Source organism: Callorhinchus milii, unplaced genomic scaffold, assembly GCF_018977255.1.
Source record: "Callorhinchus milii isolate IMCB2004 unplaced genomic scaffold, IMCB_Cmil_1.0 Scaffold5, whole genome shotgun sequence".
Lineage (NCBI taxonomy): Eukaryota > Metazoa > Chordata > Chondrichthyes > Chimaeriformes > Callorhinchidae > Callorhinchus > Callorhinchus milii.
In genome coordinates this window covers 3,449,993-3,569,862 of record NW_024704746.1, presented here as the reverse complement: position 1 = coordinate 3,569,862, position 119,870 = coordinate 3,449,993, and the positions used below count along the sequence as shown (strand labels likewise).

General features: G+C 47.1%; 5 protein-coding genes across 12 annotated transcripts; 2 read left to right on the top strand and 3 right to left on the bottom strand.

Annotated features, from left to right (window-relative positions):
• Positions 1–8,950: 8,950 nt before the first annotated feature.
• Positions 8,951–37,700, top strand: sgip1a (SH3GL interacting endocytic adaptor 1a; the record flags this gene model as incomplete). The annotated part of the gene is made up of 22 exons (XM_007910052.2): positions 8,951–9,045; positions 10,832–10,856; positions 11,936–11,992; positions 12,417–12,471; positions 12,813–12,994; positions 13,443–13,454; positions 15,138–15,149; positions 16,654–16,678; positions 17,300–17,351; positions 17,872–17,957; positions 18,548–18,640; positions 19,354–19,428; positions 24,044–24,168; positions 24,820–24,946; positions 31,112–31,171; positions 32,640–32,751; positions 33,020–33,175; positions 33,591–33,723; positions 34,714–34,916; positions 35,523–35,587; positions 36,468–36,632; positions 37,400–37,700. Coding segments are annotated over 22 exons (1,938 nt in total), but the record flags the coding sequence as incomplete, so codon positions are not given.
• Positions 37,701–42,781: 5,081 nt separating this feature from the next.
• Positions 42,782–43,694, bottom strand: insl5a (insulin-like 5a). Its single transcript, XM_007910043.2, has 2 exons — positions 43,523–43,694; positions 42,782–43,023 (listed from the first exon to the last, which is right to left on the bottom strand). The coding sequence occupies exons 1-2, from the start codon at positions 43,692–43,694 to the stop codon at positions 42,782–42,784; spliced, it is 414 nt and encodes a 137-aa protein (XP_007908234.1).
• Positions 43,695–47,068: 3,374 nt separating this feature from the next.
• On the bottom strand, positions 47,069–62,890 carry dnai4 (dynein axonemal intermediate chain 4). Of its 2 annotated transcripts, none has more exons than XM_007910041.2 (17): positions 62,830–62,890; positions 61,612–61,801; positions 60,870–61,051; positions 59,258–59,364; positions 57,153–57,303; positions 55,872–56,011; positions 54,100–54,264; positions 53,570–53,764; positions 53,124–53,278; positions 52,421–52,507; positions 51,855–52,006; positions 50,588–50,745; positions 49,926–50,047; positions 49,644–49,742; positions 48,319–48,548; positions 47,843–47,993; positions 47,069–47,361 (listed from the first exon to the last, which is right to left on the bottom strand). In XM_007910041.2, exons 1-17 carry the CDS (start codon positions 62,853–62,855, stop codon positions 47,257–47,259), a joined length of 2,415 nt encoding a protein of 804 aa, XP_007908232.1. In that variant the 5' UTR covers positions 62,856–62,890; the 3' UTR covers positions 47,069–47,256. The 2 variants fall into 2 exon arrangements, with proteins under 2 accessions (XP_007908232.1, XP_007908233.1); XM_007910042.2 differs by having other exon boundaries at positions 61,612–61,792.
• A 745-nt stretch (positions 62,891–63,635) lies between these two features.
• Positions 63,636–85,060, top strand: mier1b (mesoderm induction early response 1b, transcriptional regulator). 6 transcript variants are annotated; one of them, XM_042334815.1, is made up of 13 exons: positions 63,636–63,706; positions 65,042–65,066; positions 65,485–65,630; positions 70,850–71,068; positions 73,283–73,415; positions 74,005–74,117; positions 74,961–75,033; positions 75,603–75,754; positions 77,188–77,269; positions 78,669–78,763; positions 80,489–80,616; positions 81,380–81,516; positions 83,893–83,955. In XM_042334815.1, exons 1-13 carry the CDS (start codon positions 63,698–63,700, stop codon positions 83,934–83,936), a joined length of 1,356 nt encoding a protein of 451 aa, XP_042190749.1. In that variant the 5' UTR covers positions 63,636–63,697; the 3' UTR covers positions 83,937–83,955. The 6 variants fall into 6 exon arrangements, with proteins under 6 accessions (XP_042190749.1, XP_042190746.1, XP_042190744.1 ...); XM_042334812.1 differs by having other exon boundaries at positions 63,638–63,706; positions 73,283–73,397; positions 83,942–85,060; XM_042334810.1 differs by having other exon boundaries at positions 63,638–63,706; positions 83,942–85,060.
• On the bottom strand, positions 74,829–117,435 carry slc35d1a (solute carrier family 35 member D1a). Of its 2 annotated transcripts, none has more exons than XM_042334816.1 (12): positions 117,204–117,435; positions 114,469–114,502; positions 114,281–114,367; positions 111,114–111,181; positions 110,935–111,006; positions 108,776–108,844; positions 105,429–105,531; positions 102,787–102,879; positions 99,100–99,167; positions 98,063–98,141; positions 95,949–96,031; positions 74,829–75,007 (listed from the first exon to the last, which is right to left on the bottom strand). In XM_042334816.1, exons 1-12 carry the CDS (start codon positions 117,422–117,424, stop codon positions 74,965–74,967), a joined length of 1,020 nt encoding a protein of 339 aa, XP_042190750.1. In that variant the 5' UTR covers positions 117,425–117,435; the 3' UTR covers positions 74,829–74,964. The 2 variants fall into 2 exon arrangements, with proteins under 2 accessions (XP_042190750.1, XP_007908235.2); XM_007910044.2 differs by lacking the exon at positions 74,829–75,007 and adding an exon at positions 93,402–94,400.
• Between the last annotated feature and the right edge of the window lie 2,435 nt (positions 117,436–119,870).

The following is a 119,870-nucleotide window of genomic DNA, read 5'->3' as shown; positions in this document are numbered from 1 at the left end:
GGGTTCGATTCCCGGGCAGGGGGGAACCTTGGCCAAGTTTCCTTACTCCACACGCCTCTATTTACCTAGCAGTAAGCGGGAACCCGGTTGTTAGTCGATCGGCGGATCGCTTTTCCATGGGTCATAATCCCTTCGGTAAAATAAATAATAATAATAATTTGGTCACTGAGTTCACGACTGTTTGCGGGACACCTCTATGCGCAATTGGCTGCCCAATTTACAGTGTATCCTGTGAAGCGCTTTGAGACGTCGCGAGGTCGTGATAAGGCGCTGTGCCAGACGCGAGGATTATTATTATTATTATTAATATTCAGATTATTATCAAGGAGTCGAACACGGGCAAGTCGGTCTCTGCACAGTGACCGTTAAACATCGGCACCCGACAGAAAGTAGTCCCCGCCACCTTGTGTCCTGTTGGTGAGAGGAGGGGAACGGTGTGTGGGGCTGTGTGTGGGTGTGCGCGAGGGTGGGTGTGCGCGTGCGTGGGGCTGTGTGTGTGTGCGTGGGGCTGTGTGTGTGTGTGCGCGCGCGTGCGGCTGTGTGTGGGTGTGTGCGTGGGGTTGAGTGTGTGTGTGTGGCTGGGTGTGTGTGGGGGGGGCTGTGTGTGGGTGTGCGCAAGGGTGGGTGTGCGCGTGCGTGGGGCTGTGTGTGTATGGGTGTGTGTGTGCATGGGGCTGTGTGTGGGTGTGGGGGGGCTGCGTGTGGGTGTGCGCATGCGTGGGGTTGTGTGTGCGTGGGGCTGTGTGTGGGTGTGTGTGCGTGGGGTTGAGTGTGTGTGTGTGTGTGTGTGGCTGGGTGTGTGTGTGGGGGGGGGGCTGTGTGTGGGTGTGCGCAAGGGTGGGTGTGCGCGTGCGTGGGGCTGTGTGTGTATGGGTGTGTGTGTGTGTGTGCGTGGGGCTGTGTGTGTGTGGGGGGCTGCGTGTGGTGTGCGCATGCGTGGGTTGTGTGTGCGTGGGGCTGTGTGTGGGTGTGTGCGTGGGGTTGAGTGTATGTGTGTGTGTGTGTGTGTGGCTGGGTGTGTGTGGGGGGGGGGCTGTGTGTGGGTGTGCGCAAGGGTGGGTGTGCGCGTGCGTGGGGCTGTGTGTGTATGGGTGTGTGTGTGTGCGTGGGGCTGTGTGTGTGTGGGGGGGCTGCGTGTGGGTGTGCGCATGCGTGGGGTTGTGTGTGCGTGGGGCTGTGTGTGGGTGTGTGCGTGGGGTTGAGTGTGTGTGTGTGTGTGTGTGTGTGTGGGGGGGGGCTGCGTGTGGGTGTGCGCAAGGGTGGTGTGCGCGTGCGTGGGCTGTGTGTGTATGGTGTGTGTGTGTGTGTGCGTGGGCTGTGTGTGTGTGGGGGGCTGCGTGTGGGTGTGCGCATGCGTGGGGTTGTGTGTGCGTGGGGCTGTGTGTGGGTGTGTGTGCGTGGGGTTGAGTGTGTGTGAGTGTGTGTGTGTGTGTGGCGGGGTGGATGGGCATGGTGGCAGATGGCAGATTGGCAGCTGGTATGTGAATAGACTTGAGCTCATAAGCCAGGCAATGCTCCCAGCCCAGTGCAGTGCCGGGGGTGGTGGGGTGGGTGAGGGGGAGCGGGTAGCGCCCGGCCCAGCTCAGTGGTGGGAGGGGAGGGAGATCACTGGGACACCCCACAGCGTTCGGATGAGAGGTTTAAACCCGGCTCCATCTGCCTGCCCCGGGATTCCAGCAGTGCGGGTATGAAGGGGGCGCGCATTTCCCTCCCCGTCTCTAAGCACCAGCTTTACTTGTCTTGTCACTGTCAAATCAGCTGTTTGATTACATAATAACCATATGTTCACAGGATGTTTTGTGTCTGACCGTGCGTGCGTGTGTTTTTCTCTCTGCCCCGTGTGTCTGTCTGTCTCCGTTTTGTGTGAGGGTACATGTCTCAGTATGTGTCTATATATGCGTGTGCTCGTATCTCTCCCGTGTGTGTGTGCGCCTTTCTCAATGTCTGTCTGTCTGTCTAACTGTGTGTATATCTATCTCTTTCTATCTCACTGTCTGTCTGTCTTTTGTGTGTGTGTCTCTTTCTGTCTGTGTGTATCTCCCTATCTCACTCTGTCTGTCTGTATGTCTGTCTTCTCTGTGTGTGTGTGTGTGTCTCCCTCTCTCTCTCTCTCTGTCTGTGCGTTCTTCATCTCAAGAGCTAAAAATCGTGCCCACAATTATTGAACAATTAGGCTGGTTCTAGGGGGGGGTTTGGATTGCGGTGAGAGCCCAGCATTGTCAGAGGCTCCCTGTTCAGGTGGACGTTACAGATTAATTCATGCGGCGCTGTCGAGGAGCTTCTCCTGGCTTCCTGGCCGACAATCCCTGGATCAATGGCTGGTTCCCACACTTGCCGCGTGCGGGAGCTGTCCTTGCTGTATGTACAGTGGCCGACGCCAATTTAACCCACAGTGAGATCCCACCACAGAGTCTCTCTGGAGAGCGTCCGAGATCTGATATGACAGGCGTTGGATCAAAGGCAAAGGTTATAACATAACATGTAGGAGCAGGAGGAGGCCATTCGGCCCTTCGAGCCTGCCCCGCCATTTAATCATGGCTGATCTTCTAATCTAACTCCAGCTAATAACCTGACGCTGCCTTACCCCCATATCCCTTAATCCATTTTGCAATAAGAAATCTATCCATCTCAGTCTTGAATATGTTCAAGGACTGAACGTCAACAGCCCTTTGGGGTAGTGAGTTCCATACATTCACTGCCCTTTGAGTGAAGAAGTTCTTCCTCAACTCAGTGCGAAAGGACTACCTCTGATTTTAAGGTTGTGACCCCCGGTTTTAGTTTCTCCAACCGGGGACACAATCTCCCACTATCTACTCTATCATTGCCCTTTGATGATCTTATAGGTTTCTATAATATCCCGTCTAATTCTTCTATATTCTAGAGAATATAGGCTCAAATTGGTCAGCATCCTCATAACTCAACCCCTTCATCCCTGGTACTAACCGAGTAAATCTACGCTGCACCCCCTCCAAGGCAAGTACATCCTTCCTTAAATGAGACCAAAACTGCACACAGTATTCCAGGTGTGGTCTCACAGGGCCCTATACAGTTGAAGCAAGACTTCCCTACTCTTATACTCTAATCCTTTCATAATGAATGCTAACATACCGTTCGCCTTCCTAATGCTGCACTAACTAACTTTCTGTAATTGGTGTACAAGGACACCCGAGTCCCTCTGGACGCTAACACATTTGTGGAGTCCTGTAGCTCAGTGGTTAGAGCACTCGCTTTGCAAGCGAGAGACCTGAGTTCAATTCCAGGCAGAGGGCGAAACCTTGGGCAAGTTTCCTTACTCCACACAGAGCCTAATAATAATCCCTCCAAAACAAACAATAATAAATTGGTCATTTTCAATCTACGACTGTTTGTGGGACATTGCTGTGCGCAATTGGCTGCCGCGTTCGCCCACAAATATACAGTCAATTCACTTTACAGTGTGTTCTGTGAAGCGCTTTGGGACGTCCTCCCGACGTGAAAAGCGCTATATCAAATGCAAGGATTATTATTATTATTATTATTCCAATCTCTCCCCTTCTAAACAATAACCCGCTCTACTGTTTTTGCTACCTCGGTGGATGACTTCGCACTTTCCTACATTATACTTCATCTGCCACCTACCTGCCCGATCACCTAACCTCTCTATGTCTCGCTGCATTTTTTTAATGTCAATCTCTGTGTTGACACTTCCTCCTAGTTTTGTGTCATCCGCGAATTTAGATATATTAACTTCGATGTCCTCATCTAGATCGCTGATCACAGCAGAGGGAGAGAGAGGGAGGGAGAGAAAGAGAGTGGGGGAAAGGTGTGGGGACATGTTACCTGGAATATCTGTACTTGCTGCTATCTTTAAAGCTGGTTCTTATGATTAAAATCTGACTCACTGGCCGCGAGCTGTTAGTACTGTTAGCTGCTCGAGCCAACGTCTACCGGGCCCAGAATATAGCGCCGTGATGCTTACATCACATCACAACAGGATGCCCCAAGGGGCTGGATAGTCAAAGATTTGGACCCGAGCTGGGGGCTGGGATCAGGAGAGCTGGAGGGCATGGAGCATGGGCGTGCGGAGGGTGAGGGTAGGAGGATGATCGAAAGCACAGTCGAAGAGGAGGAAAGGGAGGGGGTGAGGCGGAAGGACTGTGGGATGGAGTCCCAAAGGGTGTGGGCGGAGAGGCTGAAAGTAAAACCCGTGCCCTCTGTGTTATCCTTTCTACTTTGCTCCCCGCCGCACTCTCACCTCGCCCCCACCCCCCCCAAAATCTGGTCCCTCAATCCACGACTGATTGTGGGACAGTGCTGCGTGGAATTGGCTGCCATGTCTCACCCACAAATGCAACAACAACAACAAAATTACATGTATAGAGCACCTTTCACTTTGGGAGGATGTCCCAAAGCACTGAACAGTTGGGTGTCGGGGCCCGAGCATGGGGGAGGGGTGGTGTAGGGGTGAGGGAAGGCAGAGAGGTGGGAGGGAGACCAAAGGCACGGTCGAAGAGAAGAAGGGTCTTGAGACCGGCCTTGAAGGAGGCAAGGGAGGAAGCGAGGCGAAGGGACGGGTGAGGTGGAGTTCCAGAGCGTGAGGGCAGAGAGGCTGAAAGCCTGACCACCGATGGTAGGGCGGGTAATAAATGCAAGGATTATTATTATTATTATTACACACCTATGAATCCCTCCACGTCCCAACGCCTCCCTTTAACTCTCCCGCCCCCTATCCCCTCACCACCCTGTGTGTGCGTCTCTCTCTCACCCATTCCCCCCCATCCTCTGTCGCAGGATGGGACAGATTGAGAACGTGTGACCTTCGATGTGATAGTTATCTCCAGTGATAACCCACCTCCCCACCCGCCACACCCTTTTCCCCCCTCTCCCACCCTGCAGCTACAAAGCTTCCCTGAGCTTCAGCCCCTCCTTTTCCCACTCCCCACCCACACCACCGCCCCTCCACCCAACACAACCATGGGCTGGTTTCTGGATCACTCGCCATTTCTCTCTGATGCAAAACAATCACTTTCCTTCTCATCAAAATAAATTATTAATCACAGTTTCACCTGACGCATAGTATAAGTTACCAGAGTGGGGGATGGAGAGAGAGAGAGAGAGAGAGAGACCGAGAGGGGAGAATGAGGAGAGAGAGAAATAGTTAGGAGAGAGGGAGAAAGTAAGAGAGGAGAGAAACAAAGGAGAAAGAGAGAGAGAAACATACAACAAAATTACGTCCGTCTTTCACGTCGGGAGGACGTCCCAAGGCGCTGGACAGTCAGAGTTTCGGACCTGAGCTGGGGGTCTAGATCGGGAGCATGGAGGAAGAAGGGTGATTCGAAGATACAGTCAAAGAGGAGGGTCTTGAGATGGGTCTTGAAGGAGGCAAAGGCGGGGGCGAGGCGGAGGGACTGCGGGATGGAGTTCTAGAGGGTGGGGGCAGAGTGGCTAAGGCCCGCCTGCCAATGGTGGGGCGGGTGAGGCGGGGGAACGTGAAGCAAGCCGGAGCCCACTGAGCGGAGGGAGCAGGCAGGATGGTAGGGGGTTAGGAGGTCACAGAGGTAGGGGGGGAGCAAGGCCATGGGGGCTTTGAAGGTGTGGACCAGGTTCTTGAACTGAATCCTCTGTGTGATGGGCAGCCAGTGGGGTCGGGCGAGGATAGGAGTCACAGGGTCATGGAGTCTGGTGTGGGAGAGGACATGGGCTGCAGATTTTTGGATGACCTGCAGTCTATGGAGAGAGGATAAAAAGCTGAATGGAAGGTTGTGACCAGATGCCCATTATAACAACAGGAAACTGTAGATCATAAAGTAACTGAACCTTCCTCTCCCCACCCCAATTTGGTGAAGAGAAACAAAACACAGTTACTCCACTTGACAGTGAATCCCATGAGGCACTTTGAAACATCCTCCTGGTGTGAAAGGTGATGAATCAGATGTCAGGGTTATGATTTGGAAGCTATTCTGGATTCTGCTTATGTTTTACATCCTCATAATCTTTGTGCGTGTGTCTGTTTGTGTGTGTATGTGTGTGTGTCTGTGTTTGCCTGCCTGTCTGTGCCTGTGTGTGTCTGTGTCTGTGTGTGTGCGTGTCAGTGTGTGCCTATGTGTGTGCCTGTGTCTGCCCATGTGGGTCGCCTGCCTGTATGTGTGGGTGTCTTGCTTATATAAAAAAAAACTCTCCTTCTAAATGAATGCCCTCCAGTTATGACTCACCGACCAGAGGAAATATGGGAAGGAATTCTTCCTGGGTGTAGATTTCCTCCAGTGAGTGCGTCAGCCTGGCTGGGTTGGAAGCGCTTTCACCTCTGAGTCAGTTGAGAGTGTGAGCCACATGCCAGAACTTTGAGCTTACAGACTAAGATGCTGCTCCAGTGCGGCGATGGGGGAGCGCTGCAGTTTCAGAGATACACATATAGATGTGGCCATTGGGTGGTGGGGGATACAGTTTTCCCCAGGAGTTTCTCTCTCCCTATGTCCTGGCAGTTAATCCCCCGAATAAAATTGGTTGCTCACTCCACGGCTGTTTGGGGGACCCTCCTGTGCACAAACCGGCTGCCATGTTTTCCCCCCAATATATACAGTTACTACAACAATAATAAATAATAATCCTTGCATTTGATATAGCCCCTTATCACGTCTTCGAGACGTCTCAAAGCCCTTCACAGAATATACCGTAAAGTCGATCAACTGTGTATTTTGCAGACGAAACCCAGGAGCCAATTGCGCACTGCAGCGTCCCACAAACAGTCGTGGATTGAGTGATCAAATTATTATTTTTCTTTTGAAGGAATTATTACTACGCCGGAAAGAGATCCACCAATTGACTAGCAACCGGGTTCCCACTTACTGCTAGGTAAATAGAGGCGTGTGGAGAAGGCTCTGTCTAGTTCGCCTTCCACCTTCCCGGCGGTTGCATGCACATATGTCCCAAACTCCCTATGTTCTATATCCCGTAATGTTAAAAGAAAACCGTCCAATCTGTGTTCAAAAGAATCAACACTTCCTGCTATAAAAGTCTCTCTAGGGAGCCTGTTCCTGCTCCATAGTGTTTGCGTAGAGTCGTTCTGAATTTACCCCCCTTTCAATCGCAGGGTGGCCTCTGGTTTCACCATTCTGGACAAGTTGAGACAGCCTCTCAGGATCTAAATTGTTTTGCCCCTTTAAAATCTTAAAGACAGCAATCTTGTCACCTTTCAATTTCCTCTTTTCCAGCGTGAAGATGCCCAATTTACTTAGTCGCTCCTCATAGTCACAGTCCCTCCATTCCCTTAACCATTTTGATTGCCGTCCTCTGTATCTTCTCGATTTCTCCAATATCCTGTTTGTACTGCGGCGACCAGAAATGTACACAGTCTCTAAGTATAGTCTCGCCAATGACATACAGTGGCAGGATTACCCCACTATTTCGGCTTGCTGTTGATGTTTTGATACATCTCAACATCTGGTTTGCTTTACCCACTGCCACAGAGCATTGTTGGGAGAGCTTCAATTGGGTCAAACAGGAAACCCCAGAGGCATGGAGTGAGTGACCAATTTTATTTGGGGTATTGTTGGCCAGAACACCAGGAGAGAAAAACTCTTCTCTTTTCGAATAACGTCACAACACCAGAATGCTGTCATGGACTGTCTAGGTATGTTGGTGTATAGAGGCTCGAAGGGATAGGGGATGAGAATGGGATTGAATGGACAGCTTCGCCAGACCCCTCTCTTGTGATATCTCACGGTTTGTTCTCTATTCATCCACTTTGGAGCTTAACTTTCACTAAGGAAAGCACAAAGTCTCTCAGTGCTTCCAACAAATGTCTTAGTGTTTATCCATGAGCTGCTGACTCATCCATTAGGCTGGATTTGGAGTTTTTTCAGGGAAGGAGATTCTCGTGTGGAGTCCTGTAGCTCAGTGGTTAGAGCATTCGCCTGGCAAGTTCGATTCCCTAGCGGGGCAAAACCTTAGGCAAGTTTTCTTACTCCACACATCTCTGTTTACCCAGCAATAAGTAGGAACCCGGTTGTTAGTCAATTGGCGGATGGCTTTCCGGGGGTAATAATCCCTTCAAAAAAATAATAATAATTTGGTTACACAATCCACGACTGTTTGTGAGACACTGCTGTGTGCAATTGGTTGCCGTGTTTTGCCCACAAAATATAGTCTATTCACTTTACAGAATATTCTGTGAAGAGCTTTGAGACAGGTCAACGATGTGATAAGGGTATTTTAAATGCAAGGATTATTTTTGCTGGCGTGTGACATTGAGTAGGGGAATGAGTCACACACTTGAGCAGCCCCAAGTCATAGTCGCAGGTTCACAGTCAGAGAAAGGAGGAGCGATTGGGAGGGGTGGTTTTACAGCAGCTTAAACCTCCCAGTACACCTCACAGGGACATGTTGTCAACTGTAGTGACTGTGTGTTGGGAGGCAATGTGGTAGCCAGTTCGCAACATCCGCAAATGGTCGTGTAGTGAGTGGCCCAATTTATTTTATCTGACGGTCAGGACACGGGGAGAGGGAAACCCTCTTCTCTTTTCCAACAGCGCGTTAAGGTCTTTAACGTCCACCTGAACGGGACACAGATGGGGAGTGAGGTTTTAACATCCCATTCAAAGGAGGGCACCTCCGACAATGTCCCCCCACCCCACCCAGAATTACACTACAGCGACGCACTGGACTGAGCTGAAAGCCCCCAACATGGTGGGCTTGAACCCACATTCTGGATGAGGGGGAAACTGCGGAGCTCAACGTTCAGACATGGGGTGGAGGCCGGGGGTGGTGGGAGTGAGAGGTGGGTGTTAGTGTCAGTAATACCAAATTGTGGGTGGCAGTCAGGGTCGGGCAGGGACGGCACAGTAATTATTATCATTATGTTTACAATCAATTCACTTTGCAGTATATCCTGTGAAGCGCTTTGAGACATCTCGAAGACGTGATAAGACGCTATATCAAATGCAAGGATTATTATTATGATATCAAATGCTGCTATTATTATTATATTTTATGGTTTCCAACAGGATTGAAAAAACGTACAAGAAAAGCCTTTGGGATACGGAAGAAAGAGAAAGACACTGACTCAACGTGAGTGTTGGCGTCAGTAGGGAAGGCAAATGGGAAGTGGACCAGCTAAATACCTCCCGTACCCCACTAACACCCTTTCCCGTCGCTGTCCATGAACACAAAATTACAGTACAAGACAAAATTACACTTACACAGCGCTTTCATGTCGGGAGGACGTCCCAAGGCGCTGGATAGTCAAAGATTTCGGATCTGGGGGACAGGACGGAGGTGGGATCAGGGAGGGTTGAGGGTAATGTGCAATGGGGGGAAGGTAATAGTACCTCCTAGCTCTCCCCCCCCCCCCTCCTCCTGGGGAGAGCGAGCAGCTGCTCGGGCTTGCTGATCTGAGTGGCCTCCTCCTGAGCTGTTTCAATAGTTGTTGTCAAATCCAGGTGTTGTAATGTCCTTGGCCAACAGATGGGCCTTTTGGAACCTGACGCACAGATCGCTGAGCAGATCGCTCCCACTCCCCCCCCTTTGACACCGTGAAGAGTGAGTTTGCTCGCGTTCCATTCCATTGGGGTGAAGGAAACTCGTTCCATTATCCCGGGGGCGGTCGGGGTGGTGGGGGGGGGGGGGTGGTGGGTGTGGAAGAGATGCCAACCAGGTATGAAACATGACACTGTCAAGCTCTCTGGGACCTCACCCTGCGTGAGGGGCGTTGTGTGTGGGTGTGCGTGTGTATACATACGTATAAATGCAAACGCTACTGAGAGGTAGATAAAGGCTGTGTAAGATCACAGCGAGTTGGACCCTGGTTGGTTGGACCAATATGACCCCTGTCAGGCCAACGCTGACATCAAAGGCTGCAAAAGGTTCAGTGACCCTGAGGAGAGCCAATATCAAACGGCAGGTTCAGTGTGAGTCACAGACACCTACACACCAAGCCCGATCCAGGCTGAGCGGAGAAGGGGGGGAACACGCACCGAATAACAGCATCGTAACCCGTCTGAGTCATCGTCTTTTATAGTCTTCAGCTTCAGTCAGACAAAGGCTTCTCGAATAGATGCGAGGCTGTTCTTTCACCGATTGCTTCCAGCCTGTCACAGGAGCAGGAGGAGGCCCTTCAGCCCACCCAGCCTGCTTCAACAGCTTATTACACCATGACGCATCCTCGAACACCGTTCCGACATCTTTTCCCACATCTTTTAATCCCTCTTTTACTTTCCCGTCCATCTCCCATTTTAGAGAGCTCCAGTGGGGGGGGGGGGGGGAGTGAGCACTAGCACATGCCCGATGGGGGGAGAGAGCAGGGAATCGGGTTAAATTAGAGTGGCATGAAATACCTGATAATTATGAGCTCATTCAAACGGTTTGATCAAATCAGTGATGGAACCCACTGGGAGTTTACATGTTCATGTAAACAGAACAACGCATGTCCATGTCACCCCCGTAGGAGCGTTGAGTGTCGAGCGGAGGGCACGGGGTGGGGGGGGGTACAAGCCAAAGACATGTTAGAGCAACGGCTCATTACAAATTCTCTTTAAACCATTAATTAGTGTGAAGACGATCAAAGTGCACATGACAATTTATTTATCCATCCAATAATTCGTTGTAACCCACACACATTCCCCCACTCTCCCCCCCCCCCCCCCACTCGCTCTGTGCTGAGTCACTGATCCTAGCGGAGGGGGGCAGGTGTTTGTGAGGGTGGGTGGTGGGGGGCAGTATTTGAGGCTACACTTGGCATCATTGCCTCCTGGGTTGGCTGATCGGGAGCCGAGGGAACCAGCTCGCCCCCCCCCCCGCCCACACCTGCCCTCCCTGTGTGTTTCAGATAAATTAATCTCTCTTATTTCTCATACAGAGGTTCGCCCGACCGAGATGGAAGTGTGAGTATTATGGGCTGTCTGGCAATGCAGACGCACACACGCGCACTCACACGCCATCCTCAGTAACCCTTTCACTGCCGCTTTAAATCACAATTTAAATCCTAGCTCGTTGACCGCGCCCGTGGTCACCTGCCCACTCCTGCGGCGTCCTGTAGAGTAGTGGTCAGAGAGACGCTCGTCTCACCAGTGAGAGGACCTGGGTTCGGTTCCCGGGCAGGGTGAAACTTTAGACAAGTTTCCTTACTCCACACACCTCCGTCAACTAGAAATAAGTCGGAACCCTGTTGTTAGTCGATTGGCGGATTACTTTTCCGGGGGTAATAATCCCTTTTAAAAAAAATGTGTGGTCCCTCAATTCACGACTGTTTGTGGGTCACTAATGTGGGTGATTGGCTATACGATGGGAGACAGCAGTGTGGACTTATGAGCTGAAAGTCCCCAACATAGAGGGCTTGAATCCCCAACCTGCGTGAAAGGGAAACTGCGGAGCTGCATGTTCAGACTGACTGGGGGGGTGGGTGCGGGGTGGTGAGCAGGGTTGGGGGGGGGTGATAGTATCTGATCTTTCTGTCTCTATATGATAATTATCAGTAATACCAAAGTGAGGGGTGCAGTCAGGGTCAAGCACAGTAATTATCATAATTAATTTTAAATTGGTTAATTACCAAATAGAACCATTTGCTTCCCAGTTTAACAAACCCGCTCTTGCTCGCTGAGTCCTGTAGCACAGTGGTTAGAGCGCTCGCTTCATAAGCGAGAGAGAACCCGGGTTCGATTCCCATGTGGTTAGTTGATTGGGTGAATCGCTTTTCAGGGGGTCATAATCCCTTCAAAAGAAAATTAATAATTTGATCACTCAGTCAATCCACGGCTGTTTGTGGGGACGCTGCTGTGCACAATCGGCTGCCGCGTTTCGCCTGCAAAAGATACAGTCAATTCACTTTACACTATATTCTGTGACGACGCGATGAGGCGCTGTATCAAATGCAAGGATTATTTCCTCTCGTCCTCTGTGCAACTCTCCCAGACACTGTCCCCCACGGCGGGCGCTGGGTAAATGTCATTTTCTGTTGTTGCAGAGGAAGAGCAACGGAGCTCCCAATGGATTCTACTCCGAGATCGACTGGGAGCGTTATGTAAGTGGCTGATCCTCTTTCAGGTCAGGAGTTAAGAGTTCCAGCTCCCCAACCTTCCCCAGGGAGCAGAGGTGGGAGAAGCTCTGCGCAGAATGTGGCATGCGATGTGATATTATTATTATTATTATGTGAGGTTTTTATCCCACTGACCAACAACGCTGCATCTGTCGCTATGTAGGAATGTTTGAGAGTGTTTATCTGTGTGTGTTCGTGTGTGTTTCAGTGTGTGTGTGTTTCAGTGTGTGTGTGTGTTTCAGTGTGCGTGGCGTGTGTTTCAGTGTGTGTGGTGTGTGTTTCAATGAGCGTGTGTGTTTCTGTCTGTCTGTGTGTGTTTGTATGTGTGTTTCAGTGTGGGTGAGTATGTGTGGGTTTGAGTGTGTTAGTAACTCTAGCCGTTTTATCCTGCCTTTTCTTTTCTTCTCAGAATTCCCCAGAGGTTGATGATGAAGGTTACAGCGTCAGACCAGATGACAAATCAGGTTATAATCTTTTAACTCCACCTCGTCAGAGTGAGCTCGCTGTGTGTTGGGGTGGGGGTGGGGGGGGGGGTGTGTGGAGAGTGGGTGGGGGCTATGTGTGTCTGTTGTGAGTGTGTCTGAGTTTCTGTATGTGTGTTAGAGGGATGGGATGTCTGTGTATAGGGGCTGGCTGTGTGTGTGTGTGTTTGTGTGAGGGGGATAGCTGTGTGTATGTGTGTGGGGGTGGGAAGGACTGTGTGTGTGACTGTGTGTATGTGCGTGTGTGTTGGGGGGAGTGGGAGCAGGGTGCCTTGCTCAGTGAGAGCATTGCGTGCTGTTCCCTTGACTGCACCTCCCTCCAGCACCTACCAAAGAGAAGCACTTTTACTCCTCGAGCGAATCGGAGTCGGAGGAAGATCACCGTAAGAAATTCACCGTCAACATCCGGCCGCTGCCCCCCGTGGACGCCCCTCCCTGCGTGGCCCCCAGCGTGGACGAGCTGAAGGCTTCCGTGGGCAACATCTGCCTCTCACCGTCCCCAGTGGTGAGTCCTCGCAGTGGGGGATGGTGGGTGGGGGTGGGGCGAGGGGTCTCGCTTCAACAACGCAATGCAAAATGACATTTGCACAGTATCTTTCGCGTCAGGAGGATGTTCCAAGGCGCTGGACAGTCAGGGATTGGACCCGAGTTTGGGGTTGTGATCAGGAGGGTAGGGTTAGGAGGGTGTCCAAAGGCGCAGTCGAAGAAGAGGGTATTGAGACGGGCCTTGAAGGAGGCAAAGGAGGGGGGGAGACGGAGGAGGGGCTGTGGGTTGAAGCTCCAAAAGGTGGGGGCAAAAAGGCTGAAAGACGATGGTGGGGTGGGAGCAGAGGGAGCTGATATGGGGTTAGCAGATGACCGAGATAGGAAGGAGCAAGGCCATGACACGCAGCCATGGAGCATTGTGATCGATCTTTCCTCTTGTTCCATTTTCTCACTAAATGCTTCCTCAGAGGAGAAGTCCGGTAAGTCTAACACTTGCTCTCTTTTTAAATCATAAACCGTGCAACAAATTAATATCTCTATCTCTCTATCTCTCTGCATTCTGTGTCTCTATCTATCTGTCTGATACGCTGTGCACCGTCCAGCGCCTTGGGCCGACTTCTCGACGTGAAAGGCGCTACACAAATGTAATCTTGTGTTGTTGTGTCTCTGATTCAGAACCCCACTGCCCACATCCTCACCCACACCAAACTCCATACCCTCATCACACCAGGCTCCACCGGCTCCCTGTCACACAACTCATCGATTTCAAGATCCTCTCGCTCGTCTACAAATCCCTTTACGCCCTGCACCTCGCTACCTCTCCGACCTCCTCTCTCCCAACTCCACTACTGTCACCTCCGCTCAGTTGACTGTGGCCTCCTGCTTGCCCCTCAACCCTTCCGGTCCACTATCAGCGGCCGTGCTTTCAGCCACTACGCCCCGAAGCTTTAGAATTCTCCCCTACCCCACCCCTTGCCCCATATCTCTCCGCCTCGCCCCCTCATTCCCCTTTTTTAGAACACAACTGCTGACCTTCCTCTTCGACCGCGCTTACGGTCAGCTCCTCCCTCTCCCCTGCTCGGAGTCAGGCTCCGCCACTGCTACTTCCGCGTCTCTGTATATATATATATCTCTCTCTGTGTCTGTGTATCTCTCTCTGTGGGTGGCCTGTTAAACACAAATGAAATGTTGGTTATGAAGGGGTTATGAAATATGCAGTAATGAAATGATTTCCTGAAATGATCCATCTGACAGCTTCGGGCTGTTCCTCTCTGACAATAGTTCTGTTTGTCTACCCTGTCGATGCTGCTGTCTTTATTTAAGGTCCTCGACTCTTATCCTCCATACCTGAGCTGTGCCTCTTCCTGCCAGCATCCTTCCTGCTTAGGTCAAGACTTAATCTCACTGAGCTCACTATCTTCCGCCAGCCCTTCCCCCTCGTCGAACTTGCATCATCATTGCGCTTGGCTCAATCACTCGTGCGTGTATCTGGGTCAGAAGATTGCAGGTCCAAGTCCCAGCGTCAGGCTTTAAAGATCACAGTCCAAGCTGACTCTCCAGCCCAGTGCTAAGGAAACACAACCCCGGAGAGACTATCTTATGGATGAGATGCTAAACTGAGCTCCCGTCTGTGCCTGTTCAGGCGGACATTAAAGATTCCGTAATGCTATTATCATGTCTGATAGTGCCCCGGATTATTCCCTCAATCCCGTCACAGCTGAGTGAGATACTGATGAACTGAAATTGGTTGCCATATTTTCTGATAGATGCACAGTCGCTGCAATTTGACAGCAATCCCCAGTGAAGGATTGGGAGACATTTTGGCGTGCAGGGGCAGTGATCACTGTCGTCAGGTATCTCATCGCTGCGAATAAGCAGCTGTTTCTGCTTGTTGACATTCACGGCTGTTTGTGTGACATCGCTGCATTCGCCCACAAAAACAGTCACTCCACTTTACAGTAAATCCTGTGAAGCGCTTTGAGACGTCCTCCCGACGTGACGGGCGCCGTACCGAGTGCAAGGATAATTTTATTGATTATTTTATTGATTTTATTGATGTCTGTGCAATTGTTTTTGTTACACACACAACAAAAAGCTGTGTTCACAACTCTGTCACTCTCTGACCAGGTCTCTGTTCTCTCTTCCCTTTTGCCGGATCCCAGAGACGGAGCCCGGTGAGTCGTTCTTTATATTGGGGCGTTTGTTAGGTCTGTACTTTCTGGTGATTGTTAGATGTTTCATTATAGGCGAGGATGAGGAATCCTAATGTTGCCACGACCTTGGGGAAGCCATGCGATGCGATGTACTTGAAACTGTTGTCAACTTAATAGAATTGGACGCTTTGGGGGCTTTTTAAACCTCATTGATTTGACCCAGTAATTCCTGTTTTCGGTAGAAAACAACATGTAGTGCCCCATGGCGTTATGTACTACGTAACTGGTGTTTCTACGGACACAGTACTTCAGTGAGCGAGTAGTAAATGTACGGACCAGACTCCCTAGGGAGAGAGTCGGTGGAAGCAGAAAGTGTTGATTCTTTCGAAAGAAAGTTAGATAGATTTCTGTTAGGAAATAATATCTGGGGAACCAGTGAAGAGTTTGGGACATGGCATGCGCAAGCGAATGCCCAAGGATGGTGGAAGGTGCACTGGATGGACCTTTGTCTGCTTTCCACTAGCAAATACTTATGCTCTTTATGTACAAGCAAAAAAACTCAGGCAGGAGAGAGTGAGATATCTGCACGTGCAAACATGGCGTAAGACCTGTTAAATGTCTAGAAATAGTCCTAGTCAGGGGAATATCTCCTTAATCCACACGTTGGAATTCTGAAAGGAATAGGAAGGGGCTTCAATTCCCATCAGGTTGTGTGGAGGTGGGTGGGGTGGGGGGGGGGGGGAGTGTGGAGGTGGGGGGAGAAGGCAACAATGAAGGCAGCAAAACGCTGAGAATCTGAAATGGGTAAAATCTGGGAGAACTTTCCAGCTCCTGCCCGGGATTCTTCTCTGTCACCGCGGGCAGCGAGTCATGACTGCCAGCATCTTCCACGGTAAGTGTCAAGTGCCCGTCGTCCAAAGGACAGCCTCTAGGTCCTGGCAGAAGGAGGCCATTCAGCCCATCAAGCCTGTTACACCGTATATTGGATCACATCACGGCAAATCTATTAATGCCGACTTTTTTCTCTGCCTCATTCTCCCCTCCCTCCCCAACACGCACAACAACACACTCACACACACAGCCGCAATCTCCTCAATTCCCAAGTGTCCATCCCTCCGACCTTTTTTAAACACCCTAATCACTTCTTCCTCACACAAGAGAGTGAACGAAACGCGTGGTTCCCCTCCGTCTGTACTTCATTTTGGGCTCCATGCACAGGAAGTGACATCGGAGGCAACTTATTTGTATACAGGGCAAACGGCCTGCATGAAAAGAAAATGGCCGAATGCCCGGGTTGCCGCCGATGTCACTTCCTGTGCGGCGAGCACGAAATAAAATACATTGGGGGGTGATGTGAATAAAATAAAATAGTGCACAGGGCATTGGAGAGAACAAGCAGCACCTATTTAGTTGAGTCCCATGGTAAGTGTCAAGTGCCCCAGAGAGCGTCTGCGACTCTCCAGTCTGCGTCATCTCATTTTCCTTCCTCCATCAACGTTTGTCTGTTTTTTTTCCTTCCCTCCAGGGGTCCATCAAAAGAAATTTATCTTGTGAGTATTACTTATTGCTTCCAACATGCCTAGAGAGAGGCAGAGCCGTCCCAGATCACAATTCTATGTTTTGAGTGCGTATATATACAGGACCTTCACGATAACTCATTGGTCTGGGCTGACGGGCTCGGATCCCCCCCCCCCCCCCACCCCGCATTAAAACGAGGTGCGTGAAAATGGCCGACTGCTGGGATGCTGCTGATGTCGCTTCCTGCGCCTCGCCCACACGCCCAACGTGAAGTCCCGACGTGAACGCACACTTTGCACAGGTAGCAATTGCCAGTGGGGCTTCCTGTTGCACGGAAGTGACATCAGCAGCAACACCAAAGACCCATAAAACAACCGTTTTGTTGCTCCGGAAGACAGTATCGTGCGACAGGACACCCCTGTACCCGTATTGGATATTTATGAGCAATTTTCCCACCGTGCTACATCTGTACGTGTCAGTGCCGGTGTGTAACTGGAGAGAAACGGTGGTGGTTTCTTTGATTTTATTTTGCTAATTCCTCGAGTTGGTTACTTTTTGCTGATGAAATGTCGCTGCGGGTTGTTTTGATATGAAATCGATTTCCTGTCCCTTGAGTCGGGGTCGAATGAACCCTCTGTCCCTTTCCTCCTCAGGTGAAGAAATCGCTCGCCCCAGACGATCAACCCCCACTCCCGAGCTCGTCAGGTACACTTCACTGTCCTCACCATCTCTCCCCTCCGGGCGGGGAACGCGGTGATGGGTGGGTGGGGGTGGATAACTGAGAGAGGCATTGACTGGTGGGTCAGTAGTTTGTCCACAAATACCCAGTCAATTCACTTTTACAGTGCATCCGTTGAAGTGCTTTGAGACGTCGAACAACGTGATAAATCGAATGCGAGGATTATTATGATCCTCAGTCTCTCTGGTGGGTTATGGTCAGCAGGTGTCTTGGTGGGGTCGGGGGCCGGGGCTGCTGCCAACAGTTAGTATTTGAGAGTAAATTGAACGGCAGAGTTGGCAGGACCTTGTGATTTCTCACAACCAAGACACACTTTCAAATTGGGATGAAATTTATAACATCGAAATTATCAGATGCCACAAGTCGATTCACAGCTATGTTCCTGTTGATTCCATTAATGTTTCTCCTCCTCTCTCACTCTCTCTGTCTCTCTGTTCCCTGTCTCCCTCTTGTTATCCACCTCTCTTTTATCTCTCTCTCCCACAGTAAGAAGGAGCCAGAGGACCCAGTCTCTCTGGCTCCTCTCTTCGGCCCCCCATTGGAGTCAGCGTTCCACACTCTCAAATCAGAAGGTAATTACCGTGAATCTACATACGGTGCAAGTCGGGTTAGTGACAGTGTCTTCGGGCTACTGATAATGCTATTGACAATGCACCTGTGGGTGATGTGGAGAGAGAGAGAGGGAGGTGAGCGAGATGGCAACTGGACTGTGGAGGTTCCTCTGCGCTCACCAATCCAGGGGGACAACAACAACAACTTACACAGCATCTTTCACATTGGGAGGACTTACCAAGGTGCTGGACAGTCAAGGATTTAGACCCGAGCTGGGGATTGGGATCTGGAGGGGTGGAGGGCAGGGAGGGTGGGGGGAGGAGGTTGACCAAAGGCGCGGTCGAAGAGGAGGGTCTTGAGGCAGGCCTTGAAGGAGGTTAGGGCGGAGACGAGGCGAATGCGCTGTGGGCTGGAGTTCCAAAGGGTGGGGCAGAGAGACTGAAGGCCCGCCCACCAATGGTGGGGTGGGCCGGGCGGGGGAACGTGGAGTAAGCTGGAGCCCGCTGAGTGGAGGCAGTGGACAGGTCTGTATAGACGTGGATTGGGGAGGGAGGGGGATTTGGATTTGCTGCCCAGAGATTGAGATTGACATTGTCTCGTCTCTTAAAAGGAGTCATCGACCAACCGGAGATCTGGGCTCCCGTCTCGGCCGACGATCCCCAAAATGAGTTGTCGTCCTCAGCACTGTGCTTTCCGACCGGAGGTAAGTTTCCAGGACACGCAGTGAGGGGAAACATAGGAACAGGAGTAAGCCATACAGCCCCTCGAGCCTGTACCACTATTTGATCATACGTAATAGAATGGCGGAACAGGCTTACGGGCTGAATGGCGGAGTGGGGGGAACGAGGAGGGGGGAGGAGGAAAAACAGAGACAACAACTTGTATTAATACACTTGCATTAATGACCGTTGGTTGGGTCAGAGGGATAGGTTTTAAGGCAGCGGCATATTGGTGAGAGCACTCGCCTCGCAAGCGAGAGGACCTGGGTTTTATTCCTGTACAGTGCGAAACCTTAGGCAAGTTTCCTTACTCCACACACCTCTGTAGCAGTGAGGAGGAACCCAGTTGTTAGTTGATTGGTGGGTCACTTTCTGGGGGGGTAATAATCCATCCCAAAAAAAGTAATAATAATAATTGGGTCCCTAAATCCGCGGCTGTTTGTGGGACCCTGCTGTCCGCAATTGGCTGCCGTTTTTCGCCCACAAAATATACAAATAATTCGCCTTACAGTATATCCTGCGAAGGGTTTTGAGACATCTCAACCATGTGATAAGGCGCTATATCGAATGCAAGGATTATTAACGTGGGATTTGAGGACTGTTCTGGGAGAGAAAAATGAGTAGAACGGACAAAACACAAGGTTAAAAGTTTGGCAGCAGCAAAAGAGTTTCTTCTCTTTCTTTGCTCTTCTTTCAGCACCTCCTCCGCTGCCTCCGAAAAATGTCCCGGTCAGCCCGCCCCGCACAACGTCACCCTCAGCGGACGGATCAGGTACGGTGTGGAGGGCGGGGGAGGGTAGGGGAGCCAGGGAGGGGAAATGGGGGCCTTTAATGACCAGGTTGGTTCTCACCATTTCCATCCCATCGGCTAAACTCCTGGCCCGATCCTGGAGAGATGGTTGCTCCAGCTGCCATGAGTTGGCGTTGGGAGTGTGAGGAGTTTGTGGGATTTTCCCTCGGGCTCCGGCCCACCAGATTCTGGGGAGAGAGTCGGGATTGATCCGGGGCTTGTCTGGAAAAACGCCCCCGTAAATAGCAGCTCGATATCGGGAAAGGCAACATGGGAAGTGACGGTCACCTCCTGTAGGGGACTCCATCCTGGCCTGAGGTTCTCCTCAATCTCCTGGGAGTTCGGAGTTTCCTCTCCGAATCTTTAACCTTTGAGGGTTTGTTTTTCCTTTTTCTGTGTGTTTTAACATGCCCTCTCTCTCTCTCTCTCTCTCTCTGTCTCTACCTCTCTTTGATTCCTGCCACGGTCTCTCTTTCTCTCTCTCCACTTGGGTTTATTTAATGTCCGAGCCAGTTGCCCCCCCACAAGGCTTTGAGACAGAGCTGGATGGTGCTGTCCAGGCAGTGACTGGAGCCTGTGCCGAGGGGCCTGAGAGGCCCGTGTCTTCCCAGGGCCCAGGGTTGCCCCAGGGTTCCGCCACCCCCCAGGGCCCCGTATTGTCCCAGGACGGCAACCGCTTCTCCATCGCCAACCTGGACGAGGTCTTTGGGCCTGAGATGCCGTGCCACCCTGGAGCCTCGCTGCCCAAGAACACGTGGATCGATTTCTCCGAGGGGCCTGATGTTGGGGGAGGGGATGGGGATGGCGCAGATGTAGGGGCAGGGCCTTTGGGTGATAGGCCATCCTCTCCCAAAGGGGCGGGGGCAGTTGCAGGGGCAGGAGCGGGGCCAACTGGCTCCCAAACCCCACCCTCCACCACAACCCCACCCCCGACCACCACACCCCCACCCCCGACCACCACTCCCCCGCCCCCCACCACAACGCCCCCACCCCCCATCACGCCCCCCAAGCCCCCATCTCCAGACGAGAGGCAGACCCCGGAGCCGGAGAGAGGCATAGCCAGCGCCCCGAAGAGCGAATCGTCTTCATCCTTGAAAGAGCTGTCGCTGGGGACCAGGGGCTCTCCCCCTCCTCCTCCGCCCCCCACTTACAGGACAGTGGTCTCCTCGCCAGGACCCGGCGGGGGCAATGGCAGTGGCAATGGCATGGCCAACAGCAGTGGTAGGTAGCGACGGCTGAAGTCACTGTGCATGGCTACAGCGGACTCCAGGAGCTTTGATGCCAGCAAGATTGTCGTCCTCCATCTGCTTCTGCTGCTTTCGACCCTCCCCTCCACCTCTGCCCCCACCCAGCCCATCGCTGTATCCCATCTCTTCATTCATGCTGAACCTTGCTACTTTCCGCTTCCCCTTGACAAAGAGAGCAAGCGAGAGAGAGAGAGAAAGAGAGAGAGAGAGAGACGCAAATACATAGAGCCGGAACCAGCAATAGGGAGAACTCCTTGACTCCACACCTGCCCAAGCAGTGAGAGCCTTGTTCTTAGTCTTCTCACACAGAGTGCGCTGGGATTCTGGGATGCATGGCTCCTGGACATCACCCACACACAGTCTCACACAACACACACACCATCACACACACACCCACACACATATACACACACACACACACAGAATCTCTCTGGGATATCTCAAATCTGTGATGGTTTGAGAAACTTGGGAAGTAAAGATGGGTTTGAAGGAGCAAAATGCGGGGAAATGGAAATTGGAAGATCTAACAAGCAAGCTCGATGGACTGAACGGTCTCTTCCCATTCCTCTTCGTCGCTTACGGATTGCATGTGACAAGACAGCAGACAGGGTGAACGGTTGAGTATCAGCTGATGACAGACCAGCCTGGCTTGTCCACAGGCCTCGCAGGGGAGGCTGGTTGGGCACTGGGGACTGGGATCCTTCCCACTCAGCTCCTGATAACCCTGCAAGCCAAACCATTAACATTTTGGGTGGTCCTAGCTGAACAAGTATGGGGAAACTTGCAATCTATGTGGTTTTAGTTGGTATAACTCCCAACAGTTACCCCAACACACTCTCTAGGGTTCTTCCCCCCAACCACCGCGCGCACACACACACACACACACACATATAAGCCTTGGCCTTCATCGACCAGAGTCTTAAACTCTCTGATATAATTGAGCATCTCCCTTTAGGGAAGGGAGGGGTGTATTCTGTTCCAGACAGTCGGAAATGTGTAGGGGGGGGGGAGTTTGGACATTCTTAAGCACGGTGATGGGTTTCCACGTGGGTCAGACAGTATGGGGCAGGCCAAGAGAATAAATTTGCGCGAAGACCGAGAGGAGAGGTTAGGAGAAATTTCTTCAATCAGAAGGTTGTCGGAGATTGAAATGTATTCCCCGAAAGTCTACTGAGAGCAACAGAATCCGTTCCCCAATTCCCTGTCACCCCACTGTGCCTGTCTGTCTGTGACTTTATACCCCTACAGATGTTTTGGCTATAAATCTGCTACCCATTCACGAGAGCCTCTCCATCTTCCTTGTCCTGTTGCTGCTTTGCTCTAGAACACAAGTCTTCAGCTGTGAAACACCGACTCCAGGAGGGAGGATTATTATGGGATGCCATTGTGTGACTTTCTTTGCACCGTCCGTTATGTAATGCAAGGCACTTCGGGACCTTTACTCGCTAAACAGCCCTTGTATTTGACACTGCGCCTTTCACGTCGGGAGGACGTCTCAAAGCCAATGAAAGTTGTGTGTTTGCACGTGAGAGGTGCCGTGTAAATGTAGGTTGTTATTGCGCATATCTTTCCTTACCCATCGCTCAACGTAAAGTGAGAAATTTCAATCAAAAGAGATTTCAACCAAGCTCTCCCATCAGAACTTTAAACCTCAAATGCCTTAAATTCGGATTCATTTCATGGGGGATTTTGTTTTTGTTGCTTAAATCAGTCAAATTCTTCATGTCGATAAATCACACTGATTTAAATAAACAATAGAGTGTGGGGGAGTTATTAAGACCAATGGTGTGTTAATGGGTTCACAAATGTAGACACGATGGGGAGAGAGAGCAGGGAATAATAATAATAATCCTTGCATTTGATAGAGCGCTTTTCACGTCGGGAGGACGTCCCAAAGCGCTTCACAGAACACACTGTAAAGTGAATTGACTGTATATTTGTGGGCGAATGCGGCAGCCAATTGCGCACAGCAATGTCCCACAAACAGTCATGGATTGAAAATGACCAATTTATTATTGTTTTTTTTGGAGGGATTATTATTAGGCTCTGTGTGGAGCAAAGGTTTCACCCTCTGCCTGGAATTGAACTCAGGTCTCTCGCTTGCAAAGCGAGTGCTCTAACCACTGAGCTACAGGACTCTGTGAGGTTAGGGTAGGGGTTAGAGTAGAGAGCTCCAGTGGGTGAGTGAGCACCTACACAGACCCGATGGGCTGAATGGCCTCCTCCTGTGCTGTAATTTCTATAGTTCTGCTGTTGTGACAGTAATTCCTTCACAGCAATTTTGCCCAAACTAGTTCAAAACCAGAAGAAAAGTGATGGGGCAACGTTCACGTTGGAAAAAATTCATGTACTTTTATTAATAATCCTTGCAATTGGTATTACCACGTCGTTGAGACATCTCAAAGCGCTTCACAGAATATACTGGAAAGTGAATTGGCTGTATGTCTTCAGGTGAAAAGCAGCAGCCAATTTATAATATATAATTTATAACAGATAATCCATGCTGCTCAGTCTCTGATGCACTGAGGTCGAGCTGCTTTACACTGGCTCTGTGACCCGGACTTCTGTGTTTCATGTCAAGGAGATCTTGTGAAAGGTGTAGTGACTGTGTTAGGATTGTACGGCTGGGGCAAGGTTTCCTTTGCTTAGCCTTTGGTTATCACTGAACTTTAAGGGATTAACATGTCGCATTTCAACCACTGCCTTGCTTGCCATCATCTTCTGCAAACCAACAACATTCTGGAAGTAAAGTGGGTGTCTGGTGTAGGGCGGGTGAGTTAACAAGGATCTGGGGAAAGGAGGGTAAATGGGATGAAAAAATTGGTCGTAAAATGTAGTGACTGTGTTTTGTGGGTGAACGAGACCTCATTTCAGGGCGTAATCTGCAAATGGCACCTCCGGCAATGCAGCACTGCATTGGAGTGTCATCTCAGACTATGTGATTCCAAGCCCCAACGTGGGTCTTGAACCCGCAACCTTCTGACTCAGTGTCATCTTCGACTGTATGAGTTCCAAGTCACGGACGAGTTGGGCCGGATGGGCTGTTTTGGATCCATATTGCGCTATGCAATAAACCTTGTTATGTATAAAGGAGTCATTTGCAGATAAATGGGAAAGCAGGCAAATTGGACTGAATGGAATGCTCTTTCATAGAGAAGCATAGACACGATGGACCGTATGGGCTCCTCTGACATAGGAAAATATATACAGTAAAATCGTGCACAATTCTGGGCATTCTTAAACTTCAGGACAAAATGGTCTCGGGGGCTAAGACTGGGTGGACTTCAAAGCCTCTTGCGACGACATGCTCCTCTTGTGTGAAGCTAAAGCCACGTCTGCTTGGTTTTCAGGTTCCTCGTCTCCGGCTCGGCCCGCGACCCCCTCTGGTGGACGGAGCAGCACCCCTCCCCCGCCCCCACCGCGCCCTACCTCCCGGCCAAAGCTTCCCCCTGGAAAACCCGGCATCAGTGACATGGTACGTTCCACATAATAATCATAATAAATCTTGCATTTGATATAGCACCGTATCACATCGCTGAGACTCTGCACAGGATTCTGTGTCATAGAATCCTAGATACTTACAACACAGAAGGAGGCCATTTGGCTCATTGTGTCTGTGCCAGCTCTTTGAGCGAACTATCCAACTAGTCCCACTCCTCCACTCTTTCTCCATAACCTTGCAATTCTTTCCTTTTCAAGTTTTATCCAGTATCCCCCCCACCCCGCGCCTGTCGGAAACCCTGTGTGCGTGTTTGTGCGTGTGAGAGAATGTGTGTGTGTTCACCACTCACAAGGCTGTGATGTGATGTGTCTCCTCCATTTGGTTGGGTTCTTATTAAGAGTCTAACCAACCAGCTTGCTATTGAGAGGACTGCCTGGCAAGCTTTCCCGCTGTTTGCCCAGCTAGGACCATCCTAACCGTTAGGGCTTTGGCTTGCAGGGTTAATAGGAGCTGAGAGGGAAGAGTCCCCGCCACCAGTAATTGTTCAGCTCTTCAAGACGCTGCCCCATGTGAAGGATGTTGTATAAATGCAAGTTCTCGGTGGTGGTGATGTGTGTGTGTTGGGGGGAACAGGTAGGGGGGAGACGAGCAGCCTGTAACGGTGTCTTGTGCTTTGTTTTACAGTCCAGACCGTTCAGCCCTCCCATCCACTCGTCCAGCCCTCCCCCAGTGGCACCTCTAGCCCGGGCTGAAAGCACCTCCTCCATATCCTCCACCAACTCGCTGAGCGCTGCCACCACCCCGACTGTCGGTAAAAGACTCCTTGTCTGTCTATGTGTGTGTGCGCGCGCCAGGACCCCCAACCCAATCCAGGCCAAACTACCCCAACCCACCACAACGCAACAATACAACACCATAAAGCCCAGCCATTCAGGAGCAACCCAGCCACATTCAATCTGGTCAACACAGCCCAACCCGACCCAACCTACTGACAAAAAAAAAAGATCAACACAATTGAACTGGACTGACTCATCTCAACCCATTCCAGATCCAACCCAACCCAATACGTTCTAATCCAATCCAAACCCCAATTCAACCCAATCTAATCCACCTAGTTGAACTCAACAGTACCTAACCAACACAACTGAACCCAACCAGAACGAACTGACCCAACCTGTGCCAACCCAACATTACCCAACCAAACCCAACCTGACTGAGTCAAACTCAACCAGCCAACCCATTCCAACCCAACTGAACAGAACTCAACACAAATAACACAAGGCAACCAAAGTAATGCAAACAACACAAACAGTATTACCCAACCCCATTTAACTTGAAGCAACTCAACAAACTAAACTCAAACACAAGCCAACTAATTGCACCCTAACCCAATCCACCTCAACCTAACCCAATCGCCAGCTGCAAGAAGCCAAACCTGGGGCTGTTTGGGATAATCCATTACAACTCCAGGATGTCCCACTGAGGCAGTGGCTTCACTGGATGTCCAGAATATCAATCTTCTCCCTCCCTTTCCAAAGCGTTCGCAGCTTATCTTATAGTTTTGTGAAGACTTCTATTTAGATAGCTTAATGCAACAACCAACTGCTCCCCTCACGCTACAACGCTCCTCCAGGGTGATTGGGGTGGGGGGGGGCAGATATTAGCGAAAAAATTGGTAGTAATTATTTCATCCCCCCCATCCTCCCCCCCTTTTAAAATTGCTGGCGATCAGCAGTGCTGATGACAGTACCACACAGCACAGCCCGGCTTATCAGATATTTGGGCATTTTTTAAATATATGTATTCGGTGTTTTGCATGAACATATTCCTCAATCATCACTTGACTATCACTGCCATCATTCCGACGTACCCCTCCCCCACCCCTTCCCCCACCATGATGGATATACAGCGTGAGGGAGGAGAGAGGGGATGCTGATGGATGAACAGAGAAGAGAGCAATTGGAGGAGGGAAGAGGTGGAGGAAGAGAAGCCAGAGTGAGGTGTGGGGAGACAAAAGGAGGAGAGGAGGGAAATGGAGAGGAGGGAAGAGAGAAAGAGTAGGACAGAAGAGAATCTGAATGTGCTTCTGACTATGTGTAGATGTCCTCTTGAGGTTCATTTGTTTTTCCCCTTGCGAAGCTGCTTGTTGAGGAGTGGTGGTTGACAAGTGGCTGTATCGCCTGGTCATTTCACAGCGAGATCCCAAATCAGCTCATGATTTTAGGCCCAGGTTTTTTTTTAGGCTTCCGTTATACCAATACTCCTAAAAAAAACCTTTCTCTGTTTCCCTCCTGCTCTTCCTATAATCTCCCCATCTTCTCCTGCTCTTCCCACTGTCTCCCCATTTCCCCCTGCTCTTCCCACTATCTCCCTGTCTTCTCCAGCTGTTCCCAATATCTCTCCGTTTCTCCCTGCTCTTCCCACTATTTTTCCATCTCCCCAGGATTGAAGGATTTCCCCCAATTCTGCCCTATCCATAAACTTAAGGGAAAACTGCCTAAGGGGCTAAGACTAGGTGAAATTTCCAACCTCTGTTGCAGGAACATGGGCTGTTACTTTCCCTCCCCTCTAGCCCAGTGATGCAGAGGGGTGATTTAGGCCTTAGTTTACCCCGAATTGGGTCCGTACAAATGATTTGCAATGCCTAGTTTTAGTGTTTAGGCAGCTTTACATTCCAAACCAATCCCTATTTATTTACTTTATTGTTAATATTCTTTCCCAGCTTGGCGTAACCTTTTTATTTATGTATTTGATGTGTTTCTATATTTTGATTTTCTTAATTTGCCCCTTTTTGTGACTGGCATCAGACGATGATGTTGGAAATCTGCCCACATTTGAGAAGTGGTGTGAGACGCCGGCAGGTACAGTACCAGATCCAGAGATATGTAGTGGTGGGGGGAGGGGGGGAGAGTGTGGAGGAAGCACCAAAAGTCACCCTGTATATACCTACAAGTTGCTATTGTGGAGTTGGCAGTGATTTGCTGGTGATTGGCTGTTATGGCAGCAAACAGCCAATGTTGGTAGTGATTGGTTATTGTTGGCTGCGATTGATATTGGTATTGGCTGATGTTGGCTGTGATTGGTTGGTATTGGCTGGTGTTGGCTGCGATTGGTTGGCATTGGCTGATGTTGGCTTCAATTGGTTGCTATTGGCTGGTGTTGACTGGTATTGGTTGGTGTTGGCTGCGATTGGCTGGTGTTGGCTGAGATTGGCTGGTATTGGCTAGTGTATGCTGTGATTGGTTAGTATTGGCTGGTGTTGGCTGCAATTGGTTGGCATTGGCTGGTGTTGGCTGCAATTGGTTGGCATTGGCTGGTGTTGGCTGCAATTGGTTGGCATTGGCTGGTGTTGGCTGCAATTGGTTGGTATTGGTTGGTGTTGGCTGCGATTGGCTGGTGTTGACTGAGATTGGCTGGTTTTTGCTAGTGTTGGCTGTGATTGGTTGGTATTGGCTGGTTTGGGCTGCAATTGGTTGGCATTGGCTGGTGTTGGCTGCGATTGGTTGGTATTGGCTGGTGTTGGCTGCGATTCGTTGGTGTAGCCTGCGATTGGCTGGTGTTGCCTGCGATTGGCTGGTGTTGGCTGAGATTGGTTGGTATTCGCTGGTGTTGGCTAGCAGTGGTTGGCTGGTATTGATTGTGATTCGCCAGTAGTGGCTGTGATTGGCCACTGTTGACAGCAAAAGGCCAATGTTGGCAGTGATTGGCTATTGTTGGCTGTGATTGGTTGCTATTGGTTGGTGTTGGCTACGATTTGTTGGTATTGACTGCTATTGGCTGGCACTGGCTATGATTGATAATTTTCAATCCACGACTGTTTGTGGGACACTGCTGTGTGCAATTATCTGCCGTGTTTTGCCCACAAATATACGGTTAATTCACTTTACAGTCTATTCTGTGAAGCGCTTTGAGACGTCGAGAAGACGTGAAAAGCGCTGTATCAAATGCAGGGATTATTATGATTGTTTGGTATTAGCTGGTGTTGGTTGCGATTGGTTACTATTGGCTGGTGTTGGCTGTGATTGGTTGGTGTTGGCTATAATTGGTTGGTATTGGCTGGTGTTGGCTGTGAATGGTTGGTGTTGGCTATAATTGGATGGTATTGGCTGGTGTTGGCTGTGAATGGCTGGTGTTGGCTATACTTGGTTGGTATTGGCTGGTGTTGGCTGTGAATGGCTGGTGTTGGCTATAATTGGATGGTATTGGCTGGTGTTGGCTGTGAATGGCTGGTGTTGGCTATAATTGGTTGGTATTGGCTGGTGTTGGCTGTGAATGGCTGGCGTTGGCTATAATTGGATGGTATTGGCTGGTGTTGGCTGTGAATGGCTGGTGTTGGCTATAATTGGATGGTATTGGCTGGTGTTGGCTGTGAATGGCTGGTGTTGGCTATAAATGGTTGGTATTGGCTGGTGTTGGCTGTGAATGACTGGTGTTGGCTATAATTGAATGGTATTGGCTGGTGTTGGCTCCAGTTGGTTGGCATTAATTGGTGTTGGCTGTGATTGGCTGATGTTGGCTGCGACTTGGTGGTGTTGGCTGGCAGTGGTTGGCTGTGATTGGCCATTGTTTGTTGTGGTTGGTCACTGTTGACTGCGATTGGCCACTGTTGGCTGTGATTGGCCACTGTTGGCTGTGATTGGCCATTGTTGGCTGTGATTGGCCACTGTTGGCTGTGATTGGCCACTGTTGGCTGTGATTGGCTACTGTTGGTTGTAATTGGCCAGAGGTGGCTGTGATTGGCATTATTATAGTATATCGTATATCACAGTATCAAAGAATTATACAGCCCAGAAGGAGGCCATTGTGCCTGTGGCAGCTCTTTGAAAAGAACTATCCAAATCAATCCCATTCCCCCCCTCTCTCCCCATAACCCTGCAAACCCTTCCTCCCCAAATAATTATCTAGATCGAGCTATGCCAATGGTTGGTATTGCCAACATACTCACAGACGCTGTTAAACCTATAATCCCAGTGCTCCCTACACCAACCATCTCTCTTCCTTTGCATCAGTCTAGGATTTCCCGCACTCACACCCCCAAATTTCCATCTCCATTCCTAATTTTCCAACTGATTCTCAGCTCTCCTCCTCCCTGCCTTGTTTCTGCACTCAATCCCCCCCAATCACTGTGCCCTTGAGAAACCGTTTCTGCTTGGCAATGGACAGTATGTCCGATTCGAACCCTTCAGAGTTTGTACCTGTCAGATCTCCGTTGTTTGCTGATCTTTTACTGGAGTCAGTGGAAAAACCGACTGCAGTGAAATCCAAAGCCATTTGAACCATGCTTGTTGCACTCTGCCTGCCTTCCAATGACATTTCCTGTCTGTGAGTGGTGAGTCTGGTGTTACGCGATAACAAATGAGGACTTTCAAACGCCCCGTCATCCACCTTGCCCTTTCCGCTCCACCCTGCCTTACAATTTACACTCTGGGACGCTACCCTGCATGAGGAGTTGTTGTTGTTGTACATCCACACAGCACCTTTCATGTCGGGAGGATGTCCCAAAGCGTTTGACAATTCCAGCCGGGTGCCAGAACTGACGATGTGGGACCTGTTGGTGGGGAGGGGTGAAGGAGTGGAAGGAAAGTTGAATGATAATGCGATCAAACAGATGTGTTTTAAGGCGACTCTCAAAAGAAGGGCGGGAGAGAGTAGGTTGGAGGGACCTTATTCACTCAGTCTTGACTTACCAACTCCAAACTCGCTACAAATCAGACAATTACCTTTGTATCATATTTTGCTCTATCTCTACTCTGGTCCCTCTAAAAGTGGCAGCCAACCTCTGGCCCCCGGGCCGGAAGCTTCCCACAAGCCGTCAAGAAGCAACCCCACCCCACCCCCTCCCACAGAACATTTGCACGAGTCTGAATAAGTCTAAATAAGTATTCGATCAGTTCATGTGTTCTCAGTTTATTCTTGATTGAATTTGTGGCATAAATCAAGAAATACAGTGGAGAAAATGTGTTTTGTTGGCCGACTATGAAAGATTGGCCACCACTGCTCTAAGACACCTCATCGTACAACACCCCCTCAAACCGCCCTACATGATTTCCCCCTCCCTTCTACTGAACTGTCCTTGAAACGATTAAAAAGATGGTTGACTTGAGAGAAGAGACACTTCAGACTGACTGACGTGAGACTGGGATTGGTGCGTTTCTGGAGCAGGTGAGCCAGAGAGTTGTTGGAGGAAGGTTGTATCAGTGATTGTGTCAAGAAGGATGCTCTTTGGTGGAGACCTTGTTTGAGGATATGACAGAATTGTGTTGGTTTCTAATGAGATGGGACGTAACAGACCAGGCTGTGGGCTTTTCCCGGGCCATATAAGTTGGGTTAGTTTTTCTCCTGTCCTCTCATCGTAGTCAAAATCTCCCTCAGAGAACCACAGGAAGAGGCTATTTGGCCCATGGTGCCTGTGTTGGTGGTAATCCCCTACTCTCTCTTCTCATCCCATTCCTTTGCTCTCTCTCTCCATCATGTCTGTGCTGGTGCTAGAGCTCTCTAATTTAATCCCATTCCCTTGCTTGTTCCCCACCATGTCTTGTGCTGGTGTAGCCAGCAAACAAAACAACATCCATCGTTAAAAAGTGGCTGCTCGTCATCAACAAAATGGCCACCAATACCACTAACAAAATGGCCGGCGACGAACACCAAGAAAATAGCCGCCGTTCCCCATTGACAAATGATTGAGAATCTGCTAACCTTACTTGCGACCCTCAGTTGTCGGTGCTGATGAGGGTTAAAGCAATGAGTGAAACATTGGTTGCAGTGTAGGACAGCAGCAACTGTCCGAGAGGGGTTCAAATGCATTTGGAGCAATGTGAGATGTGAAGTGGATTCTCTGTCTCCCTTTCGCAGCGATGGTTTTCAGTGCTTTGACTCTACTCCCTGCCAACCCTACGTGACTCACTCTTGTGTCCTTCTCTCTCCCTTACCTTCATTCCCAACCCCCAACCCCTTGCTTTACCTCCCAACCACGCAGAGAATGATCAGCCCTCCTTGGTATGGTTTGATAGAGGCAAGTTTTATTTAACTTTCGATGGTAAGTAAGTACAATTCTGTGAAACGTTTCCCACTGTGTGTGTGCATGTGCATGAGCCTCCTGGTCTGCTAATCACCCCCAAACCCTCGCTGCTAACTGATAGACTGCTTAATGATGCATTTCACCCAGGAATAAGCGAGTCTTCACACCAAAAGACAACTGAGTATTAAATCCAACAGTACAATATTTATTGAGCAATACTATCTCTGCACTTGACGGTCCCATTTGTACATTTCACCCACAAAATATATAGTCAAATTACTTTACAGTATATTCCGTGAAGCGCTTTGAGATGTCTCGAAAATGTGATAAGGCACTGTATCCAATGCAAGGATTATTATTGTTGTGAATCTGAAACCTGCAATCTCAACTCTGTTAATACCCTCAGGAATGGACATGTTTAAGTTAAATTGTGTGTTTTTAGGATTGCACCCTAGTTCAGTGATAAATCCACAGCATTACCCAAAATAACATAAGAACATAAGAATTAGGAGCAGGGGTAGGCCATTCGGTCCCTCGAGCCTGTGCCCCGCCATTCGATAAGATCATGGCTGATCTTCAGACCTAACTCTAATTACCTGCCCTCTCCCCATATCTCCCAATCCCTCTATTTTTTAAAAATCTATCAGTCTCAGCCTTGAAGATGTTCAGAAGAAACGAAAATCCCAATTATGGCAATATTCAAGTCCTGTTTCCAAAATTCCACATGACGTTCAATTTTTAAGACCATTGGTCTTAAGCTTGGGAACACGAGAAGTTATGGGCTTTGGGGTGGGGGGGGAGGAGATCTCTTTTCTACCACCAATGGGAAATGGGAAGATAGGAGTAGGCCATTCAGCCCCTCGAGCGTGTTCCTCCATTCTATTAATCATGGTTGATCTGAACCTCAACTTCAATTGTGGGGATTGGAGTCTGTGTGTGTGAGGCGGGAGTTTAAGGCAAAGTCCCTACAGAGCGATGAAAAATGGCTTTGTTCTCACTGGAGAGATTCTGATGTCTAAACTAGTCTATCCTCTCTCTCACTCACTCTCTCTCTCTCTCACATCCCTCTCCTGCCGCCTCTTCCCCACCCGTTCCCCATTGACCCTGCACGCCAAGTTAGGGCGGTCCTTTGTGCATAAGGTATAACCCCTCCCCACCAAATCCCCAAATCCCTGTGTTGTTGGAAGATTTTACATCAAGTAGTCATCACCTGATCTTTATCCAGTTCCTCTCTGATCTGGTCACCATCTGCATCTTGACTGTGTTGACATCAAAGGGTGGATGGTAAGGGAGGGAGGGGCTGGGAGATTGTTTGATGTGATGACTTCTCTCTCTCCTCCCCACCCCCCCACCCCACACTTCCTTCTCACTCTGGGATGCTACCCTGTGTGAAGGGCGCTATATAAAAGCAAGTTGTTGTTGTTCTCCCTTCTTGCTGCCCTGTTCTGGTCCACGAGGGGTTAAAGACGCCCGCTCTCCCTTGCAGGAGCCTCGCGAGGTCCCAGCCCACTGACCATGGGGGCCCAGGACACGCTCCCGGTCGCTGCCGCCTTCACCGAGACCGTCAACACCTACTTCAAAGGAGCAGATCCCAGCAAGTACGTCAGCCGCTGTCCAGACACGACAGGACACACACACACACGAGAAACCTTCACGGGGTCTGGGTGTGAGCGGGGCCCGTCGGGGCGCGAGCGGGGCCCGTCTGGGCGCGAGCGGGGCCCGTCTGGGCGCGAGCGGGGCCCATCAGGGGCGTGAGCGGGGCCCGTCTGGGCGCGAGCGGGGCCTGTGTGGGCTTGAGCGGCGTCGGGCAGCTGACAGTGTGATGAGGAGAAGTGTCCTCTCTCTGATGTGCGTGTGGTTCCCCAGGTGTATTGTGAAGATCACGGGGGAGATGGTGCTGTCCTTCCCGGCAGGAATCACCAGGCACTTTGCCAATAACCAGTGTCCCGCAGTCCTCACCTTCTGCATCACCAACTGCACCAGACTCGAGCACATGCTCCCCAACCCCCAGTTGCTCTGCAGGTACTTCATTGCAAGAGAAATATCCGGGCGTAAAATACACTACACACTGGAATCTTGCGGACTCACCTGGCTCAGCATCTGGGCTCGAGACAGGCACGGAGAGCTGGATGGATTCCAGTATTCCGTTGCCAAACATGTCACCTTGGAGCCCCAGTTCAGCTCCAGGAAACAGCTAAAATACACCATTTCTTAAGAACGAAAGCCAAATGTCCATAGGTGTGGAGGGTTAGGGGAGCAGTGTAGGGGTGGGGGTGTGGGATGGGGTGGATTGGTGGGGTGGGGTGGGGAGATTTCGGGGGGCAGGATGAATTTGCGAGTGAGGAAGGGGAGGATTTGGGGGGACGGTTGGGGGGTGATGGGTTACAAATAAAATTTTAAGCCATAAAATTTGAATGTTTTCTGTGTTTTATGGCAGCAGTTCTTCTCAAGACGAGGGCAGCAGCAGGGAGTTCTGGGTGAATATGCCCAATCTAATGACGCACCTAAAAAAAGTGGCTGAGCAGAAACCATCGGCCACATATTATAACGTGGACATGTTAAAGTACCAGGTACGTCTGCCTCCCACCATCCCCACGCCTGTTCAGGGGTGACCCCAGTAACACGAGGGATGGGGGTCCCGACACAACTAACGCAGGCTTGCCTCCCCCCCGCCTCCCCACCCACCTACCACCCAGACCCCTCCCTCCGCACCACCATCGCACACCTCTCACCCTGGAACTCCCTCGTCTACACCTGCGCCCCATTCGCTCCCTCTACATCTTTAAATAATAATAATAATAATCCTGGCATTTGATACAGCGCCTTATCTTGTCTTTGAGACGTCTCAAAGTGCCTCACAGTATATACCGTAAAGTGGAGTTGACTGTGTACTCTGTGAGCAAAAATCCTCTCAAGACCCAACACTTCAACCGTGCTTACGGTCACCTCCTCCCTCTCGCTGGCCCGGGCTCGGAGCCACTGCCCAGTGTGAAGGCCCTATATAAATACAAGTTGCTGTTGTTGTAAATGCAAATATGTTCTTTGTTTCTCTCTCATTCTCTCTTTTGTCTTTCTCCTCTTATTCTCATTCTGATTTTCTTTAGAAAAATACACACTCACTCCGCTTTATAGTATATCCTGTGAAGCACTTTGTGACGTCTCAATGACGCGATAAGACGCTATATTAAATGCAGAGATTATTATGCTCTCTCTTTGTCTCTCTTTTTCTCTCTGTGTTTTTCTTGTTTGTATATATGTATGTGTGTGTGTGTGTTAAGCGCTCTGGTATGTTACCCCGTGCGAGGGGCGCTGTATACATGCAAGTTGTTGTTGTCATGTAGAAACATAGAAACAGAAGGAGGCCATTCAGCCCCTTGAGTCTGCTCTTCCATTCTATAGGATCAGGCTGAGCCGTACCTCAACACCAATTAACCAGCCTTTCCCCATATCCCTTAATACCCCGACCTAACAAATACATATCCACCTCAGTGCAAGTTGTTGTTGTGTGTGTGTGTGTGAGCACTAACCCTGCACTGACCGGTTCTTGCTCGTGTGTTTAGGTCTCCTCACAGGGTGTCCAGTCCACACCATTGAACCTTGCAGTCAGTTGGAGGTGTGAGCCCACCAGCACTGACCTGCGCATCGACTACAAGTACAACGCGGATGCCATGGTCACGCCCGTGGCTCTCAACAACGTCCAGTTCCTGACCACGGTGGACGGACGGGTGGCCAAGCTACAGGCAGTGCTGCCCCCTGCTGTCTGGTAAGGAATGGCGCAAGGAGACCTTCCACTCCCAACACAGCAGTCGGTGGCCACCATTTTTGGTCGGCCAACCAACTAAATTTTTCTGGATTGAATATTTTTTGAGTTACACCCACGCCATAAATATCGCTACTGGCAACAAAATGTTGATTTGACACAGACTCACGTTGGCCACCCAATAGTGGATAAAAGTGGAGTCCTGTAGCGAGGTGACTCGCAAGCGAGAGGACCTGGGTTCGATTCAAGGGAGGGGAAAAGAAACCTTAGCAGGTTTCCTTGCTGAACTCACACGCCTCTTTTTACCTAGCAGTAAGTTGGAACCCGGTGGTTAGTCGATTGGCGTATCACTTTCAGGGGGTAATAATCCCTCAAAAAAAAATTGGTAACCCAATCCACAATTGGCTGCTGCATTTTGCCCCAAAACACACAGCCTCTCCCCTTAACAGTACATTCTGTGAAGCGCTTGGAGACATCTCAATGATGTGATAAGGCGCTATATCAAATCAAGAATTATTATTATTAATATTACATTGTAGCATTCCAAGAAACTACCCCACATGAAAGACGCTATATAAGTGCAAATTGTTGTTGTTGTTGTTGTTGTAGGAGTGCAGAGCAGCAGAGAATCCTGTGGAAAATCCCGGATATATCCCAGAGATCGGAAAATGGAGGTAATTGTTGGAGATTTCTTTTCACTTTGCCAATTTTTATCCTTGGTGCTTTCCAGGTGCATGTCCCTGCTGTGCATCCCATTTCATTTGGCCTTCTTTGGGACAATGCCTTCTCCACATCCATGCATATCCCAAATCTTTACAGGGATGAAGGAGGCCATTCGGCCTATCGAGTCTGCACCGACTCTCAGAGCAAGCTGTCCTTTCAACCGCACTGCCCCAACCTATCCCCATATCCATCATTCTGGTCATCGGAGAAGGACAGGCACGTGGGATTGGTAATCACTTTATCACTGGCTACCAACACGCTGGGTGCAATAGCTCCTCCTCGTCTTCCTCCATTTTCATCCCGTAGAGTTGTGGTTAGAGCACTTGGGTTTGATTCCCAGGCAGGGTGAAACGTTGGGTAAATTTCCTTACTCCACACGCCTCAGTGTACCTAGAATATTTAGTAGGAATCCAGTTATTAGTCGATTGGCGGATCACTTTCCGGGATAATAAAATAATAATTCAGTCACTCTATCTACGACTGTTTGTGAGACGCTGCTGTGCGCAATTGACTGCCACGTTTGGTTCACAAAATATACAGTCAATCCACTTTACAATATATCCTGGGAAGCACTTTGAGATGTCTCGACGATGTGATATGGCTCTATATCAAATTCAAGGATTATTATTATTATTTTCCCTGTGAAATATCCAGTCCAGTCACACCACATTAAAGCTTTTACTCCCTCTGTCTCTCACATGTTCTCTCCACCCTTCGCCTATCAGGTTTCTGTCCGAGTCCTGTATTGGGGTGGAGGCGGGGAGGGGGTGTTGGTTTCTGGGTGCTCGGCTCCTCTCACCACGTGTCGTGTTTGCCGTTGGCGTCTCTCAGGTGTGGGCGCGCTCCTGGCCAGGTTCCAGCTGTCTGACGGCCCCAGCAAACCCGCCACCCTGGCCGTGCAGTTCACCAGTGAGGGCAGCACGCTGTCAGGGGTGGACATTGAGCTGGTGGGAGCAGGTTACAGGTTCTCCCTCATCAAGAAGAGGTTCGCAGCAGGTAAAATCTTCCCCCTTTTCTTTAGTTTCCGTTTTTAATCCCGCTCGGTTTACAATCGGTGGGGGAGGGGTTGAGGTGGGGGAGTGGGTGGGGGGAGAGGTGGGTGGTGAGAGGTGAAGGGAGATCTCAACGCTGGTGTTTGCTGGCCGACATGGAACAGCATCCTCCACAGACACGATGAGCCGAATGGCCTCCTTCTGTGCTGTTAGCTTCTATGACTGTGTTATTCAGGCCGGCACGCCTCACCTTCTCAGTTGTGGGCTTCGGACATTGGAGTTGCTAATTGGAGTTGAGGTACAAATCAGCCGCTATCTAATAGAATAGCAGAATAGGCTCGGGGAGCTGAGTGGTGCATTTCAAGACCCTCACACTCGTTTTCAACTCCCTTCACACCCTGGCCCCCTCCCTAGCTCTCCAACCTGCTTACTCCCCAACCCGTTACCCCTGCTCGAATGGCTCTGGCCTCCTGTATGTCCCTCGTTTTGCCCTCCATTCCACCATCGGTGGCCGCGCTGTCAACTATTAAGCCTCGAAACTCTATCCTGCCGCCTTGCACCTTCCTTCCCCATCTTCAGATCGTGCCTGAAGACCTTCCTCTTCGACCGTGCCTACGTTCACCCCCCCCCCCCCATCTCGGTGTCGTGCACCGCCACTGTCAAGCACTCTGGGACTCCACCCTGCATGAGGGGTTCTATATAAATGCAAGTTGTTGTTGCTGCTGTGTGTGTGGGTCTAACTGTGTGTTACCTGTTGTGTTTCTCTTACAGGGAAGTATATGGCTGATAACTGACTTGGTTTCCACACAGCCCGGCATTGACCCTGGGAGCAGATGTTTAAACACAGGCAGGAGCTATTTGGTTGAGCTGGGGAAAAAAAAACCTCACAAACGAACTTTAACTTGCACCAAACTTATATATAAAACCTTCTCTGTTCTGTGTGGAGCAGGCGATTTGCTGTGACTCCACGTTCCTGCAGTATTATTATCTGATCGATGTGACATTGGTAACAATTCGTATTTTACAGTGTAATAAATGTATTTGTAATTTGGTATTAATAACCCACCTCACCCACCCCTTCTCTCCCGCCCCATCCCTCCTCCTCTACCCCCTCCTCCCCGTCCCCTCCTCTCCCACCCCCCCCCTAACCACCCTCCCCGGTCTATCCGGATCTTGTGTCAGAACACAGGAAAATGTGCCAGGTTTATGTGAGGGGTTGGCAGATGGTGGCATCAGAACCACACACAGACTAAGGCATATGTTAACTTGCTTGCTCGCTCGCTCACACTTACCCGCTCACACTCTCACTCACTCATACTTATACTCACATTCACTCTCATACATTCACTCACACTCACTCATACACTCACATACACACACACACATTCATTTTGGTTCTGGGAGAGGCTTGAAATTTCACCTAAACTGTAGCCTGATCGTCTTTAGAATTTACCATGCGCTCAAAGTGTGGAAAAGTTCTTAAACTGTCTCCCGATGGCCAGGTCGAGGGGCTTTAGTTATGGGGAGAGACTGTAAGTTAACAGCAAGTGTTGTCACTGGCATAGGGATGGGTCAGAGGAGCCGTGATCGAGGTGGGCTGAGGGGAGGGGTGAGTTTTGAGGGGGTGGCAACCAGGAGGGGAGTTTTGAGAAGGTTAAATAAAAAAATCACTGTCACTGGTCAGTGAGTCAGTAATAATAATAATAATAATAATAATCCTTGCATTTGATATAGCGCCTTATCACATTGTTATTGTGCCCCACGGCGTTATGTTAACTACATCACCAATGTTTCCGCGGAAATATTATTTCAGTGAGCGAGTAGTTAAGGTACAGAACAGGCTCCTTAGGGAGACGGGGGAAGAAACTTTAGAAAGTTGATTCTTTCTAAAGTAAATTGGATATTTTTCTCTTAGGAAATAATATCTCGGGATCCGGTGTAAAGTTTGGGGACACGACATGTCAAGTGACTGCCGGGATAGTGAAGTCTCAAAGCACGAAACATCTCAAAGCACTTCACCGAATATTCTGAGCGAAATGCGCCAGCCAATTCCACACAGCAGGGCCCCACGAACATTCGTGGATTGAGTGACCAAATTATTATTTTTTTTTAATAATGATTAATTAGAAATAATAACCAAAACTAGGGGGTGAGTGGGGGAGGTTAGGAGATTTGTTTTCGCATACGTACGGAGACACCTACACACACACGGGCACTCACACACACGAATGCACACAAACACGCACACAGACAGATACACACACTGACACGTGTGCAGGATGCGCGCGCATTGTTGGCAGAAGAATTAGGGGGAGATTACAGAAATCTCTTCTCTCACAGGCTCAGCGGGAGTCAGAGTTCATTTTCCCCTCCTCCCCACACCCCCCCAAGCAAATCCTGAAGCCTGACCATGCAATTGGATTAGCACCTGAGCCACACAGCTGTTAAGGGTTGTGTGTGGGGTGGGGGGGGGGGGGGTGCACGGGAGGGGGAAGAGAGAGAACCGAGAGGTGGGATTAATGACCCAGGCAGCATAGACGCAGATACGGTGAGAGAGAATCATCATCATAATAATAATGCTTGCATTATTGCACGACAAAGAGAGCACGCAGCAGATAAGAGAATGGCCTCCTTCTGTGCTGAAGGTTTCCGCCGCTGTGAGTGCGAGGAGGTGCGGGTTTGAAGTTTGCTCCAGTTCATAACCTGTTTCTTGTGTTAATCAGCAAATGGTGAAGAAACCCCACAAATTTGAACCCTGTGTTTGCGTCCGTGTGCAGTCGGTCCTTGTGTGTGTGTGTGTGTGTGTGTGTGCGCGCATGTGTGTGTAAATGTATGGAGAGAGTGTGTGGAATTACGCTCACTGTGAGAGGAACAAAGTTATTGCCATTGGATCTAATATCGTCAGTACTGAGAGGGAATGATACAGAGAGCGAGAGAGGAGTGGGGCAGACAAAGAGAGTGACAGAGATTGAGAGACAGGCGGAGGGAGAGAGAGGAGATAAAGCGAGAGTGAGAAAGAGAATGATACAGAGCTATAGAGAAAGAGGAGTGGGGGGAGATAAAGAGGGAGGGACAGATTGAGAGACAGGTGGAGGGAGAGAGGAGATAAAGTGACAGTGAGAAAGAGGGAGAGTACATGACAAAGAGAGCAAGAAAGATAGACAGAAGTAAAGAGAGAAAACAAAAAAGGTATATTTATAGCTTATATTTATATTTCCCCTGGTTCCTCTATATTTACGTCAAGCAGACGTGAGGAATCGGGTTCCCCCATTCTTTCGTGACCCACAAGATAATAATAATTCTTGCATTTGATGTAGCGCCTTATCACGTCGTTGAGACGTCTCAAAGCGCTTCACAGAATATACCGTAAAGTGAATTGACTGTGTATTTTGTGGGCGAAACGCAGCACCCAATTGAGCACAGCAGTGTCCCCACAAACAGTCATAGATTGAGTGACCAAATTTTTTGGAGGAGGAATTATTACCCCCAGAAAGCGATCCGCCAATCAACTAACAACCGGGTTCCTACTTACCGCTGGGTAAACAGAAGCGTGTGGAGTAAGGAAACTCGCCTAAAGTTTCGCCGCGCACGGGAATCGAACCCCGGTCCTCTCGTTTGCGAGGCTGAGCGACAGAACTCCAATGGTCGGACATAGAACAAGTGTGTATATACCTCCATCATTCACCGGCCTAGTTGAGGGGGTGGGGGGGGTTGAAGCGAGACATTTTTGAACAAGTATAACCCTGACTTGGGGCTTTCTGAAATCACCACTGCTTTTCATTCCCCTCCCGTGTGTTAGTCCCTGCACTGACTAGTTGGGTTTGAAAAAGCTGTCACATTCAGTATAGCTCCCCCACCACCGGCCCCCACCCCCACCCCCACCAGCCAGTGCGTAACCTTCGCGACCATCCACATCCAGAGATTCTCCACACAACGATCTTTGTGTTTATCGAGTTTCCGTTTCTTTGCAAATAGACACGTGGCTGAACATGGAAAGAACACGGGACGAGGTGGGGAGCGAGGGGCGGGGATTTAGTGGGAGGGGAGCGTGTATGGGGGGGGGCGCAATGCGTCGGGTCTCCTCAGTACTGTGAATGTATCGTAAGGATTTGAGAAAGGGAATCGTTACTGAAATCCTTCTTTTGCCTTATAGGGTTAGACTAGTCCTGCTGAAATTGTGTGCTATTTTGTAAATACTGATATTTCTTTTTTTGGTTGGTTTGTTCTGTTTTTTAAGAGAGAAAATATTATATAATGTCATTTCCTCAGCGACTTGTTTCTCTTCCTTCCCCCCCACCCCCCCTCCCAACCCCCAGCTCCCTCCTCCCCGTCGACCATTGCACATTGATGACTTAAATATGCAAAAATTATTGTTTTAAATGTATTAAGTTATGGGGGGAAATAAAGCAATCTCGCTGTTTGTACATTCTATACAGGAAGCAAGGAAGGCTAAAAAGGTGTCCAAAGTGGAAGAGACGTGTAAAATGGATGGGGGAGGGGGGCGGGGGAGGGAGGGCATTGTGTGATGGGAGGGGGTGGGGGGGGGGTGGAGAAGGGAACAAATGTTAAATGTTTTTTTTCTTTGGAATTAAATAAAGTTTAAAAAAAACGTGTAGAATTTGAAAGATCTGATTGCAATTTACTTTGGATTGATTTCATCTCGTCATTGCCCCAAGCGAGGGATTTAAATCCAGAACGAACCTGCGGAGACACTACAGTAAACTTACGGAACAGTCTCCCTCGGGAGACAAGACGGAGGAAGCAGAGTTTTTTTCCAGAACAAATTGGATAGCTTTCTGCTAAAGAATAATATCTGGAGATACAGTGTATAATTTGGGGCACAACATGACATGTCAAGCCACTGCCAGGATGGTGGAAAGTGAACTGGATGGACCTTGGTCTTCTTTCACTGAGCTAATTCTTATGTTCTTACGTTTGCTCTAAGAGCAGAGGGAGACTGAAGAAACCGGAACTTTCTCCACTGGAACAATTAGAGGTGACCTGATCGAGATCTAAAATCATTCGGGTTTTGATAGAATCAATAGGGAAATATTATTCACCCTGGTCAGTGAATCAGTAACTAATAATAATAATACTTGCATTTGATATAGTGCCTTATCACAGCGTTACATAACTACATTACCAATGTTTCTGCGGAAACATTATTTCAGTGAGCGAGTAGTAAACGTATGGAACAGACTCCTTAGGGGGAACGGTGGAAGCAGAAATTGTTGATTCTTTCTGAAGCAAATTGGATAGATTTCTTTTAGGAAATAAGATCTCGGGATACAGTGTAAAGTCTGAGGGCACGACGTGTTAAGTGACTGCCATCCTGGAAGGTGGAAGGCGAATTAGATGGACTACTTGCATCTAAGCAAATTCTTATGTTCTTACATTGAGACGTCTCAAAGCGCTTCACAAGTGAACTGTAAAGCGGAGTGACTGTGTATTTTGTGGGCGAAACGCGGCAGCCAATTGCGCACAGCAGCGTCCCACAAACAGTCGTGGATTGAGTGACCAGATTAGAGGACATAGATAGTATATTCCTGTCCAGCTGGATTTATTGAAGATATTTTTTGAAGAGCTTTGAAGGAGGAAGTGCTTGCTGACAGTTAGAGACAGTTTGCAATGATTTCTTTCTTTTTTGTTATTATAATAGTAATGATCCTTGCATTTGATATATTTTCACATCTTCTAGACGTCTTACAGTGCTGCACAGAATAGACTGTAAAGTGGATTGACTGTATATTTATTAATGATTTAAGCATCGTTACATTGCATAACAACAACCTGCACGTACACAGCGCCCTTCGCGCAGGGTAGCATCTCGGAGCTTTGAACAGTGGCGGAGCCTGACACCGAGCTGGTGGGGGGAGAGAGGGGGAGAGGGAGGGGAAGGTGAGTGTAGGCAGAGAGGTCAAGAGGGCTGAGACAGAGATGCCCACAGGCTGGGGTGGGGGTGGTAGTGGAGTGCAGTGGCTGAAGGCATGGCTGCCGATGGGGAAGCGGAGAAGCCAAGGAAACCACAGAAGGCCCAAGCCAGCCGAGCGAAGCAAAGTGGCGGACGGGACGGGATGAGACGGGGGGTGGGGGGGGGGGGGAATGCATCTAAATAATATTTAACTTCACGATGTAGGCGGGCGGGTGAGTGAATTAGCACAACGATGCGATTTGCCGGTTGGTGCATCCGTGCTTGCAGCACATTTCCAACAGGCTCTGGTATGATTGGATGGAATCCCAGGGCCTCCCGGGACTATCCCGCTGCTGGTCTGTCTGGTGCCTGGATGGCTCATCGTTGGACAGAGACACACTCGGGCTGGGGTCCTTGTTCCAGTCCTCGTAACTGCTCATGTCGTCGCGCTTCAGAAACAGTGACTGATCGACTCTTGCTGGGGCTGCGGGGGAAGATGGGTGAGACGAGCTTTATACCTGACATTTGACAGCAGTTTAAACCCATGTTTTCCCACACTAAATTGACATTTCTCTAACGATAAGTTAATACAAAATAACTTTCAAAATTGATATTAAAATTTTTATAAAACCTGCCTTTTTTTTAATACATGAAATAATCATTCTATCACAAGAGAGTCCTGCAGCTTAATTGGTTAGAGCACAATTATAGGCAACAGCAAACGGCAAAAGCACATTTTCCTTCAGTTTACCAGGCCCCCTTTTCCGGGGGTAATGAACGACTTGAAAAAAAATGCGATCACTCAATCCACGACTGTTTGTGGGGACGCTGCTGTGCGCAATTGGCTGCCGCGTTTTGCCCACAAAATATACAGTCAATTCACTTTATCCTGTGAAGCGCTTTGAGACGTCTCAAAGACATGATTAGGCGCTGCATCAAATGCAAGAATTATTAGTATTGTTGTTGTGAGAATCGATGCTCACCAGCAGCTTTGAGATACTGTACAGCCGGCCTGACCTCCCTCTTCCACCTGGAGGCACCACATGAGTAGATGATTGCACGCATAAACTCTCTCCCACACAATTTAATGCGAACTTGGGGCGCTCCCAGATCAGCCAACAGCAGCAAGAGCACTGGCAAAGCCACCAACCTCATGGCTTGGTCCTTCTCTGAACGTTTCGCTCCACAACACTGAGCTCTCCTCGGAGTGAGTGTGAACCGCAGCCTCCAAGCCTCCTGGATTTATAGCCCAGTCCTCTCTCGCTCTCTCCCCCTCCCATTCTCTCCCTGCCTGAAATCTTTCACACCATCTGATCCCTTTTCGCAAATCATTTCCTAACTAATGGGCTTCCAACTGGACACCCAGGGACCAAGCAATAAAAGCTGGTGCCATAAACAGGGCAAGATTAAATGAAGATGAAGAGACACGATGAGTTAATGATTTGATGAGCGAGAGGCAATAAAGAAGAATGCAAATTCTATGCAGAATGATGACTACTACAATTATTGCCAGCGCCTCTGTACCTCAGAGTCTGGTTGGACACTACAACTCACCAGCCAGTCAGGAACCTAGGTCTCTTGTTCGACCCTCAACTGTCTTTTCGTCCCCACATCCAAGCCATGACCCGGTCTACTTTCCTCACCTCCTTAACATCACCCAACTCCGCCACTACCTCACCCCTCAGGCCACTGAAACTCTTGTTCATGCCTTCATCACCTCCAGGCTCGACTATGCAAACGCCCTGCTTGTCGGCCTTCCCAACTCCTCCCTCCACAGACTGCAGATAATCCAGAACCCTGCAGCCCGTGTCCTCTCCCGCACCAAACTCCGTGACCCCATCTCCTCCACTCTCGCCCGACTCCACTGGCTCCCTATTCTTCAGAGGATCCAGTTCAAGATCCTGGTCCTCACCTACGAAGCCCTTCATGGCCTCTCCCCACCCTACCTCTGCCACCTCCAGGCTCGACTATGCAAGCTCCGCTCAGCCGGCTCCGGCCTGCTCCACGGCCCCCGACCCACCCGCCCCACCATTGGCGGGAGAGCTTTCAGTCACTCTGCCCCCAACCTCTGGAATTCCATCCCCCAATCACTCCGCTTCACCCCCTCCTTAGCCTCCTTCAAGTCCCGCCTCAAAACCCTCCTCCATGCCATCGGCCACCGCCCCTTCCACTCCCCTCCCCTCCCTTTTCCCTCCCTGACCCCAGCTCGGGTCTGAAAGGCTGTACACTGTCCAGTGCCTTGGGACATCCTCCCGACGTGAAAGGCGCTATACAAATGTAATCTTGTTGTTGTTGTTCTATCCTCAGTACTTATCACTTCCATCCTCACCGAATCCCAGAGAGTATTAGGTGCAGTTTTTGATAGCCAAGGCTTGGGGGAACCCAGAGTGCGTTGGGGTAACTGCTAGAATCTAACCAATTAAAACTGCATGGCTTGCCATTGATAGCACTGTCTGGCGGGCTTTCCAGTTTCTTTCCACCCTTTAGGGCTTTGGTTAACAGGAACTGATTGGGATGACTCCTCTCTCCTCCACCCACCACCCACACTAACAGGAGACAATCTTCCAGACGTGAAATGTGCTGTAAATATAATCATCATCATTATTATTATTTAAAGGACTCCAAGACACTACCTGATGTGAAGAGCGCTGTAAATAATAATATTATTACAGTATTGGTTAGAGAACTCGCCTCGCAAGTGAGAGGACCTGGGTTCGATTCCCAGCAGGGTGAAATGTTGGGTTAGTTTCCTTGCTCTGTTTACCTAACAGTAAGTAGGAACCCGGTTGTTAGTCGATTAGTGGATTACTTTCTGGGGGATACTAATCGCTCCAAAAAAAATCAAGTCATTCAATCCATAACTGTTTGTGGGACACTGCTGTGAGTAATCGGATGCCACTTTTACAGCGCATCCTGTAAAACGCTTTGAGACGTCTCAAAGATGTGATAAGGCGCCATGTCAAATGCAAGGATTATTATTATTATTAATTCGCAAATTACATTCACTCCACTGTTACAGCGCATCCTGTGAAATGCTTTGAGACGTCTCAAAGATGTGATAAGGCGCCATGTCAAATGCAAGGATTATTATTATTATTATTAATAATGAATGTACAGAGGAAGGTCATTCAGCCCATGATGTGTGTACTGACTCTGATACTGCTAACTCACCAGCTATCTCTTGATTGATCAACCCCCTCAGCCCTTCGAAAAGCTTAACCGCCGTTTTACAGCCAAGATATTTACGAAGCGTGCACATTGCTGATAACACAGAGGCCTTGGCGTTGCCCTTCAAAGGGAGATTGGAAGCAGTAAACTCAATGATGAGCTGGGTGCCTCTCAGCAAAATCAATACTAGGTGGCTCAGTCCTGTTGTTAGCCACTTACCCACTTTATGCCCTTGTTTTGTCCAATATTTCTGTAGCCATAGAATCCGTCATTTGCCTTTTACTGTCCTGAGTGCACGCGGTTTGGCAAATCTTAAACAAATCTAAATCTCTCCGTTCGCACATCGTTTGTTTTCAGTGTTTGTGCTTTTGATGGATATGGAGACAGGTAATTGCTTGAGTAACGTGGGGCAGACAGTGTCGCTTCTGAGGGGTAACATGGTGTACCTGTTTATCATCGCTTTCCCCTCCCGCCACCAGTGGTTGAGTAAAAAGATTGAGACAATGATGTTCTTTTTCCAGCCTGTTTTAACACGAGATGTTCTTCGTACAGGTCTTAAATTTCCCTTTGTTTATCTTTTACCAAGTTACGGTTTAGCCTTTTACCATAACCTGAACGCGAGAGCCGCAAAGTTGCTTTTATTCACAGCCCATAATCTGGAACACCGCTAACCAGCCTTTATATATATATATACACATATATATATAACAGCCTTCACACAGGAAGATACTCAGAGCCTCACTGTTTCATCTCTGTGATTGCCTCTGCTCTCCTCCCCCGCCCTGTCCCATCACTATTTCATTGTCAGAGGCTCCATCTTTCCAATGAGGCATTAAACTAACATCCTGTTCAGGTGGGGGTTAAACCTCCCACGGTTGTAATGGAAACAAAGTCCTGTGGAGACCTGTAGCTCCTTGGTTAGAGCACTCGCCTCGCAAGCATGAGGACCTGGGTTTGATTCCCGGGCAGTGCGAAATGTTGGGCAAGTTTCCTTATTCCACATGCCTCGGTTTACATAGCAGTCAATAGGAACCTGGTTGGTAGTCAATTGTCAGATAACATTTCCGGGGGTAATAATAAATAAAGTAACAATTATTTGGTCACTCAATCCACGACTGTTTGTGGGACACTGCTGTGTGCCAATGGCTCACCCACAAAAAACACATGGTCACTCCACTTTACAGTTAGATCCTGTGAAGCACTTTGAGATGCCTCAGCGACGTTTTAAGGCACTATATCAAATGCAAGGATTACTATTCGCTATCGATTGCCGCTCCCGCTGTGTTTATCAGTACAACAGCCGTCACTAACTTCAGAGCAACTGGAACAAATGCGTGAAGTATGAGTGGTTCAGATCATTATAATTTCTAAAGCCTCTTTATTAAGTACAGACATCTCGTTGTACGCTGGTTTTATCCTGCTTCGAGATGTCCTTTGACGTGAAACTGCGCTATTTAAACATATTGTATTTTATGTTTTTAAAAATATATATACGTATCGTATATTTTCTATTTTAAAAAACACCGGTGGTAAAAGGAGCCAAAAAGGCTCAGTCACGGATATCACAGGACTGGATGGTTTGCTCCTCCTCCTTGGACACTTGGTTCATCCGGGTGTCCAGGGTGCTGGTGATGATGTTGTTCAACAATACTATCTGTAGAGAAAGGAACCCAGGGGCATCATAAATCTCCCATCTTTTCTCAGATTTGCCTCCCCCTCTCCCTCTTCTATAACCATTCACACATCGTCTGGATCTCTTTCATTTTCAAATCTATTCAGGCTCTGGCACCTCCCTACCTCCGTGACTTGCGTACTTCTCACTCCATTAACCGTTGTCTCTGCTCGCTTCCCGCTTGTCCATTGTAACCTCCATTCCACCATCAGTGGCTGTGCTTTCAGCCACTACGCCCCAAAAGTCTGGAACACTCTGCCTCCATCCCTCTGCCTTGCCCCTTCCTTCTCCATCTTCAGGTCCCGCTTGAAGACCTTCCTCTTCAACCGTGCTTAAGGTCACCTCCCCCTCCTCCTGCGAACTCCGCCACTGACAAGCGCTCCGAGACCCTACCCTGAGTGAGTTGTTGTTGACCCAGAAACAATTCCTGTGGCTCGGTAAGGTTAGGATTCTACAGACTTACCGAGTTCTCGTGCTCAGGCAGGTTGTGGAATTGGTAGATGTTGACCTTCCCTTTGCTGTCGCCAATCAGGATGCAATTGGTGTTTTTGGCAAACAGAAGGGTGGTCAGCCTCACACCGGGGATAGACTGGCTCACAATAATGGGGTCCAATCTGTTAGGGGAGCAAAGGGGCATTCAGCAGGCAAGCAGGCAGAGACTGGCAGACAAAGGATACTGAGACAGACTGAGAGAGACAGGCAGGCAGGCAGGCAGGCAGGCAGACAGACAGACAGACAGACAGAGACAGGCAGACAACAAAAAAGGAAGATAGATGGACAGTCAGAAAGAAGGACAGATGGACTGAAGGAAAGACAGAGACAGGCAGACAAAGAGGCATAGAAATAGACCGAGATACAGAAATAGATACACATAGACAGGCAGACAGAGACACACACACATCCACAGAGGCAGACAGAGACACACAGTGAGATACTGACATGCTGATGCTCAGGTCCCATATCTCGGCCCGGTCCTCGTTCACTGCCCCAAATATGGTGGCACAGGTGGGTGACCACATGATGTCGTGCACAGCCTTGGTGGTGGTGGAGGAGAAGTGGAGGACGGGCACCAACACCTCCTGGATCCACAGGTGGATGCTCCAGTCAGCCGAGCAGCTCAGGAAAGTGGCCGTGGAGAATGGCGACCAGGCTACCTTGTACACCGGCCCCTGGGAACCACAGACATGTGCACACAGACACCGTACAGACAACACACAGACAGACACCGACACACACACAGACAGACACACAGACACACACGCAGACAACACACAGACAGACAGACACAGACACCGACACACACACAGACACACAGTCACAGAGCTGCATTAATTAATCAACGAGAAAGACCCCAAATCAGCTCAATAACACGATATATAATGATAGTAATAATCCTTGCATTTGATACAGCGACTTATCGCAGCATTGAGGCGCTGAACAGGGAAGGGAGTGTCTCTCTCCCAGTGTCCTGGCTGACAATCGCCCCCCCCCACACGAGGATTAGGCTTAATTCAGCTTCCGAAATAAGAGCGTTCCGCAATTTTGCAACATCTTCCGATTAGACGGAATTTCGGGTCTCAGGAAGTGGGACACGGAGACCTCACCAGTGAATAATTAATAATAATAATCCTCGCATTTGATATATCACGTCATTGAGACGGTTCAAAGGACTTCGCAGAATATACTGTAAAGTGGAGTGACTGTGTGTTTTGCGGGTGATGATGCTCTGATCTTGCCGGCCGGAGGTCCCTTAACACAGGCATTGAACAAGCAGTCGGAATTCTGATGGAGACTGGGAACGGATGAGGCGTGATGCTGAGACCGAACTCTCAGAACTCCACTCTCACTTACCTTGTATCCCACCTCCCCCCACCCCCCCCACACCTCACTTACCCCCTCACACACACATACCTCACTTACCCCCCTCACACACACACACCTCACTTACCTCCCCTCACACACACACCTCACTTACCTCCCCTCACACACACACCTCACTTACCTCCCCTCACACACACACCTCACTTACCTCCCCTCACACACACCTCACTTACCTCCCCTCACACACACCTCACTTACCCCCCCTCACACACACCTCACTTACCCCCTCTCTCACACACATCGCCCACCCACACACTCCTCACGTATCTTGTGTCCTTCCCCCCACTCACACATTCCTCGCTTACCTTGTGCCCCCCCAACCCACCCACACACTCCTCACTTACCTTATGCCACCCCCCCACACACATACACACCTCACTTACCTTGTGAAGTCCGTAAGTTTCCAAGAACTGTTCGTTGTAGGAGCAGGAACAACGGTGGATATAGCCCTCCTCCGTGCCGGCCAGGTAAATGTTAGTGTCCTAGCACAGAGCACGGCAGCAAGATAATAATAATCCTTGCACTTGATACAGTGCCTTATCACGTTTCAAAGCGCTTCACAGGATACACTGTAAAGTGGTGACTGGGTATTTTGTGGGCGAAATATAATAAGCCAATTGGGGAACTTAGTTCAATGCCCCAAAAATTGAATTTGAAAAACGTACGTTTGGGTTAAAGTCGAAACACATCCCCGGAGCTTGGCGAGAGATTAAAGCCTCAATTCTCTTTTCCTTTTCCATCAGCTTGTTGGACTGCTGAAATCCTAACCGTTTTATCCTCATCAAATCTGTGCAACACAAAAAGAAACATAGGGGATAATTAAGCTCCTTAAAGCGGGACTGAATATACAGTATTAGAGAGAAATGTTTAATAATAATAACAATCATTGCATTGATCAGTGCTCTAACGATTATGGCACAGGATCACACTCCTTATTAATAATAATATTAATAGTAATACTAATAATCCTTGCATTTGATATAGCACCTTATCACATCATTGGGTTGTCTCAAAGCGCTTCACAGAATATACAACCAGGCTGGCTCATCAGCAGGTCACTCGAGGCAGGGAGTCATCCCACTCAGCTCCTATTAACCCTGCAAGCCAAGGCCCTAGCGGGTAGGGTGGTCCTACCTGGACAAGCAGCGGGGAAGCTTGTCAGACAGGTGGCAAGACTGGGCTCTGTGGACGTCAATGGCAGAAGCTTAGCCTTGGGGAGCAGCGGGATTGACAGGGACTCTCCCCGGCTATCCCTTCAGTCATCACAGACAGTGTGTTACTGCACGGCTATGGAGCGTGGCTCTGGGATTGTACTGTACGCTTTTACCTGTTGCTTCCAGTCCTTTCCCCAGGTGCCATTTGGTGATCCTGCCGTCGGCCGATATGGAGATCAGAGTCTCTACCTTCTCGTCCCCTTTGGACAGTCGGTCCTGTTCAATCCACTTCAGCTGCCACACGGGGCCCGTGTGCATGTTCAGGGAATCACTGCAGGCGACACCATCACACATCCCAACACGACATCATCACACATCCCAACACGACATCAACAACCTGAGTCCCCGACAAGGAAGGATAGTGATCTAATACACTGGCCACTCTGCTCTAACCCAGTGCCTAACCAAGACAGACAATGCTCCCACAACAGACCACCGAGGTTAAACTACCGTCACGAACTACAGCCAGGATAGAATTTTTTTTTGTCAGCCGGGTGTCTGACACACTTGGAAACCCATCAACAACAACAACAACAAAATGACGTTTATAGAGCGCCTTTCACGTCGGGAGGACGTCCCAAAGTGCTGGACAGTCAGGTGTCGGGGCCCGAGCATGGGTGAGAGATAGTGTATGGATGAGGGAAGGCAGAGAGGTGGGAGGGAGACCAAAGGCACGGTCGAAGAGAAGGGTCTTGAGACCCACATCACCGTTGCTTAAGAGTCTCCAAACCCAGCTGAGATTTCCATGCATCCCACCTACACATGAAAATCCTAGAGATAGATTACGTGAATGGAATGCGCACTCCCTCCTTGGAAGGATGAATCTGGTTTACCTAATTCTGGAAAGTATTAGGCGCAGGCTGTCAAGACCCAAGGCTTGGGGACCGTTGGAGTTAACTGCTGATGATATTATAAGGGGCAGTAAATGCCCCTAAATAATTTTGTTATCATCATCCATGCTGGTTTCAAATTATAATAAACCTTGCATTTGATATAGCGCCTTATCACATTACCAAGACGTCTCAAAGCACAGGTCATAGTGTAAAGTGTAGTGACTGTATTTTGTGGGTGAAACACGGTGGACAATTGTGCACATCAGTGTCACACAAACACTCAACAACAACGCCTTCCAAACAGGATAGCATCTCAGAGCGCTCAGTTGTGGATTGAGTGACCAATTTTTTAAATATTTTTTTTGAGGGGAATATTATGATCAGCCAATCGACTAACAACAGGTAAACAGAGGCGTGAGTAAGGAAACTTGCCTAAGGTTTCACCCTGCGCAGGAATCGAGTCCGGGTCCTCTCTGCTTGCAAGGCGAGTGCTCTCTATAGGTATCCAACTGCTATTCACTGAACTAAAGGAGTCAGTTACCCTCACCTGCTATCCAGAGCTGGGAGTGCGCTGAGCTCACAGAGGTTGTACAGAGCCACGGTGCCATCATACATGCCCACAGCCAGCAGGTTTGGATGGACTGTGGAGAAATCCAGCGCTGTGACCCCGTTCTCACACGTATAGATACGCTCAGGCCACTGCACAGAGAGAGATGTATATCAATGTACATTTGTTTTAAGCATAAGAGAGTGTGAGTGACGTCTAGAGGAAGGAAGGAAGGAAGGAAGGAAGGAAGGAAGGAAGGAAGGAAGGAATGGAGGGAGGGAGGGAGGGAAGGAGGGAGAAAAATAAAAGTATTTCAATCTTAAATTGAAAACTACTACTGTGGAAATTTTCCATTCAGCAACAATAATAGTATTCCTTGCATTTGATATAGCACTTTATCAGATCTTCAATATGTCTCAAATTGCTTCACAGAATATACTGCAAAGTGAATTGGCTGTATATTTTGTGGGCGAAACGCGGCAGCCAAGTCGTGGATGGAGTGACCAAATTATTATTGGGTTTTAAGAGATGATAATGAGCGTGCCAGTGTTATCTCCTCCGCTTACCATGGGGTTTTTCAGTGACCAGCAGCAGACTAAGCCTCCCTTCTGGTTGGTGTACTCAAACTCCCCATAGCCCACAGCCAACAGGTCCTGTAACATCAGGACAAAGAGAGGAGAAATAATACCTACAGTGGGACACACTGATTTTTACTGCAGAGTTTGAGCTGCACATGGCTTCTGATGTTTACAGAATCTAAATTTTCTCAAGAGGCGCAAGATGGTAAGTTCTGATCCAAGTAAAGGGAGGCCTGGACAGAGACACAAACAACATAATTAGAGAGAGGTAGATAAAGTCAGAGAGAGGCATTCACACCACAATTAGAGAGAAGTAGATAGATAATACAATTAGAAAAGCAGAGAGCATAAGCACACTCAGATCTCAAATTATGAGTTCAAGCCCCAAGTAGGGACCTTGAATTCATCTAATCTAGGATGGCATTCCAGCACTATGCAGTACAATGCTGTGGGACGCTTTGTATTGTCAGAGGCGCCGTCCTTCGGATCAGACATTATATCAAGGTCCCCGTTCTCTGCCTGATTTGATGACGGTTATAAAGACCACATGGCCAGTCCAGCTGAGTCCCTTTCCCCCCATGGAACCTTGGGGTCCTTGAGGAGCTCAGTATAACAGCTCGTCCTAAGGACCGCACCTTTGACAACCAGACCCCCTCCTCCTCCCACCAGTCCTGTTGTGAGGCTGACTGACCGGATTCTGTGTGTTCCACACCATGCTGCTAACATTACGGTCTGCAGTGAGGTTACAGCTATAGGACCAGAGATGCTCGATGCTTGGAACCACGACGGCTATCAGACCTGAGGCCTGGTCCATGTCTTCCGAACGCCCAACAACCTCTTCTTCAGCTGTGGACAACAGACCAGGGGAGCATTAGTCGTATTCTGTGAAATGCTTTGAGACATCTCAATTACGAGATAAGGCACTGCATCAAATGCTAGGATTATTATTATTAGGATCTTAAATTTTAAGACACAGCAATATAACAGGCTATGTGTTTGGGTCTCAAGAGAGTCAAGGGATCGCGAATCACTACCTAGGCATGAGTTTCCTTCATTAAGATTTGTTTGCCGAAGCTCAGTGCTCAGCACGGGTAAAGGTAAAGGCGAAAAGCGCAGACACACACAGTAAGTACCCACTGGTTAACACGGGGAGCTGCCGATAAGCGGCAAGCTTGGTCTGGAAGATGTTCTCCATGATGACGCGCTCCATGATGACCAGGTTTTGGTGCAGCTTCTCGTTATTCATCAGCTCCTCAGTGTCGTAATCCACATCTACAGGGACCTGCACTATGATCACACTCTCGGAGTCCGCTGAGCAGCTGGAGTGACTCTCTGTAGTAACAACAACAACAACTAGCATTTACATAGCGCCCCTTACAACTTAGAGACATCTCAAAGCGCTTCACTATTACTGTAAATGCATTGACTGTGTATCTTGTGGGCGAATCGTGGCAGCCAATTGCGAACAGCAATTATTATTTTTATCCCCGGAAAAGCGATCTGCCAATCGACTAACAACCGGGTTCCCACTTGCTGCTAGGTAAACAGAAGCAGGTGGAGCAAGGAAACTTGCCCTGGTGGGAATGGCACCCAGGTCCTCTCGCTTGCGAGGTGAGTGCTCTAACCAGTAAGCTACAGGTCTCCACAACGCAATGAAGGTACAATACCATCCTCCACGGAGCTCCCGACTGACGTGGACTGGCTGTAGCTTTTCATGGTGGCAATTTTGGACTCAGGAACAGTCACTTGCTGGGCTTTCTCCTGTTTGATCTGATCTTCAAAATCCATCGCTTGGAAGGTGTCGTGCATGTCCCAGAGCGTGGCTGTGACACCTAGAGAAGGCAAAGCCACAAACAATTGTTTTATCTGTAAAGCATTTGGTTTGCTACCAATTATTTCTCCCCTCTCTCCAACTCTCTCCCCTCCCTCGTTCCACTCCCACCCTCTCTCCTATCCACCCTCTCAAACTCTCCTTCCCTCCCTCCCTTGCTCCCTCCCTCCTATCCTGTGTTTTGTACTCGATTCTCTGAGTAATGGGGAGCCAGAGGAGCCAGGCAAGAACGGAGATGATAGGTTCCCAGAGCCTGTTGTGGAAGAGGACAGGAGTTGCAGAGTTCTGAATAATCTGCATCTTGTGGAGAGAAGAGATGGGCAATCCAGTGAGCAGGCAGTTTGGGTAGTCAAGCCAGGTCATAATGAAAGCGTGGATCTGGGTCTCGGTGGCCTGCGGTGAGAGGCAGTGGAGGAGGCAGGCAATGTTGTGAAGGTGTGGAAAGGTGGATCGTGTCATGGCACGAATGTGGGGTTTGAAGGATAGCTGAGGGTCGAAAAGGACACTGGTGATAGTGTTAATGGCTGAGGTGAGGAGATGCTGCCAGGATCCAAGGCAGGAAGGCTTGTGTCTTGCCAACATTAAGCTGGAGGAAGTTGGCTCTCGTCTAGGACTTGATGTCAGACAAACAATTAGGCAGAACATCAATGGTCCTGGAGTCGAGTGTGGATACGGCAAGATATATATCATATAGTATCATTTATCACATGTGAAATTGACCCCATGCCTGCGGATGACTTTGCTGATCGGGAGCATGTATAGATTAAAGTGTAGGGGACCGAGGGCAGAACCTCGAGGTTGCCACACGTGACAGTGCGGGGGCTAGAGGAGAAGCCGTTGGTGGCCACAAAGTGCAGATGGTGGGAAAGGTAGGATTGGAACCAGGCAAGAATAGAACCATTGAGGTGGAGGCGAGAGGAGATGCAGTGGAGAAGAGTAGAGTGGTCAACAGGATCAAAAGTGGCCAAGAAGTCCAGAAGGACAAGAAGACAGAGAGAGCCTTGGTCCCAGGTGGACAGAATGTCACTTGTCACTTTGACCTGTGAGCAACATGAAACCCAGATTTGAGGGTTTATAAAGGGAACCCTGGGAGAGGAAAGTGAAAGCTGGAAAGCGACGACTCTTTCCATGACCTTTGATAGAAAAGGTAGGTTTGAAATGGGGCGGTAGTTGGGAGAGCAGAGATGGGTCAAGGGAAGGTTTTTTGAGGGTAAGGGTGATGACCAAACCGATTCTCAAGGAAATAAATCCTTAAGAAGGTCTTTAAGAAAGAGATTATTTTTGTTCAGCCGGCTGTCTAGCACATTCAGAAACCCATCACCGTGCTGAAGAGTATCCAAACCAAGCTGAGGTTTCCATGCATCCCACCTACACATGGAAATCCCAGAGATAGATTGTTGGAATGGAATGCGCGCACTCTCCCTGGAGGGATGCATCCTACTCACCTAATTCTGGAGAGTATTAGGCCCAGTTTGGCAAAAGCCAAAACTTGGGGGTAAGCCCAGAGTATGCATTGTAGTAACTGCTTGGAGAGACAGAGAGAACGAGAGAGACAAGGGGAACAAAGGGAATTGGGGTAGAGCATACGTTTGCCAGTGTGATTCCTACCTGCATCCTTTATGTTAATCTTCTCAGACTGAACCTCTTTGGACTTGGGCGCTCCATTGAAAGTTTGCACCATTCTCTCGACAAAGCGATCGTTTCCCGCTCGCTCTTTACACAGCAGAACATAGGCCTCGTTTTGTTTCCTACCAAAATAGATCATCCCAAAACACGCACTGTTAATAGATAACAGGTAACACCGCCCACACCCCACCAGTTCATCGAGCTGGGACAACAACGTACATAGGAACATAAGGAACTGAGGCGATTCACCCTCACAAGCCTGTTTCGCCATTGTATTAGATCATGGCTGATCTGTACCTCAACTCCAATTACATGCCTTTGCCCCATATCCCTTGGTACCCTTGCCTGACAAAAATAACTTGGAATCATAGAATCTTACAGCACAGAAGAAGGCCAGTCGGCCCAATCGTGCCTGTGCTGACTCTTTGAAAGAGCTATTCAACTAGTCCTACTCTCCCAGCTTGGCAAGAGCCAAGGCTTGGGGATCCCAGCATATGCAATGTGGTTCTTCTGTGAGAGAGAGATCGAGAGAGAAGCCGTGAAGCAAAGGAACCAGAATTACCTTACATTTATACCGATTTTTTTCTGTCAAGTAAAGTGCTCCTCAAATACAATCAATTAGAAATGAGGTGAGCTACATCAGGGTTCCCCATTTAATTTGGGAATAGCAACAGCAGGCATATACGGAATCCTGTAGCATATTGTTTAGAGCATTCGCCTGGTAAGCGAGAGGACTAGAGTTTGATGCCGGGTTCCTCCTTATTGCTAGGTAAACAGAGGGGAGTAAGGAAATTTGCCTATGATTTTTGGACAGGGCAAAACCATAGGCAAATTTCCTTGCTCCATTCACTCGCCTCTGTTTACCTAGCAATACAACAACAAGATTACATTTGTATTGCGCCTTTCACATCGGGAGGACGTCCCAGGTAAGTAGGAACTTGGTTGTTAGTCAATTGGCGGACCACTTTAATAATCTCCCCCAAAATAAAAATAAATAAAATGTGATCCGCCAAATCGGCAAACAACTGGGTTCCTACTTACTACTAGGTAAACAGAGGTGTGTGGAGTAAGGAAAGTTTCCTAAGGTTTTGCCCTGCCTGGGTTTGAACCCGGGTCTTCTCGCTTGCGAGGTGAGTGCGCTAACCACTAAGCTAAGGAAACCACTCTGGATGCTCTAAAACATTTTTAAGGAAACACCATGAAAAAATTTTTTAATATAAAACTGTCTCAACTCACGAGAAGTAGAACAGAAACAAAACGTACTTCACATCTTCGGCTTCCGGTGAATCCACAGAAATCATCTCCACGGGGATGTCCAGGAAGCAGAAGGTCTCGGTCTCGGTCAGGTACACGTCGATAGTTTTCATGAGGTCCTGCTTGGTCAGCTGTTCGCGAGCCTCCTCTTTCTGCATATCTGTAACCGGGAACAATGTCAGATCCTCGCCTTCCAGACGTGGACTAAAGCATCAAACCATCTCCCCGAGTGCCTCACAGGAAAAATAATAATAATCTTTGCATTTGATATAGCGCCTTATCAAATCTTCAGAGAAACTCGCAACCATATTTCCCATCTTATTCTCAGGCACAAAGTCACAAATGCCCACAGCACGAGCTGAGCTCAGAAGGTAGCATGTAAAACATTCATGTGGGTTCAATGCTCAATTCTATAAATATGGCAAAGAATAAAATAATAATAATAGTAATCAACCTTGAATTTGATACAGTGCCATATCAACGTCTTCGAGACATCTCAAAGTGCTTTCCTGAGCGAACACGGCAATATCAAATGCAATGATTATTATTATTATTTACAGGATCCAAAAAGACTATTAAAGGGAATGAGGAGTGAGATAAGATATTGGGGAGAAATTAATTATAATAACCCCTGCATTTCATATTGTGTCATCGAGACTTCTCAAAATGAAGCGCAGGATTTTACTGTAAAGTGTGCATTTTGTAGGCAAATGTGGCAGCCAATTTGTAAACGTGATTTTACTGTAAAGTGTGCATTTTGTAGGCAAACGTGACAGCCAATTTCCACGGACCAAGGTCTTACATACATACAGCCATGAAGTGATTTTATTTGGGGAATTGTTGACCAGGACAATAGCTTTGAAAACAAAATTTGAGAAAAATATAAAAGTGTGTATGTGAATGGGACGTCCTCCCGACATGAAAGGCAGTGTACAAATGTAATTTGTTGTTGATGATGATGGAGTGGGACTCAACGAGGAGCTCTTTGAGAGTGGTAACAGGTAGGATGTGCTGCTATCTAGTGGCCGTAACACTAGCATTCATATAGCGCCCTACACGCAGAATAATAATCTATACTAATAAAGACGAAATGTCTGTGTGTGTGTGTTTTAACGCAATAACCGATTGACATAGAGACAGGATTTATACTTCATCGGAAAGATCTTGCATGGCGGAGTGTCATGGGCATAATTTTTTCGGGGGTCTCCACAAACAGACGTGGATTGAAAATGACCAATTTATTATTGTTTTGGAGGGATTATTATTTGGTGTGTGGAGTAAGGAAACTTGCCCAAGGTTTCGCCCTCTGCCTGGAATTGAACCCAGGTGTCTCGCTTGCAAGGCGAGTGCTCTAACCACTGAGCCACAGGACTTCATGTAGACGAAATGTCTGTCTGTGTGTCAATCTACATTCCATACATTCCATATTGGATCCTTTGGTATAATAATCCTTGCGTTTGACATAGCGCCTTATTATGTCTTATTGAGATGTCTCAAAGTACTTCACAGAATATACTGTAAAGTGAATTGACTGTATAATCTGCAGAGGCAGCGGGTGGGGAGTGGGGGGCAAGCAAGTCGGACAGGTAGGGAGGTGCGAGGGCATGAAATAATTTAAAAACGAGTGAGAGGATCTTGAAATCAAATCTAACATTCATATAAAGCCCTCCTCTCCCCCACCTCCCACCTTGCTCCACCTTCCTCCTTACACATGTTCAGAATGGAATTCCGAGCGCCATAAAAGAAAAAGAGCATCACAACAACAACGGCAACTTGCATTTATACAGCTGTGTTTGTGTTATATCTGTTTCTCCCTGTCGCTAATGTCAGGCAAGTTTCCTTACTGTTTACCTAGCAGAAGGTAGGAACCCAGTCGTTAGTTGATTGGTAGATTGCTTTCCGGGGGTAGCAATCCCTCCAAAAATAAATAATAATAATTTGGTTACTCAACCTACGACTGTTTGTGGTAGACTGCTGTACACAATCACTACAGTTTACAATATATTCAGTGAAGAGTTTTCAGACGTCTCAACTATAAGGCGCTATATCAAATGCAAGGATTATTATTATTATTATGGCGCCCCTCATGTGGGGCAGCGTAGCGGAGCACTTACATAGCACAGAGGTGATCTCATGCATGCTCGTGTCTGGAATTCCTTCTCCCAGTAAATCGATAGTCGAGCGGCTGGATTTGGACATGCTGCCACTTCCAAACGTGGACCTGGGAGAAGCGATGACAGGGAAAGGTTTATTCAGGACCCACAGACCAGCCTCAACATAACCACAGCAGCAACAATAATACTAATAATCCTTGCATTTGATATCGCGCTTTTCACATCTTCTAGACGTCTCAAAAGGCTTCACAGCATAAACTGTAAAATGAATTGACTGTACATTTGTGGTCGAAACGCGGCAGCCAGTTGCGCACAGCAATGTCCCTCAAACACTCGAGGTTTGAAGTGACCAATCTATTATTGTTTTTTCTTCTTGAGAGATTATTATCAGGCGTGTCAATAAGGAAACTTGCCAAAGGTTTTGTCCTGCTGGGAATCGAACCCAGGTCTCTTGTTGCGAGGTGAGTGCTCTAACCTCGGGAGTACAGGCCTAAATAGCTGGACCTTACTGGCTTCAACATAAAAAGTCATTTCAAAATGTTGCTACACCAATCCCTCTCCTTCCATTTTACTCTGTCTCTAACCCGAGTTGTGGCTGACTTGGGAGTGTGCACGCACAATGTAGAGGGAGCTTTTGCTATGTCTCTAACCCTGACCTGGGAGTGTGGATGGACAGTGGAGCTTTCATCTGTATTGAATCTATTCTGTACCTTTAATGTGCCAGGGTTTATATAGGTGCAGGCACATTTGTTGGTCCTTTCAGCAGGCAGAGGAGATATGCTTTTACTTGATCAGGCTCAAATCTGGGTTCCATACTAGGAAGGACAGTAATCTAATACACTGGTCACTCTGCTCTCACCCATTGTCTAACCAAGAGATTCAACAACACAACAGACCACCAAGTTAAACTGCCACAGCTACCATCATAAACAGGTCAGGTCAAATTTTTTTTGCCCCCAATATCTGAACACACACACTGAAACCCACCACCATGCTTAAGAGTATCCAAACCCAACTGAGATTTCCATGCATCAACCTACACAAGGAAATCCCAGAGATAGATTGTCAGAGTGGAATGCGTATTCTCTCCCTGGAAGGACACATCCTGCTTACCTAATTCCGCAGAGTATTAGGCGTAGGTTGGCAAGCGCAAAGGCTTGGGGAGCCCAGAGTGTGCGCTGGGGTAACTGCTGGAGTTGAACCAGCTAAAACTGCCAAGCTTGCCATTGATATTGCTGTCCGGCAAGCTTTCCCGCTGCTTGGACCACCCTGCCCGTTAGGGCTCTGGCTTACAAGGTTAACAGGCGTTGAGTGGGATGACTCCATGCCCTAATGACTGATCAGCCCTTCCAGGTCCTGCAACGAGCCCGACTGGCTATGCTGTATATATATATATATATATATAGGCACTCCCCATCTGTGCCTTGTTCCTAAGTTATTGTTTTTGTTGAGACTTACCTTTGACCGGAACAGAACTTTTGAATGTTGCAGCACTGATTTCTTTTCACTGATCTTGTCAGCTGCCCAGTTCATACTGCGGCGACTGGACAAACCCATTATGCTGTGGTTGCTTTTGAAGCTGTGTGTACTGTGGCTGTATATATATTTTTACCTGGTGAAGGGTCCAGCCAGACTAACGTTAGTTGCAGTCTGATACACGGAAATTGAGGGGAGATATTCGGAGCCTGATCCTTCCTGAGAGCCAAACAGTCTGCTGGGCTTGCTCTGTGGAATGCCAGGCTCCAAGACAAATAGAGAGTGAGGTGTCACGTCCTTCCCGAACTCATCTAATACCTGGTAAACAAGAGATATGTTATTATAATACATTCAATTTGCTTTACAGTATATTCTGTGAAGCGCTTTGAGACGTCGCGTAGATGTGATAAGGCGCTACATCAAATGCAAGGATTATTATTATCACGTCATTGAGACACCTCAAAGTGCTTCACAGGATACACTGTAACACGAATTGACTGTATATTTTTGTGGGGAAAACGCGACAGCCAATTGCGCACAGCAGTGTCCCACAAACAGCCGTGGTTTGAGTAACCATGTTACTATTATTACTGTTTTTTTAAAGGAATTATTACCTCCGGAAAGCAATATGCCAATCGACTAAACAAAGATGTGTGGAGTAAGGAAACATGCCTGAGGTTTTGCCCCGTCTGGGAATCGAACCCGGTTCGTCTCACTTGCGTCTCGTAACCACTATGGTACGGGACACCAAGGCATCTTAACCTTTTGTTTGATTTGCCTTTTTCAGAGCAATGGAGGTGCTGTCCTTTGTATGAGACTTTAAACCTCACTCCCCATCTGTGCCCTGTTCCTAAGTTATTGTTTTTGTTGAGACTTACCTGGACCGGAACGGAACTTTTAAATGCTGTTAAGTTTCCCTTTTCACTGATCTTGTCAGTTGCCCAGTTCATACTGCGGCGACTGGACAAACCCATGATGCTGCGGTTGCTTTTGAAGCTGTGTTTACTGTGGCTGTAGGTCCCCACACTCGTCTTGGAGACAAGCTTCTTTACTGTCGGCCTGTTAGACCTAAAGGTTCACATCAATAGGCAAGACTTGAACGACAACAAATTACATTTTCATAGTGCTTTTCACGTCGGGAGGACGTCCCAAGGGCTAGAGAGAGAGAGAGAGAGAGGGATTTGGTCCCAAGCAGGGGGATGGAATCAGGAGGGGTGGAGGGCAGCAAGGGAGGGGGGGTGAGGGTAGGAGGATGACTGCAGATGGGGTCGAAGAGGAGGGTCTTGAGACAGGCCTTGAAGGAAGCAAGGGAGAGAGTGATGCAAAGGGATAGAGTGCGATAGAGTTGCAAACAGTGGGGGGCAGAGAGGCTGAAGGCCCGACCGCCGATGGTGGGGCGGGCAGGGCAGGGGACATGGAGCAGGCCAGAGCCTACTGAGCGGCCAGGGAGTGGACAAGTTGACATGGGGTCAGCAGATCACAGAGGTAGGGAGAAGGAAGACTCAAGCGCACGCTTTTACAATCCTATAATATACATCGCAGAAAGATTTCCATCGCGCTGCCTGCGCCAGGCCTTTGGCAGTCGCACGCCACGACCTACGTTTTTTTTGGGCCGATTTCAAACTCAACAACAACTTGCGCTTCTAACGCAGGATAGCGTCTGAGAGCGCCTGACGGTGCCGAGCCGGGATGGGGGAGGGGGAGAACCGAGGAGGTCGAAGATGGAGGTCTTCGGGCGCGCGATCCGAAAACGGGGAAGGAAGGGGCAAGGCGGAGGGAGGGAGGGAGGGAGGGAGGGAGGGAGGGCCAAAGTTTCGGGGCGTAGTGGCCGAGAGCACGGCCATCGACGTTGGAGGGGAGAGGATGGGGGGAAACGTGCGGGGAGGCCGGAGCAGCCGCGGGGGAGGGGAGGGGGTGGGGGTGGTGGTGGGCGATGGGGTACGGATTTCCTGCCCCTCCGAGGCCTGGGGTACAGCAGCAAGTTGTTGTTGTTGTTGTTGTTGTAGAAACCATTGCGCTGGGGCTCACTTCCCCCCCTCTCCCCTCTCCCCTCTCCCCCTCCCATAGTGCTCGGGCTGTGCGTGAAGCTCACTCACTGGTTTACAGCGGTGACTTTCTTCATGGCGGCCTCTGTCCTCTGCCCCCACCGCCGCCGCCCCCACCACGGCCCGCGGGCTCTCCAGTGCCGCCGCTCCGCCCGTTGCTAGACGCCGGCGTCGTTTCCAGGGGCGGGGCTGTGCCGTTGCTATGGGCGGTGCTGCTGAAAGCGGCCGTGCCGTGATTGGGGGGGCGTGGCGTGGCTATGCTGTCACGGTGGGCGTGGCTATGATGTCACAGCGGGCGTGGCTATGCTGTTACAGCGGGCGTGGCTATGACGTCACGGTAGGCGTGGCTTTGCTGTCACAGTTGAGCTCCTCCCTCCCTCCGCTCTCCGTCCCAGTCCCCGCCCCTCCCCTCCCCCTCCTGTGCTCAAGCTCTCGGGTTTCTCTCACGGTTTAAAATACGTTGGCGGATTATAGGCCAGAATAGGGGGGGAGGGGAATGGGGGGGGGGGCGGGAATAGAGGAGGAAGGGGGGGGGGTGGGAAGAGGCCGCTTTAAACCCTAGAAAAAAATGCGATCAATTCCACCGGACCAATCACCGCGGCGGGGGAGCACACCGCGGACCAACCAGCGCGGCCGCTCGGAATCAGCGCTGGCCAATCAGTAGAGGTGGCGCCTCACACCCCCCCCCCCCCCCACCGCCAGGCGTCCAATCAGATGCGCGATGGCGGCGCGGACCAATGGGAAGCGGCGGGGGCTGATCCAATCAGCAGCGTGTGTTTGGGAGGGGAGGGGGGGGGACGGGCTGAGGGTGAGGAGCGCGCCCCCCCCCCCACCACCCGGGGAGGTAGGCGGGCGGGTGCATCCGGGTCACCCCGTGACGTCCTCCCTCCCTCTCGCGGCTCCCGACCGACAGCACAAGATGGCGGAGGTAAGTCGGCGCCTCTCTTTCGCTCGCTGACTCCCGCTCGACCGCTCGGTCTCCCCCCCCTCCCCCCCCCCGTCCCCCCTCTCCCCCTCCCCCCCACACACACACGCACACACTTCGCAGCGCCGCTCAGAGTTCCTCACCGATTAGTTTGAACTTTATGTAAAAAAAATATATGAAGAGAATAGTAAATGTCTCTCTCTCCGTCTCTCTCTCTCTCTCTCTCTCTCTCCCCCAACGAATAGTGTTCGTAATTATCAGTAATGATTTCGGGGGCCGCCTCCCGTCACCCGCCGGTGGGCTTTTTTTTTGAGGGAATAAATTTGTTCGTCGATAAACTTTATGCGTATATATGTGTGTGTATATATATATATATATCTGTGTGTGTATTTATGTATTTAAATGGAGTCCGAGGCGGTGGGTTTTGGACGGTCGTAAGTGTTCAGAGAGGTCTGAAGTCTGAGCTCTCAGTGGCTCTCACTCACTCAACGCGCCTTTAATGCCACATAAATCTCATCAATGTCTGTGTGTTCACTGTTAATCTGTGTTGTTTTGGGGGGTCGGAGCCTCCTGTTCCCCTCTCCGGGTCCTGGTGTGTGTTGGCCCTGTGAGTTGTGTGGTTGAGGAGAAAGGGCCACTTTTTTTTTTGGGGGGGGGGGGGAATTTATTCTAAAAGTTGTTTTTTTTTTCTTCGTCATTTACTTTCAATCTCTCTTTTTTTAAAAAAAAAAGAAGTCTTTTTTTTTGGACGGTCTTGGATTTGGGGGGGACCTTCTTTTCTTCTTCCTTCACCCACATTCCTCCCCCTCCTCCCCACACAGCCCTTTCAGTGCAGTCTTGTTTATTTACCTCTTCCTGTAATGGTTTTCCTGCAGAAAATATAATATATATGTCTATTAAAATCATTATTATGTTTTTTGATCATTTTAAGCTCTTGGTCTGGTTTGTGGTGGTCATGGGGGGGGGGGGGATTAGATGTTTTTCATGGAAAGTTTTCTTTTATTATTTTATTCACTTTTTATTTAGTTTTTCGCTCTAAATTTTGGTTGATTAATCCTCCCCTTTTCCTGCCCGTCACTATTTCTTTCTTTCGGTGCAAAAAACATCTGCCTGGAACATTTCTTTAAGCCTTTCAGAAGCTTCCTCATTTCTTTCCTCTTCTCCTTTTCTTTTAAAGCATAATTTTTTTTTGAACAGATGCCACTTTCCAAAGCGTTGTAATGCGTTGCGTTACTTTTATTAGTTTTGAGAAACTTAAAAAGTGGGAAAGTCGCCTTAATTTTGAAGTTTTTGTTAATGTTTTGGAAGATTTTTAACTTTTAATTTCCATTTTCGCAGCCTTCCATTGGAAGCTCAAGCCCAGGTAATTAATAATTGTGCTTTATCGGGTCCCCCAAATGTCTGAAAGTGCTCTGCAGAATTTACCGTAGTGACTATTTTGTAGTGAGCATGACAGCCGCTTTGCTTACAGTTAAATCAGTTTTTAAATCAGAAGTGTAACTATATGCGGGTGTTGCAATTGAGATCCCTATTGTTGTTCTTTTAAAAGTTAAATATTAGTGAAATCCACTGCACATTTCTATACATGTAATCTATGTTTAAAACTGGGTTCATTTCATCTAAATTTTGAAAAGGTATTTGTTCAATATTTATTCAATACAAATATATTTGTTAACCGCTCCGGGTAACTACCCTGCGTGAAAGATGTTATATAAGTGCAAGTCGTTATATCAGTGAAGATATAAAAAATATACAGTTGTATTTTATTTCTTAAATCTTAGGGGGTTCGGCAGGTTCGGATGACAACGACTTTGATCCCTCTGCTGATATGCTAGTGCACGATTTTGACGATGAACGGACGCTTGAGGAGGAAGAATTGATGGAAGGTGATAACAATTTCAGCTCGGAAATTGAGGATCTCGAAAGGGTAAGGGATTGTTTTTGATCTGTTTTATCTTTTAAAAAATTACCCTTTATGTTCTTGATTATCCCAATGCATGTTTGACATTATGTGATCAATTGTGTTTTCCTCTCCTATTTTCCACCCAACACTGTTAATTAAACGCTTTGGGATGTCCTCCCAACATTAATAATAACACTCGCATTTGATATAGCACCTTATCAGGTTGTTGAGACATCTCAAAGTCTATACTGTACAGTAAATTGACTGTATTTTGTGGATGAAACACGGCTGCTAATTGCGTACAGAGTGTCCCCAAACAGTGGGATTGAGTGCCAAATTATTTTTGAAATTAAATAGGCGCTATCTAAATATAAATTTGTGTGGTATTGTGTATTTTCACACATTCTTATTAAATTGCATGTCTTTAGCCCTCTCACCTCTGAGTCAGAAGGTTGTGGGTTCAAGCCCCCACAGCGGTGGCCAACCCTTTTGGTCGGCCAACAAAATAAATGTATATAAATCAAGAAATATTCAATCAGGAAAAGATTGGAAACACATTATTGATTGGACACGGTCTTACATGTTCAAGTGTGAATGTTCACAGGGGCACAGGTTGGTGGTCACCACAGGTCTAAGCTAACACTTCAGTGGTGTTGGGCATGAGCTCCATTGTTGGAGGTGTCATCCTTCAGAAGAGACGTTCAACTGAGGTTCCATCTGCTTGTTCAAGTGAACTTTAAATATCCAGTGGAACTATTCTCTTTTCTTGGTGTCCTGGCTGACAGTCCCCAAAATAAAATAGGTTGGTTACTTCACGGCTGTTTGTGAGACATTGCTGTGAGTAACTTGGCTGCCACATTGGCTGTACCTCAGGCGTTGGCAGCATCAGCCTCTACGGCCGAACACTCAACCTCGCTAAGCCAACCAGGAACCTGGGTATCTTGTTTGACCATAAACTGTCCTTTCCCTCCCACATCTGCGCCATGACCAGCACTGCCTACTACCACCTCTGCACCATTGCCAGACTCCGCCACTGCCTCGCTCCTCAGACTGTCGAACGCCTCACACACGCATTTGTCACATCAAGGCTCGATTACGGGAACTCCTTCCTCATCGGCCTTCCCAACTCTTCCCTTCACAAGCTGCAGATCATCCAAAACTCTGCAGCTCGTGTACTCTCGCGCACCAGACTCTGTGACCCCATCACTCCCACCCTCGCCCGACTCCACTGGCTCCCCATCCCCCAGAGGATCAAATTCAGGTTCCTTGTCCTCACCTTTAAGCCCATCCATGGCCTTGCCCCCTACTGCCTCTCCGACCTGCTTACTCCCTACCAACCTGCCCACTCCCTCCATTCAGCGGGCTCCGGTCTGCTCCATGTGCCCCGTCAGACCCACCCTACCATCGGTGGCCGGGCTTTCAGCCTCTCTGCCCCCACACTTTGGAACTCGCATCCCACGGTCCCTTCGCCTCTCTTCCTCCCTTGCCTCCCTCAAGGCCGGTCTCAAGACCCTTCTCTTCGATCGTGCCTTCGGTCGCCCTCCCACCGCTCTGCTTTCCCTCACCCCTACACCATCCCTCCCCCATGCTCAGGCCCCGACACCTGACTGTTCAGCGCTTTGGGACGTCCCTCCGACGTGAAAGGCGCTCTATAAATGTCATTTTGTTGTTCTTGTTGCCCTCAGATCAGTTGCTCCACTTTACGGTATACCATTGGCGGCCAGACTTTCAGCCTCTCAGCCCCCACCCTTTGGAACTCTGTCCCACAATCCCTTTGCCTTGCGCCTTCCCTTGCCTCCTCTAAGGCACGTCTCAAGACCCTCCTTTTTGACCGTGCATTCAGCTGCCCTCCTACCTCGGCCATCCTTCATCCAAATCCTCCCACCCCCCCTTCACGCTCGGGTCCTGATCCCTGACTGTTCAGTGCCTTGGGATGTCCTTCCGAGGTGAAAGGGGCTTTATAAATGAAATTTTAAATGTAATTGTTATCCTGTGAGGCACTTCGGTATATCCTCCCAATATGGAAGGTACTATACTAATTGCAAGGGTTATGATTATTCTTCTTGTTGTTTGCGTACGTGTCTCATACCATCACAGCTGAAACCCTCATCCGTGTTTTTATCATCTACAGACCTAGGATTTCTCTGATGCTGGACTTGCTAGTTGTTTCCTCCATATTATTATTATAAATTCATTCTCTCCCCGACTACCCTCTGTGCATTCATTACCCACCGCATTCACACCAGGCTCCATTTGTTACTTTGTCACCTTCTATCTGTTCAGTTGATTGACCTCTAGATATTTATCCTCACCTTATCACTGCTTATCCCTACAATTTCCTCCAGCCCAATCTACCTGTACCTCTTCTCTTTCCTTGTCTTCAGCCCACCATCAGTGACCAAGCTTTCAGCTACTACTGCTCTTTGATGTTTTCTTCCAAAATCCATTTTCTTTGTGCCTAGTCTCCCTGTCTCTAATTAATTCAAAAATCCGCTGCCCGGATTTCACCCATATGAAACTCAGTAACATCGTCACACTGAGTCCTCGCCAGGCTCCACTGGCTCCCAATCACCGAACGGATTTCAGTATCCTCTCACTCGTTTTCAAATCCCTTCATGCCCTTGCACCTCCCTAACTATCTGACCTGCTTACCCGTCACTCCAATACCCGCTGCCTCCGTTCAGCTGCCTCTGGCCTCCAATTTGTCCTTTGTGCCCTCCGTTCCACCATCGCCTTCAGCCGTTACGCCCCGAACTCTGGAATTCTCTCCCTCAATCCCTCCACCTGCCCCCTCCCTCCCTATCTTCAAATCCTGCCTAAAGACCTTTTTGATTGTGCTTAAAATCACCTTCCCCCCTCCCTCTACCCAAGGCTCAGATTCTGTCACTGCGAATCGCTCCAGGTCTCTACCCCACATAAAGGGCAAGTTTTTGTTGTCTCCAAAACCCAAACATGAAATGGCTTCACGTTATACACTGAAGAATTTTTGTTCAGTTAATTATCCGTTTGCCTGATGTGAAACCATCTGCTGTTGCTGTTTTTTGGTGGTTGGAGGAATGGTTTTTTGATTCTCTTGAGAATAGCTGTTTTCTATTCTTAAACTGAGAAGTTCCACGAAGTCGCTAAATAGATTCAACAAAGTAATCCTATAACGATTTTCATCAGTTTGCAAGCCTCATGGTAAAATGTCAACGATGTTGGTTTGATCACTAATATAGGACTATTCCTGTAGCCTAGTGGTTAGAGCACTCACCTGCAAGAGAAAGGACTTGGGTTTAATTCCCAGGCAGGGCGAAATGTTGGGAAGTTTCCTTCCTCAACACGCCTGTTTACCTAGTAGTAAGTAGGAACCCGCTTGTTAGTTGATTGGCCCATCATTTTTCCGGAGGTAATAATCCCTTCAAAAAATTGGTCACTCAATCCGCAACTGTTTGTGAAACACTGGCTGTCGCGTTTCGCCCACAAAATATACAGTCACTATACTCTACCGTGAAGCACTTTGAGGTGTCTCAGAGATGCGTTAAGGCTATATCAAATGCAAGGATTATTATTATCACCATCACATTCCTGTGTAGAGTGTAGATTCACCAGAATGATACTTAAATAGAATGGGCTTAATTATGAGGATAGAATGGATAGACTTCCTTGACCAGAGGTTAAGGGGAGATCTGATCGAGGTGTTTAAGATAGTAAAAGGAATTGATAGAGGAGATGAGGAGAAACTTTATTTGCAGAACCCCAATCTAAAAATTAGAACTAGACCCATTAGTACTGAATTCATTTTATTGAAATGTGGGATTGTGCAGTTCACTTGCTTAAAGGACTGCTAATGTGGAGTTATTGGGAATGTTTAAGAGGGAAATAGATAAATAGTTGGTACTGTTCTTCTAGATTCCTCTTGTTTGAATAGTCCCGAGTAGAAAATAATCATAGGAAATGAAATAGAAAATAATCCTTGCATTTGATATAGCGCCTTATTACGTTTTCAATATAACATGATACAATATTACATTTGTATAGCGCCTTACACGTCAAAAGGACGTCCCAAGGCACTGGATAGTCAGGGATTTGGATCTTAGCTGGGGGTCAGGATAGTGGAGGGCCTGAAGCCTTGGTCAAAGGGGAGGGTTTTGAGACGCACCTTCAAGGAGGCAAGGGAGGGAGCGAGGCAAAGAGAATGTAGAATGGAATTCCATAGGGTGGGGCAGAGAGGCTGAAGGCCCGGCTGCCGATGGCAGGGCGGGCCGGGTGGGGGGGTGTGTGGAGCAGGCCAGAGCCTGCTGAGCAGAGGGAGCTTACGAGTTGATGTAGGGGCAGCAGGCCACAGAGGTAGGGAGGAGCAAGGCCATGGAGGGCCTTGAAGGCCAGGACGAGAATTTGGAACTCTATCCTATGGGGGATGGGGAGCTAGTGAAGCCGGGCCAGGATGGGCGTGATGGGATCACGGAGCCTGGTGTAGGAAAGGACATGAGCTGCAGTTCTGTATGATCTGCAGCTTGTGGAGGGAAATATTGGGAAAGTTGACAAGCAGGCATAGTCTAACCTAGATATGATGAATGCATGGATGAGGGTTTCGGCAGACTGAGGGGTGAGGCAGTGGCTAAGCCGGGTAATGTAGTGGAGGTGGGGGAAGGCAGGGTGGGTTATGGCACGGATGTGGGGCAGAAAGGGCAGTTGAGGGTCAAACAAGATGCCAAGGTTCCAGACTGGCTCAGTGAGGTGGAGTGTGCATACTTGGATGCACTGAGGTGTGGAGGCACTGACTGGAGCCTCATTCTTGTTGACATTCAACTGAAGAAAGTTATCTCACAGCCAGGACTTGATGTCTGACAGACACTCTTTCAGGACAGCAATGATCCTGGAGTCAAGGGTGAAGGCAGAGAAGTACAGTTGGGTGTCATCCGCATACATGTTGAAGTTGACCCCATTTCTGCGGAAGACATCACCAAGAGGGAGCATGTAGATCTGGAAGAGGAGGGGACCAAGGACTTAGCCCTGAGGAACGCCGCACGAGATGGTGTGGGGGTTAGAGGAGAAGCCGTTTGTGGAGATGAAGTGGAGACGTCTCAAAGTGCTTCACAGAAAATACTGTTAACGGGAATTGACTGTGTATTTTTGGAATAATACACAGGCATCTTGAAGAATGCTATATCGAATGCAAGGATTATTCTTATTTATGTGGACAGTCTATGTGTGATGGTTAAACCAGTTCCTTTGACGACTTTTTTATCTCTGTTTTTTAGGAAGGAGAAATGCCAATCCAGGAATTATTAAATCTGTATGGTTACGGGAATACGGTTCCATTCCCAGGTGAAGATGATGAAGAGGATGAGGAGGAAGAGGATGATGATGAAGAAGATGATGATGACGAGGGGGGTGAAGGCGATAATGAGGCTGACAATGACGAAAACAGTGGGAGCAGTGAAGTGCCGGAAGATCTGCCAGACTTGAATCTAATCAAGGTTAACAAATGTTCTACCAGACTTAACTACGATTCTCTAACTTACTCATTTCAACTTATTTGATAGGGCTCTCGGTTCTGAATCAGAAGCTGTGCAAAAAATATTTTTCTTAGGTTGGGATATCAAGGAATATGGGACCATGGTGGGTAATTGAAGTTGAGGTACAGATCAGCCATGATCTTATAGAATGGTGGAACAGGCTTGAGACACTGAATGGCCTCCTTTTTCTGTGTTCCTGTGGGTTCAAATCCCACACAAGACTTGAGCTCAGAGATTAGGCTAATGCTTCAGTGACTACAAGAGAAGGGCTGCATTGCTGGAGGTGTCGTCCTTTAGATAAGATGTTAAACCATTAATGACCAATTTATCTGCTAGATGAATTGGTCATTTGCTTCATGGCTGTGTGAGACCTTGCTTTAGGCAAATGGTTGAGTACACAAAATCACACTTTATAAATCATTGTAGCCTTGAGATGGGTGAAAGCACTATTTTTTAAAAAAAATCCTCGAGACAAAGAGAATATCTTTGCCCAGAGAGTAGTTACAGTCTTGAACACTGCCTGGAAGGAAGCATTTTTGATAATAGCTTTCAAAAGAGAATTAGACAGGTACTTAAAAAGGAAAAGTTTGTAGGGCTATGGGGTAAGAGTGGGGGAATGGGACTAGTTGGTAGCCCTTTCAAAGAGCTGGCATGGGCATGATGGGCCGAATGGTCTCCTTCATGAATACAGTAAATGTATTCATTAAAGTTCGTGAAATTATGGCTTCTGAAAACTAACAATTGCTATATTTTAATACAAAGTTGAGTGATGTAACAGTGGCGTCTGGGTAAAAAAATTCCGTTGGTAAAAAAGAGTGGGGAAAATGTGAGGAAGTTAGAAAAAGAGAAGTCGAAGTGATGAAAATCTAAGAAAGGAGATTGATGCTCTTTTCTAACTAAATGGTATTAAGTTGGACTTGAATACACAGCTGGTGACTTACAAAACTTTTATTTGATCTACTTCAAAGTTTTATCTCCCCCCCCCAAAGCCACCTATTTTGAAATCTAAATCTAGGTCACGTATAACCGTACCGCCTCGCAATAAAAATGGAAGTAAAAATCTTTCGCACGAGACAAACTGAGGCTAATGTAAAAAGGACAAGAAAATAAATGTTTAAAGTGAGGACCGTGGCTACAACCATCTTTCCTTCCTTGGCATTAAGCTACACCATTGTTGATGATGAAGTCCTGTTGCATATTGGTTAGAGCACTCGCCTCGGAAGCGAGGGGACCTGGGTTCGATTTCCGAGTAGGGTTTCCTTACTCCACACGCCTCTGTTTACCTATCAGTAAGTAGGAACCCAGTTGTTAGTCGATTGGCGAATCGCTTTTCCAGGGATAATAATCCCTTCAACAAAGAAATAATAATGATAATTTGGGCACTCAATCTACGACTGTTTGTGGGACACTGATGTGCGCAATCGGCTGCTGCGTTTCGCCCACAAATATACAGTCACTACACTTTACAGTGTATCCTGTGAAACGTTTTGAAACTTCTCGAAGATGTGATAAGGCGCTATATCAAATTAAGGATTATTATTAGCCCCCGACATTACAAAGCAACCTATTTTTTCCTTCTATTGTGCAAGTATTGTGACCACTATTATATTGGTATTGGGAGTCCTGTATCTCAGTGGTTAGAGACCTGGGTTCGATTCCAGGGCAGGGCGAAATGTTAGGCAAGTTTCTTTACTCCACACGCCGCTGTTTACCTAGCAGTAAATAGGAACCCGGTCGTTAGTCGATTGGCTTTTCTGGGGGTAATAATTACTTCAAATAAATAAATAATAAATTGGTCACTCAATCCACGACTGTTTGTGGGGACACTACAGTCAATTATTTTACAGTATATTCTGTGAAGGGCTTTGAGAAGTCTCAACAATGTAATAAGATGCTATATCAAGTCAAGTGCAAGGATTATTATCGATAAATCTCAGTCTAACTGCTTCATTAGCCCTGTAATGGGTTTCGAACAGGGTGTGATTTTGTGTAGATCTGGATGTATCCTGAGTGAGTAATCAGTCTTACCCCTTATTAATAATCCTGAGGCCATGTCTGCCATATATGATATGCTATTAATGCTTTGTTTACCACGCTTTATAAACTGATGACTTTACAGTGTATCCTGTGAAACAAGCTGCATTTTGAAGTGGTTTATGTTTTGTGACTGCATAGGAAGAAGTACCAAAGACCTCATCTGGTCAGGAAGATGAGACCCAGTCTTCCAATGATGACCTGACGCCTTCGATTGCCTCGCAGGATACGCAGGAGATGGTCCGCCCACGCAGATGTAAATACTTAGACATAGGTACAATCTTTTGCATGTATGTGGATGAAATTGGCTTAAGCTCTCTCTCCTCCTTGTAAGCAGGTGTGTTGTCTGTGGTTCCTTCAACTTTTTCATTGTTGTTGGACTAACTGAGGTTGATTACAGCTGAAAAGTGATGTTGACATTTACACTTAAAACTTGTGTGTGGAGTCCTGTAGCATATTGGTTAGAGCACTTGCCTTGCAAGCAAGAGGACCTGGGTTCGATTCCTGGGCAGGGAGAAACATTGGGCAAGTTTTCTTACTCCACACTTCTCTGTTTACCTAGGAGTAAGTAGGAACTTGGTTGTTAGTCGATTTGGGGATCGCTCTTCTGTGGGTAATAATCCCTCCAAAAAAGAAAGTAATAATTTGGTCACTTAATCCATGTCGGTTTGTGGGACACTGCTGTGTGCAATTGGCTGCTGTGTTTTGCCCACAAAATATATTGTCAATTCACTTCACAGTATATTTTGTGAAGCGCTTTGAGATATCTCAAAGACGTGATAAGGCGCTATATCAAATGCAAAGATTGTTATTATCTATTTCCTGAAAACTGCCCTGTCCTCTACTCATTTACCGTTCGAAAGGGCTTTCAGGACGTACGTGCTGTTCTAAGACCCGTTTCAATTCCATAGGCAATGAAGGGGAAGAAGAGTCCGAAGAAGATGAGGATTATGTGCCTTCAGAAGACTGGAAAAAGGTACCATTGTATTTTATTATTTGTTCTTTTACTGTCTCTGTGGTCGAAAGGTATTGTCCAGCTGTGTTGTTTCTGTGACAAAGATAATCGGAGTTGGGGTACAGATCAGGCATAATCTAATAGAATGGTGGAACAGGTCGAGGGGCTGAATGGCCTACTCCTGTTCTTAGAGACAGGCAATGTTATGGAGGTGAGGGAAAGCTGAACCAGTGAGAACTCCGATGGAAGGCTTAAAATTGTGTTTCAGCAGTCTTCATTTACATGAAGCTTCCCAGGTACATTTTTTGGGGCTTACAGACGAGAACCATCGATCACAGCAAACGTTTAAAGCTATTTAATATATATAAAGCTATGTGTCTCACCCACAAGATACGCAGTCAATTCACTTTTCTGTGAAGTGCTTTGAGACATCTCAAAATGTGATAAGGTGCTATATCAAGTGCAAGGATTATTATTATTATTGATAAACCTCATTAGCCCTGTAATGGGGTTCGAACAGCATGTGCTTTTGTGTAGATTTGGATGTACCCTGAGCGAGCAATCAGTCTTACCTCTTTCTTATTAATAATCCTGAGGCTGTGTCTGCCTGTTCAACAATCTGTCTCTGGGATTTCTATGTGTAGGTTGGATGAATGGAAATCTCAGCTCGGTTTGGATACTCTTTTAAGGATGGTGATGGGTTTCCTTCCACACGTATCAGACACCTGGCTGACCAAAGAATAAAATAAAATTGAGATTTGTGTGCAAGTAACTAGCACTCTGTAACCTTAACTGGAGTCTTCTAGTGCAATGCTGTCTTCTCTCAATGCTGTTAATAAAAACAGTAGGTCTCTCTCTCTTCAGGAGATTATGGTGGGCTCCCAATTCCAAGCGGAGGTTCCCGTCGGCTTCTATAAATACAAAGAGAACGAAAAGGGTAAGTTTACTTTCGATCTTAAATTTAATTTTCTAAAATTTCAATCCCTCTGGCCATTACCTTCAGAGTTAGGAGTCCTGTAGCTCAGTGGTTAGAACACTCACCTCGCAAGCGAGAGGACCTGGGTTTGATTCCTGGGCAGGGTGAAATTTTGGGCAAGTTTCGTTACTTCACACTCCTCTGTTTGCCTAGCAGTAAGTAGGAACGCAACGGATCGCTTTCTGGGGGTAATCTTTTCAACACTTAATCCAAGACTATTGTGGGACACTGCTCTGCACGATTGGCTGCCGAGATTCCCCGCACAAAATACAGTCACTATACTTTACAGAATATTCTGTGAAGCACATTGAGGCGTCTCAAAGATGTGATAAGGTGGTATATCAAATGCAAGGATTATTATTATTTGCTTTGGCCTCAGGGAGAATATGAGCGTACATTATTTTCAACTTATTACCATTTAGAAAAGGGTTTTGTTCCTGTTTAAAAGATCGCAAAGTGTTATAACGCGCAGGTCTGTGGCCGACATACAATCCGTGGCACTAATGTATTTTATAAAAATCTGTGTCTAGTATATGAGAATGAAGACCAGTTGTTGTGGAACCCTGATTTTCTGCCTGAGAATAAAGTGGTGGAATTTCTTTGTGATGCTAGTAAGCGCACGGGCGAGGAGAAAGGATTGAATGCCATACCCGAAGGCTCACACATCAAGGACAACGAGCAGGTAATGGGCTCTTGCCCCTGAACTGAACCCTTTTATATCATGTATTTATTTCACCAGGAACAAAGGTTGCGAGTGAGTTGATTGTACAAAGTGCGTTCGTCACCTCCTGACTCGACTTTTCAAATGTCTCTTTGCTGGTCTCCCCAGCTCCACCACGCACAGGATCCAGCTGATCCAGAACTCCGCCGCCTACATACTCACCCGCACTAAACTCCGTACCCCATCACACCAGTCCTCACCAGGCTCCACTGGCTCCCTATCGCCGAATGGATCGATTTCAAGATCCTCACACTCGTTTTCAAATCCCTTCACGCTCTGGCACCTCCCTACCTCTCCGACCTGCTCACTTGCCAACCCACAACCTTCTGCCTCCACTCAACTAGCTCCGGCCTCCTGCGTGTCCCTCGTGTCCACCGTTCCACCATCGGTGCCCATGCTTTCAGCCACTACGTCCCAAAACTCTGGAACACGCTTCCTCTATCCCTCTACCTTGCCCTTCCTTCCCCATCTTCAGATCATGACGGAAGACCTTCATCTTCAACCGTGCCTACAGTCACCTGACCCCAACTCGGTATTATGGTCCGCTGCTGTTGAGCGCTCTGGAACGCTACCCAGCGTGAGGGCCGCTGTGTAAATGAATTTGCTGTTGATGGTTTTAGAGGAAGTCTGATGTCTACCTGTACAGTAAAACTTGCATCTTATTAAGTCGTACATGCACCCGAATCACATTAGGCGGTGGCTTCATACAGGTGATGTTTGTTGAGAGGGAGGAAGGAGAAATGGTGTAGGGAGGAGGGAGCGTAGGATAGGAAGGAGTGGGTGATGGAGAAGTCTTTCTACATGTACCATTCCTGCAGCACCCAATGTCACTCGCCTGATGCCTCCCCTGTTTTGAGCAACGTACAAGTGACTGGAATAGGTTTGTGATGCAACAAGGAACAGAAATAACCTCTCACCTGATTGGTTTTGGGTTGCCACTGATTTGTGAGTTCCCGTTGAATAGGGCATTGCGAATAGGGCGCGCAAGAGAGAAACTCGACTGGTTGGGTAAATTGGGCAAGAATTTTAGGCAATCATCAAAAGAATGAAGTAAAGTTTAGGAGCTTTCTTGTACACAGTGATTATTAGAACCTGTAATTCTCCATCATTTGAAACTCATGGGATGCTTTATAATTATACGGGGAGTTTTACTTTGTAACTCCAAAAGAACATCAGGTTTTACTAAAGGATTAGTGTGAGCAGTGAACCTCAGCTATTTAAGACTTGTGCAGGAGAGTAAATAATGGATGATCCTAAAACTTTCATTTACATTTCTGTTGCGGAAATTGTGCCATAAACCTCATCAATAGCCCAAAGTCTTATTTGAGTGATTTTTTTCGTAATCTTTTAAAATGGGAAGAAATAATAAACCGAAATTGCTCTGTCTCTTTCAGGCATTGTATGAACTAGTTAAGTGCAACTTTGATACAGAGGAGGCACTGCGGAGGCTAAGGTTCAACGTGAAGGCAGCTAGAGGTGAGAACGTTAAGCTTAAGGATAACAAACGTTGAAATTCTATGGTATTCCTGTCAGATTATAACTACTGTAATCTGCAAAAATAGATGTGATTACACTGGAAAATGCCATTGACCCCATCAAAACTGCGCTTTCTCCCCTTCAGTCACCTAGTTTTGTCCAACACTCACCCTATTCTGCACTCCTCCATAACACTACCGACCTTCTCATACACCTTTTCAAGTATCCCTTCAAAGAATAATAATAATTTGGTCACTCAATCCATGACTATTTGTGGGACACTGCTGTGCACAATTGGCTGCCATGTTTTGCCCACAAAATATACAATTCATTTTACAGTATTTGCTGTGAAGCGCTTTGAGGCGTCTTGAAGACGTGATAAGGCGCTATATCAAATGCAAGGATTATTATGGTATTTCTAGCAGATTGTAACTTCTGTACATCTTCAAAAAGGTTTGATAGCGTCAGATATTACTACACTGAAAAATGCCATTGGGCCCCTGCACTGGTGGTTTTCTCTCCTTCAGCCACCTCGTCCTGTCCCATACTCCCTTCCACCATCTCCAGAACACTGCCAACCTTCTCATACTCCTATTCAAGTATCTATGTAATTCCCTTTTACTTAGGAACTCTGCTTGAAGAGTGAGTGATTCAATCAAATTTCACCAACCAAAGGAAGATCGATCGTCTTTAGGCTCTTTCTGAAGCTCGTCTGCACCATTTTGCTCTTTGCTGCGTTTATAGAATAGAGCGTTTATAGAATTGATTCCTACATGAATATTTTACTTCCTACCTTCTAAGCTCAGCTCGTTCTGTGGTCCTTTGTGATTCTGTTCCTGAGAATAAGCTGGGGAATATGGTTGCATATTTCTCTGACAACTTCTCTCTTTCTGCCACTGTAGTGAGTTTATTCCCTCAATCGATGTGTATGTTATTATCCTTTCCCTTAGTGTTCATCATCTCCCATCCTACCCTGGTGAGATGACCAGCCCCATATTGGTTTGTAAGTCACCTGCATACTCAAGATCTTCCTCTTCAACCGTACCTTTGGTCATGCCTACCCCCACCCTCCCTGCCCTCCTGGTCCCAGCCCCCCGTCTTGGGATCAAATCTTTTACTGTCCAGCCACTTGGGGACTTCCTCCCGGGTGAAAGGCACATTACAAATTCAATTTGTTGTTGCGTTCACCCACAAAACACAAGTCACTGCAGTGAATCCTGCGAAGCACTTGAGGCGTCCTCCTGATGTCAAAAGGAGCTGTATCAAATGTAAGGGATTTTCTTACTGTCAATTCAGGTATAGACTTCATGTCGGGTATGTTTCTGGAGACGTCACATTGTGCTTGCGGGTTGCGTGAATTATGCCTTTGTGCAGTTAATGATCTCTCAATTTGTTGCAGAAGAGCTCTCAATTTGGACGGAAGAGGAATGTAGAAATTTTGAGCAGGGACTGAAGGCGTACGGGAAGGATTTCCATCTGGTTCAGGCTAACAAGGTACAAGAATATCCCACAAGTTCAGGGTTGAGGTGTTGGGAGTTTATGATCAAACACAATTTAGTTGATTGCAATTTAGTTAATAAATGTTTAAGCATCCCCTGTGTAGATACCATATTGTCTATTGATGAGGGTAAGTTGTTAGCATGTTGTCTCCTGGCCCCAATACCCCCACATATAGGTACTGTGCAGTGAGAGCAGTCTTCCCTTATCCTAGTTGGCAGTCTAACACAGGGAATGCTTTGTGCCTCACCAGTCCTGCCAAAAGTTGATTATTTCACGTAGAGTGATAAAGCTCGAAAGAGATAGATGATTGCAACAACAAATTACATTTGTATAGCACCAGGAGGATGTCCCACGGTGCTGGACAGTCAAGGATTGGACCAGGGCTGGGATCAGGAGAGCAGGGAGGGTGGAGGGTAAAGCAGTGATGCTCGTTCTGAATCATTTGGATTTGTTTTATTGCGGTGAAAATATCTAATTATTGAGACTGCCTTCACTATTTGTTTGAAATCCCAAGAAACTGGAGAGGGAAGAGAATTGGCGCACATCTCCCTTCATCTCCCATCCTGCCCTCCGTGATGTCCTCCCAACGTGAAAGGCGCTGTACAAATGTCATTTGTTGTTGGAGCCCGCCCTAGCATCTCTGCCCCCACCCTTGGAACTCCATCCCACAGTCTGTTCGTCTTGCTCCCTCCCTGGTCTTTGAATTATTATAAGTCAAGTGAGTGAGTGCACAGCACAGTCTGGCTCAAGAGAGAGGGAGGGAGGGAGGGAGGCCACAGGGCATTGTGGAGTCCTGTAGCTCAGTGGTTAGAGCACTCGCTTTGCCAGTGAGAGACCTGAGTTCAATTCCAGGCAGAGGGCGAAACCTTGGGCAAGTTTCCTTACTCCACACAGAGCCTAATAATAATCCCTCCAAAACCACAAACAATAATAAATTGGTCATTTTCAATCCACGACTGTTTGTGGGACATTGCTGTGCGCAATTGGCTGCCGCGTTCGCCCACAAATATACAGTCAATTCACTTTACAGTGTATTCTGTGAAGCGCTTTGGGACGTCCTCCCGACGTGAAAAGCGCTATATCAAATGCGAGGATTATTATTATTATTATTATTAATATTGGTGTGGGAGATAGACAATACCACAGTCATGCAGTAGAGGGCAATATTGTGGCAGAATTGATGGACTTGTTTCCAGTCCAACCTGTGCCTGGTCTGGCCAGTGCTCAGTGTTGCACAGAGGGCTTCAGATAGGAAGTTGCCCTACTTCGCAGCACTGATGGCTGATGTTTGTCACTTTCCGAATAAAATTTCCTTCTTCCTTTTCCCCCTCCTGCCTTCTCTTTTTCCGCTGCCCCATCCCCGCCCCTCAAAATCAGTCTTATCCTAAAGGGTAATAGAAGAAATCAAACGCAAAACAACCTTGAGGGTGAAAAGCAAACGGCAGAGGAGTGATTTGTTGCCGTAGGGTTTTATACCGACTTGTCCTTTCCCTCAACTCAGTGGGCTCCGGCCCTGATCACCCTCCTACCCCCACTGTCCTGATCTCAACCCCCCCCAGCTCGAGTACAGTCCAGCGCCTTAGGACGTCCTCCCGGTGTGAAAAGCGAACGTAAATGCCATCTGTTGTCGATTGAAAACAGGCAGTGCCCGGTCGGTGGCTTTAGATGTTGTGTGGCTGATTGTTTCTGTCCTCTGCACGGCCTGTGCACTGTCTACAGGTGCGAACGAGGTCTGTGGGCGACTGTGTGGCCTTTTACTACATGTGGAAGAAGTCGGAGCGCTATGACTTCTTTGCTCAGCAGACAAGATTTGGCAAAAAGAAGTACAATCTCCATCCGGGCGTGACGTAAGTCTGTTCTTCACAGTCTAACAGTAAAATACGTGGAGAGAGACTAGAGAGGCTGGGATTGTTCTCCTTTGAGCACAGAAGGTTATGGGGACATTTAATAGAGGTGTTCAAGAGTATGAGTGGTTTTGATAAGAATAAATGGCCTCTTTTTGTGCTGTACGATTCTGAAAGGTGCCACACACATAATATAATTTGGCATCAGCCAAAAACCCTTTAGAGTCTGTGACCCACCCTGTCCACATTGTAAACCTACTAGCGTTGCGATCAGGTGGTGTGTTGATTCCTGGGAGCAGCTGATGTAATGGGTTATGTTTACTCTAATCCCATCTGTCACAGCCTCTCACTTGCCACAGAGCAATTTATTAATGGTTCGTGAGCCCATCCTTCTAATCTTCTAAACTCCCCCACTGTTCAGCGCCTTGAGATGTCCTCCTGACGTGAAGGGGCATTGTATAAACACAAGACCGCCTTCAGCAGTCGGGTCTTCAGCCTCTCTGCCCCCTCTCTTTGGAACTCCATTCCACCTTTGCTTCGCCCCCTCCCTTGCCTCCTTCATGGCACGTCTCAAGGCTCTCCTCTTTGACTGCACTTTTGGTCACCTTCCTATTCCCATCCTCCCTGCGCTCCATCCTTCCTGATCCCAACCCCCAGCTCGGGTCCAAATCCCCGACTGTCCAGCGCCTTGGGATATCTTCCCAATGTGAAAGGCCTGTGCAAATGTAATGTGTGGTAGTAACCAGGTCGTGACGTTGCCTTTCAGAGATTACATGGATCGTCTCCTGGATGAAACTGAGAGCACGGCCTCCAGCTGTGCCCCCTCCCCCCCACCCACCACCTCCACCAGCAGCAGCAGCCAGGCCGAGCGGGAAGAGACCGCGGGAGCAAGCAACATCAATGGTCAGTCATTTACTGGAGCTTTGATTTTCTCTCCCTTTGATCTGAAACTGAGCCTGTGTGTGAGGTTTACATGTGGTGTGTGAGATGCACATCATGGAGTCCTGTAGCTTAGTGGTTAGAGCAAGCGAGGGGGCCTGGGTTTGATTCCCGGGCGGGGCAAAATGTTGGGCAAGTTTCTTTACTCCACACGCCTCTGTTTACCCAGCAGTTAGTAGGAACCTGGCCTGTTAGTCGATTGGTGGATCACTTTTCTGAGGGTAAAAATCCCTTCAAAAATAAAATAATTATTTGGTCACTCAATCCACGACTATTTGTGGGACACTGCTGTGCGCAGTGGTTTCCGTGTTTCGCCCACAAAATATACAGTCAATTCACTTTGCAGTATATTCTGTAAAGCGCTTTGAGGCGTCAAAAGGATTATCATTATATGCAGTGCGTACACAACATTGGTTTTACCCTTTTCCTCTTAAGTGGTCGATTGCTTTTTGGCTTGGCAGTGACTCCTGAGTTGGATGTTTATGAGATGTTGTCTCAGTCTTGAAGCCCGTCAGTCAAAAACTTTGCTATAAAATCTGCTGTATGTTTGCACTTAAGTGCACATCATAACTTCGGCACATATGTTCTCACAAGAGATGGTTAAGGCTCAAGTTATTAAAGGAATAATGCTGGGGAAATTTGTTAAAATAATGCTTGACCAAATGGGATCTGATTAGCTTTCTCTATAAGTGGTCAGTTGTTTCTCACTAATCCAGGACCTTGGTCACATCAGGCTCTGGTGAAGTGGAGCGTAGATCAAAGGTAGACCAACACTGTTTGGTAACCAGGCACCAATATTGAACCTCAGCTGGTGAGGATTAATGCTCAGGTGGAGTGCTCTGATATCCAGCAGAACCTCATACAGGGCTGAACACTAGTGTAAATAGGGCTCTTGCTTTTCCTTTGAGGAATGCGTTGCATCCTTTGGATGAGAAGTTAAACCGAGGTCCGATTGGTACCTGGTTAGATGGGTGTTAAAAGATCCTGTACCAGTTAGAACAGGACAACTTATTCTTTGGACTGTTGAAGATGATTTGGGAGTTTCTCTTCCTATCTCTATGACCTTCTAACACCATATCAACCTGTGAGCTCCCTCTGCTCAGCATGCTCTGGCCTGCTCCACTTGGCCAGCCCCACCATCCGTGGTCGGGCCTTAAGCCGCTCTGCCCCCACCCTTTGGAACTCCATCCCAATCCCTTTGCCTTGCCCCCCCTCCCTTGCCTCATTCAAGGCACGTTTCAAGACGCTCCTCTTCGAGTGCGACTTTGGCCACTCTCCTACGCCTACCCTCCACCCCTCCGGTTCCCAACCCTTGACCAAAGGCGCTTGAGTCGTCTTCGCGATCTGAACGACGCTATACAAATGTAACTTATTAATTTAGCTTGTTAGCGCGAATTGCACTAGAGCCAGGTTGAGCAGTTTAATATCTTATTGTCCTGCTGTCCTCTACCTATTTTTGTGCTACTTAAGTGCTTAGTGTGTTCTATGGGAAGTTAATCCCTGCTTATGTAGAATTACATAGAGTTGATGTGTCCTGCTTTTGGTCGGTCATCTTTGTGGACTGAGAAGTCAAAATGTAGCATTGTGTGGGGGAAACCTTTTGTCAGTTCAAGTCCAAAGAATAAGTTGTCCTGTTCTAACTGGTACAGGATCTAGTGAAGTAACACCAACAAATAAAATTTACTCAGCGCCTTTCACGTCAGGAGGACTTCCCAAGCACTGGACAGTCAGGGATTTGGACACGAGGGGGTTGGGATCAAGAGGGTGACCGAAGGTGTGGTCAAAGAAGGAGGCAAGGAACTGTGGGATAGAGTTCCAAAGGGCGGGACAGAGAGGCTGAAGGTCTGACCCGCTGGTGGTGGGGGAGGCCGGAGCCTGCTGAGCGGATAGGTTGAAATGTAGATTAGTTTTTTTATTTTAAGAGCTGTAACACCTTCTGTAATTTTAAGGCTCGTGGTTACTGTGCAGTGAATGCTTGTTGCTTCCCCATGAACTCCGTAACTGCTTGTATACAGATCGCCTTCGTCCCAGTGCTATTGATGGTCAGGCAGCCTTGGTCACATTTTATTGGTTTAAATATTTAAAGTAAAGCAAAAATAGTTGCTTCCTGCATTATTTTCTGCAACCTCACACAAACTGTGATCCTGTCAGCACCTTGGGACTTCCTCCTGACGTGAAAGGCGCTATACAAATGTAATTTGTTATTGGTTTGAAAAGCCTCCCTTTTATTCAGAAAAATGTTTTCCAAATATTGTTGAGAACATTATGTTAATCTGTGAACAATGATTGTGTGTTGAATGGTGTCTAATTTTATGCTTTTTTTTTAAACGATATTTGCAGGTGATAGAATGAAGAGCCAACTGAACTCTTTTTGTTCTGTCTGATGCAGGGAGAACAGCGAACGGTGCAGTTGAGGCTTCAGATCAGTGGCAAGATTACACCGAGCTCCGAGGCTTACATTCAAACGGGCCTGTACACAGCAGCTCAGCCAAGACCGGCACTAACGGCTGTGAGAAAGGGGACTATCTGTGTGGCGACGAGAAACTGAGTTACACACAGGACGGGAACGAGAGCGAGTCTGAAGCCACTCTCGAGAGGCCAGCCAAACGGTTAAAAAGCAACGGCGACTCTGGGGACGAAACGAACAATGTTGGGGCTTCGGACAGCGGGCTGCACCCTAAAGCTGACGGCGAGACAGAGAGCTTTCCCGCTCTGTCCGAGCCAGCGAGGCATCAGCCACGCCTCAAATTGGAATCAGATCCTCAGTAACACATCACATGGTTTGGTTTTTAAGACTTTTTTTTCTAAGCTAAAAATGAACCTGATTTTTCAACTGTCGGGTCGGTTTGTACAGAGCTGAGCTGTGACATCAGTGATGTCTTTTATAGAAGATAAACTATTCTTGTGTCTGGGCTCAAGTACATATCAGCAATTTTTTTTTCCAGATTTCTACCTAGACTTTTGGATCGTAAGGATATTTTCAACAAGTATTTGTTAATTTTTTGAGCTCGCCTGTTTCTGTAAAAGCGTGTACAGTCCTGTTTTGTACAGTTCCTAAGCTTTATTATGGGAGGGAGGGGTGGGGGAGCAAGAGAGAGGTGTGGATGGGAGGGGGGAAATAAATATACCAAGAATCTAATTATGTCATTCATTCCATTTTGGTACAGCTATTTTTAAATTATTAAAACGATGGAATGTTTAAAATATTTAAAAGGTAGTGGTTTTACACTGTCAAGAGCTGTGATGAGGTTTTATCAGGGCTGTAGTTTTTTTGGGAGACTGGCAAATCAAAGTTTTTTTTTATATATATATATACGCTATTCTATTTCTGCAGATTTTTTTTGGTCTGGCTGAGTGACAGTCCTGATTTATTATATGCTGCATTTTCTGGATATTTTTGATAAGACTCTGGCCCCGGAACATGTTGATGATGCATGTTTAGAAAAAATTTTAATTGTGCAAAACCCGAGCTATGATATTTTTCAATTAAAAAATGCAAATCTTAAAACTTAATTTGTTGCGACTCTTGGATTGCGTGCGTGCAGAAACGTGCTTCACGGAGAGCAAATAATAATCCTTATCACATCTTCGAGACATCTCAAAGAATATACTGTAAAATGAATGGACTGTATATTTTATGGCCAAAGTGCGGCAACCAATTGCACACAGCAGTGTCCCTCAAACAGTCATGGATTTTTTTGAGGCGCGTGGAGCAAGGAAACCTGCCCAAGGTTCCACCTTGTCCGGGAATCGAACCCGGGTTCTCTCGTTTGCGAGGCGAGTGCTTTAACCACTGAGCTACAAGATTCTACAAAAAGGTAATGGGGCAGAGTCCTTGAAGTACTTCTCGAATTTGGGTTTAAAAATCACCCGTTTATCCTGGCATTGAATCATAAATTATACAGCACAGGAGGAGGAGGCCATTCGGACCATCGTGTCTGTGCCTACTCTTTGAGAAGAGCTATCCCATTCAACCCCACGCCCCACTTACTCCCCAAATAATTATCGGTTGTTATCGAATCGGCTTCCACCACCCTCATTGGAGTGGTCAAAAAGTTACCTGCAGCCATTTTACCACTGGATGGTGCTGCATCCTACAAAATGGAAGGATTGTTCATTTCGATTGCTTGCTGCGAGCAGATATTAGACCAGGCCTCTGCATTTGGGTGACTAGTTCACACGCTCAAATTACCGCAAGCGAGCAAATGTCACCAGTACAGTACAATGCATTAACAGTGCTGACTCTACTCGGAAGTGGTTTTGCGCGGGAAACAAGTAGCAGTTACTCCCCGGGTCAGCCATAACTATAACAACTTGCATTTATAGCACCCTTCACGCAGTAGAATCGTACAGCACAAAAAGAGGCCATTTGGCCCATTGAGTTTGTGCCGGCTCTGAATAGAGCAATTAATGTCAATCCCACTCCCCAGCCCTTTCCCCATCTTCCTCAAATACCCGTCCACCGCGTTTTTAAAAGTAGTTATCGAATCGGCCTCGACTGCCCTTTCAGTCAATGTGTTCCAGATTCGAACAACTCGCTGCGTGAAAAAAATTCTTCTCACTTCCACTCGGCTTCTTTTAGAATCTGTGACGTCGAGTCACCGACACACCCACCAGTGGAAATAGTTTTTCCCTTTCTAACCTATCAAATCCCCTCATGATTTTGAAGACCTCTATTAGGTCCTCGTCACCTTCTCTGCTCCAATGAGAATAATCCCGGCCTCTCCAGCCTTTCCTCATCATCACGGTCCCTCATTCCTGGTACCATCCTCGTAAATCTCCTCTGCACCCTTTCCAATGCCTTAACATCCTTCCTATAGTGTGGTGCCCAGAACTGCATTACTTTGCATTTCTCCACATTGAAACTCATCTGCCATGTGTCTGCCCATTTTTCCATTCTATGTCTTCCTGCAGTTGGTTCCTATCCTCACTGTTTACAACCCTCCCTAACTTTGTGTGGTCCGCAAAGTTGGAAATGGTACTTGCTATACCCAAGTCCAGATCACTTATGTATATTAAGAAGAGCAGTGGTCCTAATACCGATCCCTGGGGTACACAGTACACTTCCCTCCAGTCAGAAAAGCAGTCGTTCACCACAACTCTGTTTTCTGTCTCCCAGACAGTTCTGGATCCATGTTGCCACTGTCCCTTTTATACCATGGGCTTCTATCTTTCTTACAAGTCTTTCATGTGGCACTTTGTCAAATGGCTTTTGAAAGTCCATATAAACTACACCAACGGCACTACCTTTATCCATCCTCTCCGTTACCTCATCGAAAAATTCTATTAAATTTGTTAAGACAAGATTTACCGCTAACAAATCCGTGTTGGCTGTCCCTAATTAACCCATATTTTTCTAAGTGAAGATTTATTCTGTCCTGGATTATAGTCTCCAGGAGTTTCCCCACTACTGATGTTAGGCTGACTGGCCTGTAGTTCCCAGGTTTGTCCTTCTGTCCCTTTTTGTACAGGGGAGTCACATTGGCCGCTCTTCAGTCCTTTGGCACCACTCCTGTATCCAACAAAGATAGTAACCGTGACTGCATCCCGTCCGGACCGGGCGACTTATCTACCTTCAGCCCAGTCAACCTTTTCAGTACCTCCTCTCTGTTTATACTTATCCTATCCATTCCCTCTCCTCCGATACTGCGGCATTTGGTGCATCCACTTCTTTTGTGAAGACAGATGCAAAGTACTCATTCAGCACATCAGCCATGCCCTCTGCCTCCACAATAAGATTTCCCCCTTGGTCCTTAATTGGCCCCACCCTTCCTTTGACTAACCTTTCTTTCTTGATACGTTTGTAAAATATTTTAGAATTCCCTTTAATGTTACCCGCTAACCTTTTTTTGTATAATCTTTTTGCCCCTCTTATTTCCTTTTTCAAACCTCTTCTGAACTTCCTATATTCGATTTGGTTGTCTTCTGTATCTTGGGTTTGACATTTGTCATACGCCTCCTTTTTCTGCTTCATTCTAGATACAATTACCTTCGTCATCCACGGAGGTTTGGAAGCCCTACTTTTCCCTTTTGTGGGAATGTATTTATTTTGTCCCCGAGCTATCTCATCCTTGAAGACTTCCCACTGCTCTTTAGTTGTTTTACCTGCCAATCTTTCTTTCCAGTCCACCTTGGCTAGGTCCCTTTTTAACTCACTGAAATTTGCCCTCTTCCAGTTGAATATCTTCACCTTAGATGGTTCCTTGTCTCTTTCCATATGCACTTTGAATCTAATGATGTTATGATCACTATTGCCCAGATGCTCTCCCACTGAAACCTGCTCCACTTGCCCTACTTCATTCCCCAGAACTAGATCCAGCACTGCTTCCTTCCTTGTTGGGCTGGAAACGTACTGATCAAGAAAGTTGTCCTGTATGCATTTTAGGAATATTTCCCCCTCCTTGCCCTTTGCGCTGTTGTTTTGCCAGTCTATGTTGGGATAATTAAAGTCCCCCATTATCACAACTCTATTGGCCTTGCATCTGTCTGAGATCTGCTTGCAGATCTGCTCATCTATTTCCTTCCCACTATTTGGTGGTCTATAGTATACCCCTACCAGCGTAACAGCTCCTTTTTTGTTCCTTAACTCTAACCAGATAGATTCCGTTTTGGGGCCCTCCAGCACCTCGACCCTTTCCATGGGTATAACCGTATCCTTGATTAACATTGCCACAAATCCTCCTTTTTGTCCTTCCCTATCCCTCCTGAGTACATTATAGCCAGGAATATTCAGCTCACATTCCTGTCCTTGTTTGAGCCAAGTCTCTGTTACTGCTACTACATCGTATCCCCCTATGACCACTTGAGCTGCAGCTCACCAATCTTGTTTAATAAACTCCGTGCATTTAGGCACATGCACTCCAAGACCGACTTGACCTGCTCTGCGCTTCCCCCCCCGTTTTATTTCTCCATTTTCTAGCTCTTCGTTTTTTGCGTTCCCTTCCCCCCCACTCAAAACTAGTTTAAACCCTCCCCAACAGCATTAGATAGCCTGTCTGCAAGCACATTGGCCCCAGCCCTGTTTAGATGCAACCCATCCATATGATACAGGTCCCACCTGCCCCAGAAATGGTCCCAATGATCCAGAAACTTGAAGCCCTCTTTTCTGGACCATTTCTCCAGCCAAGCATTCATATGCTTGATCCTGCCATTCAGGTACTTATTTGCCCGAAGCACAGGGAGTAATCCCGAGATCGCCACCTTGGATGTTCGATTCTTTAGTATCTTCCCCAGCTTTTGATATTGACCCTGTAGTCTCAGCCCTTTTTTAACCAATATAATGGATCCCCACCTGGACCACCACTTATGGATGTTCTCCTTCCCCTGAAGAATTTTATCCACCCTTTCTGCGATGTCTAAGACTGTTGCACCAGGGAGGCAACATACCATCTTTGACTCCCGTCTTCTGTTACACTGGTCAGAGAGAGGAGGATAGTGACCATAGGCAAAGAGGAAGGTCTTCAGGAGTGATCTGAACACAGGCGAGGAGGAGGCAAACAGGGATAGAGACAGTTCAAGCTGAGTGCACTGAAGAGAATTAACATCACTGGTAACCTATGGACCCACCCGACCACAATCACATCATCACCAGTACAAGAACAAAGTTAAATATAGCATAATTTTACAGGGTCTGTCTACAATCACTATCACTACACTTTACAGCAAAACTCTTGAAGGCTTCAGCCAGGTAGCACTCACCTCTGAGTCAGAAGGCTTCAAGCCCCACTGTTCACGATTCACCTCAGCACTTTGAACTCTCAAGAGTCTGATACTTCAATGGAGTGTTGCAATGTTGGAGGTGCCATCCTTCATGATGAAAACTAAGATCCTATTTAACTTTTTCCACAATTATTTTGGATAAATAAACTGCACTGAAGGAAATTCATCAAGAGCATGCCTGGCACAGCTGCCTTCCTTTTTGGTTCACATATTAATCCAGTTCTCCTTATATGCTTCATGGGACTTTTTAAACAAGAGGCTAACAGTTAAGGCAATCACAACAGTCATCAAACATTACTGTAAGAAATTTATTTTTGTAAAAGATATAAAAATATCTGTACTTAATCCATTGGTCAGTCAGTTTAGTCTCTCGGGGGGTAGATTACATATCAAATATACTTTGTGAAAGAAGCCATTACACTTACATAACACTGTCATTTTCAGCCCCAAACACACTACACAAAAAAATTCACTGTATTCACAGACAACAGTTGAAATGTGTTCTGACTTTAAAGCATAAATATACATCTATAGTCACTCCTTTCGTCAGCTCTTAAAAGTTAGAACTTTGAGAGCTCCCCTCCCACATACACAGAAACAACCTGAATCTGAAATTTGCTTAGATGATTACGGTATGAAAATGTCACTCTTACAGAAGTTTATGCATTTAAATACATACACACAGCTGAGTGATTGACACAAGCAGAAACCCATCACAACGCTTAAGAGTATACAAAGCCAAATGAGAATTCTACGCAGGATCCCATTCACACGTGGAGATCCCAGATAGATTGTTGAAATGGAAGGACTCATCCTGCTTACTTAATTCCATTAAGTATTAGGGGTAGGTTGGCAACACGCAACTATTGGAGACCCCAGAGTGTGCGTTGGGATGATTGCTGGAACCTAACCAATTAAAAACACATAGCTTGCCATTGATATTGCCATTGCAAACATATACTCAAATCTAGGATCTCACAGAACCCCCTGTGAATTTGAATCCATTTGTTGCACAGTCACAGCACTTTCTACTTTTAAAACTTCTATTACGGGCAAGTCAAGTCAGTTACTCCCCGTTAAAAATACATGGAAAGCTGGGAATGGATTTGCTCTCCAAAGACTCTAAATATAAGATGCGCAAATGTCACGCAACCCGAATAATCTCTCCCGAAGCAGCTTCCAACCTCAAACTCGACAGTGCCCAGGCCATCGACAGCTCTGAAAATCCTTGCTCCAGATTGAAATGAATTGTATTTTTAAAAAAATTGTGCAATCACATCACTATTTAGTTTAATATCCACGGCATGATTGTGAGATTTGCACTGCTGACACACGCAACCCATTTAATGATCTGTACACACGCACTCACAAACAGATACAACACCTAACACATGCAACCCACTGTACTAAAACACACACACACACACAACTACAATGATCTTTTTTTGGTCAGCTGGGTATCTGACACATGCTTAAGAGTATCCAAACCAAGATGAGATTTCCATGCATCCCACCCACACATGGAAATCCCAGAGATAGATTGTTGGAATGGAATGCTCTCTCTCTCTCTCTCCCTGGAGGGACGCTTCCTACTTAACTAATCCAGGAAATCTGCACTAACACAATAATATACAACAGGCAGTGCTAAACACATAGCAGGTCTGCTTGACACTACATTCTTTAGGTTGCAAATAGATCGCTCATCCAAATAATATGCAAAAGTGACCCCCTATCAGCATGAATTTCCATAGCCATTGCAGCTCCCAGAGTCCCCAATACAGCCGGTGGAATAGACAGCTGTCCTTAAAATTGATGATAATAATCCTTGCATTTGATAATAGCGCCTCATCATGTCGTTGAGACGTCTCAAATGCTTCACAGGATACACTGTAAAGTGGATCAACTGTATAGCTTGTGGGCATTTTAAAAAAATCTTTTTTAACCTTTGCATTTTATAGGGATTTCGGGAGGGGGAGGGCGAGGATATTAATCTAGCAGTCAGCGTGGGTCCGTGCGGTTTTAACACATTTTATTTTAACAGAATTTCACTGATATTTTATATCAAATAAAGGAAACCAGATTTGACAAAATCTGAAGTGAAATCATAATTGTATCCAGGTGGGTTACAATTCACAAATATCCCAAATAAGGAAAAAAATGTGCAGGGCTATGGGGTAAGAGCGGGAGAGTGGGACTAGTTGGACAGCTCTTTCAAGGAGCTGGCATAGGCACGATGGGCCGAATGGCCTTCTGTGCTATAAGATTCTATGATTCCATTTAGGAGCAGCCGTGTTGAAGCTGGATCTTACAAAGGCACTTTGTGGATCAATCGCACACACACCAGCTCCACAACATTCTTGAAATCCAGACCAAACAAACAGCTTCTAACACCGCAGCTCACAAGACCCTCTCAGCCACACATCGAGGAATGCAAAATCATCTTGCACTGTTAACAGACCTCAAAAGGGCCTGGGACAGTGGAGTTTTAATTCAATGTTGCTAGGAACTACTTATCATGTAAAATATACGATGTGGAGCCCTTTCTAAAGGGCCAGGCTGCTACTAAAGGGAGCGTGCTCCTTCAACATGTGCAAATAGCAATTATATCAGGCTCTAAACATATCCAACCCCTTCCCCCCCCGAAAACACACACACTAAACCTCCTCCCTCCACATACATACACACACACCCTCCCCGCTCCAAACACTCAAATCTCAGTCAGCCCACTCTCAACATTTATAAATCCAGAAACAAGCTTTGATGAACCTAATCAGTACCTGATGAGAAGGATCCAGCGGCTTTCTTTGGGAGGTTTAAACACCAAACCTCCTCGGTGCAATTTATCTACAAGTAATTGTCAGCCCTTGTGACTGCCGAGTTTTAGCTTTTTTTTTGGTCAGCTGATGTCCTCCCGATGTGAAAGGCACAATACAAATATAATTTGTGGTCGTGTTTGACACATGCGGAAGCCCATCACCATGCTTAAGAGCATCCAAACCAAACTGGGTGCAGACTTGGTTGATTGTGCGTTGGGGTGACTGCTGGAGTCTAAGCAGCTAAAACCACATAGCTTGCCACTGATATCGCAGATTGCCAAGCTTTCCCCAATGCTTATCCAGAAATGACCACCCTACCCATTAGGGCTTTAATAATAATAATCCTTGCATTTGATATAGCGCTTTTCACGTCGGGAGGACGTCCCAAAGCACTTCACAGAACACACTGTAAAGTGAATTAACTGTATATTTGTGGGCGAACGCGGCAGCCAATTGCGCACAGCAATGTCCCACAAACAGTCGTAGATTGAAAATGACCAATTTATTATTGTTTTTGGTTTTGGAGGGATTATTATTAGGCTCTGTGTGGAGTAAGGAAACTTGCCCAAGGTTTCGCCCTCTGCCTGGAATTGAACTCCGGTCTCTCGCTTGCAAAGCGAGTGCTCTAACCACTGAGCTACAGGACTCCACAAATTCACATTACATTACTATTAATATTATTATTATTAATATTATTATTATACATTATTATTATTATTAAAGCCCTAATGGGTAGGGTGGTTATTTCTGGATAAGCATCGGGGAAAGCCTGGTTTGCAGAGTTAACAGGAGCTGAGCGGGAAGAGTTCCTGCCCCCAGTAACTGGCCCACCCTTCCAAATCCTGCTGATGAACAGGAACGTCATCAGCAGTGCCCTGGAGTACTGTGGACCTGCCTGGCTCAGGCAAAACTACCACAAGAGGGTGGACTCAATTCTAACATTCTGTTGCCAAACATATCACCCTGGTGCCAGTTCAGCTTCATGGAGACCCTGCTTACCCCTATCAAGTTCAGTGGGAGTCAAAATGGTTGGATGCTATTAGTTCAGTGGTGGCCAACCTTTTGGTTATAATACTAATAATCCTTGCATTCAATATAGCACCTTATCACATTTTTAAGACATCTCAAAGCACTTCACAGAACATACTGTAATATGAATTGGCTACTGTATATTTTGTGGGGGCAACGATAGCCAACAAAATACAATTTCTTGATTGAATATTTCTTTATGTATGCCATGGATCAAGAAATATTCAATCCAAGAAGCTGCAAATAAGACATTGACGTAAGTCAAGACTTACCTAGACTGGTGTGAATATTCGATGGGACACTTTGACGGTTTGGCCACCGCTGTACTAGTTGTCAAGGTTTTAGCATTAAGTATGAACATTATGTGTCTGTGCTGGTGCTCCCGCCCTCCCACCCTATCACTCTCTAGTCCCCTGCTCTCTCGTTCCCTCCCGCCATCATGTCCATGCTGGTGCTCTCTTCTTTCACACAGGCACAAGCAAAGCTTTCAGACTGTGTGTAGACAGTGCAGTGCATTGGGTACAGGAAACTCTGGGTGGAGAGGAAAACATGACAGATAATTAAAGCACAAAGGAATTTTAAAAGAGAGGATTTTTTTTGCCAATACCAATCTTGGGTCTCAAGAGTAGTTCTGACTAATTGTCTTGCAATTCCCAACTTTTTGAAGAAGTGTATACAGTCCTTCCTGTTTATGTCGACACGGTGGGGACAGGGCAGGTTTTGTCTACGTTAGCCGGTTGACATGAACGAACGAACCGGATGCTATCAGTCACTGGCTGGGGATTGTAGTCCAGACGCACACTGAACGCCGCTCTCCGTGATGCCAGGGGGAGCGGTCAAGTGACGCACACCAGAAAGCTCGAGTGGGGCGTTTCAGCTCTTTGGGCAGCCAGACACGGCAAGGTTTAAACCAACCAGTGCGTCCACATAAACGGTAAGAACACAATCTCCTCAATGCTGTTAGAGACTTGTTCCTGTACGAGGAAGGGAGGGTCCGAGACTTAAAAGTTTTGCCAACATTCGCAGGACGTCAATATAAACAGGTACGAGTAAAGTGGGCAGCACTGTGTATACACACACACACATATACACACACAACATACATATAGTATACATATAAAAATCAATGTCTGAAAAATACATGTAGGTCTATTAAAAAATAGTCTTATGATCCCTGGTCACACCGCGATCTTCCCCTTCTCTCCACTGCCATTGTTCCCTGGGGGGTTGCTGGACTGTTGCTCTGTAAAGGTGATGTAGGAATAGACCAGGCTTCCAGCAATGCTGCCGAGAAAGAGGCGTTTAAGACGAGCACAAATACCACTTGCATTTATGTAGCGCCCCTCATGCAGGGTAACGTCGCAGAGCGCTTGATAGTGGCAGAGCACAGCGCTGAGCGGTGGTGGTGGTGGGGGGGGGGGCAGGTGACCGTAAACACAGTCAAAGAGGAAGGCTTTCAGGAGCAATCTGAAGATGGGAAAGGAAGGGGTAAGGCGGAGGAATAGGGGAAGAGTGTTCCAGAGTTTCGGGGCGTAGTGGCTGAAAGTGTGGCTGCTGATGGTGGAGCGGAGAGCATGAGGGGCATGCAGGAGGCCAGAGCCAGTTGAGCAGAGGCACTGGGTTATGAGTTGGAGTGAGCAGGTAGGGGAGTGCCAGGACACGAAGGGATTTGAAAACGAGTGTGAGAATGTTGAAATAGATCCGTTTGGGGATAGGGAGCCAGTGGAGCCTGGCTGGGACTGGCGTATTCTCCCATAATACAATCCAAACCAACAGGTTCACTTACACTCAAGCAAGTTTCATTGTGTTTCAATTCAGTCCTAGTCCGGGACAGTGGTAGTGCTCTCGCCTCTGAGTCAGAAGTTTGTGGATTCGATCCTCACACGAGGACTTGGAATCACATAGTTGAAGTTGACGCTCCAATGCAGAAATAGCTCAATACTGCAATGGTGGGGTGGGCACACTGAGATAATAGACTAAAGCACTTTGAGACCCCTTGAAGATGTGATAAGGCGCTATATCAAATGCAAGGATTATTATTAATATTATTACAGGGCTTTTTAACCCGAACTTCTCTCGTGATCAACAAACAGTTGCCCCAGAATTGTGGAGACATCAGTTGTCCTAATCCCCTTTCCCTCCCAATCCTATAATCTTATCACTTTACTCTCGATCCTTTGCCTTCAGACATTGCCTGTGGAGTTTATAAATTCCCTTTATAATCTTGAGTCCTCTATCGACCCAACACCTGCGCTCGCTAGTTATCTCTTGTACCTCACTCCCTTTCGCCTATCAGTAGCTGAGCTTTCAGTCACTATATGCCCACTCTCCACCACGCCTTTACCCCCATTCTCAGGAACATGCTCCCGAACCCCCTTTGCCCTGCTCGGCAAGCCCTGTAGACTCCGAAGCACTTTGAGATATTCATCCTACATGAAATAAACAGTAATAATCCCCTGCATTTGATATTGTGCCTCATTTCAAAGTGCTTTCTGTAAGTGACTTTGTTTGTAAATGACTGGGGAGGTTTTATAATAAAACTTGCATTTGATAATAGTGCCTAATCACGACTTTGAGACGTCGCAAAGCGCTTCACAGAATATACTGCAAAGCAAATTGGCTGTACATATTGCGGCTGTTCTTTAGTGCAGGCTGTTAAGTTGAGTCTGGGTTATGCGGCACGGTTGGGAGGGAAGTTGAAAGAGAGCCACTAACAGAACAGACTTAACCTACATGAATGCCACTGCCTCATCACCATTACTCAGCAGGAGAACTCCATAGGGAGTACTTACACAAGCAAGGACATTGTTGATTCTTTCACGCCCGATTTACCTGATATTCAATCCAATGAAGTTGGTCCATGTGAAAATGTAATCTCCGCCAAGAACCATTCCGATATAGGTCACCAAAATATTCTGAGGAAGAGGAAAAGGGCATTTAGATTGTACATCACTAGTCTCAAAGCCCTCAAATCACCCTGTAACATACCGTTTATCCTCACAATAACTGCGGGAATACACAACCCTCCTGCCTCTCCCACAATAGAGGGATTGGGGGAGAGTTTATCAGTATCCTTCATGCAGGATAGTGTCTCACAGTGCTACACAGCAGTGGGGTCAGGTACTGAGGAAAGGAGAGGTGGTGGGGGAAAGGATGGCCATAGGTACAGATAATAGCTGGGTTTTAAGGTGGGGTATAAAAGATAAAGTGGGAAAGGGTAGAGAAAGATCCAACAACTACAACAACTTACATTTATATAGCGCCCTTCACACGGGGCATCATGCTGGAGATCCAGAGGTTAAGGGCACAGTAGTATTATATACAATGCAGAATTATATTGTGCGGCAGTAATAAGTCAAGTTAAAATACAACAACAACATACATTTTTACAGCGTCCCTCACGCAGGATAGAATCCCAGAGAGCTAATCAAGTCGATCATGTGAACAGCCCACAATAAAATGCCCTCTGATGTCCGCAAGTTTTTTTTACCTTGTGTGTCGTACATACAGCTCCAGCAGAAAGCTCCGCTCTCATCCCACATTAGTAAATTAAAGTCGCCTGCATATTTACAAGCACAGCTCAGAATGCCACAAGTCAACTGTGTACCATTAAAGTGAGTAAGCGCAGTGCCAGCCAACAGCTCTTGGCACGTGGAGCGATAAGCATCTAATCACAAGCTTCAAGCCAGCAAAACGCACAGCTTGATTGATGAGCTCACAGGAAACAAGGTCATATAATCCCAGCTTCAGGACCTGTTACTGTAATTTTCAATAAAAACACTCTGAATTACTCAAAGCTTAGGAGCAACTTAAACTGGAGAGTGTTTGGTTATAATCCCAGCGTGCTTTCTGTTGTATAATAATAATCCTTGTATTGTCCAGCGCCTTATCATGTCTGAGACTTCTCAAAGCTCAACAGAATATACTGTAAAATGAATGGACTGTATATTTCGTGGGTGAAACACAACAGCCAATTGTGTACAACAGTTTGTCCCACAAACAGTCGTGGATTGAGTGACCAAATTATTATTATTATGTTTTTGAAGGGATTATTACCCCCAGAAAGCAATCCGTCAATCGACTAACAATTGGGTTCCTGCTTACTGCTAAGTAGACAGAGGCGTGTTGAGTAAGGAAACTTGGCTAAGCTTTCGCCCTGCCTGTGTGTCTCCCGCTGACACAGGCTGACCTGGTGGGTGGACGATAGGGTCATGTAAGGAAGGGCAGGGGTACAGATCATAACTTCCAATGGTCACTTCTCATGTGCAAATCTGGCATCATCTCCACAAATCATTTGTTTCCCCAAGGTGGGGCAGGGGTCGTAGGAAACCCCTCCCTAGTCTCCCACACACTAAACAACCACTGCACACACGATTTCTGCCCAACACACCAGCATCTTACACAAACCAGAAACTTTCACAACTTTAAAACAACGATGGAGATGGGACAACAACAACTTGCTAGGTAGCGTCCCAGGGATAGCCAGGTGGACAGCTCAAGCCAGATAGGCACGATGGACCGAATGGCCTCCTTCCGTGCTGTAAGATTTTATGAACATCTCAAACAAGACGCTGTGAGTTTAAGTCCCTCAACAGATTTCAGTACATCATCCAAAGTGATCCTCCAGTAGAATACTGGGTGAGCATTGCCTTATCAGAGACATTAGACTGGAGTTCCCTCTGCCCATTCTTAGATGCACGTTAAAGTTCTTAAGATACCTTACAATAGAGGATCTCCCACCCCCATCAATCAAATCTCATCCTGAACTCAAATGCAAGGATTATATGAACTCACTAAACAAATGTTCCTGGCGCAGACTGGCTGTTACAATTGCCTAGAGAACAAGCACTACACAAACTCATAGTGCCATGACCTTGCCTGGAAATCTACACAAAGGTTCGCTATTAAGCAGTGATTTGTAGCCAGTCAGTTGAGGTTAATCTTACCTTAATACAACCAACTATGGTGGTGGTGAGAGCGGAGTTGTACTGAGTACACAGTAGTGTGGAGTACATTAGAATAAACCTAGTGAGAAGAGAAATAGAGTCAAAACCAGTACCTCGCCCTTTACTCCTGAGAAGCAGGCCTCAAATAATGTTTACTCTTCCCATGGTTTGAACGCCTGAGGTGGATAGAGGTGGAATCCTGTAGCGTAGTGGTTAGCGTGGTCGCCTCACAAGCGAGAGAACCTGGTTTTGATTCCCGGGCAGGGCAAAATGTTAGGCAACTTTCCTTACTTGAAATGGCTCTGATCACCTAGGAACCCGGTTGTTAAGTCGATTAGTGGATGACCTTTCCTGGTGCAATAATCCCTCCAAAAATAAATTAAAAATTAATGGTAATAACTTGGTCAATCACAACTGTTGGGGGGCACTTCTGTGTGCAATTGGCTGCCGCATTTTGACCACATAATAACGTAGAGTTAATTCACTTTGCAGTATATGCTGTGAAGCGTTTTGGGACTGCTCAAAGATGTGATAAGACCCTATATCAAATGCAAGGATTATTATTATTATTTTTTGAGTCCTGCTTCCATTAACATTGAACGGCAGATCAATGAACACTCCGCCACAGAGGTAGATGAGGCGGTAGGTTTTGATAGAATATTGAACAAGTTTCAGATAGGCAACAGGAGATATTTCTTAAGGGAGAATGCAAGTATTATTTATTACAAAGGCTGGAATAGGTCGCCAGGGATGGTGGCTGTGGACAGGACATTAGATCTATGTTAGGAACAGCACGTATTATCGAACAGGTGAGAATAAATGGGCCAAAAGCTTCTTCAACTTTTATGCTCTTCGGTTAATGGTGATAAATGAAGCATGGGAACGTGTCTGCCGAGTAAAGAGCCGAGCGTCCATGTGCTAACCCACTCGTTTGTTTATCCGTTGCTTACTCACCCACTCACACACTCCCCCACTCAACTCACTCCCCCACTCAACTCACTCACACGGAGGGAGGGTTTTAAAAGACAAGTCCTCACCCCATCACACAGGAGAGCAGATACTGCACCACAAACAGCTTGTCCGTCCAGCCGTCAAACTCTGCCGTCTGCCAACACATTTATAAGCAATAGGAATTAATATATTGTCTAATAAAAAGAAGTTAGAAATGATTCTTAAACACATCAGCTGCCAAAACCAACAGCTCCAACTCAGCAGCAGGGAAAGAAGCTGGGGGTTGGAATCAGAGGGGTGGAGGGCAGGGGTACGAGGGTGACCGAAGACAGTCGAAGAGGAGGGTCTTGAGACGGGCCTTGAAGGAGGCAAAAGAAGGGACAAGGTGAAGGGACTTTGGGATTGAGTTCCAGAGGATGGGGGCAGTCAGGGTGGGGGATGTAGAGCAAGCTTTTTAACATTATCAAGCTAGTCAGAGCTTTATTCTCTAAACAACCTGCATTTATATAGTGCAGCGTCTTCGCGCTCTGTTCTGTTTAGTAAAAAGCAAATTAGAAATGAATAAATGATGCCCAGAAAAGCTGTGTGTCAGAGTGAACTGTTTTGGGGGAGCTTTGGATTCAGAGAATGCGGTTTAAAGTTAGAAATAAGAGAGCACTCTATGTTGACAGAGACTGTGTACATGCACCAATCTGCTGACAGTCAGAAATCATCAGACCTTATTCCTGCCCACAGAGACAACCCTCTCCAGTGGGTATGAATTGAAGCTTTGTACAGACTGAGAGTGATCTAAACATCACTTCCTATGGCAAGTTAGCTTACAGCACAATTGATAAAACCATGCACTGCAGCCGGCATGCTGGAGAGAGGCAGGAGGAGAAAAACAGACAGCGGGTTTTAATTTCCGCACCTTGCCACCCAGCCCCCCCCCCCCGCCCCCACCACCTCATGTGCATTTCAAGACTCATTCTCTGACAGCAACTCACCCCTCCCCACCCGCTAATAATGAACACAAATATTCAGAAAAATAATAACTTGCATTTAAATAGCATCTTTCACCCAGGGCAGCACATGTCAGAGCGCTTCTACATCATTTTCTGTCAAGTGTCTAGTAGGTGTGAAATTTTGCAATTCATAAAATATTTCCAACCTTATTTTGCCCAAAAGGCAGAGGAGCTGTTACGTTTCACCCACAAAATATACAGTCACTACACTTCATAGTATATCCTGTGAAGCGCTTTGAGATCACCTCAGCTATGTGATAAGGTGCCATATCAAATGCAAGAATTATTATTACAGTGTTCAAAGTATCAGGGAGGGAGAGGAAAAAGAAAGGGAGAGAACAAAGGGCATAATCTTAAAAATTAAAGCTAAGCCATTTAGGAGTGAAATCAGGAGGTTTTCACCCAAAGGGTAGTGGGAATCTGGAACTCTCTCCCCACAAAAGGCTCTGGATGCTGGATCCATTCACACTTGGAAGACTGAGGTGGATAGATATTTTGTTAGGTCAGGGTATCAAGGGACATGGGGCAAGGGTGAGTAATTGGACTTGAGGTACAGATCCACCATGATCTAATAGAAAAGCGGAACAGGCTTGAGGGGCTGAATGTCCTACTCCTGTTTCTATGAGAAAGGAAGGGAAAAAAGAGAGGGGGGGGGAAGAGAAGGGGGGAGAGTAAGAGGGAGGAAAATCAAACCCAGGACCTTCCTATGCTTTATGGTAGTTGAGAAATAATTCAGGTAGTTGAGAAATAATTTTCCTGCGCTTTGGGCGAGCAAACTTGAATAAAGACAGTGTTAAACGAGGAAGAAAAGCAGCCACTGCAATCTCACACAGATTGACTGAACGAAAGCTTTGAATATTGTGGCCTAACCAACCAAACGTTCCTTTTTCCTCCTCCCCCAATTTTCTACAGTAACTGCCAAGCCTCAACTAAATTACCCCTGAGGCAACGAAACAAACAGCTCTATTCTACTCCATACTCCCTGGCCTGTACTTTATGCAGGGTACGCAGTCTGAACATATTCCAACTAGGCAGATCTCTCCCTCTCGCCCCCCACCTCTTGCCCCCACCCCCACCTCTGCCTCCCCAGGGCTCGGTCATTGCTGAAAATTAGCCAGCAGCGGGCCTGTGACAACTCAGGCAGTATCTGCTCTTAACACATCTCCTCATTAAACCTTCTCGACACTATGGTCAGGAAAAAAACATGCCCGTTAACAAGTAGAGAAAGAAAGAGATAGAAAGAGGGAGAGGGGGGTGGGGTATGAGAGGGGAGATAGAGAGTGGGAGAGAGATAGAGAGGGATACAGCAATACAGTTAAAAACTAGTCTATATCACATAGGCATTCTAGGATTATTTGGGTATTAATAATAATAATCCTTGCATTTGATATAGCGCTTTTCACGTCAGGAGGACGTCCCAAAGCGCTTCACAGAACACACTGTAAAGTGAATTGACTGTATATTTGTGGGCGAACGCGGCAGCCAATTGCGCACAGCAATGTCCCACAAACTCGTAGATTGAAAATGACCAATTTATTATTGTTTTGGGTTTTGGAGGGATTATTATTAGGCTCTGTGTGGAGTAAGGAAACTTGCCCAAGGTTTCGCCCTCTGCCTGGAATTGAACTCAGGTCTCTCACTTGCAAAGCGAGTGCTCTAACCACTGAGCTACAGGACTCCACATTAAGGTTTCAGCACACGCCCTGCAAAGAATACTGATTCAATTAATCTGCCATATGTGTGTGTGTCAGCTCTTAATCTCGATTGCAGCTCAACCCAGCAAAAGCAAATCCAGTAGGAAAAGAAAAGTGAAGAGAGCCTGGTATTAAAGCATGTTTGTGCACGCCTTGTAGCAACTAGAAATGCTGGCCATTTCCCACTGAACTGGTTCATGAACTGATTCATTGGGTTCCTGTAGTACAACAACAAGATTCCATTTATAGAGCGCCTTTCACGTCGGGAGGACATCCCAACGCGTTGTACAGTTGGGTCAGGACCCGAGCAGGGGGGAAATGGTCAGGGTGAGGGGAGGGAAGGGAGGGAGGGAGCGAGCGAGGAGGGGGTAGAGTCGAGAGGGGAGCTGAAGGCACGGTCAAAGAGAGAGAGAGAGGAAGGTCTTGAGACCGGCCTTGAAGGAGGAAAGGGAGGAGGCGGCAAAGGCACTGTGGGATGGAGTTCCGGAGCCTCGGGGCTGAAGGCCCGGCCACTGATGGTAGGGCGGTTGGGGCGGGGGATGTGAGCAGACCGGAGCCAGAGGAACGGAGGGTACGGGCAGGTAAGTAGGGGGATAGTAGGTCAGAGAGGTAGGAGGGAGCAAGGCCGTGAATGGCCTTGTAGGTGAGGATGAGGATCCACTAGTATAGTGGTTAGAGCACTCGCCTCGCAAGCGAGAGGACCTGGGTTCGATTCCCAGGCAAGGAAACAATGGGCAAGTTTCCTTATTCCAAACGCCTGTTTACCTAGCAGTAAATAGGAACCCGGTGGTTTGTTGACTGGCGAATCGCTTTCCTAGGGGTAATAATCCCTTCAAAAAAAATACTAATTTGGTCACTCAATCCACGACTGTTTGTGGGACACTGCTGTGCGTAATTGGCTGCAGCATTTCGCCCACAAAATATACAATCAATTCATTCTATAGTATATTCTGTGAAGCACTTTGAGACGTCTCAAAGTCGTGATAAGGTGCTATATTGGATGCAAGGATTATTCTTATTATGAATGCTGAACCAAAACTAACAATACACTGTCCAATATTTCGAATCTCCTTACCCTGTGCAGATCTCCTGTGAAATATGCCACGGCTATCGTGGGAAGAATCATGAAGATAGCATTGTAATACAGCAGCCCATATTTACCCAGCTCCTAGAGAGAAGACACAAAAAAATTACTGCTCTGCGTTATGTAACAGAGGCTTGTTACCAAATGAAATTAAACGCTCTTCATTTTTTTGCTTCACCCAACTTTCAAACGCATTGGTTATCACTTTGACAAGAGGATCCGGGTTCGATTCCAGGGCTGGGCAAAACCTTAAGCAAGTATCCTTACTCCACGCTCGTTTACCTAGCAGTAAGTGGGAATCTGATTGTTAGTCGATTGGTGGATCGCTTTTCCGGGGGTAATAATCCCTTCAAAAATAAAATAAAATTAAAGAAATAATGATTTGGTCACTCAATCCACGACTATTTGTGGGTCACTACTGTCGGCGATAGTTTACAGTGTTTTGCCCACAAAATATACAGTCAGTCCACTTTACAATATATTCTGTGGAGCGTTTTGAGATGTCCCAAAGATGTGATATCAAATACAAAGATTATTATTATCTTCCACCAATGGCCTGACTTCTGAGAGGCTTACTATTATGCTATTATAGCCAGCGTGACCAGACAGACTCACAGAACATCGCTGCCCCAGGCCCGGCTAGCTCCAAGCTGAATAAATAAAACGTGAGTCACTGATAGTTTAACCTAACTCTAAAAATCCACAACTGTTTGTGGGACGCTGCTGTGCAAAACTGGCTGCTGTGTTTCACCCAGAAAATATACAGTCAATTCACCTTTTAGTGTATTCTGTGAAGCGCTTTGAGACGTCTCAACGACGTGATAAGGCGTTACATCAAATGCTAGGATTATTATTAATACTTAATCCTCCAGTCAAGACTGCATCCAAACCAATCTTAGTTGATACAAAAGATGGGAACGACCTTCCGAGATGACAGAGGTAATAATAATAATCTTCGATTATAACATGTTATCACGTCTCAAAACGCTTCACCCAATAGAGCTTTTTAATCTCACTTCCCTTCTCCAAACCCCACCAACTTGTTGAGAGAGTTCGCATCAGTGAATAGAGAAATCCTAGCCAACAACTTCAGATTACAGCCAGTTGTTTAGTCATGTTGGAAACCGATTCTGAGCAGAATTAAGCCTGGGCTGATACTGCAAATAATAAATGAGGCCAAAAAAAACAAGCACTGTGAGAAGGTAACCAATTCACTGTGTTGATGAATGGCTTGCAGTCTACATTCAGCCTCTCCTATACAGAAGAATGAATGTGCCTTCAGTCACAGCTCAGCATGCGCTCTCTCTAAAAGAACGTCAGCCTTGTTCTGAAGCCTGACTGGAGTTCCGCTGGGAACTCAGCATCCTGGCCTTGACTGCAAGGCTACAATGATTGAGAATGATGAAAAAATTCACCAGTGTGCAAAAAAAAAGCTACAGAACTAACTCAAACTCTTACCACTTGGAGATAACGCCAGAAAAACAAGACATTGTGACACCAGTAATTATAACAACACCAATTATCCTTGGACTTGATATACCATCATATCACATCTCTGCGATGTCTCAAAACACTTCCCAGGAATGACTGTAAGGTTTAGTGACTGTGTATTTGAATGCAAACACTGCAACCAATTTGTGCCCTGCACGTCCAACAAACAGGCATTGAAATAACTGACCAATTTTATCTGGGAGATTGTTGGCCAGAACACCAGGCAGGAGAAACACTTTTGTTTCATTAGAACAGAAGAATTTGCTAGGCGAAAGCTGACCAAGTTCACCTTCAACCAGGAACCTGGCATTTGCTTGACGTATTGTGTTCCAAACTATACATCGTATCCTGAGACATTATGTTCTAACAAAAATCTATATAACATGTCTGATTGTGCACGTGAAGAACTACAGGAACCGATTTATAATACATAGAGAGGTGGTAAAAGTTTGCAACTCTCTGTCGCAGAGTGTTATAGAAGCAGAATGGGGATGCTTGAAAGGGAGATAAGTGCGTGGGAAGTAATTGTATTAGTGTTCTAGGATGCTACCCTATGTGAGGGGTACTACATAAATGTAAGTTGTTGTTGTTAAAGGGTAGGAGAAAGGGTTTGAAACAGCTGTGATGACCTGATAAGATAGTGGAACAGGCTCACAAGGTTGAATAACTTCCTCCTCTGTTCCCAGAGTCTTTGAATCTCTCAATTAGTAAAGCCAACAACCTAGCAAACATTTACTAGAAGTAAACTTCCATCAAACATTGCTGTGCGGAATTGGCTGCCACATTTCAACCACTGAATACACAAGTCAATCCACTTCACACTATACTCTGTGAAGGGCTTTGAGCGGTCTCAATGAAGTGATAAATGCAAGGATTATTATTACTGTTTTATCATCTTTGAGACCCCCCCCAATGGGAGAGTATTCATCACCCCTTGGGAACATTTGAAGTATTGAAAACAAGAAAACAGCTGAAGTAATAAAAGTTAATCCTGGTAATTACTCTGAACACTGGCTTGGCCTCTAAGACCTGTAAATATCCCAAGTTTTGGGAAGAGGGGGAAATTTTAATTTTCTGTAGAATAAAAAAAATGTTGTGAGTTAGTAGTTTAACTGGGCAATAAAGGAAACACCCTCACTTACTTTAGACTCCAGCTTTTGCTTTACATAAGCACCATTTGCGGCAGTCAGCACGTCATTGACAAGAATGTAGCCATACCCAATCAAGTCAAATGCCATGTCGGAGCTGTAAGGAAAGTGCATGCATGTTACACACTTAACAAGAATAATCCTTACATTTGATATCGATGTCTGAGACATCTCAACGCTCTTTGCAGTAAATACTGTAAAGTGAATTGACTATATTTTGTGGGCGAAACGCAGCAGCAGTGTCCCAGAAATAGTCGTGGATTGAGTGATCAAACTGTTATTTTTTGAAGGGATTATTACCTCCATAAAAAGTAATCCGCCAATCAGCTAACAACCGGGTTCCTACTTACTGCTAGGTAAACAGAGGTGTGTGGAGTAAGGAAACTTGCCTAACATTTCACCCCGGCCGGGAATCAAACCCAGGTCCTCTCGCTTGTGAGGCGAGTGCGCTAACCACTGCGCTACAAGAATCCACTTAAGAGAGCCACTGATCCAGACTCCAGATTAACCACAACGAGATTTAATGTCACTCGATTCAAGATTTTATTTTAAAAATGCGAGGTGGAGAAATGTGATGCAGAATGATGTTCAATGTAGTGTGTGTGTGTGTGTGTGTGCGAGAGAGAGAGAGAGAGAGAAAGCACGCAACACAACACATATACTGTATTCTGCATTGTGAGCGAGCAAAGAACAAGCCTTTGGCCTTTACATAGGAAATAAAACCACAAAAGGTTTATGAACAGTTTAGTTTGATGAGGAGCCGTGCTCAAAACAGATGAAGCTGCTGTGTATTCCCAGCACATTCAGTGAAGAAGTGCACTGGAGAGCACTGGGTTAAACCTGATAGGCTGGAGCAGATCGTACGAGGGAGCTGCAGGCTACTCTTGTGAAATTCACTGCCCCTCAAATTTACAACACTAACACCAGCAGCAGCTCTGTAATAAATCAAACGGCATTCTAGCCTTCTGAAGGAGCTCCACATTGTGGAGTCCTGGATCTTAGTTATTAAAACGCTCGTCTCACAAGCAAGAGAACCTGGGGGTTCGATTCCGGGGCGGGGCCAAACATTGGATAAGTTTTTTTACTCCACGTGCCTCTCTTTACCGAGCAGTAAGTAGAAACCCGGTAATTAGTTGATTGGCAGATCGATTTCCGGGGATAATAATCCCTTAATATAAAATAATAATTTTGTCTTTTAATCCATGACTGTTTGTGGGACACTGCTGTGCACAATTGGCCGCCACGTTTGGCCCGCAGCTTCAACAACAACAAGTTGGATTTATATAGCGCCCTCCACGCCGGACAGCATCTCAGAGCGCTTTACAGTAACGGATCCCGGAATCGAGCCAGGGGGAGGGGGAGGAAGGTGGCCAAAGGTGCAGTCGAAAAGAAAGGTCTTCAGCAGAGACCTGAAAATTGGAAGGGAGGGGAGCGAGACGAAGGGAGTGAGGAAGGCAGTTTCAGAGCCTCGGGGCATAGTGGCTGAAGGCACGGCAGCTGAGGGTGGAGCAGAGGACTCGGGGAACAAGGAGGAGGCCAGACCTGGAGGAACGAAGGCAATGGATACTGTGCTGAGGAGTGAGGAGGTCAGAGAGGTCGGGGGGGGGGGGGGGGGGGGGGTGCAGAGGAGTGGAGGGACTTGAATACGAGGGTGAGGATCTTGAAATCAATCCTCTCTGGGATAGGGAGCCAGTGCAGTCTGGCCAGGACTGGAGTAATCGGAGAGCGGAGTTTCATGCTGGTGAGAATGCGGGCGGCAGAGTTCTGAATGAGTTGGATTTTATGGATGGTAGTGAATGGGAGACCGGTGAGGAGGGCGTTGGAGTAGTCCAGCCGAGAGGTGACAAAGACATGGACCAGAGTTTCAGCGGCTTTTGGGGAGAGGTATTGGCGGAGACGGGCGATGCGTCGGAGGTGGAAGCGGTGGTGGTGAGGGACCGGATGTTTAGGAAGGATAATTGGGGGTCGAACCTGATGCCTAGGTTGTGTATGGGTTCGGAGAGTTTTAGGGGGAGGTCAGAGAGGTGGAGGAGGTGAGAAACATGAGATTTTAGATGCGGACGAGAGACGAACAGTATGGCTTCCGTCTTGTCAACATTCAGCTGAAGGAAGTTTGTGTTCATCCACCCCCTGAGATCTGACAGACAGCTGACAGAACATCAGGGGACTGGGGGTCGCAGAGAGGTGGAAAAGTAGAGTTGGGTGTCATCTGTATACATGTGGAAAAGTCCGCCATGTCTGCGGATGACATTCCCAAGAGGGAGCATGTAGATCAGAAAGAGGAGGGGGCCAAGGATGGATCCTTGGGGCACCCGCAGGTGAACGGGTGAGAGCGGGAGGAGAAGCCGTTTGTGCAGATATACTGCTGGCAGTTTGTGAGGTAGAACTCGAACCAGGCGAGTGCGGTCCCACTGAGGTGGATGATGGAGGAAAGGCAGTGGAGGAGGATGGCGTGATCGACTGTGAGGTAACGCGGCAGAGAGGTCCAGGAGGACAAGGAGGCAGAGGGAGCCCTTGTCACAGATGGAGAGAATATCGTTTGTGAATGACTTCAATGGCTTCGCTATCCTCTAGGTTTGTACTAACTCATTCTGGCAAGCCAGTTTCACATTTTCCAGCCTCCTGAACTTTCCCCAGGTAAAACTCGAATGTCTGGGGAACTAGCAGGGGAATGGGATTAGAGTGGAAAGCTCTTGTGGGGGTGTGAGTATCAGCAAATGAGCCAAATGGCTTCATTTCTCAGCTGTTTGCTTTAAGGATGCAGTGAAAGCACTGTGTTAATGTTCTCACATTGTAAAATGCCATCAAATTACCATCACCAGTTACAATACAATATAAATTTACAGTTATACAGCAGTCGACATGAAGCTTCGACTTTAGGCCAAAGCTAGTCAGCAGCCACAATGAGGAAATAAGAAATGGCCCCAGGATAATTTCCTCATTGTGGCTGCTCACTAGCTTACTGGGAGAATGAGCCTCAAATTAACAACAGATGACATTTACACATCTTTTATGTTGGAAGGATGTCACAAGGCGCTAGAGCAGTCAGGGATTTAGACCCGAGCAGGAGTTGGGATCATGAGGGGTGAAGGGCAGGGAGGTTGACCGAAGGCGTGGTTGGGGGGGTTGAGATGTGCCTTGAAGGAGGCAAGGGAGGGAGTAAGGCAAAGGGACTGTGGGATGGAGTTCCAAAGGGTGGGGGCGGAGAGGCTGAAGCCCCGACCGCTGATGGTTGGGCGGGCTGGGCAGTGGACGTGGAGCAGGTCGGAGTCAGCTGAGCGGAAGGATAACCTAGAATTCGCATTAACAAAATCTTTTGCAGTCAGAGGAAAGCTACATACCTTGCAGCAACAAATGCCCCCAGAATCATCGCAAATACTGTCATTTGAACCGACCGTGAGAATACTTTCCTGCAATCCAGAAGGGGGGAAATGGGGAAAGAAAGGGGAAAAAAAAAAAAGAATTTAGTCAGGACTTTGAAAATAAACCAAGCAATAGTTTTAAAACTAGCTCCCACTTACAATGCAAATTCAACTGTTACTCACATCTCTGCTGAAAAATACATGCCAACTAAAAAATAGAATAAGAAATTCTCTCCAATTAAGCCACATCAATTCATCAAAATGATTGTTAAAACTTTATTGGAGAGAATTTGTTATTTAATTATAATAATAATAATCCTTGCATTTGATATAGTGCTTTTTACGTCGGGAGGACGTCCCAAAGCGCTTCACAGAACACACTGTAAAGTGTATTGACTGTACATTTGTGGGCGAACGGGCAGCCAATTGCGCACAGCAATGTCCCACAAACAGTCGTAGATTGAAAATGACCAATTTATTATTGTTTTGTTTTGGAGGGATTATTATTAGGCTCCGTGTGGAGTAAGGAAACTTGCCCAAGGTTTCGCCCTCTGCCTGGAATTGAACTCAGGTCTCTCATTATGATTTAAATAGGCTAAGGCTTGGTTTCGTAAGTCTAATGGTCACATGTAAATAAGGACAGGATCCTAGAATTAACTATGCTGCCTTCAGTCCATGTCCATCAGCAAATATTAGGCAGTGTCACACAGATTCACACGAAAGCACCTTGTAATCTGCTTTATTTTAACAATGGAAGCTTGAAGGTCAGTGTAAACACTATAAAGATGCTTAAACTACAGGCGACAGATAGAGTGCTAGCTGCCAGCAAACCACCAAGGCAACCACCCAAGATAAAACCGACTAAGATTGCTAAGCATATCTGGAGGTAAAAGAAAAAACTCACGTCTTAGATTGAGTAAATTATAGTAAATAGTTAACGACTCGGCTTTGTAATTACCACTGTAAACGCTACCCTGCTGTCATTTCATTTGTTATCAAGCCTCCGTAACAACTTATTTGTATCACACCTGTCATGTCGGGAGGACGACACAAGGCTCACCCCACCCACCTCCCTTCCTTCTCAATGAAGTTCCCCAAGCGCTTCGAGACATCTCAAAGACATAAGGCGCTATATCAAATGCAAGCTTTATTTATTAAAATAGCAAAAAGCTACTTATAGAATATTACAACACAGGTGTCCATTCAGTCCATCTTGCCTGCGCCGACACTTTGGAAATGTTACCCAATCAGTCCCACTCCCCCGCTCTTTCTTTCCCATATCCTTGCAAATTTTTCCTTTTCAAGACCCTATATTTAGAAATAAGTAAAAGTTGAAGAATGTTAATTGTCCTTCTGAACTAAGATCTTTCAGACCCCTCTTTGCTCTATTCTAAGGATATTACCATTTACATCCATTTGACCCCCACATTTGATCCAGCTGAAACTAAATACTCTCACAGAGTATTTTGAGAACTTTAGACTAGTTGCTCATTTAAAAATACCCATAGCTCATCTCTCCAAGCCTTGGGGAATATCAGTCACAATGTTCTTCTCTGCACTATCTCCAACGCCTGTGGCCCTTATGTCTCACAATTAAAGCTGTACGCACTGCCTAGGGCCACCTTATGTTGTTGCAAGGAGAACTGCATACAATACTGCAAGTACAGCCTGACCACAATACTGTGGCTTCAGTATGACCCTTGAGGATATTAGCTCAACAGATCTGTTGATGTAGCCCAGGCTCTCTGCTCGTTTTGTTGTGGGACAACTTGACTGCTCAATCAACACCCTCAGGCATCATTCAACTTGTCCTATTCTTGGAAGAACATAATTAATCCTGAGAAAGCAAATTAGATTCCAGGATAACGAGTTATAACCTGCCTCACTGGAGCAAGAGATAGTTGTCTTGTGAACGAGACATGTGCTACACAATGGCTACCAGCACGGACTGGCAGTGGAAAGAACATTACCAGCGATGTGATGACCCAGAACAAGACTGATGGCCATTTGTTTGGGGAACTCATCGTGAGGGGGGAGGGAGTGTAATTTGACAGATCCCAAAATACTGCCCTCATAAACAAGGCTATCCTGTATTTTTAAAAAGGAACCAGAAGAATAAAGATCAATGTGGTACTTACTTGAGCAATAAGCCTTCAGCTATCATTGTAAACAAAATGGAGAACCTCCTCAGCACTGTAAACATCGGGAGGCTGGATAGAGAAGGCAAGCAGAGTTACAGAAAGTCGGCCAATATTTACTGACAATATTTGGCTGGAAAACACAATGTATTTTGTTTTAAAAAAAATTTAAAATATACTTCAGCCTCTTTGTGCCAAGCAGTCCTGAGAGTTGGTTCCCGATGTACAACAGAGGTAACGGAAATGTCTGAAAGAATTAAATAATTGGAAAACGTTATTGATGACATGCTCCAAAAACAGCATCAATAGCACAATGACACAGACTCCAACCAACCAGGCTCTTGGGAAAGAGTTCTGGTAGGGTGGTACTGGCAGAAATATATACTAGCACAAGTTAAACCCAGGAGTCTTCAAAGCATTGAGGGCACGTCATGCTGATATAACAGGGTTGCCGTTATATCATAATTATAGCACAAACACACAGAACCCTCTTGTCTACCGATGACTCATGCTTGGCACCGTCACTGTGAGCCCAGCGAGGAGTCAGATGGCTGTTTAGCCACGAGGGTTAGCAAGCAAATTCACACAGGTCTCACGTGTGATTGAATGCTCATCCTAGAAGATTCTTTAATGTTACAGCGCTTTATGTCAAATTTCATTTTTTTGTACAATATGGAGCTAGTCACACAAGATACTATTTGACTTTCTGATTCTGAGCAGCGAAGCGAATATGGGGATATCTGTCACATTGCTTTCACCGAGCAAATCCCTCCAAGTCTGAGGCTTTATAAAAACCAAGCAAAAAGGCAAAATAGAGGGGAGAACAACTTATGTTTATATAAGTTCGTGGAGTCCTGTAGCTCAGTGGTTAGAGCACTCGCTTTGCAAGTGAGAGACCTGAGTTCAATTCCCGGCAGAGGGCGAAACCTTGGGCAAGTTTCCTTACTCCACACAGAGCCTAATAATAATCCCTCCAAAACCAAAAACAATAATAAATTGGTCATTTTCAATCTACGACTGTTTGTGGGACATTGCTGTGCGCAATTGGCTGCCGCGTTCGCCCACAAATATACAGTCAATTCACTTTACAGTATGTTCTGTGAAGCGCTTTGGGACGTTCTCCCGACGTGAAAAGCGCTATATCAAATGCAAGGATTATTATTATTATTATATAGAGCCCATCTAGTAGGATAACAACAGGGAAATCTTTACAAACAACAACATTACATTTGTATAGCGACTTTCACATCAGGACCCAAGGTGCTGGACCGTCAGCGTTTCAGACCTAAGCTGGGGCTCGGGATTGGGGAGGTTGGAGGGCAAGGGGGGAAGCAGTTGAAGAAGAGGGTCTTCAGATGGGTCTTGAAATAGGTTAAGGGAGGGGGTGAGGCAGAGGGACTGCGGGATGGAGTTCCAGAGGGTGGGTGCAGAGTGGCAGAAGGCCCTCCCACCAATAGTGGGGCAAGCAAGGCAAGGGACATGAAGCAGGCCAGAGCCCACTGAGCGGGCAGGATGACAGGGTGTTAGGAGGTCACAGAGGTAGGGGGAGCTTTGAAGGTGAGGACCAGGACCTTGAACTGTATGCTCTGAGTGATGGGAAGCCAATGGAGTCAGGCGAGGATCGGGGTGATAGGGTCACGGACCTAGTGCGGGAGAGGACAGGACATGGGCTGCAGAGTTTTGGATGGTCTGCAGCCTGTGGAGGGAGGAGTTGGGAAGGCCGACAAACAAGGAGCTTGCATAGTCAAGCCTCGATGTTATGAATATGTGTATGTGGGCTCCGGAAGCCTGTGGTGTGAGAGAGTGGCGGAACCGGTTGCAGAGGAGGGGGAAGGCAGAGCGGGTCATGTCACGAATGTGGGGTAGAAAGAAGACCCCAAGGTTCCGGACTGGCTCAGTGAGGTGGAGTGTGCAACCATGGATGGTGATGCTGTCAGCGCCTGAGGTGAGGTGACGCTGACGGGAGCCAAGCAGGAGAGCCTCGGTCTTGTTGATGTTCAACTGAAGAAAGTTATCTCTCATCCAGGACTTGATGTCTGAAAGACATTCTGTCAGGGCAGCAGTGGTCCTGAAGTCAACAGTGGAGGCAGAGCGGTACAGTTGAGCATACATGTAGAAGTTGACCACATGATGTCACCAAGAGGGAGCATACAGTTGTTGAAGAGGAGGGGACCAAGGACAGAGCCCTGAGGAACGCCGCACAAGACGGTGCGGGAGGTAGAGGAGAAACCGTCCAAATCCATCGTACAAAGACGGAGTTGAACATGGAACAACAGTGTGGGGAGGTAACCATAGGCGTGATCGAAGGACATATGCAAAGCCATAAATACAATACTGAATCAATAAATGATTCAGTCTTAGGCCAGTTCTGGGAAATAATGCTATTTGTTTTCTAATGCTAATCAGGTGTTAACTTCAGATTTCCATATAAAATCATAGTTCAATAAAGTACCAGACATTTTACAATACAAAATTATTTGTATACTAGGTATACAATATACATTCATATAGAGCCTCTCACATTGTGAGGACATCTCAAAGCGCTCAACAATGCTGGCTGGGCAACTGAGCTTGGGGTATCGAGGTTAGAGGTATACATGCAGCCACCAAACAACATCACAAGAACTTATGTCAGGCACAGCAACATTCAGGCAAAATAAGACGCTTTCCAAAATAAAATCAATTAGAAATGAAATGGATGGTGTTTTCTAACTAAATGCCCCAGGCAGTCTGCGCCAAGTAATCAATAATATTGCCCCAAAAAAATCATTCTGTTGTATCAAACTTTGGGGGGTCAGCTGAGCAACAACAACAAATTATATTTACACAGCGCCTTTCACGTCAGGAGGACAGCCCAAGGTGCTGGCCAGTCCGGGATTTGGACCCAAGCAAGAGGTTGGGATCAGGAGGGTTGGAGGGCAGGGAGGGTGGGGATAGAGGGTGACCAAAGGCGTGGTCGAAGAGGAGGACCCTGAGTCGTGCCTTGAAAGAGCCGAGAGAGGGGCCGAGGTGAAGGGGCTGAGGGATGGAGTTCCAAAGGGTGGGGCAGAGAGGCTGAAGGTCTGACTGCCAATAGTGGGGCGCGACGGTCAAATGTCCAACATGCAGAAACCAGTATGAAAAGAGTATCCAATAAAATTAAAGGGTTTTTGTGAACAAGCATACATAAGATTCAAACAGACGGCAAAGCATTCACAAACCTTTTCTTCGCTGACCATAAATTTTTCTGTAACAAAATGGATTTATTTTCCTCGCAAAGGCAACCTTCACACTGCATCCTGCAGGACTGGTTCGACTGCAAACGTGGATCATTTGAATGCACTCAAAGAAACACAGGCCAACTCACCTTTCGAGGTATAGAAGAGTCAAGGTCAGGAAACTGCACCACCTTGCATGCCTTTCCCACCCACAGCAGAACCACAGTTGCCAACATCTGCAAAAAGCAAGAGCGTTTCAGAGTTTGGAGCACATTCTTGCAATCTGATAAACTGACGCTATTTACAGTACTAATGAGCAAGCAAATACCAACTGTACCTGACCCAGGCCCACGCATATTGATGAAGGAAATCTGTAAAGAGGCAAAAAAAAAAAGTAAAAAGAGAATGAATGCAACCTTTGGGGCTAAAAAGACTTTACAATTCCCATAAATTGACGTGGCCTACAAGTCTAGACTAGAAACTGTCTGAAATCAAACTGTCAAATATCACACTGAGCAAACATGCGTGTGAATAAATTAAATGAATTTTAACAGTTGCCAAAATCATAGCTAAAAATAAATCATATAGCTATTTGACCAAACGTGTATGTTATTTTGTATCGATATTTTATTTTGTAACCCCAAAAAATTCCTTAAAAAACACTTGGAATAATAATCCTTGCATTTGTATAGCGTCTTATCATGTCTTTGAGACGTCGCAAAGCGCATCACAGAATATACTGTAAAGTGAATTCACTGTATATTTTGTGGGCGAAACGCGGCTGCACGGCAGTGTCCCACAAATAGTCATGGATTCAGTGAAGAATTTTTAAAAAATATACATATTTTTTTCAAGGGAGTATTACTCCCAGAAAAGCGGTCCACCAATTGCGTGTGAAGTAAGGAAACTTTGCCTAAAGTTTTGCCTTGTCTGGGAATTGAAGGCAGGTCCTCTCGAGTGTGCTAACCTCTACGCTACAGGACTTTACTTCCCAGAACAGTTCATTATTTAAAAAAAGAGGAATTTCCTTGACCATTTCAAATTCGTTTTTCAGCTAAGCAGCTACGATTGAGCCCCGATTAATACAGAGTAACGCTAGAAACAATGGGATTGGTTCGACTTTCAAGTTAACAAGCAAACCATAAAAGGAGATCAGGAATTTGTGATTTAATTTCCAGCTCCAATCTTTATTTTGATTTGATGGCAATTTGCTGACTCGCTTTCCAGACCAAATATTTTTCTTTAAAATTTACAAACATAAAAACATTACGTCTTTGAAGGCCGATTTGGTTCTATTCATATCCACGTTTGCAAAGAGGATAAAGAACACTTGCTTCGCTCCAAGGAAAGGCTCTATAAAACAGCATACATTTGCAGACAAGCCCGTGCTCTCCTCTTTACGAAAGAATGCAGAGCATTCATTCTATGCTTTGCTGTGGATCTCTTTCACTCTAACCATGAATGCTCGCGCTGACACCGAGTACAGCCAAGTCTGCGCTCGCTCTCTCTCCTCTTTGCGAATAGAGAATAGTGGAGTCCTGTAGCTCAGTGGTTAGAGCACTCGCTTTGCAAGTGAGAGACCTGAGTTCAATCCAGGCAGAGGGTGAAACCTTGGGCAAGTTTCCTTACTCCACACAGAGCCTAATAATAATCCTCCAAAACCAAAAACAATAATAAATTGGTCATTTTCAATCTACGACTGTCTGTGGGACATTGCTGTGCGCAATTGGCTGCCGCGTTCGCCCACAAATATACAGTCAATTCACTTTACAGTGTGTTCTGTGAAGCGCTTTGGGACGTCCTCCCGACGTGAAAAGCGCTATATCGAATGCAAGGATTATTATTATAGAGAAGTAGCCCCTCTTCCCTCTCGAACGTTTCGCAGAGACAATTTCACTCAATTCGCTTTGCAGTATATTCCACGAAGCGTTTCGAAACATCTCGAAGACGTGATGAGGAGCAACATAAATTGCAAGGATTATTATAATTAGTATTAATGAATTGGGACAGCGCGAAATGGTACTGAATGTGGCCAAGCAAGTCTGTGCTCTCTCTCTCTCTCTCTCTGTCTCTCCTGCAAAAGAACTATAGAGAGCATCAACAAGCTGCATTGCTGTGGAGTTTCTGCAACTATGAGAGCTCACACACTGGCATTGAGCAGCAGCAGCTCTCTCTCTCTCCATCTTTCTGCAAAATAGAGGTAGATCGTCAGCTGCTTTGCTGCAAATCCCCTCTCTCGATCCAGAGGAGCTCTCACAGCCAAAGCCTTTTACTCTTTTACCCTTATTTTTTTGCAACAAAAAAAATTAAAAAAAAGAGAAGTGAAATAACTGGACCGCTGGAGATCTCTCTCTCTCTCTCTCTCTCTGGAATAAAGATTAAAACCGTATTTCCGTTGCTCTCTCTCTCTCTAACTAGGACTGCGCACGTTTGCACTGAATGCAAAGCAAGTCCGGCCTCATCCACTCTTTGCAAAACTAAAGAGCATCAGAGCTTCTTTGCTGTGAATCTTTCTCTCTCTCTGTCTCTCTCTGTATCAGGGCTCACGCAGGCATTGCATGCAGATAAGCCGATGGCTCTTTCTCTCTCTCTCTCTCTCTCTCTCTCCCCCCTTCTTTGCAAAATAAAGAGCATCAGCTGCTGCTGAATCCGCTTACGGACCTCACTCACACTCACTCGCTCACTGAAAACGTGCAGCTCTCTCGTCCGTTTGCATTAAATAAAAAGAGCTGCGAGACGGGGCGCGGGGGGGGAGACGTGGGGTGGTCTCTCCCCTTTCGGTCTCTTTAACAGAGCTCATCACACAGCAAAAAAAGCTCGAGTGCTCCCCGACTTCTTTCTTTTTTGTTGTTGTTTTGCAAACGAATAAGAGCATCAGCTGCATTGCAATTGCATTGCACTCTCTCTCTCTCGGTTTGCAAGGCTGGAGCTGCTGCTGTTGCTGCTGCTGCTGCACGCGCTCCAGGGCTCGGAGCTGCCGTTGCCGTTGCCGCCGCCGCCGCCGCACGCGCTCCAGGGCTCCCGAGCGCGCGCAGCCTCTCAGGGTAACCTTCGCCCCCTCCCCTCACCGACCTGTAGCTCGTCAGCACGCTCTTGTTCACCACCACGATGAGAAACGAGCTGACCCCGTAGAAGACGGCCGCCAGCAGCCTGATGAAGAGCGTGCCCGATCCGGCCGGCATCTCCCCGGCCGCATCTCCTCCTCCTCCACCACCTCCCGCCGCCGCGCCGCCGCCTTTCTCAGGCGATTTAACCGCAGCATCGTGACGTCGCCGCGCTTCCGACTTCTCCATCTTGTAGCCCTCCTCCCTCCCTCCCTCCCACCACGCACGCACGCACGCGCTCACGCACGCACGCACTGCGCCGACGTCACGACGTAGGCTCCGTACGAATTGCGCGCCTCTCTTTTTTCCGTACGTGGTGCGTCATTTTTCCGTACGTATCTTTTTTTTCCGTACAACCTACACTAAACAACGAGCCGGACCTCCTGCGGCCCCGCGTGCCACACATTTTGTATTGTAACTTTATAGTGTACTGCATTTTATATTAGAATCCTTTATATGAGATTATACTTTCCAGATTATTATTATTTTATTACACTATATGTGGAGTCCTGTAGCTCAGTGGTTAGAGCACTCGCTTTGCAAGCGAGAGATCTGAGCTCAATTCCAGGCAGAGGGCGAAACCTTGGGCAAGTTTCCTTACTCCACACAGAGCCTAATAATAATCCCTCCAAAACCAAAAACAATAATAAATTGGTCATTTTCAATCCGCGACTGTTTGTGGGACATTGCTGTGCGCAATTGGCTGCCGCGTTCGCCCACAAACGTACAGTCAATTCACTTTACAGTGTGTTCTGTGAAGCGCTTTGGGACGTCCTCCCGACGTGTAAAGCGCTATATCAAATGCAAGGATTATTATTATTATATATCCCCCTAACGAATATGCCCATGGCACTCCCTCATGCAAAACCGTTCCGTTGAGGTATAAATCATGTCTCTACGTCAATCGGTTATTACGTTATTGGCGGACGGACACACAGACAAACCTTGTTAGTATAAGATGCATTTCTCTAGAAGGGTGTGTGATTTTCTGATGCTACTTTGTTGCAGAATATATTAGTTTTGCTGTATCGCCGCTCTAGGTTATGTGATTTCCTCTGTCGCTATTTTGTTACATAATACGACCTCATATTTTGGGGCTTAACTAAAGTATTTTTTAATATAGGTCATCAACGATAGGAAAATACGATCGTGACATATTTTTCGATGAGGTATAAATCATGTCCTAGGGCAATCGGTTATTGTGCTCTTGGAGGACAGACACAGATATTTATTAATATAAGGTGAAAGTCTGTCTCTGTGTTTATCTGTCCACCAATAACGCATTAATTGACGTAGAGACACGATTTATACCTCATCGGAAAATTCTTACAAGGGGTAGGGTCAAGCCCATATATTTTTTCAGGGATTGTTAATGGGCTATGATCTAACAAGCTCATCACCCATGTATGGACTCGAACCAGGAGCCTTCCCAGCCAGGAGCCCCCCACCCGCACATTTTCTTAATCTTAAGGAATAAAGATGCCTAATAAGCGAAGGTCAAGCCTTTCAGGGACAAATAAAAATGCCAGATAAAAGAGAGAAGGCCGATTAAATGAACAAAGAACAGCACGGTTGAACTTCGACACAGAAAGGCATGTAAGAACATGGCAAAATGAATTGCCCTCTAAAACAACAGCACTGCTGGACTTGAATGCTGAAAGGATTGCAAGAACATGGCAAAATGAGTTGCCCCCTCACTCAACAGTTTGGCCATGGACTCAAAGGCATGCAAGAACATGGCAAAGTGACACCCAGCAGAAGAGGTCACTCCATTTAGCTGCGCTCAACTATGATCCAGGAAGAGACTACGAAACAGATGGCGCTCATCATCACTGAAATCTACGTTCCATATTGGATCCTTTGTTTGCAAGCGAAGCCATAATGAGTACAGCTAGTATATACATATATATGTAATAATAATCCTTTCATTTAGCCTTATTACATAATTGAGACATCCAAAAGCGCTTCACAGGACATAATTTGAGATGTCTCAAAGACATGTTAAAGGCGCTTTATCAAATAATAATAATCCTTGCATTATAGCGCTTTCACGTCTTCTAAATGTATCAAAGCGCTTAGACTGTAAAGTGAATTGACGCTGTATTTGTGGGCAAAATGCGGCAGCCAATTGCACACAGCAGTGTCCCACAAACAGTCGTGGATTGAAATTACCAATTTATTATTGTTTTTTTTGAGGGATTATTATCAGGCGTGTGGAGTAATAATAATAATAATAATAATAATCCTTGCATTTGATATAGCGCTTTTCACGTCGGGAGGACGTCCCAAAGCGCTTCACAGAACACACTAAAGTGAATTGACTGTATATTTGTGGGCGAACGCGGCAGCCAATTGCGCACAGCAATGTCCCACAAACAGTCGTAGATTGAAAATGACCAATTTATTATTGTTTTTGGTTTTGGAGGGATTATTATTAGGCTCTGTGTGGAGTAAGGAAACTTGCCCAAGGTTTCGCCCTCTGCCTGGAATTGAACTCAGGTCTCTCACTGGCAAAGCGAGTGCTCTAACACTGCGCTACAGGACTCCTGAAGATTGTAATGACTGTGTGCTGTATGGAGAGTGGAGGGACTGTATGTGTGTGTGCTGTATGGAGAGCATGGTGACTGTGTGTGCA

Bases quoted from the DNA above. Each gene is read 5' to 3' on its own strand.
- insl5a (XM_007910043.2), bottom strand. From the start codon at position 43,694: ATGAGGTTGGTGGCTTTGCCAGTGCTCTTGCTGCTGTTGGCTGATCTG. The intron at 43,024-43,522 runs GTGAGCATCGAT...CTTCCCCCGCAG, and splicing joins ACAGTATCTCAAAGCTGCTG to CCCCAGCAAGAGTCGATCAG.
- dnai4 (XM_007910041.2), bottom strand. From the start codon at position 62,855: ATGAAGAAAGTCACCGCTGTAAACCA. The intron at 53,765-54,099 runs GTATTGTACCTT...TTGTTACTACAG, and splicing joins CGGGAGCTCCGTGGAGGATG to AGAGTCACTCCAGCTGCTCA. The intron at 48,549-49,643 runs GTAAGTGAGGTG...TGTGGTTCCCAG, and splicing joins AAACTTACGGACTTCACAAG to GGGCCGGTGTACAAGGTAGC.
- mier1b (XM_042334810.1), top strand. The intron at 74,118-74,960 runs GTACCATTGTAT...CTCTCTCTTCAG, and splicing joins CTTCAGAAGACTGGAAAAAG to GAGATTATGGTGGGCTCCCA. The intron at 80,617-81,379 runs GTAAGTCTGTTC...GTTGCCTTTCAG, and splicing joins AATCTCCATCCGGGCGTGAC to AGATTACATGGATCGTCTCC.
- slc35d1a (XM_007910044.2), bottom strand. From the start codon at position 117,424: ATGGAGAAGTCGGAAGCGCGGCGACGTCACGATGCTGCGGTTAAATCG. The intron at 114,368-114,468 runs GTACAGTTGGTA...TGCTTTTTGCAG, and splicing joins TATGCGTGGGCCTGGGTCAG to ATGTTGGCAACTGTGGTTCT. The intron at 102,880-105,428 runs GTAAGTGAGGGT...TCTTCTCTCTAG, and splicing joins AGCAAAAGCTGGAGTCTAAA to GAGCTGGGTAAATATGGGCT.